General features: G+C 44.4%; 3 protein-coding genes across 5 annotated transcripts; all 3 read left to right on the top strand.

The window, feature by feature from the left end:
• The first annotated feature begins 29,024 nt into the window (after positions 1-29,024).
• NDUFV2 (NADH:ubiquinone oxidoreductase core subunit V2) lies at positions 29,025-43,709 on the top strand. The gene is made up of 8 exons (XM_054381525.1): positions 29,025-29,131; positions 31,031-31,096; positions 34,870-34,932; positions 35,024-35,140; positions 38,388-38,556; positions 40,644-40,753; positions 42,229-42,305; positions 43,525-43,709. The coding sequence occupies exons 1-8, from the start codon at positions 29,090-29,092 to the stop codon at positions 43,616-43,618; spliced, it is 738 nt and encodes a 245-aa protein (XP_054237500.1). The 5' UTR covers positions 29,025-29,089; the 3' UTR covers positions 43,619-43,709.
• A 4,707-nt stretch (positions 43,710-48,416) lies between these two features.
• ANKRD12 (ankyrin repeat domain 12) lies at positions 48,417-107,086 on the top strand. Of its 3 annotated transcripts, none has more exons than XR_008489123.1 (12): positions 48,417-48,571; positions 69,145-69,282; positions 77,231-77,378; positions 78,359-78,505; positions 79,643-79,843; positions 82,942-83,084; positions 84,947-85,091; positions 86,689-91,325; positions 98,653-98,751; positions 100,722-100,865; positions 103,797-103,991; positions 105,426-105,459. XR_008489123.1 is itself a non-coding variant. In XM_054381872.1 (12 exons), the coding sequence occupies exons 2-12, from the start codon at positions 69,196-69,198 to the stop codon at positions 106,035-106,037; spliced, it is 6,033 nt and encodes a 2,010-aa protein (XP_054237847.1). In that variant the 5' UTR covers positions 48,417-48,571; positions 69,145-69,195; the 3' UTR covers positions 106,038-107,086. The 3 variants fall into 3 exon arrangements, 1 of the variants encoding a protein (XP_054237847.1); XR_008489122.1 differs by having other exon boundaries at positions 103,794-103,991; XM_054381872.1 differs by lacking the exon at positions 103,797-103,991 and adding an exon at positions 105,852-107,086 and having other exon boundaries at positions 105,426-105,521.
• Positions 107,087-114,101: 7,015 nt separating this feature from the next.
• On the top strand, positions 114,102-138,352 carry TWSG1 (twisted gastrulation BMP signaling modulator 1). Its single transcript, XM_054381813.1, has 4 exons — positions 114,102-114,224; positions 124,594-124,693; positions 130,152-130,418; positions 138,152-138,352. Exons 1-4 carry the CDS (start codon positions 114,102-114,104, stop codon positions 138,331-138,333), a joined length of 672 nt encoding a protein of 223 aa, XP_054237788.1. The 3' UTR covers positions 138,334-138,352.
• Positions 138,353-142,635: the final 4,283 nt, after the last annotated feature.

The following is a 142,635-nucleotide window of genomic DNA, read 5'->3' as shown; positions in this document are numbered from 1 at the left end:
AAGTGTATCTGAGTTAGGAATAAACATCAAATTTTAAAAGCAGTTAATTTCCTGAGAAGCTGATTCAGAACTCATTGTGTTCCCCAGGGATCAGGGCTGGCTCCAGTCTTGTTCAACATCTTCATCAGTGGCCTGGTTGAAAGGACAGAGTGGGCTCTCAGCAAGTTTGGCGATGAATGGTACAAAACTGTGAGAAGTGGTGACACCCCCATCAGGCTGTGCTGCCATTCAGTGAGACCTGGACAGGCTGGACAGTTGGGCAAAGGAGAACCTCATGACGTTCAACAGTGGCAAGTGTAGGATCCTGAACCTGGGGAGGAATAACGCCCTGCACCAGTACAGGTGAAGGATTGACTTGCTGGTAAGCTCCTCTGTGAAGAAGGACCTGGGAGTACTGCTGGAGAACAAGTTCACCATGACCAGCAGTGTGTTCTTATGGCCAAAAAGGCCAATGGTCTCCTTGGGTGCATGAAGAAGAGTGTGGCCAACAGGTCAAGGGAGGTTGTTCTCCCCCTTTATCCTGTGAGTTAATGACTCAAGGGGTAGCAACTATTACAGATCCTGCCTTGCACATTTATCTTAATTGTCCAGGCAGAAGGAATAATTAGTTCTTATGGTCCTTGCATGCTGGCAGCTTCAACTGTAATCTGCAGCCCAAGGGTAAAGATCTCATCTGAGTCACCTTTATGCACAATGAAAACCTAAAGGAGATTTGCTTTTAAATCTTCTTGGTGAATTGTTCTGACACCTATCAGGACAGCAGGATTCTTCAACCACTTCCTCAGCACTAACAACTACATCAAATCCATGTTCCATATTTCAAACCCCTTGAAGAGAAAAGCAGTGAAATGGTTGGGGGAGGGAGGATTAGGATCCCATTTTTATCCCCACATAAGGATAACTCCTCCCCTTTTCCTCCTCTGCCAGGTTTATCATTCCCAGTCCTGTATCCTGTTGTGATGATGATGGTTATTGAGGCTGCAGGACCACATACGTTGCACTGCAGCAGCAGGTTACAGCTACATCTGCAATTCACTCGCTTCAAACTGTGCTTCTCTCCTTCTGAGTTATCCTTCTGAGGTGATAAACAGGTATGGCCACCTCTTCTCAGGGAAACAGGGTATTTCTGCTTGTGTCTCTGTGTACTCTCACTCTATGGGAAGAATAAAATATCTATGGAGTGATGAGTTCTTAAAAGCATTTTAAAAAACCACTGGTGAGCTTCTGAAAGAAAAACAATTAAAAGCAGATTTAATTAATAGTTGTTACAATTAACAGTGTAAAGTAGGGGCTTCAAAATGTCACTGGCACCCTAAGCAGTGGCTAGGACCAACAGACAAAGGTTCTACATTAGCTGCTCTTCAGTAAGCTCTCCATTTACTCTGATAAAATCGTGGAATCATAGATGCTTGGGTTGAAAGGGACCATTAGTCATCAGGGACATCTGCAACTAGAGCAGGTTGCTCAGAGCCCCATACAACCTGACCTGGAATGTTGCCAGGGATGGGGCTTTACTACCTCTCTGGCTAACCTGGACCATTGTCTCCCCACCATCAGTGTAGAAAATCTACACATCGTGTTTCCTGCCAGCTGATAGTCAGACATGAGACTGGATTTAACTGTCTAACAGGATGCCTCTTCCTCCCTTCCTCTTCACTGGGCTCCTGTTTCCCAGCACTGGTTAAAGAGGCCAGGAATGTGACCAGCAGGATGCAGGAGGTTCTTCTTCCCCTCTGCTCTGCCCTAGTGAATCCTCATCTGGGGTACTGCGTCCAGTTCTTGGCTCTCCCCAGTCCAGAAGGACAGGGAACTGCTTGAGAGGTTCCAGCAAAGGGCTGTGGAGATGATTAAGCATCTAGAACATCTCTGTTATGAAGAAAAGCTGAGGAGCTTGGGGCTGTTTAGCCTGGAGAAAAGAAGACTGAAAGGGGATCATATCAATGCTTATACATACTTAAAGAGTGGGTGTCAGAAGGATGGGACCAGTCTTTTTTTCAGTGGTGCCCAGTGACAGCACAAGAGGTAACAGGCACAGACTTATACATAGGAAGTTCCATCTAAACATGAGGAAAAACTTTTTTCCTGTGAGGGTGCCAGAGCCCTGGAACAGGCTGCTGAAGAGGTTGTGGACTCCCCTTCTTTGGAGAGATTCCAAACCTGCCTGAACATGTTCCCATACAACATGATCTGGGTGACCCACCTTTAGCAGGGGCATTGGACTAGATGATCTCCAGAGGTCCCTTTCAACCCTTACCATTCTGTGATTATGTGGGGCTCTTTTTCTCCAAAACCAGAGGAAAATGCTTGCTGGTTTTAAACAGAATTATTTTCCTTCAGAGGAAGCCAATATATGCTGCTAACTCAAAGCCAGATGGTGTGTTTGGATTTATTTAGACATGACCCACTTCACAGGAGGGAGCGTGGCCCATCTAAGATGAAACCTGTGCCCTGTGGGTTTGTGTGTGAGGCACCAAACTTCAGGAGTCTGATGAAGCTGGATGCAAAGCACTGCTGAGCCCAGTGCTGTACTGCAGGCAATTCATCCCATTAGCAGCTCTGCTGGATACTTTGGGAATTTGATGCCTTCAAACTGTCAGGTTTTTTCCACCTTAAGAACTAATAGTTCCTGCAGATGAATAAGTTCTAAAAGTATCATTCAAGACTGGCTCAGGGAAGAGAGGAGCACAGAGCAGAGTGGAGGAAAGAAGCCTCTATTTCTGTTCATCCACTCTTCTAGCTTCACTCTTTCAGAGTGGTATTTTCCACTCTGTTTCGCACTCCAGCACTACAAAAACATCTGCTGTGAGTTTCTAAAAGGAGACTGCTGATAATTAGTCTAAAAAGCACAGTGTAGAGAAGGACTTTAGAACTTCCTGGGGTCATGTGTTAGCTAGCCAATGGAGTGGTGAATGAGCCAGTTGCCTTCTGCAAAGAAAATGAGGTATGGATTTTTTCCAGCACACAACAAAACAAAAGCAGGAATCCATCCCACATCTCATACGTACCTGTGTGGAAGGATGTCTTTGAAGACTTCAACAGGACAAGAGGCATGTATTTAACTATTCACAGAATGAAACACAGATAATGACTCAGAATAGCCATAAGGGCATTTCTCAAGCAATCCAGTTCTCTGCAGTCTCCTTATTACAGGTGTTCAGTAAGGTAACAGAGTCTTACAATCATAGAATGTTTTGGGTTGGAAGGGACCTTTAAAGGTTATTGAGTCCAGCCTCCCTGCAGTAAGTGGGACGTATTCAACTACAGCACGTTGTCCAGACCTGGAATATTTCCAGGGATGTGGCATCTACCACCTCTCTGGGCAGCCTGGGCCAGTGTCTCACCACACTCAGTGCTGGAATTACTCAAGCTAAAGGGAAAAGAAATGTCCATATGCAGATTAAACCAATTCTCTGGAGATTTTTCTATTTATATCTGTATCTCACTAACAAGCACAAGGTCTAAGACTGAAGAGAAAGGGAAGTAAGTGAAAGAAGAACTTTAAAGAAATATCTCACATGTAATGAAATTTTTGCCATCTCAAAGGGTTTGTACTTGAGCTGAGATGATGAAGATGCTAAGAAAATGGCAACGCTGATCTGCAGTATGGAACAACTTCCATAGAAAAAAAGAATAAGCAATCCGAAGCTTTTCAACTTGGAAACCAAACTGTGGGAGGGAAGGAAAGGAGATGTAATAAATCTTATAATACCATGAGTGGTGCAGAGCAGGTGACTAAGGAGTGGCTGTTCATTATTTCTCACAGTATGAAACCTGCAGTGAAATTATTTGGTATCAGGTTTAAGGGTGAACAAAAGCAAGTTCTCTTCTCATAGGGTGCATGATTAAATCATTAAACTGAAGGTCAGGTTGGATAAGGCTCTGAGCAAACTGATCTGTTTGAAAATGTCCTTGATTACTGTGAGGGTATTGGACTAGGTGACCTTTAATGGTCCTTTCCAACCTAAAGCATTCTATCATTCTATAATCCCAATCCTGGATGAAGGGTTGCAAGCTGTGCTTTCCACCATTCTGTGATTCTGTGAAAGGCTGAAAGACCTGGGACTGTTTTACCTGGAGAAGACTTGAGAGGGAATCTTCTAAATGGTGAACAATAGCTAAAGGACAGGGAGCAAGAGGATGGAGCTGGGCTCTTTCCAGTGGTTCACAGTGATAGGACAAGGGGCATTGGGTACAAACTAGAATACAGGAGGTTTAACTTGAACATAAAGAAAAAGTTCTTTACTTTGAGGGTGCAGAGCCCTGGACCAGGCTGTCCAGGAAGGCTGTGGAGTCTCCTTCTCTGGAGACATTCTAGACCTGCTTGGACATTGTGATTCTGGGCAACCTGCTATAGGTAATCCTACTTTAGCAGGGTTATTGGACCAGAGGATCTTCAGAGGCCCCTTCCAACCCCCACCAGTCAGTGATTCTGTGATCTGTGAGTGCCCCAGTTAGGAAATAGATTAATAGAGTGGCAGTCTGACAACAGAAGTGCTGTTTTTCTGGGCTAAGCCAATCTCTGCACATGTATGTCATGTGGGAATGCCACGTTTGGAAAAATATTTCAGATGATGGCAAGGAAGATCCACAGATTTCAAAGAACTTTTAAATATTTGTCCTCCCAAGCACAAATTCAGGCTGGGCAGAACATGGCTTGAGAGCACTCTCAAGGGGAAGGACTTGGGTGTGTCAGTTGATGAAAAACTCAACATGAGCTGGCAATGGTTGCTTGCAGCCCAGAAGGCAACTGTGTGCTGGGCTGCATCAAAAGACGTATGACTGGCAGGACAAGGGAGGTGATTCTGCCCCTCTGCTCTGCTCTTGTGAGATGCCATCTGGAGTGCTGCATCCAGTTCTGGTGCCTCCGACACCAGAGAAACAGGGACCTGATGGAATAGGTCCAGAGGAGGGCCACAAAAAATGATCCAAGGGCTGGATCCTCCCTCTCCTGTGAGGACAGACTGAGAGAGTTGGGCTTGTTCAGCCTGGAGAAAAGGCTTCCAGTACCTAAAGAGGATCTACAAGAAAGCTAGGGAGGGACTTTTTACAAGGGCTTGTAGTGATAGGACAAGGGGGAATGGATTGAAGCTGGAAGAGGAGAGATTTAGACTGGATATTAGGAAGAAATTCATTACAAGTAAGGGTGATGAGGCACTGGAACAGGTTGCCCAGAGAAGCTGTAGTTGCCCCCTCCTTGGAAGTGTTCAAAGCCAGGTTGGATGAGGCCTTGAGCAACCTGGTCTACTGGGAGGCGTCCTTACTCATGGCTGTGTGGGGAGGTCAGAACTAAATGATTTTTAAGGTCCTTTCCAACCCAAAGCATTTTATGATTCTACAGTTCTATTCCATGAATATTGTCCTGCCTCACAGGACAAGAGGATGAATATGCTGAAGATGTGAGCAGCTCCTCTAGTAACAGGACTTACATACCTATAAATAGAATCCAGCTCAATTTTTGTAGACCATTCTACCATCTGACTGATGGCAACAAAAATAACATACAGTCCCTGAGATCATCACCTGCAGGCTTATGTAACAGTAGAAACTGTTTTTCAGGGAAAAAATATTAATTGCAGCCTATTATTAGCCATGAAAACATTCTTCAGTGCTATGAGTCATGATTCTCATCATCAAGCTCAATGCCATGAAATGTACCTCCAAAAAGCAATGCCCTTCATGCAGTAGTTGTGTGGGCATGGTTAGATGTTGGCTCTCCATGGTTTTATTATGCACTAAAGTGGGGAAATATGAAAGGACTTGAATGGGAGCACATCTCTTTGGACTTCTGCAGTGGAGGGATGATGCTGCCATAGCAACAAAATCTCTGGATGGTTTGAATTTGAACCCTCCACAGTGAAACTGCCTGTTGTGGTAGGAAATAGTTGTATCCCTAGACTGGTCACCATAATCTTTGCAGCTGCAATGATCTGGAGAAAAGAAGGCTCCAGATAGACCTTATAGCAGCCCTCCAGTATCTGAAGGAGGCCTGCAAGAAAGCCAGGAAGAGACTTTTTACAAGGGCTTGTAGTGATAGGATGAGGGGGAATGGATTGAAGCTGGAAGAGGGAGATTTATACTGGATATTCTTTGAATAGAATAGGAAGGAAGGAAGAAATTCTTTGCAGTAAGGGTGGTGAGACACTGGAACAGGTTGCTCAGGAAGGTCATGGATGCCCCCTCCCTAGAATTGTTTAAGGCCAGGTTGGATGAGGCCTTGAGCACCCTGGTCTACTGGGAGGAGTCCCTGCTCACAGCAGTGGGGTTGGAACTAGATGATCTTTAATGTCCCTTCCAACCCAAATTGTTCTATGAACTGTGAATCTGTAAATCTGCAGCCTGTGTTTATGTTCTTAGGGGATGTATTTTCCTCAGCAGGCTGATGCTTCCATAGTCCTTCCTCCCACCTGCCCAAGAATTTTGTCAACACCAGATTTTCAGAAGACAAAGCTCCATAACATGTCTATATTTACATAAGTAGATAAGAAATCTGTGACTGAAGCTGGATATTTCAATAGTAAGATTGTCTTGCTGTTGCTATTGATTGCTAGTGAAGTATAATCACTGCTTTTGATACTTTATTATCACTTATTTTATACATTTATGCTCCTATCTTGCACTCCCAACCACTAATTAGGAACACTAAAATTAAGCCTTTTTCCAGACACATACTTCTGATACTTCTGTTCTTTAATTCCTAGACATAGCAAGGTCTGGTTTAGGAATCTGCATCTCTGCTTAGAAAATGTAAAGTCTGAAAGCTTAGATATGAGAGATTGTCTCCCCCAGGATTCAGAAGCGGGGGCAGTTCTCTTTAATATCTTAACCAATTATCTGGACAAGGGGATCAAGAGCACTCTCAATAAGTTTGCAGGTGACACCAAGTTGGGTGGGAGTGTTGATCTGCAGAGGGAACAGGAAAGGCTGGATCAGTGGGCTGAAGCCAACTGTATCAGGTTCAACATGGCCAAGTGACAGGTCCTACGCTTGGGTCACAACAACCCTATGAACAGTCCAGGCTTGGGGAAGAGTGGCTGGAAAGCTGCCTGGTGGAAAGGGACCTGGAGGTGTTGGTTGACAGCCGACTGAACATGAGCCAGCATGTGCCCAGGTGGCCAAGAAGGCCAACAGCATCCTGGCCTGCATCAGACTGGCCAACGTGACACCCATCCACAAGAAGGGACACACAGAAGAACCTGGGAACTACAGGCCTGTCAGCCTGACCTCAGTGCCAGGGAAAATCATGGAGCAGATTGTCTTGGGGGCAATCACTGCGCACCTGAAGGATGGCCAAGGAATCAGGCCCAGCCAACATGGATTTAGGAAGGGCAGTTCCTGCCTCACCAACCTGATCTCCTTCTATGATCAGGTGACCTGCCTGGTGGATGTGGGAAAGGCTGTGGATGTAGTCTACCTGGACTTCAGCAAGGCCTTTGACACTGTCCCCCACAGCAAACTCCTGGCCAAGCTGTCAGCCTGTGGCTTGGACAGCAGCACTTTGCACTGGGTTAGGAACTGGCTGGAGGGCAGAGCCCAGAGAGTGGTGGTGAATGGTGCCACATCCAGCTGGCAGCCTGTCACTAGTGGTGTCTCCCAGGGATCAGTGCTGGGCCCCATCCTGTTCAATATCTTTATTGATGATCTGGATGAGGGGATTGAGTCCATCATCAGTAAATTTGCAGATGACACCAAGCTGGGAGCAGATGTTGATCTGTTAGAAGGTAAAAGGGCTCTGCAGAGGGACCTTGACAGGCTGGACAGATGGGCAGAGTCCAACAGGATGGCATTCAACAAATCCAAGTGCTGGGTGCTGCACTTTGGCCACAACAACCCCATGCAGAGCTACAGGCTGGGGTCAGAGTGGCTGGAGAGCAGCCAGGTGGAAAGGGACCTGGGGGTACTGGTTGACAGCTGCCTGAACATGAGCCAGCAGTGTGCCCAGGTGGCCAAGAGAGCCAATGGCATCCTGGCCTGCATCAGGAATAGTGTTGCCAGCAGGAGCAGGGAGGTCATTGTACCCCTGTACACAGCACTGGTTAGGGCACACCTTGAGTACTGTGTCCAGTTCTGGGCCCCTCAGTTTAGGAAAGATGTTGAATTGCTGGAGCATGTCCAGAGAAGGGCAACGAGGCTGGTGAGAGGCCTTGAGCACAAGCCCTATGAGGAGAGGCTGAGGGAGCTGGGACTGTTTAGCCTGGAGAAGAGGAGGCTCAGGGGAGACCTCATTGCTGTCTACAACTACCTGAAGGGATGTTGTAGCCAGGAGGGGGTTGGTCTCTTCTCCCAGGCAGCCAGCACCAGAACAAGAGGACACAGTCTCAAGCTGCACCAGGGGAGGTTTAGGCTGGAGGTGAGGAGAAAGTTCTTCACAGAGAGAGTGGTTGGCCATTGGAATGTGCTGCCCAGGGAGGTGGTGGAGTCACCATCCCTGGAGGTGTTCAAGAGGGGATTGGACGTGGCACTTGGTGCCATGGTTTAGATAGTCATGAGGTGTAGGGTGACAGGTTGGACTCGATGATCTTTGAGGTCTCTTCCAGCCTTCTTGATTCTATGATTCTATGATTCTATGATTCTACGATTCTATGATTCTATGATTCTAGTCTGGCCAGCCCGAGTAGAGCAGTATTCAGCACTGGTGAGACCGCATCTCAGATACTGGTTTCCGTTTTGGGCTCCTCACTACAAGAAGGTCGCTGAGGTACTGAAGTATGTCCAAAGAAGGGCAATGAAGCCAGTGAAGGGTCTACAGCACAAGTCTTGTGAGGAGCAGATGAGGGAACCGGGGTTGCTGAGCTTGAAGAAAAGGATTCTGAGGGGAGGCCTTCTTGCTGTCTACAACTTCCTGAAAGGACATTGGAGCAAGGTGGGGGTTGGTCTCTTCTCCCAAGGAACAAGTGGTAGAACAAGAGGAAACAGAGGTTTAGGTTGGACATTAGGAGCAATTTCTTCCTTGGAAGGTTTGTCAAGCCCTGGCACAGGCTTCCCAGGGCAGTGGCAGTCACCTTGGCTGGAGGGATTTAAAAGCTGTGTAGATATGGTGCTGAGGGAAGTGGTTTAGTGGTGACCTGGTAGTGCTGGATTAACACCTGGACTTGATCTTAAAGGTCTTTTCCAACCAAAACAATTCTGTGACTCCGTGACATTTAACTTCTGCCTTTTTCCAGCATTATATTAGTTCTTGCAATATCACTCTCCAGATGCTTAGGGTTTTTTTTCACACTATAAAGCAGCAGTTATTTTTTCAAACACTGATCCTCACATACTCTGTCATTACGGTTACCAATTTCATGGGGAAAAAACAAAAACAAAACCACCCCAATCTGGATTATATCTTTTCATGTTTCAGCTGGTAGTATTTTCTCAGATAATATCATATTTTTCTCTCCCTACCTACAGCCATTGCTACTTTAAACTTGATTCTTTCTGTTCTCAGGCTGCTACTACTCTGGTGGAATAAAAGCTCTAGATCATATTTTCATCTATTTTCAGGTCTTTTTTTTTTATGTCCAGTAATTGCATTCTGAGTGTCTTCAAGATGAAAGAGTGTCAGGTGTTCTGGTGCATTTTTCCAGCCCCTCCATAATTTGCAATTGCTCACAGTTAGAAAGAGCTGCTACCTACTCAAATACTTCTGGTGGAAACCCATTAGTGAAAATTTATGTTCCATTAGTGACATTTCCATTAGTGAAATTTCCATTAGCCAATGTAACCATCGACTAAGTGTTGGATCAACATTCTTCTCCCTCTCTGCCTCATAAGTGGCTCACAAGTCACAGCAGAGCTTCCGACCACTGCTTCCAAAGGGAAATACAATGGGGAGCAATTTTGGCTATAGTCTGCTGCAAAGCAGAAGCTTGCCTGTGAAGGGAAATCATCTGCACAGCTGCAGGAACAGAGTTACTCTGCTACTCCTCAGATGGTGCAACAACTTCTGGAGGTAGTTTCAGGAGTTTGAATGTCTCTTTTCAGTTAGATATATGCCTCTTCAGAAGCACTTTAAGCCAAAATGAAAACAAGCTTAAAACCACAGAGAGGTTCATAAGGGGACTAAAACTAGCATGCTCTCAGCAACGTAATTAAACCAATTGAGATGATCTCTGCAACTACGTGAAGGGAGGTTGGAGCGAGGAGGGGGGCAGCCTCTTCTGGGTGACAAGTGACAGGACTAGAGGAAATGGTTACAAGCTGTGCCAGGGGAGGTTCAGGCTGGATATTGGGAAATATTTCTTCACTGAAAGGGTTCTCAAACATTGGAATGATCTGCCCAGGACAGTGTTGGAGTCACCATCCCTGGAGGTGTTTAAGCAGTGTGTGGACTTGGGACTTAGAGACATGGTTTAATGTTAACCCTTCAGTGCTGGGTTGAAGGTTGCACTGGATGATCTTAAAGGTCTCTTCCAAGCAGGTAGATTCTGTGATTCTGTGATCAACTTCCACAGAGAAAAACATCCTTAAATAAACTCTTCAGTTCTGCATTAGAGGTTCTTCCTCACCCATTAGTAAAAGAAGTGTGTAAAACACAGATTTACTATCACATCAGCTGTTATATCTCATGGTACCCCACCAAATGAGATGGCTACACACTGGGAGCTTCATCCCTGCATGTTAGCATCATAGTCCTGACTCTCAGAGGAACAGTTATCCCCTGGCTCACTTTACTGGGGATTTGTTTAGCCTGGAGAAAAGTAGGCTCAGAGGAGATCCTACTTGCTCTCTACAACTCCATGAAAGGAGGTTGGAGTGAGGTAGGGATCGTGTCTCTTCTCCCAAGGAACAAGCAATAGGACAAGAAGAAAAGGCCTCAAGTTGCACCAGGACAGGTTTAGGCTGGACATCAGGAAAAATTTCTTCCCCCAAATAGTTGTCAAGCCCTGGAACAGGCTGCCCAGGGAACTAACAAGCAGTAGAACAATAAGAAACAGCCTGTGTAGGTGTTCAGGGGGCACAAGCCATCCAAGCTGCCACCTTTTCCATCTCTAGCAGCAAAGGTTCCTTGACCTTAGTGCCTGAAAAACAGACAGTACAGCTCAGCCCTCACACAGGTTTTTAAAAATAAATACCCTTTTATCTGGTGACCAGGGAATGGCACAGGCTGTTCTATTGCTCTCAATAAATTTCCATTGCCTCTGAAGATTTAACCAGTGTGAGAAATTTTAATATATCACCATAATTACATTTGCCTTTGGTAAATTTACCTGGAACATCCTTCCAGAGGACTAAATTGCAGCGCAGCAAGGGAGATGAGAAATTGCTACTCACAAGCTGCTGCCTTGTAAAGGTTAGCTTATAAAAATGTGTGCTGACTGAGGCAGTATTTTTCATTGCCGTGTTGGGGATGAAGATTTGGTTATGTTAAGATTTCTTACACATCCAGGAGTGTCTTCACACATCTATAAATAAGAGGAACTGCTGATCTCTGAATCACTAAGCTTTGCTAAATCACTAAGCTAAATAATTTAGCCATTCTTGGAGAATTTTAGGAAACCCTAAGGGTTGTGAAGACAGGAAAAGAGATTAAAATGCTTCCATTTGTCTTAAGAAAAGTCATTTTTCAATGGGATACACAGATGGTATTTCATCAGAGGCATCTTCCAAGGACAGTCAGGATACACCACTGAAGAAATAAGTGTCAGTTCTTGACTGAAAAACTTGAAGTATTTTGGAAAAATCAAGTACCCAACATAGAATCATTTTTGTTGAAAAAGACCTTTCAGATCGTCAAGTCCAACTGTTAACACAGCACTGCTAAGTCCACCACTAAGCCACATCTCTCAGCACCACATTTACATGGCTTTAAAATCCTTCCAGGGTAGAGACTCCACCACTGCCCTGGGCAATCTATGCCAGGGCTTGACAACTCTCTTAGGGAAGAATTTTTTCCCAAATTTCTTAAAAAGACCAACCCCAAACTCTCTCCAACCTCCCTTAGGGTATCTGTAGAGAGCAAGAAGGTCTCCCCTGAACATCCCTGTCTCCAGGTTAAACAACCCCCCAACACCTATGTAGAGAACTTGGCTTGCTGATGAGTCTTCTTCCTTGGACTAATCATGATAAAGGATTTCAGTAACAGGAAACCAGAGTTTCATGAGCCTGGCAAGCAACAGCAGTGCTTGAGCTCAGAACTCTATCTCCAGTATTATCCATCTATTTGCTTACCTACAAAATAGGAGGAAAAAAAGAAAGCTGAGAAGTCCTAATTCTGATATTCTTACAGAGACAGGTCCTCACTCTGCCAGGTTTTAGGGTTTCCTGACAACATCCTAGTTTTCAATGTATACATATCATGTAGAGAAGAACATTTATAAATGATTGTGTGGCCTGAAGCTTTGTGGATGCATTCAGATGTTATAGGAGCCATTAACGTGTCACAACTCTGAAGAGAATGTTTAGGAGTTCTTCTGGTGATATGAGACTTAAAAATTATGGCAATGTGTTCCCATTATTTAGTTTCCTTCAAAATGTTATTCTGTGAAGCTATACCTTCCTAGAATTTTCCAAGCAAATTGGTACCTCTTCATTCTTCCTCCCACATGAACCAAGGCACCAACTGGGCCACAATCTCATAAGTGGAGCTGTGTGTGCATACATCAGTGCAAATCCCAAAGCTGTGCTTGCACTTGAGTGGCCTGAAATTTGTTACCTGCATGAAAAATATTGCCACTAAGGGTAGAAATATAACTGTGTTTTGTATTAAATTATAGGCCTTGGTATCCTGGAAAGATTCAAGCACATGAATTAATATAAATATGAATAATTTATCTATATGTATGTTCATAGAATCATAGAATTATTGAATCATTTAAGATCACAAAGTCTAATCATTGTTTAACTTTACCAAGTCTGGTGCTAGACCACCTCCCTCAGCAGGGATGAGGGTTCAAACACTTCCCTGGGGAGCCTGTTCCAGTGTTTGAGAACCCTTTCAGTGAAGAAGTTTCTTCTAGTATCCAAACTAAACCTCCCATGGCACAACTTGAGGTCATATCCTCTTATCCCATCACTTGTTACTTGCGGAAAGAGACCAACATCCTACAACCACAGGTAGTTGACAGTGAGAAGGTTTCTCTTCATTCTCCTTTTCTCCAAACTGAACAAACCCAGCACTCAAGTTGTGGTCTCACCAATGCTGAGTACAGGGGGACAATCACTTCCTGATCCTGTTAGCCACAGGATTCCTGACACAGACCAAGATGCTGTTGGCCTTCTTGGCCACCTGGGAAGATGCTATCTCATTTTCAGATGGCTGTTGATCCATATCCTCATTCTCTACTGGGCAGCTTCCCAGCCACTCTCCCCCAAGCCTGGAGCACTGTAGACAGTTGGTGTGACCCAAGTGCAGAACCTGGCACTTGGCCTTGTTAAGCCTCACAATGGTTCAACACAAAGATCTTACCTCCTTTGGGGTTATTTGAGTGGGAGAAATCAGCTCCATAGTTGGAAATGACTTGTCATTTGGATGATAAGACACTCCAAACATCACATGCTGACCCAAAAAAATTGCTGTGTCATTGCACTCCCTGAACCACCAAAGACATGTTGGAGCCTTTCAGGCAGGATTTATTGCAGGGACTCTCCAGCTAAAGTGGAACTGTCCCATAAAACCTCATTTTGTTGGCAAAGCAGTGTAAAGAAGTGAAGGCTCTTCACAAAGAGCTTCTGTAAATCATCTTCCTGGTCACAAGGTGGCAATGAGAACCTGATGTGCTTTGCAAAAAGGCACATATTTGAAGTACAGCACTTCCATAAAGTAGACAGTTTATATATCAGCTTACACTTAGCTCAATGCTCATCCTGAGCAGAAAATCTCTTGCAAGAACTCTTCAAGGCCAGCAATCATAGAATCATGGAATGGTAGGGCTTGGAAGAGACATCCAGATATTATAGAGTCCAACCCCTCTGCCAAAGCAGGATCACTGAGGGCAGGCCACACAGGAATGCATCCAGAAGGGTGTTGAAAGTCCAGAGAAGGAGACACCACAACCTTGCTGGGCATTCTGTTCCAGTGCTGTGCTACCCTTACAGTAAAGAAGTTTTACTTCATGCTGAGGTGGAACTTCCTGTGTTCCATTTTGTATCCATTGCCCCTTGTCCTATCACAGAATGCCATTGAAAAGAGACTGGGCCCTTCTTCTTGACACCCACCCTTCAGGTATTTATAAACACTAATAAGATTTCCTCCCAGCCTTCTGTTTTCCAGACAAAACCTCTCCAGATCTCTCAGCCTTGAAAATGTGTGCAATGTGCATACATTTTTCTTTACATTTATGAACTTTGATCATAATAACCAGGGATATTTTGACTTTTTGTTTCTTTCCTATTTCTTTCCCAGAGCTTCTCCTTGTAGTCAGTTCCTTTACACAGTATTTCAGCTGGACTGTAGAAGTTATTTCATCCCAATGGTTATAGTCTAAGCAAATTAAGGCTAATTCCTTGGTTAAATTTAATCTGTGTAAGTCTTTCATTGCTACAGTATTTTATTTTCTAACATTTTTCATTAAAGGAGCCATTCAAAATAATGAAAATTATTGTGACAAAGAGAGGAGCCATGTGCTGGGTTGCAGGTTGGACTGGATCATCTTCAAGGTCTCTTCCATCTGATATACTCTGTGGTTCTGTAGCTGGTGCCTGCTCATTTTATTGGCATATTGGCATCAGAGGATAATTTTATAACCACATGATCTCCCTAGTCCCCATTCTCCACGTGTCTTATGTTCTGTACCTTGGAAATGCTCCATGTTGCCTACTGCAGGTACATGTTCCCACCTTTTACCAGTCCTTCCCAAATGCAGAGGAATGGATAGTCTTAACCAGCTGACAGGAGGCCCTTCTCTGAGCAGGAGATAGCACCACCATCTATTGATTAGTGGTAGAATAGTACCTCCCTTCTGACAGTCAACTGGCTTTGGGAAACTGGGAGCTGAAGTGCCTTCTGCACAACACCAGCACTGTTCACAAGTTGTTGTTTTGGTGTCATGCTTCAGTGATATATTCATGAGAAGGAAAAGACCTAACCCTCACAGCTCAGAAGTGTGGTTCTTTTATCTATAGAGTCATAGACTTGGTTTGGTTGGAAGAGACCTATAAGATTATCAAGACTAACTGTTAACCCAGCACTGCCAAATCCACCACTAAACCATGTCCCACATCTACACAGCTTTTAAAACCCTCCAGGGACTCCACCACTGCACTGGGCAGCCTATTCCAGGGATTGACAAATCTTTTGGGGAAGAAATAGTTCTGATGTCCAAACTAAATCTTCCCTGCTGCAAATTGAGGCTGATTCCTCTCGTCCTGCCACTTGTGACTTGGGAGAAGAGACCAAACCCCACCTCACTCCAATGTCTTTTCAGGTAGTTGTAGAGAGTGATAAGGTCTCCAGTGAGCACCCTTTTCTCTAGGCTAAACAACCCCAGTTCCCTCAGCTGCTCCTCACGAGACTTGTGTCCTATACCCTTCACCAGTTTTGTTGCCCTTCTCTGGACATACTCCAGGAACTCAATGACCTTCATATAGTGAGGGGTCCAAAACTGAACACAGTATTCAAGGTGAGACTTCACCAGTGGTGACTACAGGGAGTCGATCGCTGCCCTGGTCCTGCTGGCCACATTATTGCTGATCCATGACAGAAGTGTTGCCCCACAGCTAAGTAAAACGTGTGCTTGTTCCTTACCCTCAGTAGCGCTGGCTAAGCTGATGCTGAAGAGGGGTTTCGGCTGAGGCACCAGCTCAGACCTTGCAGCTCAGACGTGCCCAAGCGTGGCAGCATCTTGTGCAGGCAGGGACGGAGCTGAGCAATGGACACCAACGGCCACCGGGTGGCACTAAATGACAAGGCTGTGGCTGGCGTGCCCCTGTATCCTGCATCGGCAATGGTACCAGCTCTGGTCGTCTGAAAGGCTTCAGGTTGCTACAGGCACATTGCTCGGAATACTCTGAATTTTAGCTGCATGTTTGCCATCAGTTGGCCTTTTTAAAATTCACAACAGCATAACTGTGCTTCTTTTGTTGCAACGCACAAGAATCACAGGATGGAGACAGCAGCTGTGACAAAGCAAGGGGTTGTCTCTAATAGAAATGAGCAGCTTGGTCAGGGACTATCTATCCATCTCTCAGCCTGCACTTCACCTCATCCTTTTGTTTTATAACAGGTCAGACCAACTCGGCCAGCCAAAACTTTGCAAAGAAGCTTTAATGCAGTTGGTGATTAAACTTTGTTTTAAATACAGTGCTCACAGCTCTGGAGTCCTCAGCATAAGAAGGAGGGTGGACTGTTGGAGCAGGTCCAGAGGAGGCTACAAAACCATTCCAAGGGCTGGAACTCCTCTGCTGTGAGGACAGGCTGAGACAGTTGGGGTTGTTCAGCCTAGAGAAAACTGGGAAGGGTTCTTCTCAATGCTTATCAGCATCTAAAGGACAGGGGTCAAGAGGATGAGCCAGACTCTTTTCAGTGGTGCCCAGCAACAGGACAAGGGGCAATGGGCACAAACTGGAACACAGGAGGTTCCTTCTGAACATGAGGAAAAACTTCTTTCCTGTGAGGGTGCCAGAGCATTGGGACAGGCTATGCAGAGAGGTTGCGGAGTTTTCTTCTCTGGAGAGATTTCAAATCCACCTGGACATTGCGATCCTGGGCAACCTGCTGTGGGTGACCCTGCTTTAGCAGGAGGGTTGGACAAGCTCCAGATGCCACTCCCAACCTCCATCATTCTGATTCTGTGCTGGAAGCAAGTATGATGCCGCGATGTTACACAGAAGGGCCAGGTAACCAAGCAGACTTAACACCTATATATGTTTATCTTCTCTGAAGTCAGGTGATTAGCTTAGCTACAAGGCTCAGCTATAAAGGCTAAGACCTTTAGAACCAAACTAACATAATGTTTATCCAGGTATAAAGACTCTGTGAGGATAAAGCTCATTATCTCCAGCCTTTCCAGACTGAGGAAGAAGTGTTATATTCATAGTGACATATGGAGAGCTGAGGTGAGATTCTGTGCTGTGCTTGGATCATCCTACAACATCTTTAGATGTTAACATAGTTTTATACCAGTTCTGAGGCTATCTGTGACTGAGGAGCTCTGCTTCTAATCTCAACTGTTTAAATCTCACTGGGGCACTCAGAGAGACCACCAAGAAGCTTTGTGGTTCCTTTTCCTAGCAGTTTAGATCTTAGTGTAATGCTTCTTCTAAACATCAGACCAGGGTACTTACGGGAAAATCTACTCTCTTAAAAGGATGGAGAAAAGACTTTTTCCTTGGAAAACAGGCCACGATTCGTGATTGAAAGATCTCATACAGAAAATATGATAACAATCTCAAGGAGCTAGAAGTTTCCTACATTCATAACTGACATTTTTCACAAGGAAAAAAATAGGCCTTGGCCTTTTCCATTCCTAAGGCCAGTCAAAACTCTAGGTGCAGATGAAGAGCTTAAAAGCATTTCCTAATTTTGAATAAATCTGTAAAGAATACTGCATCAAATTCCTTTTAGTCAAACTTAAGTGCAGCCTGCTGAATTACATCAACAGGAAAATATTTGATCTATTTTGTTTGTAAAACATTGCGCAAATCTAACAAATAAATGGAGTAAACAGTTCCAGAAAGAGTGCAGCAGCATCAGGCAAAATATCTTCTAGGAGACGTAAGGGTGGATAGTGAGCTGAAGACTTGCATCATGGAAACAAGCTAAATAAGGCTTGAAATGCTCTAACACATTTAGCCTTCCTGCTCTTATTTCTTTCTTTGGTTTATTTGGGACAGGAGCAAAATCTAAGTAGCAATCAGACAGGACCTAATTCACCTCTGGTATACTTCAGCTGGAACTAAGACTAAGAATGAATCAATATTTTGATTGACAGAGGATGACAGTCAGTGAGCATGGATAAAATATGGGGTGCAATTCTATCTATACATATTGTCTATCCAAACCCAGTGAGACCTGGTCCATCAGATTCATGAAGTCAGTGAAGAGTGTGGAGGACAGGTCTTTTGAGGAGTGGCTAAGGAAAGTTATCCAGCCTGGAGAAAAGGAGGCTTATGAGAGACCTTATTGCTCTCTACAACTACCTGAAAGGAGGATGGAGACAGGTGGGGGTTGGTCTCTTCTCCCTAGTAACAAGAGATAGGACAAGCAGAAATAGCCACATATTGCACAGGGAAGGTTTAGTTTGGATATTAGAAGAACCGTCTTCACTGAAAAGGTTCCCAAACACTGGAACAGCTCCCCAGGGAGGTGGTTGAATCCCCATCCCTGGAGGTATTTAAAAGATGCAGAGATGTGGTGTTCAAGGACATGGTTTAGCACCAGACTCGATAGAGTTACATAATGTTTGGAGTAAATGATCTTAACGGTCTTTTCCAACCAAAATGATTCTACAAGTCTATGCTCCTCTCCGCAGCTTCTGTGTAGTATTACTTCTTCTCAGGCCCTGGCAAACTTCTGTGGGTGGCTGAAACTGTTTTGCATCAACTGCTGTGGCTGGAACCTGGGGGCCACCACAGTGGAAGAGTTCTGAGAAGATGAGCCAGTCAGCAATTCCAGCAGGCATTTATGCTCAGCTTTTAGGCAATCCATCTGTTAACAATGAAAAAACCAAGCATTAATTAAACATACAGACCTCAGCAGGAAGCCTTAGGTGTGCAATACTGTGAGACTGATGCTGTGTTGTGGTTTCTGATAGCTATTTGGCGATTCTTAGTCTTCCAGGCTGTGGTGGCTCAGTTTGAGAGCTCTCCACAGAGGAAGTCAGAACCAAAGGGGGCATGTTCTCCCTCACCCAAGATCCACAGTGTATCATAGAATCATAGAATGGTCTGGGTTGGAAGGGACCTCCAAAGGTCATCTAGTCCAATCCTCCCTGCAGTCAGCAGGGGCATCCTCAACTAGATCAGGTTGCCCAGAGCTCTGTCGAGCCTCACCTTAAATATCTCCAGGGATGGGACCTGAACCACCTCCCTGGGCAACCTGTTCCGGTGTTCCACTGCCCTCATAGTAAAGAATCTGTTCCTAACATCCAATCTAAATCTACTCTTCTCTAGTTTGAAGCCATTGCCCCTCATCCTATCCCTACAGGCCTTTGTAAACAGCCTCTCTCCATCCTTCTTGTAGGCTCCCTTCAGGTACTGGGAGGTCGTTATTAGGTCTCCCTGGAGCCTTCTCTGCTGCAGGCTGTGTTTACATACAGATTTCCTGTGGGTCAAGACCTGTCTGGTCCTGATGTTTGCTTCTTCTTTCCCTAGTTCAGAACCAGTCTGTTCGGTCTTGTCAGGCAGATTTGACATTCATTAGCGTGTGAGTCCAGCCCAGGACCTTCAAGTGGGTGCTACCAGTTTGCAGTCTCTGTGCTGGCCATTGGATTCCTTTATGCTTCTGCAGACTGGTTGCAGTTATCTTAGCTCTGTTATTTTTGTGCAGCTATGCCAAGCAAGGAGGTGTTACCCAATATTTCACTTCTTACCCTCAGTCAGTCTTGTGGTAGGTACTCTTGCAAAGGCAAACAGGGTGCCTCATGGTTCTGCTTTATCTCAGGCAGGCTTGTAGTATATCAAAGCAAGTGTAGAGTCCTGCAGCTGGGGAGGAATAACCCCCTGCAACGGTACAGGTTAAAGGTTGACCTGCTGGGAAGCAACTCTGTGGAGAAAGACCTGGGAGTGCTGGTGGACAACAAATTCACCACGAGCCAATGTGCTCCTTTTGGCCAAGAAGACCAATATGTCCCAGAGTGCATTAAGAAGAGTGTGACCAGCAAGTTGAGGAAGGTCGTCCTCTTCATCTACTCTGCCCTATACAGGCCAAATCTGGACTCCTGTGTCCACTTCTAGGCTCCCCAGTTCAAGAGAGACAGGGAACTACTGCAGAGCGTCCAACAGAGGCTATGAAGATGCTGAGGGGACTGGAGCATCTCTGTGAGGAGGAAAGGCTGAGAGACCTGATACTGTTTAGCCTAGAGAAGAGCAGAGTGGATCTTCTCTATGCTAACCAATAGCTAAAGGGTGGGGGTCAAAAGGATGGGGCCAGGCCCTTTTCAGCAGTACCCAGTGACAGGACAAGGGGCAATGGGCACAAACTATAGAGCACAGGAGATTCCATCTGACCATAAGGAAAAACTTCTTTCCTTTGAGGGTGCCAGAGCACTGGAGCAGGCTTCCCTCCCATAGAAATTGAGGAGTCTCCTTCTCTGGAGGGATTCCAAACCTGCCTGGACCTTGTGATCCTCGTCAACCTGACCCTGGCTTAGCACTGGGATTGGACTGGATGATCCTCAGGGGTCCCTTTCAACACCCACCATGCTGTGATTCTGCAATTCTGTGATATCTGGGTTCAATGCAAACAAATTCTACTTCACCAACAGGTCATCTCACTGCACGTCTCTCCCTGCTGACTCTTGCTGCCTGCCATTCTGGAGGCAAATCAGTTGATCCCCCAGCTGAGTGCAGCATGGTTTTCCTGTGCTTGTCAAGTCACTCTTTACTCAGTACAGAGTTAGAGCTAGTGACTATCCTGAGAGCAGCCTCCACTCCTCCTCTAGCTGAGCCACCAAAAGCTGCCTTCTCACCATTAGATAGAAGCAAAAGATAAATGAGTATATAAATGTTTTTTCTTTTTAAAGAAGGGGATGGGTCATTCATGTGCTGAAATGCCAGGTTTGAATTGTCTCTGACTTTACAACTCAGTATCAGCAACAATTACTCACTGGATACAAATACTAGACAGAATTGATAATCTCTTGTTCTTCAGCTGTGAACCACAGCAGATGGTTTCAGTCTATGCAGATTAAGAGTAAAGTAACACTTTTTGTATCTCCAGAAGAAATGGGAATAATTTAACACCAATTACAGTGAGATGATGCAAAACAGGGAAGACAGCATCCTAAGCATTGAACTTCAACTTGATTCAAGCAGATTTTGAGATTATAAATATTACATTTGTCATCCACAACACAAATGGGTGTGCAGCTGTGAGAGAGAAGAATGACTCTGCAGTTGGAGTGGGATTTGGTTCTGCTTTCCTTTACACCACTCTTCCACTCTACCCTTTAATTTTCAATACAGCTCTTTTTGCTGCAAGGACTCATTCGTCAGTGTTACAGTTTCTCTGTGTGAAGCCCCTCTTCTTGTCTCCAGGAGGTTAAATCAAGGCACTGAACAGGAGAGGACAGAACTACCTGTGGGACGGAGGGGGAAGTGCAAGCACATAACACAACAGCATCAAAGAAATGACACAACAAACAATACCATCGGCACGGCTGCTATCAGTTCCATCAGGCTTAACTGTTGTCCTGGGGTTTTTAGATAGCAGAGCTAAGAAGAACTTTAATGAGGAGTTGAAAGGATATTTTAGATATTCATATCCATGAGGAGTGTCTGAGGGAGCTGGGATTGTTCAGTCTGGAGAAGAGGAGGCTGAGGGGAGACCTCATCTCTATAACTACCTGAAGGGAGGTTGGATCGAGGAGGGAGGGCAGCATCTTCTCCTTGGAGTCAGGTGTCAGGACTAGAGGAAATGGTTTCAAGATGCACCAGGGGAGGTTCAGTCTGGATATTAGGAAATATTTCTTCACTGAAAGGGTTCTCAGGTGGTGAAAGTGCACTGCATGAGATGCTTCTCCTTGGTGTTAAGTGACAGGGTTAGAGGAAATGGATACAAGCTGTATCAGGGGAAGTTCAAGCTGGATATTAGGAAATATTTCTTCACTGAAAGGATTCTCAAACATTGGAATGGTCTGCTCAGGTCAGTGGTGGAGACACCATCCCTGGAGGTGTTTAAGCAATGCGTGGACCTGGCACTTAAGGACATGGTTTAGTGTTGACCCTTCAGTGTTGGCTTGAGGGTTGGACTGGATGATCTTTGAGGTCTCTTCCAAGTGGATGTTTTCTGTGATTCTGTGATCTATAGGAAATTTCTCCCCACTAGAGTGTGCAGCACAGGGAAAGCATGAAACAAGTGAGCAAAGGAAACTGGCATAACAATGCAATGGAAGAGGAGGTTTGCCACAGAACTGCTACCCTGATGGCACCAGATCTGCACATTGGCCCACACAGGAGCTGTCATGGGCTTGGTTTCGGTGTGTAGCTCCCTATCCTGCAGCCAAGGTGGCTGAATTCATGCCAAACATGAGCTGGCAATTCCAACCCAGGCAATCCTTTGTCACTCTGTATGAGGACAACATCCAGGATGGAGACATGCATTTCTGTCAAAGACTTTGTATCAAGGCAAGTCCTTGTTTACCTCTGAGGAGTGACAGCCATGCAGTGCAGGTTGGACCATGGGTTTTGTCAGGCAAGGTCCACACTGCAGGATGATATTAAATGTGCTGGTTGGCCCCATAGTTCCTGTTGTCACCCAGCTTCTGACATGGAAATAGCTCATGTACAGTAACTATGAGGGCTGAATAGAAGAAATAAAAAATGCAGCTTTACAAGGAAGGAGAGGCCTTGAAAGTGAAAAGAAACCTTTGGAGAATAAAGAAAAGTCAAAGCTTCCCTTTATTTTGTGGACAAATTTGGGGAAACAATATTTGCAGCAATGTTCTGAATGGCTGTGGGAAAGGTTAAAGCCACTAGGACATTACTCAGGAGAGGGAAAAGCCTGTGGCAGTTACTGAAACAAAGACTAGATTTAGGTGTCAGCAAAGTATCAGGGCAGCAGCTTCATCCAAGTAGGTTTTTTGATGAAACCTCGGATAGCAATTGCAAAATTTGTTGAGACTGCTCAGAGATGAAAAGAGAAAGGATGAGGAAAGGCAGTTGAGTTCAAGGGCACTGTTTTCATTAAGATGGGAGAGGCTAAATCATACCTGGATCTGTGAAGAGGATAAACCAATGAAGAAGAAGAAGCCTGAAGATGATTAAAGATGGTTTGATGAATGAGCATCAGAAACTAGAAGAAAGGATGAGGTTAAGTCTCTGGGAACATGACTGAGAGAGGAAAACAAATGAAAAAACGGAAAGCTCAGAGTCTGTGGTGGCTCCTGCCAGGTGTTCCAGTGTGGTGATCACCCATCATTGTGTCAGTTTTGGTAGTGAAAGAGTAGCCCAGGCTCTGGTGCAGCCACTGTTGACACCCAGGCTTGGTGCTGGGTACTGGAAAGTTGTGAGTAGGCAGGGGACAAGCCTGTGAAAGGTTTTCATGTTGCAAGCAGGATCTGCACACCAGGATGCTCCTCTTAGCTCAGCAGCAATTTTTTTCACCACAGGTAGCAAAGTGTGGAACAGCTGGATCATAATAATGCATAAAGGTATTGAATAAGTTTGTGTGTTCCCAGCAGAATTAATGACTTTCAGAGCTTTGGATGTAAGACAAATGTAATTCATGTGCTGGTAATTATTATAGAATCATAGAAACCTTTCTGTTGGACAAGACCTTCAAGGTCACCGAGTCCAACCATTATCTAACTCTACCAAGTCTGGTGCTAAACCATGTCCCTCAGCACCACATTTCTGTATCTTTAAAACACCTCGAGGGACAGTGACTCCACCACTTCACTGGGCAGCCTGTTCCAGAGCTTGACAACCCTTTCAGTGAAGAAGTTTCTTCTAATATCCATCCTAAACCTCCCCTGAGGCTGTTTCTTTTTGTCCTGTCAGTTGTTACCTGGGAGAAAAGACTGACCAACAGCTCACTCCAACTTCCTTTGAGGGAGCTGTAGAGAGCAAAAAGGTCTTCCCTGATCTTTTTGTCCAGGTTCAAAACCTCCACTTCCCTCAGCTACTCTTCACAACACCTGTTCTTCACACTCTTCACCAGCTTCATTGCCCTTCTCTGGACATATTTCAGCACATTGGTCTTTCTTGGAGTGTGGGGTCCAAAAGTGAACCCAGTACTCAAGGTGTTGCCTCACCAGTGCTGAGTATGAGGGTTAATCACTTCCCAGGTCCTGCTGGTCACACTACGTCTATTCCAAGCCAGGATGCTGTTGGGCTCCTTGGCCACCTAGGCACACACTGGCTCATCTTCAACCAACTGTCAACCAACACCTCTAAGTCTTTCTCTACTGGGCAGCTTTCTAGTCACTCTTCCCCATGCCTGGAGCGTTCCTGGGGTTGTTGCGACCCAAGTGCAGTACCCAGCATCTGACTTTGTTGGCTGTGGTGGTAGCTCTGACTAGGTCTGCATGTTTTGATTTACATTAGGTAAAACAGATTCCTTCCCTGAGGACCCACTTTGATGCGAGGGAAAGGCTGGTAAGACCTGGTGATAACCAGAGCTCTGCTAAGAGGAGTATCAAGCCCTGAAAGGATCATCTAAGGAGAACAGATCAGAGATTAAAGGGCAAATAAAAACAATCCTGATCATCCAGGATAACAGACAAGGATCGCACTTGTTTGTGCCCTGGGATACCCAAGAGGACAAAAAGCACTTAGTTTAGAAAATCAGTGCCCTGACTTTCTTACCAGGCAAAGCAAAAATGTCTCTTTAAACTGCATAATAATAACAACTCCATAACAATAATATTTTGACCAGAAGTCAAATTCATTCCTGCTAGAATCTTGTTGCCTCTAGGAAAGAAATGAAGCTGCTGTCTCCTTTCATGTACTCATTCATTGGGTTGCTTTTTCTTTTGTTACTTTTTTTTTTTTGTAACCTCAACCCCAAGAGGTTTAATGCATTTTAATTTCTTTGTAAGTAGGTCACTGGTTTTCCTTTTCTGCTCCTTTCCTTTCTCCTTCTAAAGCAACTTGTTGTCTAAACCTTATTTATTCACTTTAGAATAAGAAACAACCAACAAACAAGAGCTTTGCAGACATTTCTAATCTATTTTAGCAATTCTAATGTATTCCACTTTAGCCCCATCCACTCAATACCCACCAGGCTGTTCTCAAGTTCTTGCCTTTCAATCTGCTAGTCCTTCACAGATAAAGATTCAGGGAGGAAAATCATCCCAGGAAGATGAAAACTGCACACTACAAGAAAGGGGAAACTTGTTGTTAAAGAATATGATAAGGCAACATGACTTGGTACTAAAGCTGTCACCACTCTGGTCATGCAGGACCTCTATAAAATGACAGGAACACAATGACTGAGGAAAAGGCCTCAAGTTGTGCCAGGGGAGGTTTAGGTTAGACATTAGGAACTGTTTCTTCCCTGAAACTGTTGTCGAGCCCTAGAATAGGCTGCCCAGGGACATGTTGGGAGTCCCCATCCCCGGAGGGACTGAAAAGCCTTGTAGATATGGGATAGGATTTAGTGGTGGATTTGGCCATGATGGGTTAGTAGTTGGATTTGATGATCTTAAAGGTCTTTTCCAACCAAAACGATTCTATGATTCTATGCCTATCAGAGGTTCAAAAGAAAATAGCCTAAACCTCCATCCCATGATGTCCTTTGTGCATTTGTCTTGACTGAGAATTACACTTCCCTCTCCTCCCACCTCCCACAAGACCTGCAGAACTTGGCAATAAAATAACCCCCAAAATGTCACAAAAAAGACTTCAACCAGCATGAAGTAGGGAGAGCCTGCAGGGAGGGAGTGACAAGGAGAATTTTGATAGGTGCAGGTAGTAACTGCATACAGGGGCTTCATCTCTGACTGTTTGCCCAAAAGGGAGAGTTAGTGCATGGGTCAATTTTTAGCTCACATGCTGGTGGCTGCAGCATCACTGGCTGCATTTGGTCAGCACCCCAAAGGCCAGTTTATGACTCAAGGGCCATTCCACCAGGGCTCCTGTGTTACCTGGAGCTTGTGAAATCAAGCAGAGCAACATTCAGACTCCTGTCTCTGTCAGCAGAAGATGGGAGGTTCATAAGTGCTGTGGGAGGAAGAGATAAATAATAAATGAGCTAAATAATGCAGACTGGCTGTGCCTAATTATAGTTCTGGCTGCCCTTTGGAATCAAGGAAGTTCAAAGCTGCTGCAAAAAGATGTTGATCCCTTTTATGAATGGCATTTGAACTTCGTGGATGATTAACTTGAGAACATCAGAAGATGCCAATGGAAGTAATACCAGCCTTTCATAGCCTTGTTGGAAGGGAGAAGCAGTGTCACTTACAGCACATTATTTACACATCAAAACATTCTTAATCTTAAATTAATAATTAGCCTAAATGCAGGAGCAATGTAAGAATTAAGATTTGATTGTGTAGGCTGTTTGGAAGCTGGTTTTCCTCACAGCTTTTGGTACCTGACTTGGGAGACTAATTTAGGAGCTCTTCAGGCTCTGCATGTAGTCAGAAGAGAGACAGTTCACTACAGAAGGAGCAAACATTCCTAACACAGACATTTAAGTATCTAATGGTGTGTGAATGCATTTACCTTCTCATCCCTCTCAGTTAATATCTTGAGAAAAATCCCCCCTGTGAAGTTGCTGTAGTCCTCTACTTGAACTTCACAAGGAGGATTCACTTGTGACATGTTCAGTCAATTGCAAGTGTGATGTTTCTGGAGACGTAGCTGGCCAAGCAGTCAGCTTGGATATGGAGTCCAACAGTCCAGCATGTCAGACTGGTGTGGATGGGAAGAAGAGATACCCCCTGGGTCATGCTTTAATGCTTGATCTTCTTCACAGCCTCACTATAAACCTGATCTTAGTCTGGAGAAAATGAGGCTGAGAGGAGACCTTCTGTCTCTCCACAACTCCCTGAAAGGAGCTTTTGGAGCCAGGTGGGGGTTGGTCTCTTCTTCCAATGAAAAAGGGGCAGGACAAGAGGGCCACAAGTTGGCCCAGGGGAAGCTTAGGTTGGAATTAGGTTGGACAAAACTTCTTCACTGAAAGTTCAGATTCTCATACACTGGAAGAGGCTGCCCAGGGAGGTGGTTTGAGTCCCTGTCCCTGGAGGTATTTAAAAGACACAAGAAATATGGTGCTGACAGACATGGTTTAGCACCAGCTTTGTTAGAGTCAGAGAACGGTTGGACTTGATGATCTTAAAGGTCTATTCCAATCCAAACAATTCTGTTATTCTGTGATTCTGTGAATTTGTTCCTAGTCCCCTTCCCATGCTGCAAACCAGGGATTATGAATACCTGGTCGCTGAGAAGTGGGTTTCTCTCAGCCTAGAGGAAAAAATGGGCTGTGGAACAAGATGCTGGGTTACAGATTGGTGAACTTGTGTTATCCTCCATCTCCCAGTGACTTCCTGTGACTAATTGAGGGTCAGGACATGTGCCTCTCATTTTCGTATCTGTAATATCAATCTGATAATTGCTTATCACATTCTAAAAGAGGTCTTCACCCTTGGATATCAAAGATTTAGTTAACTTAGTGAACTTTATAGAGAAGGGTTATAGGTTGGACTTGATGTTCCTGAAGGTCTTTTCCAACCTGAATGTTTCTGCAATTCTGTGATACCACCTATGTTTATTTCCTTCCCAGCACAAATGTCTATCTGTATGGGTATATTTATGTTATTGTTACATAGAATCACAGAATTGGTTAGGTTGAGAAAGATCATCAAGTTCAATCACTAACCCAACACTACCAAGTCCATCACTAAACCATTACCCTCAGCACCACATCTACACATCTTTTAAACCCTCCAGGGACGATGATTTAACCACTTCTCAGGAAGAAAGGACAGTTTAAATTAAGATTCTTTCTTAACCTTAACTGCATCTCCACTTTCACTATTAATATGAGACGTACTTCCGCATAAATGTGAAATTTAAAGTGTTACAGGGTATTGAAACAGCTACAGTTATGGAGAGCACAAATCTACTCACAGGGTGTTATCCCAAAAGCAAGGTAGTTTACCCGGTGTGCAACAGTCAATGCAGACACAGAGCAGAGGTATTTTATTTATCCCACATTTGTACAAAGGCAGGAGCTAGGTGGTATTCCACCTATTTCCAGATTTATGCATGCCTCATTAACTTACTCCTCCTACCTATACATATCTATTGCTAGTGCTTCTTGACTGGTCTATACCTTCTTCCCCTTTAATTAAAGCAAGAGCATCTACAAAATCAATAGTGCATACTCTGAGAGGGGTGGTCTTGTTGGCAAGGGACATATTTTCTCTCTCCCTTATTCCCTTTCTCTTCCCTTTGGCAATCATAGAATTGTTTTGGTTGGAAGACCTCTAAGACCATCATGTCCAACTGTCAACCTAACACCATGATGATCGTTAAACAGTGTCCCAAAGTGCCATGTCTACAAGCAAGAGGGGGGAGGTTCATAGAGAGCATCACAGAGAGACATTGAAGTGCTGGAGCATGTCCAAAGAACAACAATGAGGGTGGTGAAAGGTCTAGAGAACAGCTGAGGGTCAGGAGCAGCTGAGGGAACTGGGATTGTTTAGGCTGGACAAAAGGAGGTTCAGCAGCTTGCTCTCTACAACTGTGTGAAAGGAGATTGGAGAGAGGTGGGGATTGTTCTCCCTAAATCAGGTGATAGAATGAGAGAAAATGGCCTGAAATTGTGCCAGGGGAGTTTTAGGTTGCACATTGGGAAAAAAATTTTACTGAAAGAGTGGCCAGGCATTGGAATAAGTTGCCCAGGGAAGTGGTGGAGTCACTGTCCCTGGAGGTGTTCACGAAATGTGTGGACATGGCTCTTCGGGTCATCATTTAATGGCCACCACAGCCTTAGGTTGACAGTTGGACTTGAAGATCTTGGAGGTCTTTTCCAATTGTAATAATTCTAGGATTCTAGGATTCTATGACAAGAAGGAAGAGCCTCAAGTTGCACCAGGGGAGGTTTAGGTTGGACATTAGGAAAAATTTCTTCCCTGGAAGGTTTGTCAAGCCCGGGAACAGGGTGGAGTCACCATCCCTGGAGGAGTTCCAAAGCCACGTAAATGTGGTGCTGGGGACATGGTTTAGCATCGACTTGGCAGTGCTGGGCTGACGGTTGGACTCGATGATCTCAAAGCTCTCTTGCAACCCAAACGACTCCGTGCTGCTATGCCAGCTCAGTCTGGCGGACCCTTCTCCGGGCAGGAAGCCAGGCTGGTCCTTGCGCCGCGCCCAGCGCCGCCCTGCCCCTGTCAGCGGAGCGGACGCAGCGTGCACCAGCGCGGCGAGCGCGCTCTCGCGGGCGCTGCGTCTCCGGCGCATGCGCAGGGCTGCGTCTCCTTGGGGCCGCGCGGAGGGCGAGCTTAGGCCGCAAGGAGAGGGCAGGGGCGGACGGGGTCGTTGCTGCTGTGCCGCCACCGCTATGTACCTGTGCGCTCCGCTGCGGGCCGCGGCTGCAGGCACGGTAAGTGGAGAGCCTGCGGCTCCGGCGGGGCCGACGCGCTTTATCCCCGCGGGACGGGGCCGGGCTTGGCTGCAGGAGGCCGAGGGAGAGGTGGGAGGCCGCGGTGGGGAGAGGAGAGAGTTGGTGCTACCCTCACAGCAGGTAGGCAGGAGGCTGAGCCCCGAGGGAGGGCATGGCAGGGCCTCGGGGGAGAAAGGCTTGGAACAGCCGGTGAAATGGCGTGGCTGCTGGATGTCTGCTTTGCCCTCCGAGCTTGCCCGAGTTACCTGACCAGCTGTAGAGCTGCGCTGCCTGGCATCCAGTGCCTGTCACTGCCTGCTCTGGAGCTGCTTGGTGCGTGTTGGAGGTTACTGGGGAGTTCCCCAAGTGGAAATAAAATTTTTATCTTGCCTGTCTGTGTAGAAATAACCTTTGGAAGACAACCCCCTAATTTATTTTTCGCTTCTCAATCAGCTATTCACACCAATTAGAATCCTTTAGGGCAGGGCAAAAACCCGTGGGCTCATTCTGTTTCTTCTTCAACCTTAAAATTTACAGGTGTGTGTTTTTTGAAAACGTTCAGAACAATATACTTGGCTAAAAGAAAGAGGTTTCACCTGAAATGCTTCCTTTTGAAGGAACACTGCATATGTGTTACATTTATTTAGCACCGAGTATGGTACCAGAACATCACATCCATATTTATATGTTCCTTTCAGCATTGCCTGCAGAATTGCAGTTGTATTTTCAGGCTGTACTTACACTTTTAAGTCTTTTGCCTGAATTTTCTATTCTGTCTTGCTCACTGAGAACGTTCAAGTTGGCCTGCCAGTGCAGTTCATTTGATGTGTTTCTTACCCAGTTGTTAAAGACATCTGAGACATTGCTGGGAAAAGTGGCACTTGGGACCAGCTTGCAGCCCACAGAGTTATCCCTCTATCCCAGAGCTCATTTTGGCCTCTTGACGCAGAATGGCGAATGAGTTGCTTTTCTAGACACTGTTTCAAGGTGTGCCAAAAGTGCAGAGCAAAGAGTGTTTGGATACATAGAACAATATACACGTAACTGCATAGTAAATCAAATGCTTCCTGAAAGGACTGATCATATGACAGAGAAATAATGCATCCATGGTGTGAAACTACAGGAGATGCTGCTGAAAAGATTGAGCTGATCGTGTTGCTCTTACAGGAGAGCAGGGGCTATAGTTCCCTCAGACTTAGGCTTGGATTTCAAACCCTGTGACTGTATTTTTGCTGGTTTGATCCACTTGACTTCTAAAAGGCAGGTGTCAAGGGGACAGGGACAGAGACAGACTCTTTTCAGTGGTACCCAGTGACAGGACAAGGGGCAGCAGGCAGAAACTGGAACCCAGGAGGTTCCTGAATATGAGAAAAAACTTCTTTCATGTGAGGGTGCTGGAGCCCTGGAGCAGGCTGCCCAGCAAGACTGTGGAGTCTCCTCTGGAGAAACTCCAAACCTACCTGGACATTGTGATCCTGGGCAATCTGCTCTAGGCAAATCTGCTTTGGTAGGAGGGTTGGACTAGAGGATCTCCAGAGGTCCCTTCCAAACCCCCACCATGCTGTGATTCTAGGATTCAGTAAATGCTTACTGGAGAAGAACCTCAGGAAAATCCTTCCTGAAGTGACTGATAAGATTCTGTATTCAAGGCTCTTAAGCAGTGGCAGAGGATTATCTGGTTGAAGTTAAACCCTTTAACTTCTACACTGAAATGGTCAAGGCAAGTTAAAATTGCTCTCCAAATACTACAGAAAAGACTTTAATAGTCTCTCCTTAATTTAAAATATTAGTGGTCACAGTGGAATTAATGGCTTACAGGTAGGAGTCGAGTCTGAAAGCAACCACTAGCAGTGTGTAAATTACCAACTACTAGCATTACCTACTTTATTTTGCTTGTAGGTGAGACAAGTCCGATACATACACAGAACAGCAGTGCGCAATGCCAGTGGAGGAGCCTTGTTTGTGGTAAGTAATTTTCTTTCTTAATGTAAGGGAAGTGTGTAAGAAGAGTTTGTATCTCCTTTATTCAGTCGAAAAGCTGCTGATGTGCAGGACCTTGCTTATAGAAGCCTGTTGGCGTTTACAAAGACACCTGTTTTTAGTAGAGCTTTTCCTTGGAGTTGTGTTAAGAGTATTGAAAGGTTTTATTGCAGTTTTTCGCAGAATGGCAGGATGATGGGGGTTGGAAGGGACCTCTGGACATCATCTAGTCCAAACCCCTGATAAAGCAGAGTCACTCAGAGCAAGTTGCCCAGGATTACAGTGAGCAGGCTTCATCCTCTTGACACCCAACTGTTAGATATTTATAAACGTTGCAGTGGGCCCCTCTCTGTCTGCTCTTCTGGGGCTAAGAAGCCCCAGGTCTCTCAGTCTCTTCCTCATGGGGATGCTCCAGTTCCCTCAGCATCTTTGTAGTCTCCATTGGACTCTCTCCAGTAGTTCCCTGTCTCTCTTGACCTGGGGAACCCAGAACTGGACACAAGACTCCAGATGTGGCCTCACTAGGGTAGAACAGAGGGGAGGTGAACGTCCCTTGACCTGCTGGTCACACTATTCTTAATGTGCTTCAGGACACCGCTGGCCTTTTTTGCCATGAGGGCATGTTGCTCACTCATGGTGAACTTGTCCACCAGCACTCCCAGATGGAGCTGTTTCCCAGCAAGTCAGCACCTCACCTGTACTGGTGCAGGAAGTTATTCCTCCTCAAGTGCAGGACTCTACCTTTTGGCTTTGTGTTTCTTGCCTTTTCATAGTAATAGGGACCTTAGGAGCGTTTGTGTGTGATTGCAGAGGAGACGTCGCTTAAACTTTATTTCATTATCAACCAGTTCTTGTTCCCTTTTTTAACTCAATTGAGTTTGTAATTGAAGCTCGTGAGACTTTTTGCAAGCTCTGTTTCTTGAATGGGACTCTTGGCCTCAGAATTACCCTTAGCTAAAGGTGTTGCCCTGATTACTAGGAGTTGAAAAGTAGTTCCTGTTCATATATGTGATGTAGCATGTTGCATCTTGATTCGTATTTGAGGCTATTAGGTATTATCATAGGAAAAGCCATTAAGTTTCCATGTGTGAAGCAGATGTGATGTCTGTCTACCTCTAAAGAGAGCCTGAAATACCTTGAGAGGTGGATTCTGTCCCATTCTCCATTCAGAGCTTTTTGGATAGTCTATAGTGTAACTGCTGAAGGATTTGTCACTTCCCCAACATTTGATGTAGCAGTCAGCATGTTATTAGAGTTGATCACTTTGACAGCAGGTGCTCAGGATTTTGGGGCAGATTTGTGTTTCTTTTCTGCAGTTTTCCTCATAATATAAACTTAGTGGGGTGTGAGGGGTGAGGGCTGAGCCAGCCACTAGAGATGAGGGCCAGAAGTTCACTATGAACCCCTCTCCCTTCCCAAAAGGAAGAAAAAGAAAACCACCAGACTGATGGTTTGGGAAAGGAAACTGAAACAGCTTTAATGGAAGTAATAATAATAAAATGCACAAAAATAGATACAAAGCAGTATGAAACCCAACCCCTGATGGCAATGATGTCGCTGTCACAAGTGATGCTGGGCAGGCACTGAGGAAGTCCCCAAAAGGATTCAGCAGCAGATGGGAACTAGATTCAGGAACACACTTAATGGGAAGGCAGAATCCTCTTCGAACACTGGCCATTGAAGAAGAGGCTTGATCCTGGTGATCCCTCATCTCAATCCTGAAGATGATGTCCATGGGACAGAATATCTTGTTGGTCAGTTGAGGGTCACCTGTCCTCTTCAATCCTCCTCACAGATGCCACCTCTGACTTCTTGCACCCCAGGGTGGGGCACAAGATGTGGCAATGCCCTTGGTCTGTCTGGGAGCAGGTCTAAGCCAGAGCCTTGCTGCAGCCCAGCCCTTGGCAGTAACTTTTCCCATCAGTGTTAGCAGTGCTAGAAGCAGCCTCTGGCTGTGGAATCCTGCCCTGAACTTCAGAAAATGCCCTCACTGAGCAGAAACTGAATTGAGAAGTCAAATCCCTGACCAGAATTGATTCTGGTGTAGCTCAAACCTGGCCATGGAATTACAGCACATGCCAAATGTACTTTTCCAGAATCCCCAGCAGGTGTTGATGACATTGAGAGCTGGTATTCAAGGAGTAGAGGAAGTGGCATAGGCTGACAACTTAGGAAGCTTCAATTGCAGTTTGAAATTGGTGAAGACAGGCAAGAGATGTCTTTGGCATGCTAATGGATGTTGGTGCCTGGTATAGGAAGCTGTGTGAATACTCCAGGCATTTTTCAAGATTCATCTAGCTGTTTAAATTATTTGCTGGAAGGTGGAGGCTAAAAATAGTGAAAGGGAAGTAGAAAAGTAAAGTTGTGTGGTTTAGTTGGCTCCTTGTGATTTGCAGTTGTTTATTTACTAGCGCCATTGTCTTCTTTGTATTCTGCAACAGAATCTTTCCTAGAAAAGCACAGGAAATTGTGGGGGTATGTTTTAAGTGGGTTAAGTGTGGGGTTTGTGGTATGAAAGACACTGAGGTGCTGGAGCAGGTCCAGAGAAAGGTAATGAAACTGGTGAAAGAGCTAGAGCACAGGTCTTGTGAGGAGCAGCTGAGAGGACTGGGGTTGTTTAGCCAGGAGAAAAGGAAGCTGAGGGGAAACCCTCTTGCCCTCTACAACTCCCTGAAAGGAGACTGAAGTGAGGTGGGGATTGGTCTCCTGTCCCAAGTAACAAGTGATAGCCAAGAGGAAATGGCCTCAGGTTGCACCATGGAAGATTGAGAATTGGACATTAGGAAACATTTCTTCACTGAAAGAGTGGTTGAGCCCTGGAACAGGCTGCCTTTAACAGACTCTTTCTTTCCATATCTCTTAGATGAAGAAAGGCAGAGAGAGCTGGGACTGTTGGAGAAGGCTGGAGTAGGAGGGATGTCATCAATGTCCGTAAATACCTGAAGCAAAGGTGCAAGGAGGGTGGAGCCAGGCTCCTTTCAGTGGTGACCATTGGCAGGCCAGAGGCAGTGGACAGAAACTGAAACACAGGTTCCATCTGAACTTGAGGAAAAACTACTTTCCTGTGAGGGTCACTGAGTTTCCTGTGAGGGGTACAGATTACCCAGAGAGGTTGTGGAGTCTCCTACCTTGGAAATGTTCAGAAGCAGTCATCTGGATATGGTTCTGGGCAAGCAGCTTTGGGTGACTGTGCTTGAACAGGGTGGGTTAGGTACAGCTGACCACCAGAGGTCCTTTTGAACCTCAGCCACTGTGGTTTAATTCTTCCACTACTGTATCCTTAATTGTGATCTAGGGTTTCCGCAACTGATATCCTAAAAAGAAGGAGGTCTGTAAGGGGAGAAGGGGAGGGAAGTTCCAAGTTGTGCAGCATTTCCAGTCAGTTTTTCTTCCATCAGCCTCTTTCTGACAACTTCATTAAAATGTGTAGAAAACCTTCACCAACAATTGTCAAGTTGTATTAACAGTGTTAAAAATGTCTATTCTCATAACACCACTGTATTGCTCAAGAAACCATTTTTGGAATAGGAAATAACATGAATAAGGCATTATTTTAAAGAGTTATTACATTTCTGATATTTTTGATAACTTTCTGGGAGGTATTTAGTCATTTATGATTGAGTACTATGAAATTTTTATCAATTTTATTTGAGCAAATCAACTCTGTCTCATGAGATTTTTTTTTTCACCCCAGTAAGTCTGTCCTGAATAACTTCCTGTCAACTCTTTTTACACCTTTCCTTTTTCTTTTCCTGAAGCACAGAGACAGTCCTGAAAACAACCCAGATACTCCGTTTGAGTTCACACCAGAAAACCAAAAGGTAAGAAGACAAAAAATAAGTTAAATGCACAGATTTTTCTTTGGGATCAGTGCTGATTTGATTGTTTTATCCCCTCTTTGCATCTAAAAAGCGCATAGAAGCTATCATAAACAACTACCCAGGGGGACACAAGTCAGCAGCTGTCATGGCAGTACTGGATCTGGCCCAAAGGCAGCATGGATGGTTGCCCATATCAGCTATGAACAAGGTACGTAGTGCTTCATTATCTTTTAAACCTGATTTTACTGTGTTCTTTAAATATCTTAATGGAATATTGGCTTGTTTCATCAAGTCATAGTAATGTGGGATTTACATGTAGAGCACAATTGTGAGAGTTCCCTGTGACATTGCATTTGAAAAGATAAAAGGGATTCAGGAACTTGGGGTTTGCGTTGTTGCAGACTGTTAGCCCACTGTTAAAAACTATAGACAGAAGAAAACAAAAAATTCATGAGCCTTATTTAGAATCATAGAATTACAGACTTATTAAGGTTGGAAAAGCCCTGCAAGATCACTGAGTCCAGCCATTAACCTGGCACTGCCAGCTGGCCACAAAACCACATCTCTCAGCACCACATCTACATGTCTTTTAAATCCTTTCAGTGATAGGGACTCCACCACTGCCTTGGGCAGCCTGCTCCATGGTTTGCCAACCCATCTGGGGCAAAAACTTGTAATATCCAACCTAAACCTCCTCTGGTGTGATTTGAGGCCTTTTATTTTTTCTATCATTTAGTGCTTGGATGAAGAGACCACTTATCTGAAGGTTTTGAAGTGGACAGATATTCTCTGTGGTCTATTTGCTACTGCAACATAAACCAATTATGCTTTTGGAAACAGCCAGTTCTGCACTGGAGCAGTTGGCCAGGGGTCCAGGTTAATGAGGTCAGGGGCACGCACCAGAACTGGCTCTGTGGAGATCATGCTTCACCCCATTTGCTGGCTGTGACACCAACCTGCAGATGTAGCTGTGGTGCTCCTAAGCCCAGCTGTAGTGTGTCACAGACACACACAGACTTGCTGTGTCTGAGTTGGGTGAATGTAGCACCAGCCCCCAAGCATTCCCTTCCCAAAAGGCTGATGTGGGTTAGTGTGGGCAGATGAGTACAAGTTCTGTTCATTCATAGAGCACAAGTGCAGGACGAGCTGGAGCTGACAGAGAAAGCTGGAAGCCACCTGGCTCCTCACACCTAGCTTGTGTGTGATGCTAGATGCTGGAAGGGAGTTGAACTCCTTGATATGCTAATCCATGGTGTAGTGGAGCTTGTCTTCGAGTAGGGTGACTCCAATTGGCACCTGAATCACAGAATCACACAGAATGGTGGGAGTTGGGAAGTACCTCTAGAGATCATCCAGACCAACCCCCCTGCTAAAACAGGGTCACCCAGAGCAGGGTGCCCAGGATTGCAATGTCCAGGCAGGTTTGGAATCTCTCCAGAGGAGACTCCACAGCCTCTCTGGGCAGACTGCTTCAGGGCTCCAGTACCCTCACAGGAAGGAATTTATTCACATTTGGGTGGAATCTCATGGGTTCCAGTTTGTGCCCCTTGTCCTGTCACTGGGCACCACTGAAAAGTGTCTGGCTCCATCCTCTTGACACTTGCCCTTTAGATATTGATAAGCATTGAGAAGATCTCAGTTTTCTCCAGGCCAGACAGCCCCAGGTCTCACAGCCTTTCCTCCTCAGATGCTCTGTTCCCCTCAGCATCTTTGTAGCTGCTTCTGGACTCTTTCCAGCAGTTCCTTGTCTCTCTTGAACTTGTGAGCCCAGAACTGGACCCAGGACTAAAGGTGTGGCCTCACTAGGGCAGAGTAGAGGGGGAAGGAAAACTTTGCTGGTCACAGCCTTTTTAATGCACACCAGGACATACTTGCCTTCTTGGCCATAGGAGCACATTGCTGGTCATGGTAAACTTGTCTACCAGCACTCCCAGGTCTTTCTTTGTGGAGGTGCTTTCCAGCAGGTCAGCCCCGCACCTGTACTGGTGCAGGACCCTACGCTTGCTCTTGCTGAACATCATGAGGTTCCCCTCTGCCCAACTCTCCAGCCTGTCCTGGTCTCACTGAATGGCAGCACAGCCTGAGAGGGTGTCTGCCACGCCTCCCCATTCTGTATTGTCAGCAAACTTGCTGAAGGTCTGCTCTGTCCTTTCCACCAAGTCACTGAGGAAGATGTAGAACAAGACTGGACCCAGTCCTGACCTCTGGGGAACTCCACTAGCTACAGGCCTCCAGCTAGACTCTGATCACAACCCTCTGAATTTTGCCCTTCAGCCAGTTCTCAATCTGCCTCACTGTCCACTTATCTAACCCACACTTCCTAAGCTTCCCTAGAAGGATGTTAGGGGAGTATCAGAAGGCTTGCTGAAGTCAAGATAGACCCTATTGTTTTGATTGGGAATAACTTAATGAGGCAGGAATTATAAAAATACAGTTATCTTTATTTTGCCAAAACCCCCACCCCAAAATTATGTACAAAACTAGTTAAATTTTATTTACAGGTTCTGTTTGGTCAAGAATTCCACAAGGATGCTTATAGGCAAGTTTAGTTCAATTTAGAGAATTCAGAAAATGGAAAAGGCTAAGCCACAAAATATCTTTACCCCACTTATAAAATCAGAGGCAAGCCAGGACCCTAGGGAAAAGCCAAGGGTGCCAGATTTTACTCAGGAGGGTAGAGTAGGAATTTGGAGATGGTCCCTGGATTTCTCCTTGGTGGCAGCCTCCAGAACTGCAAGCTTTGTAATCCAATTTGTGGATCACATGGCATAAATCCAAAGAAAACAGAACCCGCCAAAATTAAAGCGTCTCCAGACACAGCTCCCAGGCCGCACTGCTGATGTGCTTTCAGCAAACAGCCGCAGTTTGTGCCGGCAGGGTCGCTCCAGCAGAGGTAGGAAGCAGGAACCCAGGGGACGCAGGTCTGGGGAGAAGCCAGGTCTGGGTGCTGCAGGCTAATCTCCAATTTCACCACAAATCTAGTCAATCCCAAAATGAGTCCAAAAATGAGTCTGAGACCACCTTCTGGTCACTCTAAGATTTCACTAGACAGTGTCCAGTGCCAGTATATACTGGGTGCAAAGAGCCTCGCCAATCACAATTCAGCTCCCAGTGTGGGCTTCCCCACAAGTGAACATGCACATGGGACTTGAGCTCCTGGCAGGAGGACAGGTGCCTTTTTACCTTTCCCTGCTCAAGCCTCCAGGGGCAGAGGAGAGGAATTTCGTGCCTTTGTCTTCCTCTATTTGGAGCACCCTACAACAGCCATCCACTGCTCTCCCCTCATCCACCCAACTAGTTCAAGATGGACACAGTTGTGCTTTTGGTAGCCATTCCCTCTCTCTTTCTCATCCCTTGCTGCAGGCAGAGGACAGGTGACTTGACTGAAATAGCTTGTTGACTACCTGTACTGCTGCCCTGTGAGGATTTGATGCATCTCTGTGCTCTCCTTACAGGTAGCTGAAGTTTTGGAAATGCCTCCCATGAGGGTGTACGAGGTAGCAACCTTCTACACCATGTACAACCGCAAACCGGTGGGGAAGTACCACATCCAGGTCTGCACCACCACGCCTTGCATGCTGCGGGACTCTGACAGCATTTTGGAAGCCATTAAGAAGAAACTTGGTGTGACACAGATTTGGAATACCTATTTACTTTTCCCCTTAATGATACTGAAGTAAAATTCTTCATGTGGTGGGGACAGTAGTAGAGTTGTAAATAGATTGAAATCATTAGTCAATAGGCACTAGCTTCTTCAAATGTCAGGTTTGATTTTGATTCTTTAAAGATGTCAGTGTAGAGTAGAGCAGAAAAGGCCATTGTCTGGCAAGCCTTTTACTGGTCTTAAAGTTGTTGTAAAGGAAAATTTACAGGAAATGGATGTTTTTAACATCTCTCTTGGACTAAGAAATTATGCACTGTCCCATGTAACAATGTGTGCTTGCAGCCCAGAAGGCCAATCACATCCTGGGCTGCATGAAAGCAGCATGGCCAGCAGATCCAGAGAGGTGATTCTGTCACTGCTCTGGTGAGACCTCACATGGAGTACTGTGTACATATCTGGAGCCCACAATACAGGAAGGATATGGACCTGATGGAGCAGGTCTAGAGGAGGACCATGAAAATGATCAGGGGGTTGGAGCACCTCTGGTATGAGGACAGGCTGAGGGAGCTGGGGTTGTTCAGCTTGGAGAAGAGAAGGCTCTGGGGAGACCTAATAACAAATTTCCAGTACCTGAAGGGGGCCTACAAGAAGGATAGAGACTTTACAAAGGCCTGCACCAACAGGAGAAGGGGCAATGGCTTCAAACTAGAGAAGAGCGGATTTAGATTGGATGTTAAGAACAAGCTCTTTACTATGAGGGTGGTGGATCACTGGAACAGGTTGCCCAGGGAGGTGGTTGAAGCCCTTTTCCTGAAGATATTCAAGGTGAGGCTTGATGAGGCCCTGGGCAACCTGATCTAGTTGAGGATTGTCCCTGCTGACCGCAGGGAGGTCAGACTAGATGATCTTTGGAGGTCCCTTCTGGCCTGGACCATTCTATGATCCTATATATGAGAGGAATTGGACTGCTGTGGCACTTCAATAGATTCAAAATAGGATTTTTAAGAGATGCTATATGGAAATTGTGTGAGGTGTTTTTCACTGAAGGTGACAGAATCATAGAATGGGTTGGATTAGAAGGGACCTTTAAAGTCCAACCCCCGTGCTGGGGAGCAGCCCAGGATGTGGTTGGCTTCTGGACTGTGAGTGCACATTGCTGACTCATGTCCAGCTTTTCACCCACCAGCACTGCCAGGGCTGCCCTCCATCCCCTCATCCCACAGCCTGGACTGATACCAGGGATTGCCCTGACCCAGGTGTAGGACCACACACTTGGCCTTGTTGAACCTCATGGGATTTGCATGGTCTCACCTTCCAAGCTTGTTCAGGTTCCTCTGGATAGTAAGCATGATGTTATTACAACTTAAAAATTCTCCATGGAAAAAGTCTATTGAGGCTGCAGCCTGTGAGATGTAGGAAGAACTCGGGAGATTTGTTTGTGGGGTGGGTTTTTTCCTCTTCCCTGGGTGGTTATGTGGAAAAGAGAGGTTAAGATCAACTAACAACTCTTCCCATTCTATCAAGTTGCACTAACATTGCCTGAGGACTGCTGTGGTTAAGAGCTGCAGAACAGCTGCTCATTCTCTTCTCCCCTTCTAATAACTGTGAAGGAAAACTGCATTCCAGCATCCTCCCTTCCACAGAGAATGTTGTTGGGTTCAGGCTCAGTTGTTATTTTAGCTCCTGTTCCTCAGTACCACATCTCTCAGCCTTTGAACAACTCCAGGGACTGGGATTTAACCACCTCCCTGGGAAGCCTGTTCTGGGGTTTGAGAACCCTTTCAGCGAATAAGTTTGTTCTAATGTCCAACCTAAACCTGCCCTGGTGCAACTTGAGGCCATTTCCTCTCATCATAGAGCAGTTCTGTTTCTTAGAATGATCATTTCATGGCTATTTGGCAATAAATTGTACCTGAAAAACTCGATAAACAAGGCCTCAAAAGAATCCTTTGTTTAATGGAAACATTTTTGGACACATTTAGAAAGATTATATAACTACACAAATGCTTTTTAGGCCAAAATACAAGTAATAAGGAGACTGAGAGTGATGTTTTATCAATCTTGTTCAGCAGCCATCGGTGATCCTAACATTCTTTTATTATTTTAGGTATAAAAGTTGGAGAAACAACCCCTGATAAGCTCTTCACACTGATAGAAGTGGAATGTTTGGGTGCTTGTGTCAATGCACCCATGGTTCAAATCAATGACAACTACTACGTAAGTATGACAGTCCCTTATGAAAGGTCACACTTCTGTGCTGGGCTCTATCTTCACTAGTTTCACATTCTGACATTTTGGTTGGTTATTTCAAATTCCTGTTGGCAGGGTCAGTGTATAACCTAGAGCAGCTGGGACTTCTGGAGATCATCTAGTCCAACCCCTCTGCTAAAGCAGTGGCCTGCCCAGGGCTGCAGTGTCCAGGTGGGTTTGGAATCTCTCCAGAGAAGGTGACTCCACAACCTCTCTGGGCAGCCTGCTCTAGGACACCTGCACCCTTGCAGGAAAGAAGTTTTTCCTTATGTCATAGAATGGTAGGGGTTGGAAGGGACGTTTGAAGATGAAGCCCAACACCCTTGCTAAAGCAGGGTCATCCAGGACAGGCCACACAGAACTTCCTGGGTTTTGGCCTTTTCCTGGACAGTGCACGGGTGTATTTTTCCTTTCTTTCACTCACTCTTGATATATATGAGTGGGGTGATGCTCTTCTGCATTGGTGGCCTCCCCATCAGTCTCCAGCTTCTAAATGGGAATTTAAGCATTTGAAAGCAGCCTGATGGAAATCTTGGACTGGTTTAACACTATTTTTGAATTTGTAGACTTCTGAGATGTTGTAGAGACTGCCTCTGTGGAGGTCTCCAAAATCCTACCTGGACACGGCAACCCTGGGCAACCTGCTGTTGGTGATGCTTTAGCAGAGAGACTGGACTAGATGACCTCCAGAGGTCCCTCCACCTCCACCATGCTGGGAATCTTTGAATTCTGGCTCACTTGGATGCCATCAGACCAACAGCCTGAATGAATGTATTGACTGAATCCACCTTTGTAAACCCCTTATTTTTAAAATATTTTATTATCACAATCTGATTCATCTTCTGACAACTGTTCTCTTGAACCATACCCACGTTTTTTGTCACAGCTGACAGCACTTTGCAGTATCTGCTGTGGCACGTGTACAGCGGGTAGGCAGAGCCCCAGTTTCACTGATCCACCAAGAAACCTAAAAACACCCCCATGTTATACATCATAGAATCACACAGTTGTTTGGGTTGGAAGAGAAGGTTAAGATCAAGTACAAACATTAACCCAGCACTGCCAGGTCACCACTAAGCCATGTCCCTCAGCACCACATCTACATGGCTTTTCAATCTCTCCAAGGATGGAGACTCCACCACTTTCCTGCACAGCCTGTTCCAGGCCTAAACAAACCCTTTCAGGGAAGAAATTCTTCTTGTGACCCACATGAACATTTAGTTCTAATACAATTTCTGCAATTATATGTAAACAAAAAAAAATTAAAATGGCAGATGGGTTTTAGCATTCCTATTTTTTTTAAACCAGTGTGTGTGTGAATGGACAGGATAAAAATTGCCCCTCCTGGGATCACACCAGAGAGCCACTATCTCCCACAATTGGCACAATTATTGACTCCCTATTTTGTCAGTGATTTTGGTTTTGTTCTTTTGTTTTCACAGGAAGATTTGACACCTAAAGATATTGAAGACATCATCGATGAGCTGAAGGCTGGCAAAGTTCCCAAACCTGGCCCAAGGTATGCTGTATTTGTGTAATACTGGCCAGCTGCTTCAAGGCCAATCTTGTTGAGAAACTAAATTCCTTTTCCAGTGTTTTGAGTTCACAACCTTCCACTAAAAAGCATTAATTTAATGATCAGGATGGCATATGTACCATGCTGTGCGGTGTGGTCAACATGCTGGAGGGAGGGGATGTCATCCAGAGGGACCTGGACAGGGTTGAGAGGTGGGCCAGTGCCAACTTCATGACCTGCAACAAAGCTAAGTGCAAGGTCCTGCACCTGGGTCAGGGCAATCCCAAGCACAAATACAGGCTGGGTGGAGAATGAAGAGGCAGCTATGCTCACAAGGACTTGGGGATTCTGAATAATGAGAAGCTCAACATGAGCCACCAATGCGCTTACAGTGCAGAAGGCAGCTCTGTCTTGGGCTACATCTAAAGCAGAGGGCAGCAGGCGAAGGGAGCAGATTCTGCCCCTCTGCTCCACTCTGCAGTGCTGGGTCCAGCTCTGGAGTCCTCAGCACAGGAGAGACATGGACCTGTTGGAGCAGGTCCAGAAGAGGCCTCAAAAAGGATGAGGGCTGGAAGCCATCTGCTGTGAGGACAGGCTGAGAGTTGCGGCTTGTTCAGCCTGGAGAAGAGAAAGTTCCAGGCAGACCTTAAAGCAGCCTTCCAGTGTTTGAAGGGGGCTACAGGATGGATGAAGAGGAACATTTTACAAAGACATGTAGTGACAGGACAAGGGTAATGGCTTCAAACTGGAAAAAGCTGGATTGATACTAGACATTAAGAAGAAATAGAAATTCTTCCCCATGAGGGTGGTGAGCATGGAATAGGTTACCCAGAGAAATGTGGAGTCTCCTAGCCTGGAAGTGTTCTAAGCTAGGCTGAACGGGGCCTTGAGCAGCGCGGTGTAGTAGAAGGTGTCCTTGCCCATGGCAGGAGAGTTGGAACTAGATGGATCATTGGGGTCCCTTACAACCCAAACCAGCCTATGAAAAAATAAAACAGTGCTCCTGTCTTGCATTTCAGTTGCAAAACTACCTGTCACTTTTACTTGAGTTTGGAACCCTTTTGATCTCAGCATAGTATTGCAGTTTTTCCTCAAGGTTAAGTAGAAAAAATGGAAGAAAAAGAAGTGGTCTCAGCTTTAAGTCAGATTTGTAACTATCTTTTCTGCAGTATCTGTGGTGAGAACACAACTAGCGAGGAATAAATCTGCTTTTGTTTTTCAGAAGTGGACGTTTTTCTTGCGAGCCAGCTGGAGGCCTCACTTCTCTGACTGAACCACCCAAAGGACCAGGTTTTGGAGTTCGACCTGACCTCTGAGGATTTTTGTAATATAAAATGAACTGTGGAAATTATAATAAAGTAATTTTAATCTCAGTAAAATCATGTACATTCTAATACTCTTAAAATGAAGCAAGCAGCAGCAATTAGAATAATGCCTACAAATTGTAATAACAATTCTAAATAAGGGGTTTTGCAGACTGGAAAGCGACTGAGAGACAACTTAGAAAAGGCAAGTGAAAGTTGTGTCTTTTAATCATTGAAAATTCTTTCAACTTTTCCTAAGGTTCTTTGAAGAAGCACCAAAAATGACTAATTCCAAGCCTGGCAACTGCACAAGGAAACAAACCAAAAGGAGATGGACTGGTTGACATCCCATCAGGCTATGTGGCCATTCAGCAAGACCAGGACTGGCTAGAGAGTTGGGCAGAGGGAAATCTTGTAGTGTTCAACAAGAGCATGTGTAGAGTCCTGCACCAGTACAGGTGTTGACCTGCAGGAAAGCTGCTCTGTAGGAAAAGACCTGTGAGTACTGGTGGGCAAGTTCACCATGAGCCAGCAATTTGCCCTCATGGCCAAAAAGGCCACTGTGTCCTGGGATGCACGAAGAAGAGTGTGGCCAGCAGATCAAGGATGTTTCTCCTTCCCCCGCTGCTCTACCCTAGTGAAGTCCTGGGTCCAGTTCTGGGCTCCCCAGTTTGAGAGACAGGGAACTACTGGAGAGATTCTAGCAGAGGCTGTGAGGTTGAGGAAGGGACTGCAGCACCTCTGTGAGGAGGAAAGGCCGAGTGACCTGGGGCTGTTTAGCCAGAAGAGCAGCCTGAGAGGAGATCTTAGCAATGCTCATTCATAGTTAAAGGGCGAGGGCCAGATCCTTTTCAGTGGTGCTCAGTGACAGGACAAGGGGCAACAGGCACAAACGGGAACACAAACATGAAGAAAAACTTTTTTGCTGTGAGGGGGCCAGAGCCCTGGAGCAGGCTTTCCAAAGTGCAGTCTCCACTGGAGAGCTTCCAAACCTGCCTGGACACTGTGATCCTGGACAACCTGCTCTGGGTAACCCTGCTTTAGGAGTGGGGTTGGACTTGGATGATCTCTAGAGGACTCTTCCAATCCTTGGCATGCTGTGATTCTGTGAAATGATCTGACAAAACTTCATCACATTATTTTTTAATTGCAATTTAAAAACAAAAACCCAAACAGGATCCAAGCTGTGCTGTGTACAAAATCCAGCAGGTTCAGTAAGAGGTGATTCTTCTTGACTCTAGTTCTTACTACCATTCAATGACTAGGAAAAGTGTGAAAATTATCTTTTTATCATGTTACAAGAAATCCCCAAGTAGCAGTACTCTCTACCAAAAGAAGGAACAGCAACAAGAAACCACTTCCTGAACAAGTTTATTCAGTACAGCCAAGGTATGGGAGTAGGAGAGGACAGAAGATAGCAGAATGGTTTACATGACCAAGAGTAATGTATGAAACCAGTTATGAGTCACAGATCCTCCTCTGACCTTACTGCTGTGTCATCCACTTTTAAGAACTGATCTGTGTAAATTGAGGTTATTTCTCCCCATATATAAAAATTGAAGAAAATGTTTGAAATAATGGAGTGCATGCTGATTATCAGTACTTCTCTAAACTAGTCTCCTCTTCTGAGTCAAATTTTGTTACCTACATGTTTCCCTGCAATTATCTCACCTAGCTTGTTTATGCCACCTCAGGTTGATGATGTTCCTTTGGCAAGGACATCCATCATTTCGGTGCAACAAGTCACCCAATTCCTTTGACTAGGAAAGGATAATTCACATTAACCTTGCGTGGTACAGATGTGACACACCACTGTTTAAAATTAAATGGCATCCTTTAAGGTAGCTTTAGGACTGTGAAATACTTGAAGAAAAAAATAACCATTAGTCTTCTCTCTGCTTCATCAGTTACAGAAGGCTTTACCGTCCTCGCTTCTACATCAAAAAAAGTTTGCCAATTGTTTTATTGATATCAATGACTAAAAAACTCCACATCCTGCTTTTTACTGAACGAGGGACATGCTCCAGTAATTCTCTAAATGTAAAAGTAGAAGCCAAAGAATGTCCTATATCTTGGAATGAAAAGTAGGCTATCTGGAGAGGATACTAAGGTACAGTCCTGGAAGACAAAACGACGTTTAGAACATGGAAGACATGCAAAGAATCCACTGGAGAGTGAGTTTTTTCTTTCCTCTGGTAAGGATGGAAGAAATGAGAAGGATGGAGTAACAGGAAACTCCATTAGATACCCATTGATGTGTTCAATGTTGGGTAACATTTCTGTGACCTACACACACTTCTAGACAGGTGTTTTCTGGAACAGTGTTCTATCTTGAAATAGGAAGTAAAGGGAGGGGCTGCTAGAGACAAGGAGAAGTGACTAACAGAGGGGTAGCAACAAGGAATTAACTGACTGATGCTTTTTGTTAGTCATAGAATCATTTTGGTTGGAAGGGACCTTTAAGATCATCAAGTCCAACCATTACCCAGCATGGCCTGGTCACCACTAAACCACATCTCTCAGCACTGCATCTACAGGTCTTTTAAATTCCTCCAGGGTTGGAGACTACACCACTTCCCTGGGCAGCCTGTTCCATGACTTAATCTTTTGGGGGAAGAAGTTTCTCCTAATAACCAAACAAAAATCTCCCCTGGCACAACTTGAGGCCATTTCTTCTTGCCCTATTGCTTGTTACTAGGTAGAAGTGACTGACCCCCATCTCACTCCAACCTCCTCTCAAGTAGTTGTAGAGAACTAGGAGGTCTCCCCTCAGCCTCCTTTTCTCCCAACTAAACAACCCCAGATGCCTCTGCTCACCAGCTTTTTTGCCCTTCTTTAGACACACTCCAGCACCTTCTTGGCCACCTACCAGTCCAAACAGTAGTTCTTATATAAGAAACAATAGTTCTTATATAAGCTTTAAAGAACCATCTTTTTTAGTTATTGATAGGTATTATCAAATATAAGCATCTGCTGCACAAGATGTTGCTGATGAAACTCCTTCTCCTATCAGCTGACATGAAAGAATATGCAGTGAACACAGCTCACTTTGTTACATGGTAACAGGTGCTGTCCTACCTGCTCCTGCTCAGCTAATAGTACTGACGGCGTGCAAACAGCATCAAAAGGACACATCAGTTATTTTCCCAATACAAATGATTTGTAGCAGCACTGGTACAGTAAGATTTTTGAAAGCAAGTTAAAAGAAGTTTGCCTGAATAGGTGACCTTTACAAAAGTAATATTTTAATTCTGAAAAAAAAAACCTTTCCTGACTTGCACAGTAAATACTAAAGGAATTCCTGCTTTCTACACAATCAGCAAAGTAATCCAGTAGCAGACTGAGCATGGCAATTAAAACTACTCTAAATTGAAGGGCTTCGTTTAGCTGCCTCCTCAAAACAGTACACCTGACAGACACCTGTTATTCAAGAACCCACGAGTACAGAGCCACCCAATTTCTTACCATACAGTACTATTTTAATAAGCAGATGCAAAACCTTTCACAAATGCAGATGAATGACCCATTTTCAAGGTAGCAACTAACATCAGCCTACTTCTGTAACCCCCTCTGATGCGCTTATATGACATCTGGCTTATTTGGGCAAGCAAGACACTCCAAACCCACTCTTTTGGAAACTTGGAAAGTGGCCCAAACGTTGGACGGGGCTGGGGGATACATGCACCTCGCAGAGGCCCCGCAGCTCTTTGCCTGCACCCACCGGGATATAAAGACCTAGGAGGGAGCGACGGAAGGCAAGGTTCGAGGGATTCCACCATGGAGAAGGGCTGGAAAGAAGGAGTCCAAATCGGTGGGATTCTGCCGCAGCTAGCGGCCGGAGGGGCGGAACCCGGACTGGGCCGTCAGCCGCAGCGAGATCGTCCTTCCACAGCCTCTCTCCGCGGGTTCCCTGAAGGCGAATGATCCCCTGAGGTTAAGGCTCTCCGACACTGCACCACATGCACCTGGGTCGTAGTGTTTCCCCCAAAAGCTGAGGACCCTTCTACCGGTCCGCAGATATCCTCTCAGCCCCCGTCAAAGCGCGTATGCTAAGAAATAAAGTGGTTCGTACCCAGGGGGAGCAGCAGTCTCTCCTCAGCCGCCCGTATCCACCGCTCGCCGCTTCATTCGGAAGCGCCGCCGCTCCCGGGCCACGCATGCGCGCTGCACCGCCCTTGAAAACTCACTGCGCCATCGCCGCCGGAAAACCCCTCCCCGGGGAGGGAGCGGCCGCCACCGGCACGGTGGAGCGGGCAGGGATCCCGCCGGTATCACTAGGTCAGTTCCCGTCCCGCTGAGGAGGTCTCGAAGGCTCTCATTCCCCCTCACCCCACAACCATACGAGCTGCAGTGGTGCCACCATTTCCAGAAAGTTCCAGTGGCCGCGGCTGGCCAGCGCCTGCGCAGTCCTCGCGTCCTGTTGCCTTACACACACACCCTCACCTCCGGCACGCTCTGAGCCCGTTATTCGAGTGGGGGGACGAGGGAGGAGGCGCTGTATGTGCCCGTCTCCCCTGGGGCAGGGAGCGGGGCGCTGACACTCCTCACAGACAGGCGCCCACAACCGCCCTGTTCCTCCCAACACACCGGTGTAACGCTGGCAGCGGCGCTGCCCGCCCGAGCCCTGGGCGAGGGCCACGTGGGCGGGGCACGGCCAATGGGAGCTCGGCGGAGCTGGGCTCCGGCGGCGACGTTGGGGAGCAGGGAGGGGAGGGGGGGGAGCGGTAACGGCAGCGGTAACGGCAGCGCAGGGGCAGAGGGAGGGAGGGAGCGGGCGGGAGGGAGAGGAGGTGAAGGGGCGTTTTCAAACCCTACAGCGGCCACGGCTGAGCCAGAGCCCTTCTGGGCACCGCTGGTAACAGCGAGTGGCAGCCGCTCCCCTGTCAGATATCTGACGGAGAGAGGATCGGGGGAAACGGCGGGAGAAGAAGAAGGACACGTCCCGTCGCTGGCTCCCGGGAGAAGGTAAGGATCGAAGAGCACCCTTACCACCCCTTCCATTCCTGGCGAGGGACTCGCGCTCCTGTCTGCTGCCGCCGTGGTGCCTGCCACTCCGTCTCTCCGAACGCGTTCGGGGACCCCTCACCCGGTGCTCGCCTCAGGAGGTGTAACCGCTGCCCTGCGCTCCCGGGCAGAGGACGGTGCGTCTGTGTGTGTCCCCCGGGCCTGTCCACGCAGTACCCTGCGCCGGAGGCACGGCGGCGGCGGGCAACGGCTGTCCGCTGTCAGCCTGTCAGCGGCGCGGCGGGAGCCATGGCCGCCGCTGTCACCGTCTGGCGGCCGCGCCTCTCGCCCCGCTGAGCCCAGCCCCTACCCCGCCGTCCGGTGAGAAGGGGTCAGGATGGAGGGAGGGACGGTGGGCGCAGGGGACCTGGGCGGTGGTTTCCTAGTGGGGAGGGAGGTGGCAGTGGCGGGGGCTGCCCGGGCGGCCGGGTGCTGAGGGCGGCATGGCGGTGTGCGCACACACAGACACACGCCCCGCCGCCCCGCCTCCCGATTTTGGCAGCTCCCTGCAGCCTCAGGACTTGCCCCACCGATTTGGGCCGTGCCACCCCACCGCGGGGCAACTTGCCTTCGTCAAACCGGGAGCCCGGGGTGACGCGTTTGGCCGTTATTCGGCTCTAGCCTGCCGTAACACGCTAAAGGGGTGCCCCGGCTGTTTGGCAGTAGAGAAGGGTTGAGCTGGCCCCGTGTGCCAGCACAAGGCAGCGCTGAGGTGGAGCACAGGTGACACCTGCAACAAAGGAAGGACGAGAAGGCTCAGATGCACAGTTCTTCGTGCTAGTTCAACCTTGACTCTGCAGGTACTGCTGCTGACATTCAGCCTTTATTTCAGGGTCGGCTAAGAAATGGAATTGTTTTAGTTTATTTTCAAATCCCCTTCAAATCAAATCAGTTGTTCAGGATCAGTGTTATCAGCTAGAGGTCTTGTAGACGTTGCCTGGATGCTGCCACTGTGCTCTCCGCCTTTCTTCTGTGGGCCATGGGGGTGTGGAGGAAAATCTGAATTTATACCTTTGAATTATAAGGTAGTTTATGGGATAAAGCAGCTCTTTAGTGAAGTCAAGAGAGTAAGTTGTGATGCTTGTAGGAACAAAAAGCTGTCAGTTAGATGTGGAACAGTCCAGATGACCGTATGTTCCAGGAAAAAAATGTTTAATCTTGGAACACTAGGAAAGGGTGAGTTCATCATGTCTATAAGAAATCATTAACTTGTATTAAAATAATCCACTGTTATTGACATGTCATGATTTGAAGGTGAGGGAACACTTCTGCTCTCTGGTTTTGGAGAGCATTTGGGTGTTTTTCAGTATGCAAGTTGATGACAGCTTGGCTGTCCTCATGTCTTGGTTACTGTAAGTGCGGACTTGGTGAGCTACTCACATCCTATATTTGCTTCCCTCCTTCTGCTGTAATCTTCTGCAACACTTCAGAGGGTAATAGTCCCCAGAGTAACAGACCTTCAAAATGATGTGAGATGTCAGGGCATTTTACCTGCTATTGTTTGAGGTTTGTACAGATGTTTGGTGTCACTCATTTCATTCTTTAGACAGAAACTTAAACTCTTAGCTAACCTTGTGACTTGATCAACTGGGGACCTTAATTTCACTCTGTGTGAATGAGCAGGTTTCTGTGCAAGGCTGAGACACTGTCTCTTCAAATAGAAACTGAAGGTTTGAGGTGCAGCAGAATGCTTCATTGGAGGGTGATGGCAACCCTGTTGGCTATCTGTGTCTTTTTCCTTCTTCCACACTTCCCCTTTCCCGTGTCTTGTAAGTTAAAATAACAGACAATGCCAATGTTTTCCTCTGTGCTCCAAGAACTATGGTGGCATCCTTGTGGTGATGTCAATTTTTTGTTGCACCATATGTGAGTCTCTCTTCTGATTTCCTGGCTTTTCTCTAGTAGTTCCTGGCTTTTCTCTAGTAGTTCCTGGGTGCAGACAGTTGATCCAAGAGCATTCAGTTGGTTTGCAAAGATGACAACTCAGGCTTTCAGACATAAGGATTTTGGCTTTTCCATTACCGTCCCTTTGTGTGTTCTTTTTCCATCTGGAGGATGATCCAAAATTATTTCTAAACTCTAAATATTACAGACAGCAAAGCTTAGGACAGATGTTGGGTGACAAAACAAGATCTGTGCAACAAGCTTAACTTCTTTTATGGTTTCTTCCAGCCTGCTTGTACAACAGATAACTTCTTTTTAAAAGATCTTTTCCTCAAAGAAGGTGGAGTGAGTGATTGTGTGAAGTTTTCTTTGGCATTATTTGAAGGGAGTACTACTACAACAGACATAAAGTGGAACACAGGAAGTTCCACCTCAATATGAGGCAAAACTTATTTACTCTGAAGGTGCTGGAGCCCTGGAACAGGCTGCCCAGAGAGGTTGTGGAGTGTCCTTCTCCAGAGAATCAAAACACACCTAGACATGCTTCTCTGTGGCTTTCCCTAGGTGATCCTGCTTTGGCAGGGGGGTTTGCTTGATGACCTCCAAAGGTCCCTTCCAACCCCTACCATTTATGATTCTATGATTACCACTTACCATAGGATTAAAAGCATACACTAAAAATTTAGTACCTATTTTTCTTAAATTAGAGGTCATCAATCATGCTCTCAATTAACAGCTTCTTTGCACAATTAATGTCTGTTTAGATCACTACAAAGCCCATGAACTGTTGCAGCTTTAATTTAACTGGATGCAAAGTCCTGGAGGCAATCCGAGAACCCAGAAATGGCTCAGCTGTTGGCTTTTTACTCAATATTTGGCATACGGAGATGTATGAAAACAAATTATACTTGTTGAACTGATTAAACAGAATCCTAAAATCCCAGCATGATGAGTAAGAAGGCACCTCTGGGGATCATCTAGTCTATCACCCCTGCTAAATCAGGGTCATGCACAGCACGTTGGCCAGGTGGGTTTGGAATCTCTCTGGAGAGGGAGACTCCACAACCTCTCTGTGCAGCCTGTTGTAGTGCTCTGTCACCTCACAGTAAAGATATTTTTCTTTGCCTTCAGATGGAATCCAGTTTGTACCTGTTGCCCCTTGTTCTTTTCCCTGTTCCTCATGAAAAGAGTCTGGCCCCATCCTCTTGGCCCTGCCCTTTAGATATTGATGAGCATTGAGAAGATCCCTTCTTAGCCTCCTCTTCTCCAGACTAAACAGCCCTAGGTCTCTCAGTGTTTTCTCTACAGAGAGATACTCCAGTTGCCTCAGTGTCTTCATAGCCTCTGCTGGGATCCCTCCAGCAGGGTTCCTAGTCCTTCTTGAACTGGGGAGCCCAGAACTGGATGTGGTACTCCAGATGTGGCCTGACTTGTGCAGAGCAGAGGGGGAGGAGAACCTCCCTCGACCTCCATCGACCTTGATTTACCATGTTTAGATGATCTTAGGCTGATTAAATCATCTGGAAGACCAGCACAGTTGATCCTCTCTAAAGTTGGAAGCAACTATCGGTCCCAAAATATGTAATGATTAACCTGCTACCATAGTGTTAATGGACACACTCAGAACAACTTATTTCTGACAGTTTTTTGAACCTTATGAAGAGATGGCTGAGCCTGAATGTTTAGTGTTCTTTCATTTCTATGTTTTATTGCAGATGGAGTAGTATAAATGTTGATTGGTCATTTAGTCTCCAAATCAGGCTATATTTTAACTGCATCATTAGGCTCTACTTAGAGTCTAGCAACAGATGGTATGAAATAAATATTAGCACAAACTCTGCCTTGCATTTTGTGTTATGACACTGAATAGTTTTATTAACAGAATAACAGAAGTCGGAGCCCTGTTAACATCCTAAGGTTTTTTTTCTTACTAGTTCACTACTGTTCACTGAATGGGCTTTCACTACAACAAAAACATTGAGGTCCTGGAGTGGGTCCAGAGAAGGACAATGAAGCTGGCAAAGGGTCTGGAGAACAGATTTTCTGAGGAGCAGCTGAAGGAAGTGGGTTTGGTTAGCCTGGAGAAGAGGAGGAAGATCTGAGACCTTCTCACTCCCTACAACTTCCTGAAAGGAGATTATAGTGAGGTAGGGGTTGGCCTCTTCTCCTTAGTAACAAATGATAGAATGAGAGGAAATGGCCTCAGGTTGCCCCGGGGGAGGTTTAGGTTGATTATTAGAATAAGCTTTTTTACTGAAATGGTTCTCAGGCCTGGGAACAGGTTCCCTCTGGGGGTGGTTGAATCCCCGTCCCTGGAGGTGTTTGAGAGATGTGGTGCTGAGGGACATGGTTTAGCGCCAGACTTGGTGGAGTTAAATAGTGGTTGGACTCAATGATCTTAAAGATCTTATTCAACTGAAATGATTCTACGACCCTGTTCTATGATCGTTATTACAGAAGCTGGAGAAGTCTTTGAAAGTTCCTCCAGAAGCTCATGGAGCTGTATTTTGTTTCTCAACTACATAGTTAAGAACCGTCACTGGCATCTGATGTGGAACCTAAGTATTCATTTAAAGAGAGAAACCTGAAGCCTTTGAGAGGATAACTTTGGTTTGAGTTATCTCTCTGATCTGACAAAGCATCCTTATATCTGCAGCAACTGTTTTTCTCTTTACCAAGCAACAAATGAATAAACTCTCCTCAGTGTCATGGCTGAGATGTGATCATGTCACAAAGGAATTGGTTTCACACTGGTTTATGTGAAGAAAAACCATTAGCAATATTAGAGACAGAATTTTGAGCTCTATTAGAGGCAGATAGTGAAAATGCAAACTGAGGAGCAAGACTTGAGGTATTTTCTTCCCTGCTCCTGTCACATACTTTCCATTTGCAAGTAGCCTGATGGAGAGTCTTGGAATGTCCTGTCTTGCATTCATGAGGCTGGAAAGCATCTGAGAGCACTTTTCCACCCCTCTGTGAGCTTCAGAATCTATTACATGCAAGAGGAACCAACTAACACTCTGCATTTCCAAGACTATTAGAAAGTTCATTGCTTGATGACAGCAGAAATGAGCTTACTTAGGTGAAGACGTTTCCTATAGTTTCCCTTCTCCTTCAAAGCCTCTTGCATTAGTTCTATTTAAGAGGCTTTTCAAACCTTTCAAACTCTGATACAGAGTTTCCTTCTCTTTCTAGTATGGGTGATGATCATCCACTTGTCTTCTGAGCTCAGGAAGGGACAGGAGTCTTGACAACCATATTACCTTCTCTAAATAAATAAGTAAAGTTATCTTTTCTCTTTAAAATAACTGTTGCTTTGCTTTCCAGTCCCTTCAGTTCTCCAGATGACACAGTAAAACATTAATGAAGGTTAATTGCAGTACTCACTGCAGTTTTACAGCTCTAAATAGTTATACTTGTATGCAAACAGTTTGCTGGTTGGTCTCTGTTTTCACTCCATCTGTTCCCTCACTCTTTTCCTATTAAAGAAAAAAGATTTCATTAAAGGAACTTGCCACAAAATTTTCTTCTGTTGCTTTTGTGCTGTGTGGTGATGGCCAAGAGGTGGCAATAAAGACCATCCAACATTTTGCATGTCTTCACAATTTAGCCAAGACAAAAACCTCTGTTATCCAGCTGAGGACCTGTAGATAAGCCTAGCCAGAAGCTTGCCTTTTTTTCCTGCATCTGCTGCTTTCATGAATGGTAACACTCAAGTACATTGTTTTACCTGTGGTGAATCCTCTCAAGTTGAAGGGCTTTACTTAGGTGTTGGTAGTTGTCTATGCTTAGTCTGTGAAGACCCTTTGCATGTTTTGGGGTTCCTCCTGGCAGTGCTGCAGATAAGTTATGGATTTTCTTGGGTTTAGGTAGACAAATTTTCTCTTGTTTCTGAAGCTCAAATAAAATGTATAGAGTAGATATGAAATCTCTTTGTCTTGTAGATCTTTAGTAGGTTTCCAGAAGGGATGTAGATTTCTGTAGAAGGAATCTTAAGTTTGGCAAAGTACTTATAGAAAGTATGGAATAGTTTTCCTGGTTTTTTTTTGGTAGACACTGTGCTCATGGTATAGTCTTTCTCAGTTGACCAAGATCTACTTAGTTACATCTTTAAGGAATAATTCAGCTCAAAACTCAAGTTTATGACTCCACTTCTCCATTTACCATACAGGGAGTATCACATCATGTTTGATATCTGTGCAGGTGCTTCCTTTGAACCCATAGTTCATCCTAAAAAAGACTCAAGAGGAAGCACCTGTGAACATACAAGTTTTTAGACTTGCAGATTGAAAGGAAGGACTAATGGATTTTGCAATCTTTGGCTCCTAAGAACTAGAGTTCTTGGGCAAGCTGACTCTTTCTTTCCCAGAACAGGTTTCCTCTTTATAGGATCAAGAATCGCCCTTATTTTGAGACGATATCCTGAATAAAGCCAGATCCCTTCAGGTACTCTGGATCCTTATGTATGTCTGGTTCTCAAAGTAAAGAAGTGAGGTTGTTTTTCCGTGTAAATGTTTATTTCGATGGCTAGGTAAGTCTCTCAGTAGGAATATGATGTTTTATATTTTATACAACTGACTTAATGATATGATTTGAGTATGACACGAGTACTCAGCTGCACAGGTTCTTCTAGTCACCTCATAAGTCTTTGTTGGAAGAAATGCTGTCTTGACTACATAGCTCAAGTTATTAGGGAATATAGAAGACTAAAACCTTTTCATATGCTGAATGTATCAGCAGGAGGAGAGAACTGCCAGTAGAGGTGAAGAACACTTGCATTTCTAAATCATGGAAATGAGTCATAGACTAGTTGACATCAGATGGCACCTCTTGAGGTCACCTAATCCATGTCCTACTCGGAGCAGGGTCAACTAGAGCAGATTGCTTCTGAACATGAGCAGCTGAACCTGGAATTCACCCAGATAGTGTGAGAAAAATGTTGTGAATTTTAATTTTAGTTACTCTGTTGGGATTCCTTGCTGGACCTGTTGCTGAAGGTTTAATAACTCATAGAATGCTTTGGTTTGAAAGACTTTTAAAGCTCATCTAGCCCAAACACCCTGCAGTCTTCAGGAACATCTGCAACTAAAGCAGGTTGCTCAGAGCCCCAGACAACCTGATGTGGAATGGTTCTAGAGATAGTGCATCTACCACCAATCTGGGTAATCTGGGCCACTGTTTTACCACCCTCAGAGTAAACAATTTCTTCCCTCTAGTCTAAATCTACATCTTTTAGTTTAAAGCCATCACCCTTTCTCCTGTCACAGCAGGCTGTCCCCATCCTTCTGACAGGTTCTCTTCAAGTACAGAAAGACTGCAATGGGTACCCCTGGAGCCTTCTTTTCTCCAGGCTCAGCAACCCCAATTCTCTCAGCCTGTCCTTACAGCAGGTGTGTTCCAGGCCTAGGATCATGGTTGTGGCTTCCTCTGGACCCTCTCCAACAGGTCTCTCCTGTGTTCAGGACTCCAGAGCTGGATCCAGCACTGCAGGTGGGATCTGAGCAGGGGGCCAGAATCCCCTCCCTCCACCTGCTGCCCACGCTGCTGGGGATGCAGCCCAGGACACAGTTGATTACGGGCTGTGAGCACGCATTACCAGCTCATGTCCAGCTTTTCACCAACCAGCACCCCCAAGTCTTCTCCACAGGGCTGTTTAGTCTCTGTCCTTTTATCCCCCACCCTGGATTGTTATCAGGGGTTGCCTCAACCCTTGTGCAGGACCTTTCACTTGGTTTTCTTGAACCTCATAAGGTTCACACAGGCTCAAGCTTGTCCATGTTGCTCTGGATGACATCCTTTCCCTCAGGTGTGCCAACTGCACTGCTCAGCTTAGTGTCTTCTATCAGACTTTTTTTCTTTCAAATGTAGACCACAGCATTTTTGCCAGCTGGTGTAGGTAAAGTCTTTCCTGATTAATTCCATTTTTCATAGTCAGAGGTTGCATTCTTCTTGTCCTGCCTGTGTGTGGTACTCTTGTAAAGCTGTGATGCTTCCTGCAAAGTTCCACTGCTCAGGTCTTTTGTTTGTTTAATTTAAATGACTGACTAGTTGCATAAATACCACTTCTTTGCACTTCATTTTGCTTATTAAAAATACAATTTTTGTTTTATGTTTTTTTAAAACAAATATATGTCTCTTCTCTATGTTGTTTGTGCTAGAACTTAATGAGGAAAGTCTTCTCCAGTGTCTGCAGCTCAAGAGTGAGCTTGAAAGTGAGAAACTGAAACAACCTTACTTTCTACTGCTGAAGGAGAAACAGGAAAAGTAGCTGAAGCATAAATAGTGAGACCATTTCTTCAGAAATTATCATCTGATAACATCTGAAAAGAAACTCATCAAATATTTTTGATCCTGCAGGAATTCCTTTCAAGGAGAAGAATATTTGTTTTTTCAACCAATTGTATTTGTACCCTTGGCATTCTGTTTCTCTGCAGAGCAGTCAGCAGTAAGTTCCATGAAAAGACAAAGGGATAATGTGAAAGCAGAGAAATGTACTTGAGAAATGCACTGGAACAGGTTGCTCAGAGAGATTGTGTAGGCTCCAAGACTGGAAGTGTTCAAAGGCAGATTGGATGGAGCCTTGAGTAACCTGGTCTAGTAGGAGGTGTCCCTGCCTATTGCAGGGGGGTTGGAACTAGATGATCTTTAAAGTCCCTTCCAACCCAAACCATTCTGTGATTTACCAAGTGTTTTCCTCATTTATGGATAACTGCTTTGAGACTTTCCTTAGTGGTAAGGAAGACGAGTTGCTTGCAGAAGCTGAAACTGAAGTCATTTAGTATCTATGGTCTAACCAAGTATAAAGTACAATCTAGCATATCTGAAAAATGAAGTCTGCAATGTTTATGGCTATGGCAAAGGGGCAGAACTCCCACCTTTGTTATTTCTGTTGCTATCTGTAAAATGAAGGAAATAATAAATTCTCATCTTCCAGCAACACTGTGAAGGAAGAGAGAGTCTAACCTTTATTATTCCCAGATTTGATTTGTAGGTAGTAGATTCTGTGGCGTTGTCCAGGGTAGATCTTCCTTTTTATTTAGGATGTTTTTAAAAATTAAAAAGGAAATGCTGTAGATATTTCCTTCTCTTTAAGAGGGTAGAAATCCAGGCAAGCTGAACTAGCAGGAAATCATGGTATAAATGACAAACAGATTCTCTTTCTCTGAAGGCAGGCATAGCCACTTGCTGCCTGTGTTTCTGTGGCTCCTCAGAACTTCACCTTCAGGTTGTCAGTAAATTTTCACATAGCAACAGAAGCAAATTTTCTTCAGTTGCTCTGAAAATTTGCCTTTGCCAATAGTGAGAATGATCAGAGAATGCTGAAGTCCTTGAATGCTACTTAAACGTTTCATCAGGAGCATTAAGGACTAAAAGGAGTGTTCAGCAAATCAATATACTGCTTGTGTCTAAGAACATGTAAATAAAACCAGAGTTGTAAGATACCCTAAAAGTCTGGTTTTCTTGTCTTGCTTTTAGTTTCACAAGCAAATCGATACCAGTGTGTTGGTTTCCTTCTGACAGGTAGGTTTGGGAGTTTTAGTTGAATGTGTGTCAGGTCAGAGAGTGTCCAACATTACTCTCACTAGAGTGTCAGTCTTTGGTTGACATTGATTTTAAGTGTTATTGGAAGAAAACGTTACAGAGACAAGTGCAGGTGTGTTTCTAATAACGAGCTGTGACATGGAGGAGAAGCCATCTCTTGCTCAGCTAAGAGCTGTTCTTGAAGGATGACCTGTCTGTAGTAACTTTAACAGTCAAGTCAATCCATGCGGCCAGTCCCAAGGACATACTGGGGTATGGTGTTAATCAGCTGGTGAATTCAGATCTTGTAATTCTGGGCCAGAGTGGAATATTTCTTACTCCAGAGAGTGCTGCTTGTGAAATGCCACTGAATGATTTATAGGTGCCAATAGTTAGGTTTGTGTAGGCTGGGTCAATGGGCTGAGGTCAGCTGTGTGAGATTCAACAAGGCTAAGTGCTGGGTCCTGCGCTTGGGTCACAACAACCCCATAAATGCTTCAGGCTTGGAAAGCTGTCTGGTGGGAAAGGACTTGGGGGTGTTGGTCAGCAGCTGACTGAATATGGGCCAGCGTGTGCCCAGGTGGCCAAGGCCAAAGCATCTTGGCCTGTATCAGGAATAGTCTGATCAGCAGGAGTAGGGAAGTGATTGTGCCACTGTACTCAGCACTGGTGAGCACACACCTTGAGTGCTGGGTTCAGGTTTGGGCCCCTCACTACCACTGAGGTGCTGAAATGTGTTTAAAGAAGGGCAGGGGTGCTGGTGAAGTGTCTAGAGCAGAAGTCTGGTGAAGTGCAGCTGAGAAACCTGGGAGTGTTTAGCCTGAAGAAAGGAAGGCTGAGGGAAGACCTTGTTCTCTACAACTGCCTGAAAGGAGATTGTGGAGTGTGGTGGGGGATCAGCCTCATCTCCCTAGTAACAAGTGACAGAATGAGAAGAAATGGCCTCAAATTGTACCAGGGGAGGTTTAGGTTGGATATTAGAAGAAAGAAACTTTTTCACAGAAAGGGTTCTCAAACACTGCAACAGGCTCCACAGTGAGGTGGTTGCATCTCCATCCCTGGAGGTGTTTAAAACACACACAGATGTGGTTCTGTAAACCATGCTGAGGGACATGGTTTAGCACCAGACTTGGCAGAGTTAAATTATGGTTGGACGTGATGATTTTAAAGGTCTTTTCCAATCAAAGCAGTTCTCTGATTTGTGTTTCTTTTACCTTCTTTTTTTTTTTCTTGCTCTAGTAACAAACTCAATCTGGGCTATGTAAGGTAGAACAACAGCTGAAAATGTCTGACTAGATAACTGAGTGACTTAGGTGACCTCTAGATATGCCTTGACCTCAACTATTCTTTAATTCTATGAGCAATTAAGGTTTTGTGCTCTTTGATAAGCGTGTTTAGGTAAAAAAGAGAGTGAGGGGTGAAGGAAAAATGGAGAAAAAGGTGGGGGGAAAGCCTTACTAAAACTCAGAAAACTACAGATTCACACATGCTGATTAATAGACTGTAATTGTTGGAAGCTGACAGATGTAGGTGCCACTATTAGCAGACAAAATAAATCGAAGAGTATTGTGAAATCTGTGGAACACTTGAAACCAAGCGTATGTAAACTTAGGCTCTTAAAAGAGGGCTTTGACGGTTTTATGAGCAGGAGCCCAAGGTCCTATATAGGCAGTTATAACCAAAGCCCTGCAAAGGCAAGGATTGTGTGTCCTCTCGGTTTTTTTGCTTTTCCTAGTAGAAATTCCTAGACTATGAGATACGTTCCTTATTTTGGTAGGAAGTAGTGGTGAGTTCCAGCTGAAGTATTGGAAAATCTTTCTTGCTGCCTGAATGTCGGCTGGTTTGTAGCAGCAATGAGTAGGTACTTCAGAGGATCTTAAAAGCTGTCCTGGAGACTATGAGTAGTCACTGCATGTTCCTATTTCACTGCTTGAGGACACTGTTATGAAATAGGGTTCAAATGTTGTTATTTTTTTTTATTAGAGAAAGATTTGTGCCTCTAACTGCATATAAATGACTGGATCTCAAGTATCTAAACATCTCAAATTGAAATGTAGGAATACTCTCTGACAGGACAAGTCTAGTAGTTCATTCCATGTATTAGCTGAGACCTGCAGAGGCTCCAAAATACATGTATCCAAGTTCTTTTCCTGGCAGCTATTCCTAAAAGGTGTTTATCATAGAATAGTTTGGGTTGGAAGGGACCTTAAAGATAATCTAGTTGCAACCCCTCTGTCATGGGCAGGGACACCTCCTACTGGATCAGATTGCTCGAGGCTCTATCCAACCAGCCTTTGAGTACTTTCAGGCTTTGAGCCTCTGCAACCTCTCCAGGTAACCTGTTCCAGTATCTCACCATGTTCTTCTTCCTAACGTCTAATCTCAATCCAGCTTCTTCCAGGTTGAAGCCATTGCCCCTGATCCTGTCACTACACAACTTTGAGAAAAGTCCCTCTCAAGCTCTCCTGTAGCCCCCTTCAAACACTGGAAGGCTGCTGTAAGGTCTCCCTGATGTCTTCTCCAGGCTGAACAACCCCAGATCTTGCAGCCTGTCTTTATAAGAGAGATTCTCCAGCCCCCTGATCATCTTGGTGGTCCTCCTCTGGACCTGCCATTACAGTTCCATACCCTTCTTGTGATGGGAGCTCCAAAGCTGGACACATCATTGAAGATGGGGTCTCAGCAGACTGGAGCAGAGGGACCGAATCCTCTCCCTCCACCTGCTGGCCATGCTGCTTTGGGTGCAGCCCAGGACATGGTTGGTCCTGGGCTGTGAGCACACATCACTTGTTCATCTTGAGCTTCTCATCAATCAGCAGCCCCCAGTCCTTTCCTTGCACTGCTCTATTTCCGTTCTCTGCCCAGCCTGTATTTGTGCCTGGGTTTGCCCTGATGCATGTGCAGGAGCTTGCATCTGACCTTGCTGAACTTTGTGAGGTTCACATAGGCCCACCTCTCAGCCTGTTCAGGTGCCACTGGATAACATCCCTTTCCTCCAAGGTGTTGACCACACTACTCAGCTTGGTTTCATCTGCAAACTTGTTGAGAGTGCTTTGATCCCACCATGTCCTTGATGAAGATACTGAATATTATTGGTCCGAGTACAGGTTCTTCAGGGACACCACTTGTTACTGGTTTCCACTTAGACATTGAACTATTGACAGTTACTTTATAGTTGGAACCATCCAGCTGATTCCTTACCCACTGAGTGGTCCACCCATCAGATCCATGTCTTTCCAATGTAGGGACCAGTTAATGTTAGCTGGTGTTCTGTTTGATTTGTCTTTTAGAGTTACATCTAAAATCATGCAGGGAGGATTGCTGGAGGGGAAGGGTAAGGCACTTTCTCTGAGGTTGCACAAGAGGTACAGCAAAGAAAGAAGCAGAACTGATCTCAGCAGTGCATGTTCTAACCACAAAGTATTGTGCAAATCTTAAAGGAAAATTGTAATAAAAAAGAATTCCTCACTTCTGGACTGAAAATGTTTTGTCATATTTTATTGTCAACTGCTGTAAAATCTGCCAGCTTTGTGACTCATGTCCAGGCTGGGTACTGCATTTGCACTTTAGACTGCAGCTGACTCTTGCCTTAGGCACTGTTAGTTTTTGACTGTGGTGGAGCTTGGTTCTTTCATCACAACTCAGACACTGGGATCTGCATGGACTGAACTGTCACAATCATGTGGGAAAAGGGGGAATGTTTTTCAGCTAACAGAGTTCTTGTCACCTTTCATCTGTAAAAGCCACTGCATGTATCTAAAGTATTCTAACCGGATGTGCTACCTAAAGCCAGGAGTATTTAATAATCGTAGAATCACAGAATGGTTGGAGCTCGAGGGGACCTTTAAAGGTCATCTAGTCCACCCCCCCTGCAGTCAGCAGGGACATCTGCAACTTACCGCAGGTTGCTCAGAGCCCCAGACAGCCTGACCTGGAATGGTCCCAGGGATGGGGCATCTACCACTGCTCTGCACAACCTGGGCCAGTGTCTCTCCACCCTCATGGTAAAACATTTCTTCTTTCTATCTTGCCTAAATCTTCCCTTTTTCAGTTTAAGACCATCACCACTTGTCCTGTCACAACAGTCCTTCCTAAAAAGATTGTCCCCAGATTTGTTACAGACCCCTTTAACTACTGAAAGGCTGCCGTAAGTTCTCCCTAGAGCCTTTTCTTCTCCAGGCTGGACAACTCCAACTCTCTCAGCCTGTCCTCACAGCAGAGGGGTTCCAGCTCTCTGATCATTCTTGTGGCCTCCTTGGGACCTGCTCCAGCAGATCCATGTCTTTAGTTTAAAAAAAAAAAAATCTTTAATACTTTTTCTGGTTACTACTGGAGAACTGCATTGCAAGTGCATTGAGGCACCATGGAGTGCAGGGCAAAATGTGCCTGTTAAGTTGTTCTGTTCATTGTATTTGCTGGTATTTTATTGCACAACACATGCAGAAAGTGACAATGGTAAAAATATAATCTTAAGTAATATAACAGACACAAAAAAATTCTTATTTCTTATTTTCTTATGCAAAATATTTTTCCCTTTAACTTGTAAAGGAGAATATGCTTCTGGGCTGCAGCAGGAGGTAAGCTTGCCAGTAGGGATTTGCTGCAGTGAGATTTAGTCCATTATAGCTGCATATGTCTGATGAAAACAGCTTTGGGAAAAGGAAGTTTTTACTAGATGGATCCCCTATCTTCTCAACTTTGACTTCAGCACCTGGAGACTGTAAGTTTTTCAGTAATCACAGAACCATAGAATTGTTTTGGCTGGAAGAGATCTTTAAGGTCATCAAGTCCAATCGTCACTACCTTGGCCATTAAACCATGTCCTGAAGTGCCATGTCTACATGTTTCTTGAACACCTCCAGAGACAGTGACTCCACCACCTTCCTGGGCAGCCTGTTCCAGTGCCTGACCACTCTTTCACTAAAGAAATTTTTCCTAATATCCAACCTAAACCTCTTCTGGCACAATTGCAGTCAATTTCCTCTCATTCTCTCACCTCATACTAGAGAGAATAGATAACCCCCACCTCACTACAGCCTCCTTTTAGGATGCACATTCGTGCTTTCCAGCCTTGTATCAGAAAGCAGGTGGGTGGGATGACACATGAGAGACAGGATAAAGGGTGATGTTTTTCTTCTGATAGTTAAATCACCTTTAGAAATTAAACAAATTCTCTTCATCAGGCAGAGGGGATTCCATGGAGAGACTGCCTCCTTATGCACCTGCCAGGGAACACCCTGCATGCTGCACTCCAGAAGCATTCTTGGGTGCTAAATGAGGTCTTTTCTAGGGGGGATCCATACAATACTGCTTTCACAGGACTCTGCACAAGAAACCAATAACTATTTTTGCTGAAATGAAGCCTTTAATAAGCTTTTCCAGCAATCTGCTGTGGGTGACCCTGCTTTAGCAGGCAGGTCAGACAAGGACATCTCCTGGGGTTCCTTCTAACCATGCTGGGGTTCTGTAATTCTGTGCTTTCCTGATACAAGGTGAAAGAACTCTAACTCAGCATTAAATTTAGTGAAATGAATATCTTTCTGCTAGTTTCTTTTTGCTTAAACTCTGCTCCTTACACCATGTGAAAAGCCCAGTTTTCTGTGAATTTTACTGCTTTGTACTGTACCCATTCCTGTTCTCCCAGCTGCCTTTGACACTCCCACCAGAATACAGATAACATTTGGTGTGATTAGGCAGGAGCTACCTACATACTTCTTAATTAACCACTATGTACATACGGGTGGGCCAGCTGGCTTTCTGCAGAGTTTATCATGTTGGCTTTTGCCTTCCTTTCCCTCACTTCAGCTGTTCTTCAGTGTCTCACTCTTACAATCATCCACCAGCTTTTCTTATTCCTTTCATAGATTCATAGAATGGTTTGGGTTTGAAAGAACCTCAAAGATCATCTAGTTCCAACCCAGCTGCCATGGGCAGGGACACCCTCCCACTAGACCAGGTTGCCCATGGCCTCATCCAACCTGGCTTTGAACACCTCGAGGGAGAGGGGATTGAGCAACCTCTCTCACTGTAAAGAACTTCTACCATGCTAACTGTAAAGAATTCTTTTCTAATGTCCAGTCTAAATATGCCCTCCTCAAGCTTAATCCATTCCCTCTTATCCTGTCACTATAAGCCCTTGTAAAAAGTCCTTTCCTGGCTTTCTTGTAGGCTCCCTTCAGGTACTAGAAGGCTGCTGTGAAATGTCCCCAGAGCCTTGTTTTCTCCAGGCTGAACAGCCCAAACTCTCATAGCCTGTTCCCATAGGTGAGGTGCTCCAGCCTTCTGATCATCTTTGTGGTCCTCCTCTGGACCCACTTCAGCAGTTCAATGTACTACTTATACTGCAGACACCAAAACTGGACCAAAGCTCTTAATAGCTTTGAGATCAAGACATTACCAGTCGTTTCTAAGTCAATTTGGGAGAGAGAAAGTCTTGGGAGTGGGAGGAAGGAGATCCTGAGAGGACATCTACATCAGAGTCTTAGTTTGACTCAGGAATACATCTTGAGAATGACCATACAGCTTTCTTCTCACTGTAGTTTAGTTTGCTCTATGCAGTGGTTTCAGAGCTGGATTCCTTCTGTTGTAAGCCAAGAGATGTGTTCAGGAATGCGCTGAATGTGCTCCAGCTTCTAACGTGTGTTTAATCCATGGGACTGCACTAGAATTAATTCAAAGCAAAACTGCCAAGTGTGGCTCATGTAAATTCCGGATTTGTGTTACCAGCTGTTTGACACTCCAGATCTACTCTTGATATGTCTGTTCTACTTGCCAATGTAGATGTAGCCTTTGCTGTCATTTCCATGAGTTTAATTTTAGCAAAACATTCTGAAGCACTCCTGTCAAATATTTATAGCAAAGATTTTGTACAGTTGATTCACTGTTTCCCAGTCTGGAGTAAATCCCTGTTGGAAGAGGAAGATATTTTTCTTCTGCAGCTGATACATGAAATTCAGAAGAACAGAGGTAGTTGAGAAGATTGCCCTATCCTAGATCCTCCCTATCCTAGATACTCTGCTTTTTAAATGCACATACATTCTGGAGCTCAAAGATAAATGCAATATCTTGGAAATTAACCTATTACTACTAACGTTATCATAAGAATTCAGTGTTGTGCCTCACTGATTTGCTCGAAGAGCGGTCAGCTAACCGTCAAGATCTACTAAGCATGATGTAACCTTTTGCTGTATGGGTTGTAAGGAAGACATGCAGGGTTAAGAAAGTTATAAGAAGGGAGACAATTAGTTTGAGAACCACAGCTAGTGAATGCTTAATTTTCATAAGATTTATCACAGAATCACAGAGTGGTAGGAGTTGGAAGGAACCTCTGGAGATCATCTTGTCCAACTCTCCTGCCAAAGCAGGATCACCCAGAGCAGCTTGCCCAGGATCATGTCCAGGCAGCTTTGGAATGTCTCCAGAGAAGGAGACTCCACAACCTCTCTAGACAGTCTGGTCCAGTGATCTGCCACCCTCACAGGAAAGAAGTTTTTTCTTATGGAACTTCCAGTTTGTGCCTATTGCCCCTTGCCCTATCATCGGGCACCACTGAGAAGAGTCTGACCCCATCCTCTTGACCCCCACCCTTCAGCTACTGCTAAGGTCCCCTCTCAGTCTACTTTTCTCCAGGCTCAACAGCTCTGGGTCTCTCAGCCTTTCCTCCTCAGATGCTCCAGTCCCCTCAGCATCTTGATATCTCTTTGCTGTATGCTCTCCAGTAATTCCATGTATCTCTTGAACTGGGGAGCCCAGAACTGGACACAACACTCCCAATGTGGCCTCACTAGGGCAAGAACCTCAATCTGCTGGTCATACTCTTCTTAATGCTCCAGGAGGTGAGGCCATTTGCCACCTTAGCTACAAGAGCACATTGGGTCATGCCGAACTTGTTCACCAGCACTACCAGGTCCTTCTCCACAGCAGCTGTCCAGCAGATCAACCCCTCACCTGCACCAGTGCAGGGGGTTATTCCTTCCTAGGTGCAGGACCCTACACTTGTTGTTGCTGAATTTCATGAGGTTCCCCTCTGCACAGCTCTCCAGCATGTCCAGGTCTCACTGAACAGGGTGGCCTGATGAGGTGTCAGTCACCTCTCCCAATTTTCTGTCATTTTACTATATGAAAAGTGGGAGTTTATTCAAATATTTGAAGCATTTCTGTCCTTTGGAGAAGTATTTCACACAGGGATTGTGAAATCTCCCCCTGGTCCATAAAACACTTCCTGGAAATACTGCCAGTGTCAATATGATGGTTGGGATGGTTCTGCTTTAAAAATTCAGTATGTGATACTCTGATTAGTGAACTTCCAAAACAATTTTCTCTTCAAAACATAGTTGGCTTAAGATCAAGAACTGAATGAATTCACATTTAATTTTGATCATGTGGTGAAGAAAATGGAAACATTCTGTGCCTTCTGTTTTCATTTACTTCTATCTGTATTCTTTGTGCCAGTTGTGTTATCTAAACATATTTTTAATTCCAATTTAGTTTGAAAGTGTTTGCATCATCCTCTTGCCCCTCTACAATACCTGTAGCTTGTAATGGATTTTTCTGTGTGTCTGCCATTAGGAAAAAAAAAAAAAAAACAACAAAAAACAACCAAAAAATCAAAACCCTATTTCTGTTTCAGTATCGAGTTCAGTAAGACTTGAAAGGACATACAGGGAGGCTGAGCACTGGGGAAGGAGGAACTCTTGGTCACATCATGTGGTTTAGCCCCTTCTGGTGAGGCAAACAAGAGGAGTGGAGCCAAGCCTAAGCCGATAAATTTTACTAAGCTCCTGAAGTTTGGCTGCTTACTGTCAGTACCAGAAGCGTGTAGGGAATGGCATACTGAGCAAAGCAAGAATGGAGGCAGTTTCGAAGGGTCAAGCGGCAGAAAAAAAGAGGGGAAGAAAGAAAACAGCAGCTTATGCAATGAGAAATATGTTGATTAAAATAATAAAAATAATTTTCACACCTTGATCTATTTTAAAGTATTTGTAATCATGATGATAAATGTAACTTAAGCTTGAAAGAGAGGATTTCAGAGTCTAACTGAGCTACTTGTGTTTTCTTTTTAAACTCATGAAATTATAGATACTGGCTGCTCTGCCAGTATCTGTGCACAGTGTAATCAGCACCATAGCAAAGATACTCATTGCTGCTTTTTAAGGTTAAGAAATGTTTTGTAAACTACAGGGAACTCCTCTTAGATGACTCTCTATTGCACCAATAATTTTTCTGCAACTGTTAAGAAAAAGCAAATCAAATGAAAAGGCAAACAACCCTGTGCTTTGTCCTTTAAAAATAAACAGTTACTCCCCAGATCAGTAGGGCTAAAGAAATCATAAAATCATAGAATCATTTAGTTTGGAAGAGACCTTCAAGATCAGTGAGTCCAACCATTAACCCAACTCTACAACGTCCACCAGTAAACCGTAGCCCCCAAGCACCACATCTACACAGCTTTCAAGCACATCCAGGGATGGTGACTCCATCACCTCCTTGGGCAGCCTGTTCTAATGCCTGACAACTCTTTCAGTGATTTTCTTTTTCTTTCCTAATGTCCAGCCTAAAACTTCTTTGGTACAGCTTGCGGCCATTCCCTCTTGCTCATCCATTCCTGCAGACTGACAGTCAGGGTCTGGAATTGTCCTGGATATTGTTGCTTCTGGGACATACCAGTGGCAGAAGATCAGATGACACTACAGAAATAAAGGGAATAACCTGTTGTTTCTTTTGTCTTGGGGAAGGGTGGGGCAGCAGGAATTTCATAATATTTTATCATCATAGTGGAGGCAAGATTCAGGTTGTTTTATGTGAGACAGTTTCTAATTAAACTCTTTCTGTTTTACATAAGTGGTTTGTGTTAAATAAATTTAAAACCCTCAGGTGTGAGTGAAAGGAAGGACAAGAGAAGACCTTAGTGCAGCATTTCCTGTTTTTCTGATAATAGGATTGAGCATTTTGAACTTTTCTTCTCCTGTTGTCCTTCCTCTCTTGTTCTGGAAGAAGAAAGTAGATGTTACTGTGTTGTATGCAATGGTATTAATCTTAGTCAAGAGTTTAGGTCTTGGGAGGGATGGATCGATGAGAGTTTGGGGTGTAGAGATTTCTCTAAATCTGAAATGTCTCTCAAGTCTGGTGTGCAAAACAGTTTTCTCAATCATCTGACAAAGAGAAAACACCAGTCCCTGTTGTCAGTGACCTGTGTCAAACCAAACCAGTGGCCCCAGTCCTGTAACAGCAAAAATTCACAACATGGTGATCTCAAAATCTTAACTGTAAAGCAATAATAGAAGTGTCAGACTTGCAGTGACATAAAATTACTACAAGACTCAGTAGGGCCATGATGACATAAATACTTGTAACATAGCACATTAGCTCAAAGAGATTCATTGAGCATCACCCACTGTAAAATGATGACAAATGCAGTTTTACTTTCCATGTGACCTTTCCTCTCAGGCACTCTTAGAGAAATAGTGACTCTTCATTCTGTGGAAGAGGCAAGTCAAACCTGTTTCATTATGTGAATCTGTAATGGCACTTGTTGATGGACCCTGGAGGTGAGACACCACAGTGCTCTTAGAGCTGTATGTACATATATATAGCAATGGTTTATGTAGTTTGCTATAGGGGAAACTAAGGTTTCTAGTTCCACATCTGACAGAATTTTCTTCTAACATTTATTCTGTTCCAACAAAAAAATAGCAAATCAGCAAGATTTGACCTTCTTTCCATGATACTTTGGGTAGGTAATTAAGCTAGAAGGCTTAATTTCTTTTCAGAGTGTTGCTAGAAATGATGTGCACCATCCCAGCCTTATTAACTATAAAATAAGTGATGTATTGAACCGATGACCCATCAAGCAACCAAAGAGATAAGTTAAAGAGTTGAAGCAGTTCAGCCTCATCACTGACTTGGTGATTTTCTGATGACACTGTCACTATTAGCAACCATGTTAGACCTTTATGGTTTTCACCCCAAGGATTGAGCTGCAAGTAAGTGGGATGCTTGAAGTCAGGTGTTGTTTGTCATCCCTTTTTAAGGTACTATTCAGCTCTGCTACCATCTGCAGTAACATTTGTCCTGACATGACACTGCAGTGTGTACATTTATATAATATCGTCTGTTTGTTTGTTTTTCAGGCGCACGATGACTCCACTGATACAAGTTACAGCTAGCTAAACAGCTATAAAATGCCCAAATTTGGGTCTACAAAAACAGTTCACGTTGCAAATTCTGACAGTGATAGCACCATGGTGGAAAAAACAACTGCAAGAAAGGTAATGGAGTGAAATCTATGTCCATTTAGTTGCAGTGAAGTGAAGAATATGTGCTTTGTCGTGGGTTTTTTGATGCTGTGATGGGAAGAAGTAAATGTGAATCTGTATTCTGATCCCTTGAGTGCAGAAAAAAACCTGTAGGTTTTACATGGTTTTAACAAAATTGAACTAGGAAACAGAATTTTTGCCTTTTATTCTGACTTGCAGCTTAATTGAAAAGGAAGCTGGATGTATTGGGTTCATTTGATGTAAATCAGTGCTTAGTTTCCATGTCTTACATCATATAAAGTCTTTTTACAGTCACAAGAACAATGGTACATATTTTATTTAATTTCATAGTGTCTGCAACATTCACATAAAACATTTCTGAAACACAGACCAGTGAACCAATATGAGTTTCTTGCATTCCTTTGTTACACTGGGGCTTGTCCCCTCCATTACGAGAACTTGAAAGCCAAATGCTGCAGGCAAGTAACTCCTGTACAAGGGAATCCACTTCAAAATTGGCACAATCCATTTTTGAGTGCTGGAAAATGAAGGAGTGGAGGAGCTCCAGAAACACTGTAGGGTGGTTTGTTGTTCAGAAGCATGAAGTATCCCTTAATTTTCAAACTGGAGCCTAGCTGTGAATAACCCTCTTTTCCATCTTGTCTGCTGAGTACACTTGCACAACAGACAAGAGTTTATCTGTAGTACTAATGAGTAGCAGAAGAATATTCTGCCTTGTGAGTGATGAGTTGTATATTGCCCTAAGGAGACAGAATCCCATTTATCTCCCAAAAGATACTAAAAACTCTCTTCTCTGGAAAAGGAGATTGTGTGTGTGTGGTCGTACTTACTATTTTATTGAAGTCTGTACTCCCTGTAAAATCTCTTAATGAATCGTTATAATACACAAAGAGATTAAAAAATAAAAGGAGAAGATCCAGCATCTCATTCTGTTTGTCTTCTGCAAACATTCATAGAAAACTTTGGATGTTTTAGTGTCTTTGCAGTTTGTTTTATGGGTCCCAGTAAAGTGAAGCAAAGGTAGCTGTTTCTGTTAGCTGTGATGAGCTACTTGGATAAGAAGAGGAAGATTAACAGAATAAAATGGGGAAAGGAAGTTGGCTTACTAGTGAAGAGATGAAAATGTAATTGGATTTTCCAGGGTTTTTTTTGTTCTGCTCCTTGTTTGAGACATTGTCAAGTTAACTGGGGTGTCATTCAGTACTGGGAAAGAGTGGGGAATGCCCAGGGCCTACAAGTAGCAGGAACAGGAAGGCTACTGCAGTGAAATTTATTGCTGTTAAGGAGTGCCTTTTTATTTACACACTTGTTAATAAGTAAAGATTTTTAGGTTGCTTAACCCCCCCCCAGAATATTGTCTAGCTCTAGAAACTCTGATTATCTTGACATTTAAAAAAATATTTTAACACAGGAGGACCTTGAAGGTATAATCAGCAGCTGATGGAAAATTTGATTTTTTTTTAATTTTTTTTTTGTAAATCTTGATTGTGCTCAGAATTTTAAACTTAAAAATCTGTAACACAAAGGTTAAAATTAATTTTCATCTTTTGTTCACTTTCATCAAAGCAAAAATGGTAGAATATGTCACTTTTTAAAGTTAGCCTTTATTTTCCCCCTCTTTCTTTGCTCAAGGTGTATGGTTTGAAACCCTTGAAGCACATTTGTAGGTGTGAGTGCGTGGAACTCAATTATCATATTTTTGTAGTGCAGATTATAGGCTTTCAGTTTAACATAGAAATTACTCTAGAATATGAGTTTAAATAAAAATAAAGCAATCAAAATAAAGAATTTACTTGCAGGGCCCCTTTTCCTCCTCTTCTTTCCACCTCTGGCTCCCCCTCACCTCCTCTATTTGTTGCTTGCTGCTGTTGTATTAAATGGAGCTAGTTTCCCAAGTGTCTGTTGAAGGAACTTAGCAGTGATCCTTGTGCCCACTTCAGCACTCACTGATTGTCTTGACACCTTCCTCTACAGTCATCTCCTGCCTCTGATCTTACTAACTGCTTCCTCTCTGCTAATAGCAGTAGCAATTACAACTTCTGGGCCATGTAACCCCCCAATAGCCTGCAATCTCTGCAAACTCAGGTCATCTTCTAGAGCAGATGTGTGGCTCTTTTGCCAGAACATTAAAGAAGATCTGAATTCATATGAAGATATGAATCACTCTTTCCAGGGATCAGAAGTGTGAGTGAACATGGTGTCATTTACCAAGAAGGCCAGTGGTACCCTGGGGTGCATTAAGAAGAGTGTGGCCAGCAGGTCAAGGGAGGTTCTCCTACCCCTCTACTCTGCCCTGGTGAGACCACATCTGGAGTATTGTGTCTGGTTCTGAGCTCCCCACTTGAAGAGGAACAGGTACATGCTAGAAATTGTCCAACAGAGGGCTACAAGGATGTTGAAGGGGCTGAAACATCTGTCTGATGAGGAAAGGCTGAGAGACCTTGGGGTTGTTCAGTCTGGAAAAGAGAAGATTGAGAGGAGATCTTATTAATGTTTATAAATATCCGAAGGGCGGGTGTGAAGAAGGTGGTGCCGGTCTCTTTTCAGTGGTCTCCTATGATAGAACAAGGGGCAATGGGTACAAACCAGAACACAGGAAGTTCCACCCTCAGCATGAGGAAAAACTTCTTTTCTGTAAACATGCTAGACTGCCAGAACAGACTGCCCGAGAGGTTATGGAATCTCCTTCTCTAGAGGCTTTCGGAACCTGTCTGGATGTGTTCCTGTGTGACCTCTCCTAGGTGATTCTGCTTTGGCAGAGATTTTGAACTTGATGGTCTTCAGAAGTCCCTTCCAGACCCTATCATTCTATGATTCTATGATTTGACCACGAGCAAATAGGGCAAATTTTTATTTCGTTTAGAAATTCATTTTTCATTTAATTTACTTCATCAGGACTAAATTAACATTCTATTTTTAATGGTCACATAAACCTCTTTCATTGTCATAGAGGTTCAGGTGATGGTTAGTCCTTATCAGGTGTCTCCAACAAGGAGATGTTTGCTCGTGAGACTGATCTGTCAGTACAGGAATTAGAAATAGGGACAAATATCAGGTTCTATCTTGCCTGGAATTTGAGATGAAGATGCCAGTGAAAGCAGGATTCCTTAGAATCCTTTGACCAAGGACACATAGGTACAGAATCACTATGTGAGCTAATTACACTGATACCAAAAAGGAAGTTGATAAACTACTTGCAGTGTTATGTTCAGTCTGGCTTTCTATTCCTTTTGGCACAAAGAATAATATGAGATTAGAGTAATGGAGAGTCTGTTCTCCCTAGTAACAAGTGACAAGACTAGAGGAAAGAGCCTCAGGTTGCACCAGGGGAGGGCTAGTTTGGACATGAGGACAAACTTCTTTCCCAAAGGGTTGTCAAGTCCTGGAACAGGTTGTCCAGGGCAGTGGTGGAGTCACCATCCCTGGAAGGATTTCAAAGCTATGTAGATGTGGTGCTGGTTTAGTAGTGACTTAGCAGTGCTGGGTAAATGGTTGGACTTGATGGTCTGAAAGGTCTCTTCCAACCAAGATGATTCTGTAAATGCACAGTAATGTTAAAGGACAGCACTCCCCTAAAAAGTCCACTTTCTTCTTCTGAAAATGCAAACTGTAATGGCTTAAATACATGGTATAAAACTATTCCAGTGGTTGGAAAGGACCTCTAGAGATCATCTAGTCCAAGCCCGCTGCCAAAGCAGGATCACCTGGGACAAGCCACACAGGAACACATCCAGGTGGATTTTCAAAGTCTCCAGAGGAGACTCCACAACCTCTTTGGGCAGCCTGTTCCAGTGCTCCTCATGTTGAGGTGAAACCTCCTGTGTCCTAGCTTGCACACGTTGTCCCTTGTCCTATCACTGGGGAAGAGCCTGATGCCTTCATCCTGACACCCACCCCTCAGGTATTTATAGACATTGATGAGATCCTCTCTCAGCCTTCTCTTGTGGAGACTATAAACACTCACAGGATTTGGTTTTCCTTTCATAGCTGAGGTAATTTTAGCTCTTCCTTGCTGTGCATGCTGCTGTTGGCTGAGGGATATAGTGAAGTTAGCACTATGAGAATTAATCTTTCATATTGGTCCAGCGGAAGTTAATGCTGCATCTGCTGTTCTAGGAACTAGTAAATAGCTGAGTGTTGAGGTCTGCAGAGAGCTCAGAAAAATCATTAGGAATAACATTCCTGTTAATAAGATGAGTTTATGTCATATATGCTTCAGGGTTCATGTATTTTATTTCAATTGCTTATCTTGGGAGCATAAAATAAATCAAAAAATAGATTAAGTGTGCACAGCAAACAGACATTTAATGTCTGCATGAGATATTTTACAACGTAAGGACATAACAAAACTTAAAATTTATCTGAATTTATACTTCAGAATGCACACAGGCAAGACTCAGGAAGCAAATGATAGATGTGTGGTCCAAAGGAGAAACACATTTGGACCTTGTAAGGAATTAAATGTCTTTGAAGAGTCCAACAATAGTGCCGAAAGCCATCTGAATACCATACAGAACGCACTTCAGTATGTAATTAGCTTTGATAGGCAGAAAAAGAACGCTTGTTCTCCCAGGGCTAAGTACAGCTGCTACATTCTGTGGCACTCTGTTGTCTCCTTTTGTCTGTTGTCATTGATTGTAGCTCTACCAGACAATAGAACTGGAGTGGATATCAAGCAATGGTCCAAACTGCTGTTTGTTAGCCTTCCAAGATACTTTCTGTTGAGCAGATGAAAAATGTGTTCTTCATCACAGAGGACAGAGAAAATTCTTCCTTGTTACTCTGTCCTCCTCAACATTAAATGTTGAGTTCATCCCATTTGCCCCAGAGTGTAAAATAGGCTGTACTCTGTTCTTGACAGATGTTTGCCAGACGTTTCCTTTCAAGCCTTGCCTGATGGAAATTCCAGCCTCCTTGGGCAGTTTGTTGGGATACTTACTTACACTGACCAGCATAGAGTTGTCTCCTGTTGCAGTCTACAGCCATTAAATGTCCTATGTCTGTAGTGGATGATTTTAAGGCCAGGCTGGATGTGGCTTTGGGCAGCCTAATCTAGTGGAAAGCGTCCCTGCCCATGGCAGCGGGGATGGAACTAGATGATTCTTGGGGTCCCTTCTAACCCTGACAATTCTGTGATTCTGTGACATAGAGAGTATGTAATGCCTCTGCCTTTGCAGCAGTAGTTGGTGTATCTGGACATTATCTTGTTTTCAGTGTTTTCCTTGACTAGCAATTTTCACCTTAAAGAACCTTTTAGAAAGTCCACACTCTCAGGTTACAGCTTGCTTGACAAAAGACATCAACTTCATTTTAGATCTTCATTTCTGATTGCTTCCATGGATCACGTTAAATTAAACCTATTCTTGATGGATTTTGAACCTTGCTTTCTACCCTGCAGAGGAGGTAGAAAGAAAGTCCACACTCTCAAAAGTTTTTTAATGTGGGGTCCTGTGGTTGTGCAGTTGATTATTTTTAGCAGTGTGTAGAACCTTGGTTTTATCATAGCTTTTTTAGTTTTGATTTGTGTTTAGGCTGTATTTTTAATTTTGCTAGTCATTTTATTTACCCTTTGCCAGTGCTCTTTGCTTCTCCCTCTCTCCAGTTGTGTCTGCATCTCTATTTCATCACCATCACTATAAATACTGACTATCACTAACTGTACAGACTTCTCAAAAACCCAGCTCACTGCATCTTCTGAGTGGGAAAGTCCACCACTGGTGGTGGCTAAATGTTTTTTTTTTTATTTCTACAACAGCTAAGGAACAAAATACTCGTGTTTTTCAATGTATTCTGTGTGTAGCCTGCTCTGTCGTTTTCAGCATATCTTTATCTGTCTGAAAGTGCTCATTTTTAATTGCCTCTCCTCCTAATTAGTTCATCACAAAATTAATATTCAGTGATTACCGAAGAAGCAGTTCATCAGTCATAGTATTTAACAAAACCCATATACACAATTGAAGAGTGTTGAGCTGCTTGAGCGTAGGAAGACTCTGCAGAGGAGTCTGGACAGGCTGGATTGATGGGCTGAGGCCAGCAGGATGAGGCCAAGTGAGGGTCCTGCACATGGGTCACAACAACCCCATGAATGCTACAGACTCGAGAAAGAGTGACTGGGAAGCTGCCTGGTAGAGAAGGACCTGGAGTATTGGTTCACAGTCAGCTGAACCTGAGCCAGTGTGTGCACAGTTAGCTAAAAAGGCCAACAGCATCCTGGCTTAGATCAGGCATTGTGTGGCCTGCAGGTCTAGGGAAGTGATTGTCCCTCTGTTCTTGCCACTGGTGAGGCCACACCTTGAAAAAGGGGTTTGGTTTTGGGCCCTTCGCTACAAGAAAGTTGTTGAGGTACTGCAGTGTGTCCAGAGAATGGCAAAGAAGCAGGTGAAGGGTCTGGAGAATGGGTCTCGTGAGGAGCAGCTGAGGGAACTGGGGTTGTTCAGCCTGGAGAAGAGAAGGCTGAGGGGAGACCTTCTCAATCCCTGTAACTTCCTGAAAGGAGGTTGGAGCATGGTGAGTGTTGGTCTCTTCTTCTGAGTAACAAGTTGACAGGAAAAGAGGAAATGGCCTCAAGTTGCACCTAGGGAGGTTTAGGTTGGATGTTACAAGAAACCTCTTGGCTGAAAGGGTTCTCAAACACTGGAACAGTCTCCCTAGAGAGGTGGTTGAATCCTCATCCCTGGAGGTGTTTAAAAAGCACAGAGGTGTGGTGCTGAGAGACATGATGGTTTAGCATCAGACATGGTAGGTTAGAGAATGGTTAGACTTGATGATCTTAAAGGTCTTTTCCAAGTGAAACAATTCTATGATTCTGTGGTTCTGATATATTACTGGTTTCATCTGATCATCTGTTAAGAGTAGAGTAAAGCTGTGGAGCTGTGATAGCTGACAGAGCTGGGTGATGTGTTTCTGCAATATGTAATGAAGAGATTATGTTAGTATTCTATGTTGCATCTTGAGTGGGGTGGGTCAAACCATTAGCATTGCAGAAGGTTCTCTCAAGCAGCCTTCTCTCTTTTACATACTTTGACCTCCTATGTTATCAAAATAATCATAAATTCATACTGTGCCCATCCAGCTTTTTCAAGTTAATGGTTGTGGACTCAATGATCTTAAAGGTCTTTTCCAACCAAAATGATTCTGAGTATGTTTTATAAGTCAAAAAATCCCAGATTTATCCAACCAAAAAAAAGTAGCTTGTACCTACTCCTTCTAAAACTGACACCAGTTTTAAATGTTTATTCAAAGATTTTCAAAGTTCTTAGTAAATCTTGCTTTTAAAAGTGAAACAATGCATTATTTTTTCACTTTGAAATAGAATTCTCTATGGGTGATTATGGATGGATGGTTGCTCAGGGAGGTAGTTGAGTGCCCATCTTTGGAGATATTCAAGGTCAGGCTTGACAGGGTGCTGGGCAGCCCAATCTAATTGAGGATGCTCCTGCTTACTGCAGAAGGGGTTGGACTTGATGACCTTTAGAGGTCCCTCCCAACCCAACCCATTGTATGATTCTGGGATTACAGGGTGAGGTGGGAGCAGAGGAGTGTTGTTGGAAAGGTGTCTGTGTTACTGCTCACAGTCTGAATTGCAGGGTGGGCTTTTAATGTGTTCTTAATGTCATCATTATGTTATGGTCAGGAAAGGAAATTGGGATCATTGTTAAGATCTGACAAATTCTTCTCCAGTGTGTTCCTTTGCTTATTACTCAAGGCTCTAACAGTGAACAGCAGTCAACAGTGATATTTGGAGGTAGAAAAAACACAGAATATACTAATTTTAAAAAGAAATTAATGACATTGATTATTTTTTAGTAAGGTTAATGTAAACAGTTTGGAATAAACTGTAACGCATATCCTTAAACACTGGCACATAACATTCTCACCTGTATTTTCAGACTTGTAAGACTTAATTCTTCTCTTCCAAAATTACTTTTATTTGTATTAGAGCAAGGACAAGATTGCCTCCTATGGCAAGAATGCCAAAGTGGATAGATGTGATGTGGGGAAGGAGATGAAAGAAAAGCCTTCCATAAAACGGAAACTTCCCTTTACCATTAGTCCATCCAGAAACGAAGATCGGAATTCAGACACAGGTAGAACCTTTTTTTGTTTCCATACGTTGGTAAAATATGTTGTAATTTAATTGTATATTATAGTTTTATATTGAATTTTTATCCCTTCAAAAAAAGGATGCTAAGTATAAAAGTTGCCTGCTTGTCATTAGCAAGACCTAGCAGGCCTGCATGGTTTTTCCACATTTTCCAGTTGTTTTCTAACCTTGTTCCTTTGCTTCTATCGCAGTAACAATTTTTTCTGTTTGTTGTCGTCTCTAGAGGCCCATTTGTTTCAACAAGTAAACTGAGGAAAGGACACCTAAGTGTCTTGGTTTGAGATACAGCTGTCAGCTCTTTGGGGAGGGACAATGGGAAAGATGGGTAGGTGTAGTGTCCTCCATAGGAAAGAAAAGGTTGCTGAGGTTATGGAGCTAAAGTAGCTATGGAGAGTGAACTTTTCCTGCAGTCTAAGCTCCTATGGTCTGTTCAGGATACCTTTTCTTCACAGGCTGGTAATTCCAACTTTAAGGAATATTCTGTTAGAACTGATTTCAAGACTGCAAAATCCCATTCTTAATGTGGCTCTTTTGAAATCAAGATGGAGGGATCTGGTTGTATTCTGGGAGTACAGTTATCCCTGAGTCTTGGCCATAGTTCTGTTGATAGCAAAGCAGTCACCTTTGGAAGACCACTAGAAGGCAGGTTCTCCAAATTTCTCAAGAGGCTCAGTTTCTTATACAGAGCTCGTTATACATGCCAAGGGTCAGGGCTGAGACAGCCATCAGACAAGTGTCAGAGGCTCATTGTGAACCCCTCTGCCTGCCCAAAGGGAAGAGAAAGAGAAGAAGGAAGAGAGACTATGTTATTTTCCTGATGAGAGCAGGTAACCAAAACTAATGCAAGTTCAGTAAATTAGAGATGTAAATTCAGTTCACATAGCTGAAGAAAAGATGGTTGTATTTCTAGAACAATGTCCTAACAGAACTGCAGGTTAAGTTTTCTTCTGCCCATATTTCCAGACAAGGAAGGTCCAGAGAAAAAGAAACTGAAGAAGGATGCTGCAAATAAGAAGTCAACACCAGTTAGCATTCTGTTTGGCTATCCTCTCTCAGAGCGCAAACAGATGGCACTTCTCATGCAGATGACAGCAAGAGACAACAGCCCAGGTGATCTTACAAAGTGAACAGTTTTCTTCCTCTTACCTGTTTAGTTCTGTCTCAATCCCAGTATTCTGAACCCTGATGTCTTTCAAGAATCCATGATTTTTACTGGAGTTTGTTACATTACTCCCAATTCTGTTAAAAAATATTTTTCACTGATGAGTAACTGATGAAAAATTCTTGACCTTCTGTATTCATGTGCAAACTTCTGCCTTATGAGAGCTGTAGAACCTGAGAATCTCTTTATTTCAATGTATTTTTGCCTCTCAAACACTGTTCCATATGCACTCTTTAAAAATCTGAATATTATTTGCATTTTTAGGAAGTTTAACCATTGTCGTATTGTCTCAATTCAGAGTGGGATTTTTACATTAGAAGGAAGCTGGATTGTTTCCTTAGGATTTAATGGGAGAGAGGCAACATCTTGCTTTCAATTCAGGACTTCAAACTTTTCCTGGTCCATCTGCATGTAAAAAATCTTTATATTAAAGTGTGTATTCTACAGGTATATAAAATGAGCATTTAAAAGTGAATAGCTGTGTTTCCTTAAGAGCCTACCTAATCTATCCCAAAAGATTTATGTTGGTGCAGCTGAGGAGTACAATACACAAGACAGTGTGTTCCTTACAACTGGCACCAGGGGAGGTTTAGGCTGAAGATGAGAAGAAACTTCTTCACAGAAGGGGTTCTCAAACACTGGAACAGGCTGCCCAGAGAGGTGGTCGAATCCCCATTAAAAAGAGGCAGAGGTGTGGTGCCAGGGGACATGGTTTAGCACCAGATTTGGTTAGAGTTAGGTAATGGTTGGACTCGATGATCTTAAAAGGCTGGTTTGGTTTCCAACAAAATGATTCTGTGATCTGTATGGTCATGCTTTGTCTTGTTTCAGCAGAATTTATAGCAGAGTAGGTGGAACTTGTATTTCAGACAAACTTCATCTCTCCTTGAAACCAACTTTAGCAACACTGAGATTTTGCAAATGACCTTTTTGTATACTGCAAATAGACATCGTCTTGGTAAATGTGAAATCCTTTATTTAAATACAATTATTCACTGATTATTGTCACGCAAGAGTTAACATGAGGTGAGGTTAAAATAGTCTTAAAGTAACTTAGAGTGACCGTTTCAAAACTTATTTTGTAGATTCCACCTTAAATCACCCCTTACAAACACCACCATCACAAAAGAAAACTCCGACCTCTTCTTCAAGGCAAAAAGACAAAGTGAACAAGAGAAATGAGAGAGGCGAAACTCCGCTACACATGGCAGCAATCCGAGGGGATGTCAAACAAGTGAAGGAGCTGATCCGTTTAGGTGCAAATGTCAACGTGAAAGATTTTGCAGGTAAGCTGCTGCACGTTCTCTTGACTGTGCAATGTCAAAGTTTAGTGCTCAAGTTGCTGTCAGAGGTTAAACTTCAGTTTGTGGTATATGTAAATAAAAAATAGGACATAAAACTTAGGGACACTTTCAAATCATGGATTTTATTCCTGATGGCAGTGGCATACTGGGACACTGTGGTACATACGTTTTTACAACAGCATATTAATACCTGGAGGTTTAACTTGTGGCCAGGGCCTCTGCATAGTGGGTGTTAACAAAAATGCCTGTGCATGCCTTCTGGACTTCACAGAGTATTTGGGGTTTAGGAACAATTCTTTGCCAAAAGGGCTGACAAGCCCATCAGCAGGCTGCCCAGGGAAGAGGTGGTGTGACAGCAAATACTGACACATCAAAATAATCATTCATCTAGCAGGACTGGATCACAAGGCATCCTGGTTTTGCTGGTCTGCAGGCCATTAGCAGTTTGGAGTAAGCCAGGACAGCTGACAAGTTGGCTACAGGTGGATCCCAGTCCATAAACCTCACAGTATAAAGAGGAAAGTTAGAGGAGAGAGGAGTCTTCTGTTAGAGTTTCCTGCCTGGACTCCTCCTGACCCTGCTCCTCTTTCTTCTCCTGCTCTTTGGGACTGCTGTACCTTTGCTGAGCTAACTTTGTACACTTTATCCTGGTCTTGTGATTGATTTTGCTGTCTTTTCATTTCAACCCATGGGCCTTCTCTCCTCTTCCTGATCCCCCTTCTCTTCCTGAGGAGGGCTCATCAGGTGATAAAGCAACTGCTGGAGTTTAGCCCCAGGTATGAGCTCAACATGGACACAAGTATAAGCTACACCACACTCATCTGCTTTGGTGCACATTAGCTGTTCCTGTAAGGAGCCAAGACACATTATGTTGCTACCACCTTAGCTGTCACTAAACTCTGCTTCTCCTCACACAACCTATAGTCTCATTATTGGTTGCTGACTTTGCCTGCTGTAATTCACAGAATCACTTAGGTTGGAAGAGATCTTTAGGATCATCAAGTCCAACTGTTAAGCCGGCATTGTCAGGTCATAACTAAATAGTGTCCCTCAGCACCACATCTACATGGCTTTTAAATTCCTCCAGGTATGGTGACTCCATCCCTTCCCTGGGCTGCCTCATCCAGTATTTCAGTGAAGACGATTCTTCTAATATCTGATCTAAATCTCCCCTGGCACAACTTGAGGCTGTTTTCTCTTGTCCTATTACTTGTTACTTGGGAGAGGAGACCAATACCTCTCTCTCTACAATCTCCTTTCAGGGAGCTGTTCAAAGCAAGAAAGTCTCTCCTGAGCCTCCTTTTCTCCAGGCTGAACAACCCCAGTTCCTTCAGGGGCTTCTCAGAAGACCTGTGCTTTAGACTCTTCACCACCTTAATTTAATTGTAAAAGCAGATTAAGGGCTGAGGAGAATGGCTGAGAGCTGGTTCTAAGAATCAATTAGGAACAAGTTGGTAAAGACTTCATTCAGAACTCAGGAGGACATGGTTGAGATCAAGTGAGATACTTTTCCATGGGTAATTCCAAGTGAGAAGCAGAGGTGGCTGAGCTTCAAAATCCTGTGCAGGGGAAGAAGTTATGAAGACCAGGAAGATTTGAGCAGTGAGTCATGAGTGGAGAGAAATAAAAATTCAGGATGCAGTGAAGGTTAGAGATAATTAGAGTATTTTAGCTAAGAAGCTGGCAGAACTAAAGGAGCAGAAAATGAATTAGTAAGGGAGGACATAACCCTGCTCATGGGATATATGCCAGAACGATACTGCCATGTGAGAACAAGAGTAAAGGAAACAGATGTTGAGAGCTTCCCAGGACTAGAGTTGGCAGGCTGGACATTGTGGCAGGGTAAGAAAGTACAGGAGCAAAATACAGAGAGGAATGAATATATGGAGGGTATCACTAAGGGAAAAGAAGGCAAGAGATCAGAGGACTGAGAGCAGAAGTGTCATGCTTGTGGGTAAGTGGGAAAAGGATGAATGACAAGAAAATGGAAAGAAGGAGCTGGTAGCCAGGCAGTGAGTGACCCAAGTGATGAGTGGAGAAGAAATGTGGTATGTGAAGATTAGGAAGAAGAGTTTTGCTGTAGAATAAGGTAGAGTTTTTCTTTTTATTGTTTTAGCTTTATTTTTATTCAAGTGAGTGGCAGTTGAAAAGTTGAGTGAGATGAAGATGAGAAATGACCTTGCTGAGGGATTAAATAAATTAGGAGTTTCTTGTACCTCTTCTTCATAGATGTTCAAGGCCATGACTGATTAGACACACATTTCAAGTGAATAAACCCTTCCAGACCTGCGCTGATTAAATTGGAAACAAAAAATGAATGCCTTCCCCAGAACTGGGCTTTGAGAAGGCAGAAGCAGCAGGCTGGAAGTTCAGGGCAGCTTGTAGTAGAAGGCACCGAGCTAGGGAGAGGAAATTGAACTAAGGAATATGGAAAGTGAGGTGAGGAATATATCATGTGAAGGTTGATTGCTCTCTTCAGTTGAGGCTGTGCTACAAAAAAATGAGCTCTGAACTGCAGCTTGTCGATGTGGAAATCAAAACTGCTAAGAATATAATATTCTAGGAAGTATCAGGACCAAGTCCTCTGCCAATATCTATTCATAGCTCACTATGGAGACTAGTTTGATATCTGAATGTTGGTAGCGATTCCTGGTCCACGTTCAGCAGCTCCAAAGGAGCACTGGTTGTGATAATTTGCTTTACTTGTTCTTTCCCATACTGTGATTTTCAAACAGTTTCCATACAGAATAATATTATTTATATATACTTAACACTGTGGTCAAATGCTTACTGGCTAAACAATTTTAACATGTTTAGGCTGGGGGGTTTGTGCCAGATTTTGTTTTTTTCCTATTTGATGAGTGATTTTTGTGTTCAGTTTAATCACAATAAGGTTTAGAATTTGGCATGAGGTTTAGAGATGACAAAGCAAGTGTTGTCCATCAGATGGATGGCGTTACCTTCCTGCCAGCTGCTGTGTGCAATGTGTTTTGAAGTGTTTCAAGGCAACAGAGACCACACAGGAGGGAAAAAAGCCCTCTTAAATCTTTCCAACTCATGCTTGCCACTCTTTGCTACAGGTTGGACACCACTGCATGAAGCTTGTAATGTTGGTTACTACGATGTTGCTAAAGTTCTGATAGCAGCAGGAGCTGACGTGAACACTCAGGGCTTGGATGATGATACACCACTTCATGACTCTGCTAGTAGTGGGCACAGAAATGTGAGTGTACAGCAAGAGTGGGAGGGCAATAAAGAGGAGGTTTGAAATGCTCCATCTTTAGAACAAATCCTGACTACCCTGATTGCTGTCATGCAGTTTTGTATTTCTGCTTCTGCTGTTTTGGGGGCATCTTAAAGTTGGTTTGCTTTTTGGTTGGTTTGGTTGTCAAATCTCACTTTTCATCCTACTTCTATTGCCAGGTATTCTCAGTTTTCTCAAGTGTTTCCAAGTTTCACTTTTAAAATAAATAAACAGTTTAATGACTTTCTTAGTGAGATTTTTATTGTGTGAAATTCTCAAAAGCAGAATGTCTCCAAACAGTATACTGTGGGTTATCCATCCATAGATTTGTAGATTCATAGATTGGTCTGGGTTGGATGGGACCTTGAAGATCATCCAGTTCCAACCCCCCTGGTATTGGCAAGAACACCCTCAAGGCCTCATCCAACCTGGCCTTGAACACTTTCAGGGAGGAGGCACCCACAACCTCCATGGGCACCTCTCATCTCAGCCACTGGGGCTACCTCTCATGGCTGCTAGGGCACATTGTTGACTCATACTCAACTTGCCATTGGCCCAAACCCCCAGATCTCTTTCTACAGGGCTACCCTTCAGTTTCTCATCCCCCAGTTCGTATATACAACTAGGATTGCCCTCTCCCAAGGGCAGAATCTAGCACTTGCTCTTGTAAAACGTCATAGAGTTGGTGATTGCCCAGCTCCCGGGTCTGTCCATATCTCTCTGTAAAGCCTTTCTGCCCTGAAGAGAGTCCACAGCTCTTCCTAGTTTAGCATTGTCAGCAACCTTATTTCATGTCCATTCAGTTCCTGAACCTAGGTAATTTATAAAACCATGGAAGAGAACTGGCCCTAAAAGTAAGCTCTTGGAAACTACACTGGTGACTGGCCATCAGCTTGATGTGACCCCACTTACTATAACTCTTTGAACCTAAGCTGTCAGCCACTCCATTGCTCACCCATCATATTATGAACTTGTCTAGCTGTGTGCTGGACATTTATCCAGAAGGGCACTGTAAGAGACAGTATCAAAAGCTGTGCTAAAATCCCAGACCACCAGATCTACTGGCTTCCCTTCTACAGCCAGATGGTTGCCCTGGCTGGTTACGCAGGACTTTCCCTTCATGAGCTGGCACTGGCTATGACCACTGACTGCACTGTCTTTCATGTGGATTTCAGTAACATCCAGAACAACCTTCTCCACAATTTTACCAGGCACTGAAGTGAGACTGACAGGCCTGTAATTACCAGGGTCTTCCTTCTTTCTCTTACTGAAAAGTGGCATGCTGTTTGCCAGCTTCTGTTCAACTGGGACCTCTTCAGACTCCCCAAACCAACCATCCATCCATTCATCTATCTATCTATCCATCCATCCATTCATCTATCTATCTATCCATCTATCCATCCATCCATCCATTCATCCATCTATCTACATTTGTTTTTATACATTTGTATACGGAATTTGAAACAGCACTGATATGTGTGTGTGTGTGTGTATATATGTTCTTACTTTAGTTTTTAAATTCACTAATAATGGCTTAGTGGAGAAGCTAAACCGGAGCACTGGAGGTATTTTACATTAATTTCTGAATCTGGTCTTGTTTTCTGCAAACTAGATGCAGGAATTACTCTGCTGTCTCTTTATAGAATCACACAGAATCCCAGCATGTTGGGGGTTGGAAGGGACCTCTGGAAATCATCTAGTTGCCAAAGTCTTAATTTCCAGTCTCAATCTCATAGGAAGGAGTTCAGGATTGTCCACATTTCACTTGTAGTGGAAGATTTTTCTGCTGGTTAAGTAACACGTTGTGGAAAACCTAAACCTTAATTTATTTATTGCTGCAGATTGTGAAGCTGCTGCTTCGACATGGTGGAAATCCATTTCAAGCCAATAAACATGGAGAGAGACCTGTTGATGTTGCTGAAACTGAAGAGCTGGAAATGCTGTTGAAAAGGGAAGTGCCTATCTCTGATGATGAGAGTTGCTCAGGTAAGAACAGCCATTTAATGACATAACCTCAAGTGCATCAATTCACCTGAAATCAGGTTGGTTTAATCTTTTTCTGTAGATAGCAATTGCTGTTGCTGAGGAGTTTTTTTTTGCTGAGGGGTAGTTTTCAAATCTTCCAGGTGAATTGAGTTCTCTGAAATGTTTATTCTGACTTTTTTTTTTCTTTCTTTCTTTAATAAGCCCACAAATGAACCCCACCTCAGAATGGTGCTTTTATCAGAGAAAGATACAGAGAAAATGACCATATTTATTAGGATACAAAGTGGTTTCTGAGAGATCTTCTTGTGCAAAAATATCTCCCAAGTCACTTATTTCACATCCTTAGTAGATGAATGGGACCTAGTATCTCACAAGGGTGTAACTTGGTTCCACTTACTCAGGTGTATAAAGATTCATGAGGAAATTTCTTTACATGAGCAACTTTTTATCTTTTAAGAATAAAAACTTAACCTGCTGTTGAAAACTGACCTAATAGTTCATGTGGAGGATCCTCATGTAGTTTTTAGAGTGAATAGGAGGTGATGAATTCCTGGAGGAATGAGTCATCATGGTACGATGTCCTTGAGAAAGAGTCAGGTTATAGAATCATAGAACCATTCAGGTTGAAAAAGACCCCTGGGATTATCAAGTCCAACTATTGACCCTACTCTACAAAGTTCACCCCTAAACCATATTCCTAAGCACCACTTCTAAATGACCATTAAACACAGCCAGGTTTGGTGACTCATCCACCTTCCTGGGCAGCCTGTTCCAATGTTTGACCACTCTTTCTGTGAAAAATTTTTTCTTAATGTCTAGTCTTAAACCTACCCTGCTGCAGTTTGAGGCTGTTCCCTCTTGTCCTATTGCTAATCATCACCAGCACCAACTTCTCTACAATGTCCTTTCGGTAGTTGTAGAGAGTGATGAGGTCTCCTCTCAGCCTCCTCTTCTTCAAACTAAGCAGCCTCAGCTCCTTCAGTTGCTCTTTGTAACATTTATTCTCCAAGCCCTTCACCAGCTTCGTTGTCCCCCTGTGCACTCATTGCAGCACCTCAACATCTCTCTTGTATCGAGGTGCCTAAAACTGGACACAGCGGTCAAGGTGTGGCCTCACTAGTGCCGAGTACAGGGAGACAATTACCTCCCTACTTCTGCTGGACATAGCATTTCTAATAAAGGCCAGGATGCCATTGGCTTTTTTGGCCACGTGGGCACACTGCTGGCTCATGTTCATCCACTTCTCAGTTAGAACCCCCAGGTCCCTTTCTACCAAACAGCTTTTGAGTCACACTTCCCCAAGCCTGTAATTAGGCACAATAGGTAAGGATTACAGGATTTTAGGGGGTTGCTTTTGTTAGACTGGGATATGAACACTAATCAATGGTTTTTACATATCTGAGCGAGAGCTCTAAAGTGTGGGGAGCGCTTTGGTTTCACAACCTTTAGTTTTAAAAAGCTGAACTCTAGTGAGGTTTATTGTGTGTTTTGAGTGGGGTTTTTTTCTTCCTTTGTTCAGCAGCATAACTGCTAAACTGAATTATTTTGTTCTGAAGTCCCATCAATACTCCGCTAACTTTTGGTTTCCTTACTCTAGATTCTGAAGAACCTCCATCTGTAAACTCTTCCATTGTAGAGGCAAATGTTGATTCAGAAGCAGAAAAGGACTCGGTAGCCAACGACAGCAAACAAACGGTCCCCAGTAAGGCACCACTTCTACCTGCTCTTGATGAGTATGAGTTCAAAGATGATGATGAAGATGAAATGAAAAAAATGATTGATGACAAACACATCCTTAGAAAAGACTTAAGGAAAGAGGATGAGGCTGAAGGTGAGAAGAACAGCTTATTTGTGAAACAGGAAAAAGTTACCTTTGCAAAACCACTTAAAAGCAAAAAGCAGAAACTGTCTAGAGTTCTGTATTCAAGTTCTGAGAGTTCAGATGAAGAAATTCTTCAGGACAAGAAGATGGTCACTGCTTGCTCTGTTTCAGAGGCATCAAACTCGGATGTAAGAGTGAAGAAAGAATACATGGTTCCAAATGAACACAAGCAAAAAGGCAAAGTTAAGAGAAAACTGAAAAATCAGAGTAAAAACAAAGAGAATCAAGAACTAAAGGAAGAAAAAGAAAATGCTAGAGTAACAAATATAGCTGCTTCTGGATTAGATTCTTTAGATAAAACTCGAGAGGAAGAAACCTTTAAGAAGTCTTTCACCCCAAAAGAAGATTCTTCTATACATCTCTTTCATATCACTGCTGGCAAGTCTCCCAAGCACCCCTGTGGATTAAGTGAAAAGCAGGCATCACCACTGAAGCAAGAGAACACCAAAACCTGCCTGTCTCCAGGAGATTCTGAAATAACTTTGCAATCTGATTTAGTGCGGTATGATCACAACACTGATTCTGAGTATCTGGTAGAAAGTTCTAGTGGCAAATCTTGCAAGCACAAAGAAAAAAGCAAGCACCATCAGAAAGATTTTCACTTAGAGTTTGGTGAAAAATCCAGTCCTAAAATGAAAGAGGAAGACAATAGCTCAGCATTTGAGAGTTCAGAGTATACTCTGAGAAAGGTTGACAAGGAAGGTAAAACTCTTAAAAAGCATAAATTAAGGCACAAAGAAAGAGAAAAGGAGAAGCACAAAAAGGAACAAGATGGAGAGAAGGAAAAACATAAACATAATGTGAAAGAGGTTCAAAGAAGCATTGAGTTTGACAGAGAATTTTGGAAGGAGAACTTCTTCAAAAGTGATGAAAATGAAGACATATTGCTAAATCTAGACCATGAATCTCTTTCCTCAGACAGAAAATCAAAGCTAGAGAAAACTGTGGCAAAAGAAGATAAATTAGTTAAGGAAAGACAGTTCCAGAGAAATGCTAAAGAGGAGAGAGAGAAGGAGAAAAGCAAAAAAGAAAATGAGAAATTTCTGAAAGACGAAAGAATAAAAGATACAAAAGAAGAGAAAGAAATGATGCTTGTAGGTAAAGAGATGGAATTGTTCCTTGTTTTTAAGGGTGGGGCTGTCAGTGTGAATTTAATAGAAAAAGAAACAGATGTTGCAAAGCAGGAAAAGCATTTAAAGGAAAATAAAGAAAAGACTGAAAAACGACCCTCAGCAAAAGAGATTGAAAAAGTGGAAAGAAAAACTGGAGAAAAGGAGAAAAAGGTAAAAGAAAAAGCAGAAGTAAATGAAAATATAGAGAAAGTCAAGGAGAAGCCAAATTTCCAGCAAGCAGAAAGGTGCCATAAGGACAATGATAAAATCAAAAGCCTGGGTAGTCTTAAAAAACCTGATGACAAAGAAAGAAATAAAGAGAAACCTGATAAGAAGCATGATAAAGAGAAGGCTGATAAAGACAGACACTGGGCTGAAAGCAAAGAAAAACACTGTACTGAAAGGAAAGTCAAACAGTCTGACAAAGAATCTGAATATACTAAATCAGAGAAAAACAGGACAAAAGAAAAGGAGCTTGACAAAAAAGACAGATGTAAAGACAAGGAGATGTCAGCAGCAGCAAACTCAAAACACCTGCAAGAAGAAAGGAGGTGCAGTGTCACAGATAGTACCAAAATGGCGCATGAAAAACTGGCATCTTTGAAAGAAAAACCAAAAGATGACCTGTTGAAAACTCCAGATGGCAGGGAGAAGGATAAAAAAGAGAAAGATATTGACCGATACAAAGAGAGGGACAAACATAAAGAGAAACTACATCAGGGCAGTATGCTTAAGCTAAAACTTGAACATGAGAAAGTTAAGCCTAAACCAGCTCCTCCCCCAAAGGATGCTCGGCCTAAAGAAAAGAGATTAGTCAATGATGATTTAATGCAGACAAGTTTTGAACGAATGCTTAGCCTTAAAGATCTGGAAATAGAGCAGTGGCACAGAAAACACAAAGAGAAAATAAAACAGAAAGAGAAGGAACGTTTAAGAAACCGCGCTTCTTTGGAACTCAACAAGATGAAAGAGAAACCAAAACACTCCTTAGCTGAGGCAAAAAGCAAAGAACTGATTCGTTCAAAAAGCTCGGAACTACCAGATGTCTGCCTGAAGGAGAAGCAGCAGAAAGATGCTACAAGTAGTAGATCGCAATCAGTAGACACTAGAAGTGTCAACATTGTAAAGCCTTCCTTGGCTTTAGAGAGCTTCAACAGATCCTCCAAATCAGAAAGTGAAAAGCCAGGTCTGAGCTGTAGGTCTGTGTCCATGGTTTCAGTTGCAAGCTCTGAGGATTCCTGCCATGCCACAGTAACGACTCCGCGGCCTGTAACCGAATACAACTCGGACTTTATGCCAGAAGGTTCCGACACCCAGATGTCTTGTTCACAGTCACTGTTTTTGCCAAGTGCCAAATCACCAGCCCTCCTTGAAAAGGAGCCTGATGGTCTGGCTGAGTTGCCAGATTGCCCCAAGCCACCTTTCACAAGCAGGCTCGCAACAGTGTACATCAGATCGGTGTCTGTCGAAGATGCTAAACTGGTTTTAAATGAGTATAGACCTGTGGTGGAAGTTCAGAGGTGCAACATGCCTGCTGCTGTTTCTGAACCTAGCAGACAGCCCCGGATATCAGAAGAACATAGCCAGAATGCTCTGCTGTCAGATCAGGCTTTTGCTAGCACTTCTCCTAAAGCAGAACTGCCATGCAGCACGCTGGAAAGAGACTTTCAGAACAGTATGTCGGGTTTGCAGTCAAACTTCACATCGTCTCCAACGGTTAGCAACATGCAGGCAGCAGTGGGTACAGGTACTGTTAAGAATAGCCCTCAGATGAGCCCCTCAGGAGACTCTAACACACCTTTAGAGCCATGCGGTCAAAGCGGTGTGACTCAGCAAACCAAACCGAGGGATGTGCCTTTTGACAGACTCAATCCATTAAACAATGAGTGCAGCAGCTCAGGTTATGGTGTAGCAGAGCAAGACACCAGCAGTGTTATAGCAACACCTAGTTCTGAAAACAGGACATTAAAAGAGCAACAAGTGTCTCAATTTGTGCCTCAGCATGCTGAGATTAAGGGAAGTTCCACTTCTCAAGAATCTGCATCTTTTTTGCCTTCACAGTCGCCTTGTTCTTTACCTGCCCAGCCACTCCCAGATGGGTCTAACCACATTTCTTTACCAGGCATTAGCAGCCAAGATTCATCATTTGCACCCCAAAATCTAGTTCAAACTACAGCATCTACTTTGGATACAGATACTACTAGTACCAGAGAGCTGGAAAATGCTTACTGCCCTTCAAACATGAAGAAGGCTGATGCACCCACTGCTGTGTGTTCTGAGGACTCTGCCAAGGATGTTTCACAGAGCTGTGAGAGGGTGAACGATTCACCTATGGCACCAATAGAAAAAGGTACCCCTGAAAGTGAGAGCAGTTCACAGTTACAGGTAAACTCCTGCACAGTCAGTAAGGCTGTTTGTAACAATGCTCAGAGCGAAGCAGGTGGTAGCACAGCAGATGGTTCAGACATCAGAAATGAGAAAGAGAGGCTGTTTGCAGGGCATGTTGTTAATACTAAAGCCAATGCTGAGCTCTGTGAACTAAGTTCAGGAATGTCAAAGGGAATTACGAACGAATCAGCTACTAACAAACCCTGCACTGCAGACAGAGAAAACGTGTTGACAGATGATCCACCACAGTTCTCCTCTTTATCTAGTTTGGATAATAGTTTGCAACAGATGGCACAGGAAGAGGTGCAGAAATGCGGCCAAGCAGTGAAACTGGAAGAAGAAATTGCTGAGGGTCAGAAGGTGGAACAGCAAGAAGTACCTCAAAGAATCACGAGGAACAGAGCAAATATGCTTGCCAGCCAGGGGAAACAGAATCCCCTTGGCTTCACGCAGACATCAGAAAAAGAGTCAGAGTCCTCAGCATCTCTGAAAGCAAGGATTAGACTGACTGAAGAGGAGGATGCTCAGGTCCATCCTCCACGTAAAAGAAAGGTGTTGCGTGTGCCTCAGCCTGTGCAAGCCAACCCTTCTTTACTGCAGGCTAAGGAGAAGACCCAGCAGTTGCTGGCAGCCATTGCTGATTCTCTGAAGCTGGAGGAGATTCATCCTTACAGTTCTGAGAGAGCCAACCCGTATTTTGAGTACTTGCACATAAGGAAAAAGGTAGAGGAGAAGCGCAAACTGCTGTGCAGTGTTATTCCTCAGGCACCTCAATGCTATGATGAATACATGACCTTCAACAGCTCATACATGCTGGATGGCAATCCCTTGAGCAAGATCTGCATCCCAACTGTAAGTAAGATGGTCTTTATATACACAGTACCATGAAAAGCGTGGTTTGGGGTTGGTTTTGTAACTTGAATATTCTCCCTGACTTCCTTCTGAAGAGTTGTGCTCGATATAGTAAGTTGACATTTGTCACAGAATCACAGAACATTAGGGGTTGGAAGGGACTGATAGAGATCATGTAGTCCAACCCCCCTGCCAAAGCAGGATCACCTAGGGCAGGTCACACAGGTTTTGAAAGTCTCCAGAGAAGGACACTCACAATCTCTCTGGGCAGCCTATTCCAGTGCTCTATCACCCTCACACTAAAGAAGTGTCTCCTTAAGTTGAGGTGGAAGTGTTCTAGTTTGTACCCACTGTTCCTTGTCCTATCACAAGGCACCACTGAAAAGAGACCATCACTTTCATCTTGACTGCTTCCCCCTACCCAGGTATTTATAGACATTAGTAAGATCTCTCAACCTTCTCAAGACTAAATATCAAATTAGCATTGACCAGTAACATCGTTTTTAAAAGCCCCAATCAGTACAAATGCAAGCAGTGGTTTTGCAAGACAAACCGTGATAGAATCATTGAATGGTTTGGGTTGGAAGGGACCTTTGAATTCCATCTCGTCCAATTCCCCTGCTGTGAGCAGGGACACAGAATCAAAAATCATAGAATGAGTTGGGTTGGAAGGGACCTATGAAGGTCATCTAGTCCAACCGCCCTGCAGTGAGCAGGGACATCTGCAACTAGAACGGGTTGCTGGTCTGAGTAAACTCATATGGTTGTAGATGTCCCTGTATACTGCAGGGTGGGGGGTGGACTAGATGACCTTTAAAAGCATCACAGTATATCAGAGGTTGGAAGGGACCTCAAGAGATCGAGTCCAACCCCCCTGCCAGAGCAGGATCACCTAGGGTAGCATATCTATAACAGGTAGTCCACACAGGAATGCATTCAGGTGGGTTTTGAAAGTCTCCAGCTTATATCATGTATGTCATGTATATCAGCATGTGTCATGTATATTATATATTACACCTGTAAAAGGCACACAGACAAATGCTGCATTTCAAAGTATTTACTATGGCACAGCCAGTCCTTCAAAAGTGAAGTCAGGTGTTGAGAGGTGCACCAAATTTCTGCTAGCAATAATTTTGTTAAAACTAATTATTCAAAGCTGTTTCATTTGGTCACAACTGTGGAATATTAGTGTCCAGTTCTAGGCTCCCCAGTTCAATAGACAGAAGGGACTACTGGAGAGAGTCCAGTGGAGATCTGCAAAGATGCTGAGGGGACTGGAGCATCTCTCTTACAAGTAGAGGCTGAGAGACCTGGGTCTGTTAGCCTGGAAAAGACCAAGAGGAGATCTTATCAATACTTACAAATATCTAAAGGGTGGAGGTCATGAGGTTGGGGTCAGTCCTTTTTCAGTGGTGGCCAGGGATAGAACAAGGGGCAACAGGTGCAAACTGGAACAAAGGAAGTTCCATGTAGACATGAGAAATTACTCTGAGTGTGATAGAGCACTGAAACAAGCTTCTCAGGGACATTGTGAAGTCTCCTTCTCTGGAAAATTTCAAAACTCACCTGAATGCAACCCTGGGCAACCTGCTCTGGGTGACCCTGCTTTAGCATGGAGGTTGGACTAGATGATCTCCAGAGGTTCCTTCCAACCCCTACCATTCTGTGTGAGTGTTGTTATGGATATCATGTGTAATTTAACATGGAAAATGTCCTTCCTGTTGGGATTTTGAAGTGTTTCCTTTGATGGTTCTTTAATGATTCTCTGTTAGCCTGATTTGTGCCTCATTAATTTATGTAAGCTGTGGGGAAAGTAGATTCTCTTGCTTAAATTACTCCTGTGTTTTAGATACCACTACATGAAGACAATATATTTAGCTCTGAGGCTCTGAGCCTTGGAATAGTTGGTGTAACACACTGTTCTGTGCATTGGAATTTTAATGATGCACTGGAGTTTATCTGATGAACTGCAAACATCCTGAATTGTGGCTTCTCTCTCATCAGTGCATATACAAAATGTAAGCTACGAGACATCAGGTCAGTTCAAAATACAGGAAGGACATGGACTTGATGGAGAGGGTCCAGTGGAGGGCCGTGAAAATGATCAGGGGGTTGGAGCACCTCTGCTACAAGGACAGGCTGAGGGAGCTGGGGTTGTTCATCCTGGAGAAGAGGAGGCTTCAGGGAGACCTAATAGCAGCCTTCTAATACCTGAAGGGGGCCTCCAAGAAGGCTGGAGAGAGACTGTTTATAAAGGTCTGGAGTGATAGTGTGAGGGACAATGGCTTCGAACTAGAGAAGAGTAGATTTAGGTTGGATGTTAGGATAAAGTTCTTTACCATTAGGGTAGTGGAACACTGGAGCAGGTTGCCTGAGGAGGTAGTTGAGGCCCCTGGAAAGATACTCAAAGCCAGGCTCAACAGGGCTCTGGGCACCCTGATCTAGTTGAGGATGCCCCTACCTACTGCAGCGGGATTTGGACTAGATGATCTTTGGAGGCCCCTTCCAACCCAGACCATTCTATGATTCCATAAAACAGAAGGAAACAAATCAGGATCTTCTAACAGAGGAAATTTAAATTGCACTTACCCATGTTTCTTTGAGGCTGGTGTCCCAATATGTTCTGCAGGCTTCAGTAATCTTTGTCTGCGTTGCCTCCTGAGAAGAGGCCATGAGATGATTCAGTGGCTGGACTGCATGACCTTTAAAGGCCCCTCCCAACCCAAACGGTTCTGTGATTCATTTCCAGCTTCTGATGGCTATCTTGCAGATATGTATCTAGTAAAAGAGATTCTGTCCATTCTCCTGGTGTTGCTGCAGAATCTTAAGTGGTAAAAACTTATTTTAGTGATGTTACCAGAAACATTTATTTCCTAAATGCATGAAGTTCTATAACAGTAGAACAGGCTGGTTGATTTGGGAGGGGTGGGTGAGAGGAGGTGGAAGAGGGATGTGTGAAAATAGTTGTGTATGAATGAATGTGAGTTAGCTTCAGTGGTGTTCTCTTTTTGTAAGGGGCACAAAAGCGGATTGGAGGTTTATGGCGTGAAGAGTTGGTGCTCTTGTAGTTTTTATGAAGGATGGAAGGTGTGCAAGAAACTTGGCTAACTGATTTTCATGTGGGGGAGGTGGTGAAGGTATGTCTTGAGCCTTAGTTGTTACTGAGCAAACCTGTTCTGATGGGTGCCTTCTAGTAGAGTGGAGCAAAGAGTTCTGTCTAGCTTTTCTCAGAATAGGATTATAAAACACTCAAGAAGGAAAGTCTTCTTTGTTTCCCTCTCCTCTGCATGGAGTCTATGACCTTAAGAAACTAGTTTGATAATGTGTTCTGGTTATACAAAAAAAATAGGGTCACCTTTTTCTTGTGGCATTCAGTTTCATGCTGTTCTTGCAAGAAAGTATTTGCATTTTCCCTACACACTTTTTGTTGTCTCCTTACTAACCATCTCTTTGACCAGAAGATCAGAGAGGCTCCTCTGACTGTTCTTGCCTTGAAACCTTTAAACTTTATGGTATCAAATGAAACTGAAGTAATTTCCTCTGTCCAAACCCAGTGCTGGTTCACAAGATGGGATTTCCAGCAGGTGGTGTAAGACTACTCAAACCCTGTCTGCAGACTTCAAGGGTCCAAGGCTTGCTCTTCCCATGTTTGCAAGAAGATAGGAAAAAAATGATAATTTCAAAAGTCACTGTAAACAAACTCAGTCCTCTATTTAGCTCTGTGTTTTGGTAGACAGTGTAGGGCTGACTGGAGTGTTTATACACAGAGGCAGTTGTGATCTCTGGGATCATAAAAACCTGTAGCTGCTGCAAAGAACCATAGAATGGTTTGGGTTGCAAGGCACCTTTAAAGGTCAGCTAGTCCAACCTCCCTGCAGTAAGCAGGGACATTTGCAACTAGAGCAGGTTGGTTGCTCAAAGCCCCATCTAACCTGACCCAGAATGTTTCTGGAGATGGCTGAAGAGGTGTTGGCCAGCCAGGGTCAGTGGGGTGGGCTGTGGGAGGACACTGTCATGTTAGCTGCTGGTGTTAGAAAATCTGCCTGTGGCTGATATGCACAAGCACTAATGCAATAAACCGGTTCTGAGGTCTCAGAATGTACTAGGGTGTTTGACAGGATGAGAGGAAGCATACTCAGGTTGCACCAGAGGAGGCTGAGATTGGGTGTTAGGAACAATTTCTTCCCCAAAAGGGTTGTCAAGCTCTGGAAGAGGCTCCCCAGGGAAGTGGTGGAGTCCCCATCCCTGGAGGGATTTAAAAGCAGTGTAGATGTGGTGCTGAGGGGACATGGTTTAGTGGTGGACTTTGCAATGCTGCATTAACAATTGGACTTGATGATCTTAAGATCTCTTTGGTCTCTTCCAACCAAAATGATTCTATGATTCTATGAACAGCAGCTTCACAGAGGCAGGGTTCTCTTAGACATTTAAATAAAAGCCCACACAAATTTGCTGGCTAGGTAATTAAGCCCTTTCCAGCTATTTTCTACGGTGTTGATTCTTATTCCTCTTGCAAAATCAAGTGATCTGTAAATTTAAGGGTTGTTCAGGTGGTATGGAAGCTCACCAACTCTGAGATTTTATTTCTGGACAACTTAGCTGCATAAGCTCAAAGAATATTTACAGACTGATTGTTTAGCTTGTTTGTTTTGCTATGTCTTTCTCTGCTAGCCAAAGCACTGAGATGTTTGAGAGTTCTTTAGATTAATCAAAGCTTGGTGTCACTACGAGCATCTCTTCTTAGTTATTGAAAGACCATGACAGCACCGTTGTGCTGTGCCATGAGAGCAAAGTTTACAGGCAAAACTGGACTGCAGTGTGTCTTAAACTAAGCTTAATCACACTGATACCCCTTTATGACTGAGACAGATTATTTCAGGAGATGTCTGTGGTTTGGGTCTGGATTTCTTCTGGTTGTGTGTGTTTGTTTTCAGTGGTGATGACTTATACAAAGTGGCAGATGCCATAAAGGTTACTCACCCATTTGGGAGCCAAACCAACTTCATTGAGAGAAGTGAAGTGTACCTTGCTTAGCAGTTTGAAACATGAAGGAGCTAAATGTTGTTGTGTACCAAATAATAACTGAAGGAAGAAACCACAATTAGTTATTAGAATCATAGAATTGTTTTGGTTGGAAGAGACCTGTAAGTTCATCAAGCCCAACCACTAACCCAGCACTGCCAAGCTACCACTAAACCATGTCCCTTAGCAGCACATCTGCATGATTTTTAAATCCTTTCATGGATAGGGACTCCACCACTTCCCTCGGGAGCCTGTTCCAGAGCTTAATCCCTTTGGGGAAGAAATTGTTCCTAAATGTCCAACCTAAACTACCCCTGGTGCAACTTGAGGACACTTCCTCTCATCCTATCAAGCACCCCAATAGATTCTGACACCTCAGAACTGGTTTATTTGAGGCCGTTTCCTCTTGTCGTATTGATACGTTCTTTCTGTTCAATATGTTCTTTAATTCCAAAGATATTGCCCAACTTCCAGTTGATGAAAAAATTGTCCTGAAATAGTTTTCCAAGATAACAATAATCAAATAATTCCTGGTAGCTAAATCCCTTTGTTACTGAAGTGTATAGGTGTAAGACCGATTCTAGTAATGCAGTGTGTCCATGTTTTCGTGATGCATTGATTGCTTCTTGACAGTTGCAGAATCCATATTGTTGAATAGAATTATTGCTGTCTGTGTTTGTGTTAGGTAGAAGGTAGAGTAGAATACCAGTAGGTATTTCAGCTGTGGTTTTGGAGGAGCAGCAGCAGTAGTAAGCAGTATTTAATTTTGTTTTGATGAGTCTTTCTGAAGCAGTATCGATGCTCTTACATCTAAGAGTGGTTAAAAAAACATCCTTAGCTGTCAGACAGAACTGGCAGAAAGAAAAGGAAACCTTGGGTGGAGCCTTAAAAGTCTGAAGATGTTTATTAGTTACTTCTCAAGAAACATCTGATTTTTGCAGTTGCCATGAGGGCTCAAGATGCCTTTTAAGTGTTTGTCACACAGCTGGATCTGGGCAGTAATACTGGTTGTTTAACTAACTGATTGAAAACACAAAATGTTTAGCATAAAGCAAATCAATAACAGTGTTATCAGCTCACTCAGGTCTGTTTGATTATTTTATTCATTACTTTTTTAGGCTTAAGCTTTAAAAGAAAACCCACCATGCATTTGAATAACTGACAGAAAACCATTTTCCAAGTCACTGCATGGGGCTCCAGTGTACTTTTTGTGCTTGTCTATGTCCTGCATGACTGTTAGATGAGGAATAGCATTGTTTATCTTTTGTGCCATGTAAAATGTCAGTGACAGTGCATAGTTATATTGAGTAACTTCTTTTTTAACAATGTTTTTTTCTTTTCTGACTTCACTTTTGCATTTGGCTAGGCAGCTTTTAACTTCTGGAACAGTTCTGCTTTAAAGAGTCTTTAAAACTGAAAGCAAGTTTTAGTTCTACTATCTTCTAATGTATAGCACTTTTAAAGAACAGCTTTGGCATGCTCACAGTGACTGGTTGAAACACTGGACAGCAGGTCAAGGGAAAGGATTTTTCCCATCTGCTCTAATGAGACTCCAGCTGCACTGCTGGGTCCAGCTCTGGAGTCCTCAGCACAGGAGAGATGTGAGAGGAAAGACATGAGGAAGCCACAGCAATGATCCAAAGGCTGGAACTCCTCTTCTGTGAAGACAGGCTGAGAGAATTGGGATTGTTCAAGCCTGAAGAAGGGAAAGCTCCAGGCAGACTTTCTTGTGGCCTTTCAGCACTTAAAGAGGCTGATCAGAAAGTTTGGGACAGGTATTTTAGCAGGGCCTGTTGTGACAGGATAAGGTGTGATGGTTTTAAGCTAAAAGAGGGAGATTTAGACTAGAGAGAAGGGCTTACACTGAGGGTGTTGAAACCCTGGTCCAGATTGCCTAGAGAGGTGGTAGATGCCCCATCCCTGAAAACATTCCAGGTCAGGTTGTTTGGGGCTCTTAAGCAACCTGATCTAGTTTCAGATGTCCCTGCTTACTGCAGGGGGGTTGGACTAAATGGCCTTTTAAAGTTCCTTCCAACCCAAACCATTCTATGATTGTATGAAATGATTGCTTTGAAATGCCACTTCAGTCAGGTTTATTAGCTTTATAGTTAAAAACATCCTTAAAACGTTTTATTGCAAATGGATTGAAGTCATGTAATTAATAGAATGTACAAAAATCTCATGTTTTCCCTAAAATATGTTTTGCTTATGTTGGTGGAGTTTTTTAATGCTCAAATCATCTAGGTAATGTCAAACATCTGTTAAAGACAGACTGACTATACTATTTATAAATCTTTTTACACAGATTACACCACCTCCCTCACTGTCAGACCCACTTAAAGAACTATTTAAACAACAAGAGGCTGCGAGGATGAAGCTACGTTTGCAGCACAGGGTTGAAAGGGTAAGACTGAAGGAATTTATATTATTTTCTTTCCCAACTTTAAGCTTTAGGATTGTTTATTTTTTTCAATGCATGGACTGTATTTTGCTGAATAGAAGAGTGCTGTAGAAGTAATGCACCTTCTATCCAAATTTATGAATAAAAAAATATGGTTTGGACAGCTCAGCAGAATACATAAGTCAGTCAGATAGCAGCTTTTTCCTGTTAATTCCTCTAAGATGTAGCCCAGATTTTTCCCAGGGGAAGTGGGAAGAAAGCTTCAGACTGTGTTTTTGACAGCTAATAATGGTCATAGGCTTCAGAACCAAACTGAGTTAAAAGAATCGAAGCAAGAGTAAATTCTGTCTTGGTAGAACACACAGTGGCTCTAAGACTAACACATGATGTGCATTATTCTGCTTGCAGAAAGTGCCTAAAATTATATTAGAACTGCATCTGCAGGCTTCACTGAATTTGAACACAGAAACTGGGAAAATACTCCTGGTTTAAGAGTACTCTTTGTGTTGCCCAAACTTTGTTCCTTGGCAGCCTAAATTTAGATGTCTGTCAGTACCATGAGCCAGATTGCTTGTGGACACAGACGGGACCCCTTGCTCATGTATCTTAAAGGTATGTAAGAAATCTTTCCACACAGTTCTACAAGCAGTTGGTTCATTAAACCCCAGTGTGGTAGTTTTTAAAGTTGATTTCAAACCAGAACAAACAAGTTGAGGGCAAGTTTTTACTTGAATTCAGTATTTCAATGTAAAATAGGTATAAAATAGCAAGTACAAAGAATGTGCACATGGCTCAAGGTCTGACTGAAAAGAAATTATTTGTAAGCAAAGGTAAGATGCTGCATTTAATGTTTTCTGAGCTTTTTATATTACACCTTTTTCCCTAATGTTAAAAATTAGAGCCATTACATTACAGAGGAGTAAACACACTCACGTAACATTCTTTTTTGCTTGGCCACTGAGTTTGCCATGACAAGCATGTGACAAAAACCTTCGTATAGTGGAGACTCAGAAACCTGTATAATGGTTTGGCTTGATGATCGCAAAGGTCTCTTCCAAGGTTCTGTATCCCAACCCTGTGCTCCTTAAACTTTCTATCTTTCGCCTTCCTCATTACCTGGAACTTGCCTCAGTAGCACTACATGGAAAATCTGGGCATGACTTTCAGCCAGCATTTGGGGAGCGGGAAGGTGTCTTCAGTTTTGATATTCAGGGAATGCTCTTTGCATCATTAAATTGACATCTTGGATTTGATTAGATGACCAGCAGGTCGAGGGGGGTTCTTCTCTCTCCTGCCCTAGTGAGACCACATTGGGAGTGTTGTGTCCAGTTCTGGGCTCCCCAGTTCAAGAGATACACAGAATTACTGGAGAGAGCTCAGTAGAGGCTGCAAAGATGCTGAAGGGACTGGAGCATCTCTGTGAGGAGGAAGGGCTGAAAGACCTGGTCTGTTTAGCTTGGAGAAGAGCAGCCTGAGAGGGGGTCTTCTCAATGCTTAGCAAGAGCTAAAGGGTGGGTGTCAAGAGGATGAGGCCAGACTCTTTTCAGTGGTGCCCAGTGCTAGGACAAAGAGGAATGGGCACAAACTGGAATCCAGGAAGTTCCATCTGAACGTGAAGAAAAATTTCTCTGCCCTGAGGGTGGCAGAGCCCTGGAGCAGACTTCCCAGAGAGGGTGTGGAGTCTCCTTCTCTGAAGAGATTCCAAATGTACCTTGCGCATTGTGATCTTGTGCAACCTGCTGTGGGTGACCCTGCTTTATCAGGGGGATTGGACTTAATCTCCAGAGGTTCCTTCCAACCCTCCACCATTCTCTGATTCTCTAACAACCACTCCTTCCCCCACCAGCCCACTTGTCACACAGTTTCAAAAGCACTGCAAAGGAACCTTTAACTGAATGGATATTTTAATGAATTAACCTGAAATGTTTGATTTACCTCATGTACATTCATATGTTGATCTTTTATTCAATTAGGAGAAGCTTATTATTTCCAATGAACAAGAAGTTCTGCGTGTTCACTGCCGAGCAGCACGAACTCTGGCTAATCAAACACTACCATTCAGTGCCTGCAACATCCTGCTGGACACCGAGGTTTATAACATGCCTCTGGATGCTCAGGTAGAGATGTATTTCAGAATGTCATCCAAGAAGGTCTTTCTAGACTGACTCAAAAGGAATGCTTGGAGAGAATTCTGTTCTCATGATGAACCTGGCATTGGTTTGTATGGAATTAAGGTTTTGCACATTATAGGTTGTTACCTTGGCTAGGCTTCGTGTGGTATGTGTACAATGACAAAAGGATAGGGGTATGTGTACGTGGTTTTCTGGTTGGTACCGTGTCTGATTTTCTTCCTCCTACAGAAATGAGGAGAAAGATAAATGAGAACATTACTTCACTGATTTTGATGAAATTCAGTTTCGGTCATAAACAGAACATATTTTGGGAGCTTACAAATACAGCTTAAACAGTAATTAAAAACATGCCAGAATAAAAGAGTAATTTTTACCCGTAGCCCAGAGACTTGGAGTGCCAGTAGTGCATGAAGTGGTAAGATTGGTTCATGAATTTGGAAATATTTTATGGAGATATCATACAATCCTAGACTGGTTTGGATTGGAAGGAACCTTAAATATCATCTAGTTCCAACCCTCCTGCCATGGACAGGGATACCTCCTACTAGACCAGGTTGTTCAAGGCCCCATCCAACCTAGCTTTGAGCACTTCCAGGCTTGGAGCCTCCACAACTTCTCTGGGCAACCTGTTCCAGTGTTTCACCACCACATTTTTCTCCTCTCCATAAGGAACGTGAGAATTGTTTTATATAAACCAGATGACCAGCACTGAAATGCTGAAAAATAACAAATTAATTTTTATTTCTTTGAAAATCACCTCAAGCTTCATATTATTTACATGTGCAATGTTATTTACATCTTCAGTGTTGGTATTATTCCTGGTTAAAATAGAACCTTGGCTTGCTGGTCAACAGCTGGCTGAACATGAGCCAGCAGTGTGCCCAAGTAACCAAGAAGGCCAACAACATGCTGGCCTCTATCAGCAATAGTGTAGCCAGCAGGACTAGGGAAATGATTGCCCTCCCCTTACTGGGCGCTTGGGAGACTGAACCTCAAATACTAGGATAAAGTTTAGGCTCCTCACTCTCCAAGAAGGACATTGAGGTGCTGGAGCATGTCCAGAGAAGGGCAGTGAAGCTGGTGAAGTGTCTGAAATACAGGTCTTTCTAGGAGCAGCTGAGGGAACTGGGGTTGTTTAGTCCAGAGAAAAGGAAGCTGAGGGAAAACGTTCTTGCTCTCTATAACTTGCTGAAAGGAAGTTGTATTGAGGGGAGGGGTGGTTTCTCTGTCAGGTAACAAGAAATAAGATGAGAGGAATCAGCCTCTAGTTGCCCCAGGGGAGGTTTAGGTTGGATACTAGGAAAAATATCTTCACTGGAAGAATGGCTAAGCCCTGAAACAGGCTGCCTGTGGCGGTCATGGAGTCATCATCCATGGAAGTGTTCAAGAAGCCATGTAGATGTGGTGCTGAGGGACACAGCTGAGTGGTGGACTTGGCAGCGCTGGGTTAACGGTTGGACTTTTGATGATCTTGGGGAGCTTTTCCATCATTACTGATTCTCTTATTCTATAGAAGGAGCAGTATATGGGTACTGCAACCTGTGTAGTATGAGCAGTAACGGAGTACTTTGTAATCTACATACCATTCATGGACTACCTCTACCAGAGAACTTTGGAGAATATAATTTCCTGGTGCTGGTGTCTTGTGAACAGCTCTGCCAAGTAACAAAAATGGAACCAGCGTTCAGAACCTGTGAGGAACACATAAGGCAAGGAAGACATTTGATGGTTTTAGTGTAATGAAAGTGTTGGTGCATTTTAAAATGAAACACCTACGTTTCCAACAGATGGGGAATCCACTTTAGTCCTGGAGCCCCTCGTAGAATAATTAGTTTCCAGTGCTTGCTCAGGCTGTTACTACTTTTTCCTCCCCCCATCTTTAAAGAACTAGAGCTGTGCACAATGAGGTGGTTCAGCAGGGGGTAGCACTTTATGGAGATTGTGTTGTTCTCCCATTTTAAGCTTTATACTGGTAAATTTTAAAATAATTTCCTTAGTAAATGTAACTGATAGAGCAAAAATGAGATTTTTCTCTTAGCAGTCCAAATACCATCATTGTTAATTTTGAAGTTCAGAATGTCCTTTAATATTTTTTCTCAATTTAGAGGCTTTGAGCTTTCTAGAAATTTGAGATCCCTCTAAGTTCCACATGGAGCTACATTTTTCTAGTTAACATTTTACAATTCATCTTAAATAAGCTGATTCTAACATGGACCTGTTTAAGCAGGTCCAGCGGAGCTGGATGATCAGAGGAGGGAAACACCGCTCCTGGGAGGACAGGCTGAGAGAGGTGGGGTTGTTCAGCCTGGAGAAGAGAAGGTTTTGGGAAACCTTAGAACAGCCTTCCAATATTTGAAGTGGGCTACAGGAGAGCTGGAGAGGGACTTCTTACAAAGCCCTGAAGTGACAGGAGCAAGAGTAATGGCTTCAGACTAGAAGAAACTGGATTGAGATTAGACATTAAGAAATAACTCTTCCCAATGAGGGTGGTGAGGCACTGGAACAGATTTCCAGAGAAAGTGTGGGGGCTTCAAGCCTGGAAGTGTTCAAAGGCAGGATGGATAGAGCCTTGAGCAGTCTGGCCTAGTAGGAGGTGTGGCTGTCCATGACAGATCTAGATTAGCTGTAAGGTCCCTTGCAACCCAAAACATTCTATGATTTTACTCTATGACTTTATATCTGAACTCTATGAAACAAAAGAAAGCTTTATGGAGGGAGAAGTTGTTGTGGGCTTCCCCCCCACTTCAAATGATCATCTAGATGATAACAGGAGCAGTAGTAGAATGCCTGTCATTCCCCCTCATGACCTCAGCAACTTGGTGCCTCCGTCTGTGGTGGGTTTTATTAGGAAATTTTCTTTTGCCTGTAATGTTCATCAAAGTATTAAATATATTTTTTTCTTATAACTGAAAGCAGTGTTTTAACGACCACCTTGATGCTTTGAACTTGATACTTCATGGGAAGGACGTAGATGCTTAAGAAAAAAAACATTCTCCTGTGATGGGTTCTGTCACTCTGCTGTTACCCTGATGGCAACTCTTAATTGTGTTCTCCAAAGAAGAAACATTTTGGATGAGATTTCTCTTGTATTTGAGCAAATAGCTGGTAGAGGTTTGTAATCAAAGAGATGGTTTTTTTGGCAGGAACATGACTCCCTCAGGACTGTTTTGATGGGATTTCTGAGTCTTTGGAGGCTTGCCTTTCCAACAGCATGTGTTGGGCAGACCTTAAGAGCCACACTTCACAGTCATGTGGTCAAACCAAAGATGGGTTTCTTACGGACTTCAGTCTCTGCAGGATTTTCACCCATTCTTGCCCATTACTAAAGTGTAGAAATTCCTGCAGTCTCGTTTTTTTCCCTAAAAAAAAAGTAACAGCAGCTTGTTTTATTTGGTGATTATGACTTAACTGTTACATTGGCATAGTCTGGCTTCAGGACTATCTACAAAGGATCTAGTTTCTCATGAGGGACTGAGGGGCAGATGTGATGTTCCATATTCTTAATGAATAGATAGAAGTTTTATTTCATTGAGCAAGACATAAGACATGTCTGCTCACTTGTTTTAATCTCCTTTTAGGGATTTTGATGTAAATACTATTTTATTATTGCTTTTGAATACTTTTGCAGCCAGTGAAGTCAGGCTGCCTAAGTTTCTTTTTATTAATGTGTTAACTTTTCCCCAAGGGATTATGTCTTTAATTTGTTATTGAATTTATTTTTTTAGAGAATAAAGCAAAAGCAGTTTTGTGGAAGGATCTGCCTTGTACTGATTCAGAGATTAAGACGAGGGAGGTTCTCCTTCCCCTCTACTCTGCCCCAGCAAGGCCACATTTGCAGTACTGGGTCCAGTTTTGGACTCCCCAGTTCAAGAGAGACAGGGAACTACTGGAGAGAGTGCAGCAGAGGCTAGAAAGATGCTGAGGGGACTGGAGCATCTCTGTGAGGAAGAAATGCTGACAGACCTGGGGCTGCTTAGCCTGGAGAAGAGCAGAGTGGATCTTCTCTATGCTGACCAATAGCTAAAGGGTGGGGGTCAAAAGGATGGGGCCAGACTCTTTCCAGTGGTGCCCAGTGACAGGCCAAGGGGCAATGGGCACAAACTATAGAGCACAGAAGATTCCGTCAGACCAAAAGGAGAAAATTCTTTCCTGTGAGGGTGAAAGAGCCCTGGAGCAGGCTTTGCAGAGAGGTTATGGAGTCTCCTTCTTTGGAGAAAACCCAAGTAATACGTTGAAATGAAATGGCCTCAAGTTGCACCAGGGGAGGTTTAGGTTGGGTGTCAGAAGAAACATCTTCACTGAAAGGGTTCTCAAACACTGGAACGCGTTTCACAGGGAGGTGGTTGAATCCCCATCCCTGGAGGTGTTTCAAAGACGCAGAGATGTGGTGCTGAGGGACATGGTTTAGCACCAGCCTTGCTAGGTTAGATAATGGTTGGTTCTGTGCTTGTTCAGGAAGGACCCAGAGAGTAGTTTCCTGTTTTATAGTATGCTTAAAAGTGAATCATCCAATCCCTGACAGTTTGGGTCAATTCTTCTTTACAGGCTGATGACAGCAAAACATCAGTGAGGGATCGATTTAATGCAAGGCAGTTCATGTCATGGTTACAGGACGTGGATGATAAGTTTGACAAATTGAAGGTACGCTGCTTTGTTTTTTTCACTTTAAAAAAGTAACCCCCACCAGACTGAAATGTCCCTGTAAAATTGAGGTGAATAAAAAGTAGATTCAAAGGCAGTATCAGAAGTGATTGGATGGGTTTTGAGTGCAACAACGAAGACGGTCCAGTAGTATAAAGGAAAAACAACTTTGTTGCTATGTAGTGTAACGGAATAACCCTCGAATTTCTAAATGTATCATTGGGAAATGACTTATTGCTACCAGTCAGGCTCCTGGATTTTTTTCTCTATTGTCAAATTTGACTTGTTTTGTCCAGTATTGCAATAATTTCCTTCTCCTCTTCAAAACAGACGTGCCTTCTGATGAGGCAGCAGCATGAAGCAGCGGCGTTAAACGCGGTACAGAGACTGGAGTGGCAGCATAAGCTACAAGAGCTTGATCCTGCTACCTACAAATCTATCAGCATTTATGAAATTCAGGAGTTTTATGTTCCTCTTGTTGATGTTAATGATGACTTCGAGTTGACGCCAATATGATGTCAAGCACCTTGTGGCACAGTGACACACAAAAGGTATTTTTTTCTTTACAGACTGAACACTTAATTCTGTGGAATTCCCACTCAATAATTCTGGTGTTCCTTCAGAGAAGTGTGGCACGGGCTCTTGAGGACACAGAGGATGGATCTTTATTTTAAAGCCCATTCCCAGTAACTGCCATTTAAAATCGCCTGTGGCATTAGAGCTTACTGCTGGAAAATGGCAAAACAAGGCAACTTAACAGCGCTGGAAGCTGTTAATAACTAAAACAGTCACAAAAAAACCCAAAGGACACTTCAAAATCTGCTATAAAGCTTTGCATTGAGAAACTTCAGTAACAGTTGAACTCCCACAGAAAAATGATGAGAAAGCCTGTGGAAGAAAATGTCCAACCTGGAGGAAAATAGTCTTATTAATCTTATTATATTTTGTAAAGTGCTGTACAGTTTTCTTTTTTGGGGGGGAAAGATGTAATATTGTTTTCATTTTAAAATAATTTATTTTCTACCTATTGTGCAAATGTAAATAGTCTTGTAATTAATGTTCAGATATTTTAACTGTACAACTGTTTTTTGTCTAAGGTTTTATTGGACCAAAGTTGTCGTTTTTTGCTGCAGTGTGATGTGTTCCTGGTTGGCAGTTCTGGGTTTGGTTTGGTTTTGGGTTGTTTTTGGTTTTGGTTTTTTTTTTGGTAGGGCATGTGTTTGATTTCGCTGCTTGTTTCATCACCATGACTGTAAAAGAGTTGAGACAGAACTGTATTGCATGCCCCTGAAACTCCTGTACTTCAATAACTGATCCCTAAACAACTGTAATACCTACACCAACCGTATCTCACATCAGTCTGCTGTTGTAATGTCACACCTACCACTTACTGTACTGAGGATATTTTTGTGTAAAACAAACAAACCAAACCCAACAAACACCTTTTGCTCTTACATGGTGGTCTCATAATAGAGCATATTTTTTTTCAACTAAATGCCTTTGAATGAAAATTCTTAAATTGTATATTGTCTATTTTAATATTAACCTATGGAAGAACATGTGAATAGCTGTAAATAGAATGTTTAATAAATTTTATTGGTCATGTTACTCATTGCAATTTCTTAGTGTTGGAACACTTTGATATATCAAATCTCGGCATTCCTGAAATACATAAGGAGACTGGCAAGGGTTAGGGCTGGGCTGGCCACTAGACAAGTGTCAGAGGCTCTCTATGAACCCCTCTCCATTCCCAAAGGGACAAGAAAGGGAATATGGGAAGAAAGACTGATGAGTTGGAAATAAGGGAAAAAAGATTGATGGGTTGGGAAAGCTTTAATGGAAATACTAATAAAATGAAATAGATACAAACCAATATGGAACAAAACCCTGATGGCAATAGTGTCACCATCACCACTGATGCTGTGCTGGGGAAGTCCCAGACTGGATTCAGCAGCAGATGGTAACTAGATTCAGGAGCTGGATTCTGGAACTGGATTCAGGAACACACAGACCAGAACTGAAGGCAGAGCAGAGTCGTCCTGATCATTGTAGAAGAGAGAACTTGACTCTGCTGATCCCTTAGCTTTATCCTGAAGATGATGTCCATGGGATGGAATCCCTTGTTGGTCAGTTGAGGGTCACTTGTCCTGTTCAATCCTCCTCACAGGTGACACCTCTGACTTCCTACACCCTTATGTGGAGCACAAGATGTGGCAGTGCCCCTGGTCTGCCCAGGAGTAAGTCTAAGCCAGAGCCTTTCTGCAGCCCAGCCCTTGGCAGTAACCGTTGGCAGTAACTCTCCCCATCAACGTTTGCAGTGCTAGAAGCAGCCCCTGGCTGTGCAGACCTGCCCTGAATTTCAGAAAGTGCCCTCACTGAGCAGAGGCTGAGCTGAGAAGTCAAATCCCTGACCAGAATTGATTCTGGTCTAGCTCAAGCCAGAACTGAAGGTCAGTGAAAAAGTCCCCATATTGTGAAAAGTAATGCTTTTTTATTCTTAGTCCTGTCCCTAATGAGCAGACAGTTAATTTATTAGTAGGAGGTTAAGAGATATTCATGAAAAAGATTTCTTGCCCTCTAGTCCATAAATAATTCAGGAATGCTGATATCTGATATCTGTGAAATTGCTGCTGAAAGACACGGGGCTTAGGTAAGAGACCCTGGAATGAGATTTCAAGTGCTTGGTTTGGAGTGATTATTAATTACCAGGTGAATTACTACAGAGTAGCTACTCCTTCCTAATATCAGAGCCTAGGGTATCTTCCTTGTGCTGGAGTGCAGACTGACATGGAACAAGTGACTTTGTAGACAGTAGGCTCCTTCCCCTATGCACATTAAGAGTAAATTAATAGTCATAGCAATAACAATAGTAATAATAAAGCATAGTAAAACCAGTTACTATGTAGTTCCTGCCCTGTAACTGTTTGATTTTTTTTCCACTTTTAATTTGTTAGGTACCTAAAGAAGGAAAAGTTGTTCCTGCTTTTACATAGAAATATCTTCCTGACATCACTCAGAATTGAAGATATAGTGAGGAAAATGCCAGTGTGATATTCTTCTGGAAGTAAATATTCCCCTGAAAGTAAAATGCTCTGTTGGAACTAGCTGTACAAATTGAAAATGACACACAAATCTGTGTGAGTTGCTTAAAAAGGAAAAGATGGATAAAGCTGCAAGGTGTTAACTAGAGAGTGAGTGTGAGTTTACTTCAGACACTTGAAGTAATAAAAAGTAACATCTGCAAGACCACTGCCAGGCCCCTCACCTGGGTCACAACAACCCCATGGTAAGCTACAAACTTGGGGATGTGTGGTTGGAAAGCTGCAACTTGGAGAGGGACCCGGGGTATTGGTTGACAGTCAACTGAACATGAGTCAGCAGTATGCCCAGGTGTCCAAGAAGGCCAATGGCATCCTGGCTTGTATTAGAAACACTGTGGCCAGCAGGAACAGGGAGGTGATCATCCTCCTGCACTCAGCACTGGTGAGGCCACAACCTGAGTACTGTGTTCAGTTCTGGGCACCTCACTACAAAAGGACATTGAAAATTGTCCAGAGAAGGGCAGCCAGGCTCATGAAGGGCTGGGAGCACATGGCCTACATGTCTGAGGGAGCTGGGGTTGTTCAGTCTGGAGAAGAGGAGGCTGAGGGGAGACCTCATGACTCTCTACAACTACCTGAAGGGAGGTTGGAGTGAGGAGGAGGCAGCTTCTTCTCCTTGGTGGCAAGTGACAGGACTAGAGGGAATGGTTACAAGCTGTGCCAGGGGAGGTCTAGGCTGGATGTTAGGAAATACTTCTTCACTGAAAGGATTCTCAAACATTGGAATGGTCTGCCCAAGGCAGTGGTGGAGACACCATCCCTGGAGGTGTTTAAGCAACGTGTGGACCTGGCACTTAGGGACATAGTTTAGTGTTGACCCTTCAGTGGTGGGTCAAGGGTTGGACTGGATGATCTTTGAGGTCTCTTCCTACTGGATGTATTCTGTGGTTCTGTGATCTGGAAGTGGGAGAATCTCATGCAGACTTTTTAAAGTATGAATAATTAAGAGTATAAATGGCTGTGTTAGGCAAGAAGCAGGTGACAAAAATACTTGGGATGGAGACAGCTGGGCAGATTTCACCGGAACTTGGTGATGTTGTATAGTGGTGCCTCCATGTGTACTCAGTGGTATTGGTGTCTACCAGGGCAATACGGTGACACAAACCAGGGAGCAGGACAGCATTGGGGTGCCACAGCAATTTGGCAACCCCCGTGGCTGCGGGAACAGTCCCACAGGGCTGGCAGGACCACTGGGGATTTAACTGGGTTTACTGTAAAAAAACCAGAAAGTTCAACCTCTGGAAGAATCCACAGAAACATTTTTGTGATAATTTTCAAATATTTTGGCACTATTCTATCTCGGAAGGAGATCTGAAGGCAGATGTTTATTAGGGTTAGCCTGTGTCTGCTTTGCAGGGAGAGATGATTTCCCATTATCAGTGTGTTGGGTTTTTTTCAATTGCAACTGCTTAGTAGAAATTTAGTTGCTTAAAGACTGTCCAAATGTTTCATTCCCTTAGACAATGATCTCTTGGCTTCTGATTTAAACTCAGGCTCTGTTCCAGTTGAGTTGTTTGGGGTTTTTTGTCCAAGTTTACTCGGTGGAATGATAGCTTGTGTGTTGCTTAAGGACACCCTGCTGTGGATTTCCTTCAAAAAAGTGAGGGGAGAAGGACAGATGGGAGGACATCAGTGAGGGGAGAAGGCCATGTTTCCCTTGGGAGACTCACTGTCACCCAAGAAGCCTGAGGGCTGCTCTGGGTTTCTTTCAGTACTTAAAGGGGCCAATAAGAAAGGTGGGGACAGACTTTTTAGCAGAGCCTGTTGTGACAGGACAACGGGTGATGGGTTTGAACTCAACGAGGGGTGATTTAGGTTAGATATAAGGAAGACACTCTTTATACTGAGGTTGGTGAGACGCTGGCCCAGGTTGCCTAGAGAGGTGTAGAAGCCCCATCCCTGGAACCATTCCAGCTCAGGTTGGACAGGGATCTGAGCAACCTGATCTAGTTGAAGATGTCCCTGCTGACTGCAGAGCGGTTGGACACAACCCAATTAATGATTCTGGCTACCTGGACAGGTTCCTTCGGCGTTCTTCTTATAAAAACCCAGGGAAGAAGCTTGGTCCCTTGGAGCCCGCAGGAGGATAAGCACACACAGAGCTCTGTGCTTTGAGCACGGTTGTCCCGAATCCGTGGTTCCTTTCCGCACCAGAGCTTGTCCTTGCCCTTCCCAGAGCTGGCAGTGGGACTCCCCTCACCACCTGCCCAGCAGGCTACAGCCCCTCCACGGACGAACCCTTCGGTAAGGCCGAGCCACGCAGCTCCTTCACACCCACCGGCCTCACCCGGCTCCGCGCAGCCGCCACCAGCTGGGGCGGAGGGTCCCGGGGCGCGCAGCCGGCGGCGGGGGGAGGGTCCTGGCGCCTGACGGTGCCCCGAGGCGGGGCGAGGCCGCGCCGCCGCCTCCGCGCTGCCTGCGGCCGAGCGAGGAGGGGAGCAGCGGGCCTGAGGTGCGCGGTTGCTGCTGCAGCTGCCAGCGGAGCACCGAGAGCCGCCGGCGGAACGGGGGGTGCCCGGTCCGCGGCTCACGCCAGACCACGGTGGGAGTGCGGAGGGAGAGGTGCGAGCGGTGGCGGGATGGAGCCGGTGGCTGGGGAGGAGGAGGCGGCGGGGCCGCGGCTGCTTCTTTGTGGGAGGAAAGTTTCGGTGCGGCGCGGCGCGGCCGCCCCGTTGCTTGCCGGAGGAGGAGGAGGAGGAGGCCAGGCCCCCAGTCACCGGGAGAGGGGCCCCGGCTGTCCCGGGCCGTTTCGGCAAGGGGGGCTTGCTTCCTGTCACCAGCCTCCGGGGCCCCTGGCAGTGCCATCTCTGGGGCCGGGGCCTCCCGGGAGCCGAAGGCGGGTTGATTGCCTTGAGAGAGTTTGGGGTCTTTTCCGCCCCGGCGCTGGGAGAAAGCGATGCTGAGCCGGCGCTGGGGCGAAGGGAGCCGGTGCCGCTGGGGCGGGCTGCGGGGATCGTGCTCCGGTGGAGAGAAGTGTGGGGAAGCAGCAAGTCGATGAAACGGGGCGATCCTGGGGAAAGTAGGGGACGTGCTTCTGGAAACGGTACTGCTTCAGTTCCGCTGCTCCGGAGCCTTTTATGTAAGAGCCGAGCACGGCCCGTTGCCGAGGTGGTGTTACACCGCGCCTGGGTCGCTCGGCTGGAGCCCAGCATCGTGCTCGTCTTGGCGGATGCCCCTGGCCCGCTGGCGTGCAACACCCGCTGGGATTGGACCATCTGTAGTTGAAGGGAAACGATCTTTGGTCTGGGTAGGAGTGCGAGGAAAGGGTGACCCCTCGCTTCTCAAGGGAGATGTCGTTCTCCCCGTGGCCCTCCTCTTCTTGAGGGGGAAGATGTTCTCCATACATGCCCCTGGGTCTTGCAGGGGAGTCCCTCACAAGCCAATGGCCATGTGCCCAGCACAGTGAGATTCGTCAGCGTCTAATAACTATTGTAAGAAAGATTAATCTGACGCAGGCACTAAAATGTCCGGATCGTGCCTTATTGACATGCTGGCTTGGTTTTCTTCTTTTTAATGCTTGAATGTTGCTAATTGAGGTTTGTTTTTTTGAATTCATAAAGCAGAAAAAAAACATTTCTAGATACAGAAAGAAAGAAACCAAATGTCCCATTAGCATATTTTTTTCCTCTCTTATGAGAACAATACAGGCTCATTGCAAGCGTGCCCAAACATGGGCTGCCTTTTATTATATGTTGGTACAGTGCCTGGTGCAATGGGATCCCCTTTTGACTGGCTTCACATGCTCAGCATAAAGCAAGATCTACCTGGTAAGAATCCCCTGGCACACTGCTCATCGTGTTGCAAGTACCACATGCCTAGAAGCTGGGCTTTCAGCAAGGGAGGAAGGTGGAATGCTTTGAACGAACCCCTTTTTCTCTGTGTTTGAAGTAGCAGATGCTTGTCAGTGGTTGACTTCAGTCACTTGCGTGGTTCTTCAAATCCTCCTTCAAAGTCGTTGTAACTTCTGGTTTTGAAGTGTTGGTGTCTGAAGTTAACATCTTTGTGATTGAGTTGAAAGCCTGTGTGACATCTAACTTGGTATGAAAACATCTGTCTGTCTGCATTAAAGGTGACAGGGCAATTTACCTTACACCTGATGGAAGGTTGCTGTATAGCTTTGTTCCTAGGCACCTGTGTGTACCTCAAGCCTGAGGAGATAATACATAAAACCTCTCTGCTTCATGCATCTACAAAATTAGGTCTTTATTGGTGGATTTTCTCTTCTGAGGTGGTTTTATTATTATTGCTGCTTATAGAGTATCATATTAAGTCCAGGCTTCCTAGGGAGGCGTTTGAATTCTCATCCCTGGAGGGGTTTAAAAGATGCAGAGGTGTGGTGCTGAGCGACATGGTTTAGCACCACACTTGGTAGAGAATGGTTGCATTAAATGGTTCTTAAAGAACTTTTCCAGCTGAAATGCTTCTATCCTAATGGAGACCAGTGACAAGTAGTGTCCCTCAGGGGTCGGTACTGGGACTAGTGCTGTTTGACATCTTTGTCAGTCATATGGACAGTGGGATTGAGGCACCCTCAGCAAGTTTGCAGATGACACCAAGCTGTGTGGTGCAGCAGACATGCTGGAGGGAAGGGATCCATCCAGAGGGACTTGGACAGGCTGGAGAGGTGGGCACAAGCCAGCCTCCAGCCTCGTGAAGTTCAACAAGGTGAAGTGCAAGGTCCTACACCTGGGTCGGGGCAAACTCAAGCACAAACGCAGGCTGAATGAGGAGTGGCTTGAGAGCAGTCTTGAGGAGAAGGACTCCTCGGTGAAAAACTCAATGTGAGCTGTCAGTGTGCATTTGCAGCCCAGAAGGCAATCGTGTCCTGGGTTGCATCAAAAGAAATATGATCAACAGGACGAGGGAGGTGATTCTGCCCCTCTACTCTGCTCTCATGAGACCCCCACCTGCAGTACTGCATCCAGTTCTGGTGCCCCCAGCATAAAAGGGACGTGAGACTGCTGGAGTGGGCCCAGAGAAAGGCTACAAAGATGATGAGAGGACAGGCTGAGAGAATTGAGGTTGTTCAGCCTGGAGAAGAGAAGGCTCCAGGGAGGCCTTCCAGTATTTGAAGGGGGCTACAGGGCAGAGAGGGACTTTTTAAAGTCACAGGTAGTGACAGGACTAGGGGTAATGACTTCAAACTGGAAGAAACTGGATTGAGGTTAGACATTAGGAAGAAATTCTTCTCCATGAGGATGGTGAGGAACTGGAACAGATTGCCCAGAGAGACTGTGGAGGCTCCAAGCCTTGAAGTGTTCAAAGCCAGGCTAAATGGGGCATTGAGCAGTGTGTTGTGGTAGGTGTCCTTGCCTGTGGCAGGGAGGTTGGAAGTAGATGATCTTTGGGCTCCCTACCAACCCAAAGCATTCTGTGATTCTAAGTAAGATTTAACCTATGTTCCAACAGCCTTTTCTTTGCTGGTTTTTCTTTCAGTGCTGGTGGAAGTCCTTTTGAAGATCGCTTGCCTGCAGGAACCATGAGGTCACAGTACATCACAGCACCCACAGTCACTGTCCTCCTGTTCCTGCTGTGGGTCCAGTCGTCATCAGGCTGCAACAAGGCTCTCTGTGCTAGTGATGTCAGCAAATGCCTGATACAGGTATCTCTCCTGTTTCCTTTCTTTCAAGCTGTATAAGAAGCAGCTCTGAAGCTGTGTCTTGAAAAGACCCAGTGACAGGAATAAGCAGCATTTTCTAATAGGCTTTCTAAAGAAGTTAATTTGGTCTCCTGCACATATAAATACAAATTAACAACCATTTTATAGATAATATGAAGTCCATGTGTATATGAGCCTGTTTCTTTTTAATGGAAGCATTTTCAAGCTGAGATGTTCTCCTTCTCTGTTCCCCTTAACTTGCAATACCTCTAGCTCCTCAAGTCCTCTGGCCCAGGCAGAATGTCAGCAGTTGATGCTCTCCATGACATCAGATCTTTACAGCTGATTAAAAGATGCCTCAAAACTCGCATGAGAGGGACATGAGTAAGGTCTTAGAGCCCTGAGGTGCATTTGGAAAAGCTTTTTGATCAGGAGGGACCTCTAGCTACTAAGCAATGAGGTAATGAGCAAGCTTTGAAAGCATGTGGGTATACCTGAAAAAAAAATACAACCAAAACCAAACCAAGTACTTATGAGTTGAAGCAGTAGGAAATGAATGTTAAATTCAAATCCAGATGCTGCTTTTTGCTCACTCTCTGTCTGTCTGCAGTGAAAGAATCAGTCTGAGACCAGGCTGTTCTTCTTACAGCAAAAGTTAAGGTGTCCAGCAGATCAAAAATGCCTTTTCTAGCAAAATTGCAATTGGTAACTACCAAGTATTTATTTACTAGTGGTGTAGTGAGCATGCTTCTTGACTCCTTATTAGGAAGCATTTATAGGGTCAGCTACTTTAGAAGGAACTGCTTCTTGCTCGCTCCTTGTAGATTGGAAATGCAACTTCATGTCATTGGCTTCCCTGTAGAATTTGTCCGATTTACAAACAAAAACACCTGCCAGATTCACAAACCCATCCTGTAGAGTGAAGACTGGCTGCAGGCTGAGCTGTTTACTTCTGCTTCTGAACTGCCATTGCTTTAAAAACAAAAAAATAAAGAAAGAAGAAAGAAATTGTGCTTCTCTAAGCACCACCATGATCTCTAAGGAAGAAAGAGGCTTTTCACTTTTACCTTTCCAAAGTGTTTTTGCTGGTGTATTGGGCATGGTGCTCTGTGACAAATGGATTCACTTTCAAGTTCCTTCTGTTGCATTTCTTCAAATCACCTTTAAGATGCTGGTTGTGGTGTTGGATGTACAAAGCATTTAAATGCCAAGTGCACATTTGTTGATTCAGAGGAAAGCTGTTGGTCCAGATGAAGGGAAAACAGAGAAGATAAATTGTCTGCTTTTCCTGTGCTGGTGGTGGAGTCCATCAGCCATGAAAGCACAGACATCTTGCTTCTAGCGAGTCAAGCTTGAGACGCTCAGAATTTGATCTCTATGAGTACAACCCAGGAGACATGGAGCTGTTGGTGCTGGAATAAGGTGGCTGAGGTTCAGTGCTGTACTTGGAATACAGCATCATAGGTTGGTTAGGGTTGAAAGGGGCCTTTAAAGGTCTCCTGGTCCAACCCCCCTGCACTGCGCGGGAGCATCTTCAACTAGAGCAGGTTGCTTACAGCCCTGAACAACCTGACCTGGAATGGTTCCAGGAATGAGGTTTCTACCACCTCTCGGCAACCTGGACCAGTGTTTCACCACCCTCAGTGTAAAACATTTATTCCTTCTATCTGGTTTTAATCTCCCTTTTTAGTTTAAAAAATCACCCTTTGTCCTGTTGTCCTGACAGGAAATTACATTGGCATCTCTGTAGCAGCAGTCCTGTGCATGCAGAGCCCCCTGTACTGCTTTACTTGTCCTAGGTGTGTTCTCCCTGACTTTGTACAGCTGATGTGGAATCCCTTGTTGAAGCATTTCCCTAAAATCAAAATCATCCATGATTCTCCAGGCCCCTGAAGTATCTCAGGCCACGTGAATTGTGTAGGATTACAGGGGAATGCCGCCGTTGGTTCTCACCATCTGGCTGCTCTCAGCCTGCCAGCAAGCCTGACATACCAGTCAGTATTCATTCTTCATAGAGCAGATCAGGTCAGACTAGTCTGATCATGGATTTAAAGACTCCTAAAGCTTTGATTTAAAGCATCTTCTGTCTTGGATGTTGTGGCAGAAGCACTGCACACTGGTGGGGGGTATGTGAAGTTGTGTTGTTATTTCTTGGGTACAAGCAGATTATGTCTGTGGAGTATTTTTTCTCCCCCTCTAAACTCTTCTGGAGAAATGCAAGTTTAAAAATAAAACTGTGTGTTGAGTGAGTTTGCTTACGTCTCACATGACATTTTTCTCAAACCTATTTTTATAGCTCTTCTAGTTAGGCAAAATCCATGGCTTGAAATCAAGATCAAGTCACTGGTTGACAATTGGGGGAGCAAACAATGTGTTTGCTTGTCATCTACATCTGCCTGCAGAAGGAGAGGCTGCTGGTCTTAGAGACAAAGGACCTGCTCTTTCAAAAACCATACAGTTAACATAAATATTTTTGCCAGTGTGGCTAGAAGTCAGTAGAGTCATTGCTGCCACTCCTTCAGAGTTGCTCTGCTTAAGGGTGGTCCCTACATAAATATTTATTTTTGTTAGATCCAGAACAGAGCATGAGATCAACAGCTTGCATACATTCAGCTTTTCTTTTACATCCTGAGGCTCTAGTGTTATTGGAGCTCTGTTTGTCTACTTCTTGTTTTCTTCTTTCAAGCAAAGACCTATAAGAAAATAGCTTGAGGCATCTGTCTGTATAAACTGCAAAAAAAAAGATTTAGAGTTGTAGAATAGTTTTTGTTGGAAGAGACCTTTAAGATCATCAAGTCCAACCACTAACCAGCACTGCCAGGTCACCACTAAACCATGTCCCTCAGCACCACATCTACAGGTCTTTGAAATCCCTCCAGGGATGGTGACTCCACCACTGCCCTGGGCAGCCTGTTCCAGGACTTGACAGATCTTTCAGTGAAGAAATTTTTCCTAATACCCAACCTAAACCTATCCTGGCACAACTCGAGGCCATTTCCTCTTGTCCTGTCACATGCTTCTTGGGAGAACAGACCAACACTCAACTCGCTCTGATCACCTTTCTGTGGACTTGTAGAGATCGAGAAAGCCCTCCCTCATCCTTCTTTTCTCAAGCTAAAACCTGAGATCCCTCAGCTGCTCCTCACAAGACCTGTTCTCCAGACCCTTCACCAACTTTGTTGCCTTTCTCTGTTGCCCTTCTTAGAGTGAGGGGCCCAAAACTGAACTCAGTACTCAAAATGTGGCCTCACCAGTGCTGAGTACAGGGGGACAATCGCTGCCTTAGTCCTTTGTGGCTTTCAGTAGTTGTTGGCTTGGGAGTGTCAAACGGGTGGGACCACAAAGTTAGTTCCCTTGTAGGCTTTGGATGTAGCTCCTTTCCCTGTCTCTGGGGTTGGGGCACTGAAGTCAGTAAGTGTTACCTTGCTTTTCAGGTAGGCTCCATAGCCCTGGTTGCAGAAGATGTGCACGTTGCAGTATTTGTTCTAACACATCTGTTGTTGACTTGGAGGCGTGGGTTGTTTTGATGTTTCCATGTGTGGAGGAGATGAGAAGGGCAGTTATGCTCAGTGGGTGGAGTGGAGGAACATGGAGGAAATCCTTCAAGGCAGAAACCTCTGGGATGGGACATTCCCACAATTGTTCGTAGCAAATGATCTTGAGGCAAATCCTGGGCTGGCTGTTGTGGTGCAGAGCTACTTTCCATGGTCAGGTTTGGGTGGAACTTCTGTGTTGCTCTGGAAGCTGAGCTTTGCTGTCTCATCTGCAACAGCTCTTTCAACCACTGCTGTGTGTAGGAAAGAAATGGTGCTGTAGTTTCAAGTCCTTCTGAAGAGGGATTGTTCTCTGGAAAACAGAGTTTTCTGTCCCAAAATCTACATGCCTGCAGTCACCTCAGCTGCTGTGGTGCAGTTCCAATTAAAGTCTCTTTTCATCTTTGTCTTCCCCTGCTATTAGTTTTGTGTGCAAACCTGTCAGCTTGAAAGGGTTTCCAAGACTTTTCAGCCTTGTGGTGGTACAAAACAAACCACTCCTTAACTTCAGGTCTCGGGCATCTAAAAAGGGCTTTCGGTGTGGATGTTGTAGCCGTGGTACGTAACACAGTTGGGTTAACAAAACAGTGCTGGCTGGTTTGGTTCCAAGAGATTTTCTGTTATTAAACTGTTCTAGGAAAAAAAAACATTACCTCCTTCGCTTTCCCTCCCCCTTCCAAGAGTTTGCCAATGCCTTCAGGTCCTGTTTCTGGCTGTGCTGAGAAAAATAATCTCTGTCGTTTCAAGAAAGCTTTGAAAAAATGCAGATGTTAAATACCTTGTAAAAATCTTTATTTGCTTGCTGGAGCAGAAGTGTCTTTATTGTCCAAACAAGCCTGCTTCCTATTTAACGCCGTATTTTTAGCCTGAGAGGCTCACTCCCTGCCTAGCAAAACACATTCTGCGATGCACCTTTGGTAGTTCAAACTTGGGAAGCTGCCAGGTTGACTTATGAGTAATATTTTCTTCCACTGATGCCTCACCACCCCCAGCAATTCAACAAGGAACGTTTCATTCTGCCTGGCTTCACCCATATCTCATGTAAGCATTCTTTTAAAGAGATGTATCCTGCTCAAGTAGCCAGTGTGGATGAGTCAGGCCAGGCAGAAGGACTCGAGAGTGGTTAAGGAAACCGTGTAAAGGCAAACACATCTATGGAAAAACAGGCAGTTATTGCCCTGAAGAGACAGTTCTGAGGAAGACTCTGAGGAGAAGGGATCTGGAGACCTCTGCAGAAGACTGGTTGAGTTGCTCACTCTTCCCTCCTTCCACTCCAAGTTAAAAATAGAAAATAAACTCAAGAATTACACTGCTTACCAGCCCTTCCTGTAAAAATAAAGATGGTAAGATACTGGCAGGTACAGTGATGCTATCCCAAGAAAGTGCCTCCACACCCCAAAGATCAGCAGAATGTTATTTTATTATGTTGCAAATGGATAATTTAAAGTTGCATTAAGTTCAGTGAGGATACTCCTGGATTCACACAGTGCAGTATGTGCAATGCAAGTGAATTTAGTGAATATTCTGGCTTTGATTCATGTCTTAGATTTACTGGATTACACAGAAATACCTCCTCCCAAATACCAGCTTGTTGGTGTTGCAATATCTTTAATATTAAAGTATAGAATCATAGAATCTCTTAGAATCATTATGATCTTGGAGGTCTCTTGCGACCTTAGAGTCCAACTGCTAACCCAGCACTGCAAGGTCACTACTAAACCATGTCCCTCAGCACCATATCTACACATTTTTTTAACCCTTCCAGGCATGTTGATTCCACTACTTCCCTGGAGAGCCTGTTCTGGGGCTTAATCACTCTTTCAGTGAAAAAATTATTCCTAATGTCCAACCTGAACCTCCCCTGGCACAATGTGAGGCTGTTTCCTCTTGTCCTATCACTAGTTACTTGGGAGAAGAGACCAACACCCACCTCGCTCCATCCTCCTTTCAGGCAGCTGTAGAGAGCAGTAAGGTCTATCCTCAGCCTCCTTTTTTCCAGGCTGAACAACCCCAGTTCCCTCAGGTGCTCCTCGCAAAGACCTGCTCTCCAGACCCTTCAGCGGCTTCACCACCTTTCTCTGAACCTGCTCCAGCACCTCCATGTCCTTCTTGGAGTGCAGGGCCCAGAACTGAACTCAGTACTCAAAGTGTAGCCTCATTAGTGCTGAATAGAGGGGGACAATTACTTCCATGGTCCTGCTGATGACACTATTGCTGGTCCAAGCCAGGATGCTGTTGACCTTCTTGCTGGCTCATATTCGGATGAGCCCAGGTTCTTTTCTACTGAGCAGTTTCCTGCCACTCTTTCCAAACTTGGAGTGTTTATGGGGTTGTTGTGATGCAAGACCCAGCACTTGGCCTTGTTGAATCTCATCCCACTGGCTTCAGCCCATCAATCCAGCCAGTCCAGGTACCTCTGCAGAGCCTTTCTACCCTCAAGCAGACCAACACTCCCATCCATTTGGTGTTGTCTGCAAACTTACTGATGAATGAAGTTCAACAACTTCATACTGAATATGAAGTTAACTGCCCACTTTTACTGTTAGAGAACAAATCTATAAGATATTTTTAATGCTAATATATACTAACACTATTTTCTGGCCATGCTAACAGCACTTGACTCATGGTTGCTTTTAAAGTTGCCTTCCTCTGGCTTTTTCTTCTCCAGGCTGACACAATCTGTTTATCAAACAGTAAGATAAATAGTTTAGAGCTGTGTCATTCATTCACATAAGTCATCTTTCTAAGTTTGTGATGCCTCCTCTTGTGGAAAAAAATTATATATTTTATTAGTGGGCCTGTTTTTTTCATCTTTCACTTGGAAACAGTATGGTAATAGGTGACATTAATAAACTTTGAGGATGAAAAAAAGGAAAAACATCTTGGTAGCTTTCCACTCTGTAAATAAAAATTGCAGGCTTACTAAGACTGTGTATTGCATCAGTGCTTGTGCAGCAGGAGCTCACATTGACCACTCAGCAAGGCAAACAGTTCCCAGCAAAGGCTGAGAGACCTGGGGCTGCCTAGTCTGGAGAGGAGAAGACTGAGAGGGGATATATCAATGCATACAAATATCTGAGGGCTGGGTGTCAGGAAGGAAGGGACAGCCTCTTCTCACTTGTTCCTTGTGACAGGATAAGGGGCAATGGATGGAAACTACAGCACAGGAAGTTCTACCTCAACATTAGGAGGAACTTCTTTACTGTAAGGGTCACAGAGCACTGGAACAGGCTCCCCAGAGAGGTTGTGGAGTCTCCTTCTCTGGAGACTTTCAAGACCTGTCTGGATGTGTTCCTGTGCAACCTGTGCTAGATTCTATGGTCCTGCTGTGTCAGGGGGGTTGGACCCAAAGATCTCCATAGGCCCTTTCCAACGCCTAACATCCTGTAAAATTGTGCAGGCAACAGTATTTCTTAGCAAGTTGTAGAGCACTCAAGAGTTGTGCATTCAGTTTCTTTGCTGGCTTAGGGAAGATCTGTGATCTGGAATGAGGTGAATGGAAAAATCACATCAATGGATTCATAATTGCATTAATACACTGCAGCATATCTGCTGCAGCTTTGGGGTTCAGTGTTAGTCCAGATCTGGGTACCCTGAAGCTTAGGATCATAGAATTGTGTAGGTTGGAAAAGGGCTTTAAGGGTCAAGTCCATCTGTTAACCCAGCACTACCAAGACACCACTAAACCATGTGCCTCAGCACCACATCTCCAGATTTAAATACATCTAGGCATGGTGACTCCACCACTTCCCTGGGCAGCCTGTTCCAGGGCTTGACAACCCCTCTGGGGAAGAAATTTTTCTTGATGTCCAACCTAAACCTCCTCTGGTGCAACTTGAGGCCATTTCCTCTTATCTTATCACTTGTTACTAGGGAGAAGAGAGTGACTCCTGCCTCACTACAACCTCCTTTCAGGTGGTTGCAGAAAGCCAGAAGGTCTCCCCTCAGCCTCCTTTTCTCCAAGGTAAACAACCCCAGTTCCCTCAGCTGCTCCTCACAAGACCTGTTCTCTAGACCCTAAGATTATTGAATCCAACCTGTGTGCACACAGCTTTTTTTGCTGTATTCTTAAACCCTTTCACCATCCAGACCTGACTCTGGCCTTGCCCTCCAAAACACACTCTCGGCCCTTCTGTAAGTCTGCAAGGGAGGAGTGATCCCTGTGCAACTCAAAGGGCCTTGGATATGTGTGGTTGCCACAGGGAACACGAGCAGGTGCACCTCTGTCCTGCCTTGCCTAGCCAATGCATTCCTGATGTTTGGTGTAAAAATGCTTCCTTTTCTCTTGTCTCTTGGCGACATTCTCTTCAGTAGGGCCTGTTGTGACAGGACAAGGGGTGATGGTTTAAAACTAAAAGAGGGAAATTTAGACTGGAGAGAAGGAAGAAAGTTATTACACTGTGGGTTGTGAGATGCTGGCTGACGTTGTCCAGAGAAGTGGTAGATGTCCCATCTGGAAACATTCCAGGTGAGGTTTTTGGGGGCTCTGAGCAATGTACTCTAGTTGCAGATGTCCCTACTGACTGCAGCATGGGTGGATTAGATGACATTTAAGGGTCCCTTCCAACCCAAACCATTCTATGATTTCAGGATTCCCTATTTGAAGTAGAGCAGCAGCAGGCAAAGATTTACTTTAAAAGTGGAGTTTTGCCCCCTTGGCTTCTTCCCAAGAAAGGCTGTGGCTGATAAACGTTTGTGTCTGTCAGTGAGATGTGGTGTCCCTGACCTAGCTGTGGCTAGCTGAGGTGGATCAGCTTTAGGAAATACTTCTTCAGAGAGAGGGTTCTCTGGAATGGTCTGCCCAGGGCAGTGGTGGAGTCATCCACCCTCCCTGGAGGTGTTTAAGCAGCGTGTGGATCTGGCACTCAGGGACATGGTGTAGTGTTGACCCTTCAGTGCTCGGTCAAGTGTTGGACTGGATGATCTTTGAGATCTCTTCCAACAAGATGTTTTCTGTGATTCTATGATCCTTGGGTGGTGACTCCAGGTTAGGAGACTTTCATGCCAAACCATCTTCCTGCCCTTCCCTCCTGTCCATCCATGTGCGTGTCCCGACCACACCACAGTGTGTCACTCCCCTGCTTCTGGAGAACTGGATCAAAGGGCAGGGATGGGCGTCAGCTTCCCAGTCCAGTGACAGCAGAGATTGGCCAGTGGCTCTTCCAGTAAAGCAGGGGATGGGAAGGAGCCTGTGGTCAGTGTTTCCAGTAATGGGATTTTGTTTTCTCACCAGTTGTGCCTAACATGATAGTTAGGCAGATGTCTTCAAAACCAAATTCTTAGGCAAGACAACGAAGGGTGACTTCTTGAGCATCCACATTTCACACTTCAGCATGATTCAGGACCATATATTATCTTACTGTAGCCACAATCTTTCAGCCAAACTGGAATTGTTGGTGTGGATTTGAGCTAGAGGGGAGGAGATTCTTAGATTTCCTTCAGCCATGCTGGCTGTTGCCGTGCTGCAAGGTCTACAAGGGTAGGTCTTCACTAGAGGACTGCTAACCCCCAGTGCCTTCAGGCTTAGGTAATTTAAAGAGAAAGGTTTGTCTTCTTGCTTCCATGACTTCCAGTTCATAGACTCATAGAATAGTTTAGGTTGGAAGAGACATTAAAGATCATCTAGTTCCAACTGCCCTGCCAGGGGCAGGGACACCTTCCAGTAGACCAGGCTGCTCAAGGCCTCGCTCAGCCTGGCTTTGCTCCAGAAGTGCTGGAAGTATCCCAAGGTGTTGAGTTTTGGAGAGAAGGGATTGTTTTCTTACTAGCAAAAATGCTAGACCTGGGTGAGGGGAAAATAATCTAGTCCAGTATTGCTAATGGAGAGTGATGTGTGACCAGCATTTTGTGCCTCTGCACAAAATCCTGTGTCAGATGACTCAGCTGAGGAAGTTACTTTTAGAATCCACAGTGAGGTGTGAAGGTAGTCATGATGCATCGCCTTGAGTATGCACATGTGGCTTAGAGTAACTTCCTTTTTTAGCTAAATTGCAGTCTAAGTATGCCATTTATATATAAAAGAAACATCCTTCACTGCCTTTCCTGATGTGCTGGGAAAAGACTTTGCAGATTCAGGCATGCATTCCATGCACACACCTTTCCCATGAATGGGATTTTTGTCTCTTTTAAAAGCTGCCTTCAGATTTGTCTTTGGGATGTCAACTTAAAAAAAAAGAATGAAGCTTTTGTAAAGCAAGATGAGATTTTGGACGGAACTATTTTACTGTTTCTCACTGTATTAGTGTGCTAAGCTGTTTTTAATTCCCTAATTTGAGCTGTGGCTTGAGGAGAAATCTCTCTGCCATACTGAGCTGTGGAGCCCCCAACACAAGAAAGAGATAGAACTGTTGGAGTGGGTCCAGAGGAGGCCACAAAGATCAGCAGAGGGCTGGAGCACCTCTGCTGTGAGGACAGGCTGAAGGAGTTGGGGTTGTTTAGCCTGGAGAAGAGAAGGCTCTGGGGAGACCTTGTGGCCTTCCAGTGTTTGAAGTGGGTTTACAGGAGAGCTGGAGAGGGACTCTGTAAAAAGGCATGGAGTGACAGGACAGGGATAATGGCTTCCAACTGGATAAAGCTGGATTGAGGGAAGAAATTGTTCCCTACGAGGATGGAGAGGCATTGGAACAGGTTGCCCAGAGAAGTTGTGGAGGCTGCAGGCCTGGAAGAGTTCAAAGCCAGGTTGGTTGTGGCCTTAAGCATAGTGGTCTTGTAACAGATGCCCCTGCCCGTGGCAGGGGGGTTAGAACTAGATGATCTTTGGGGTCCCTTCCAAGCCAGCCCGTTCCGTGATTTGCCTGTCTGGCTTTGGCTGCGATGTGATGAGTTTGTGTTGTTTTCAGGAGCTGTGTCAGTGCCGCCCTGGGGAAGGGAACTGCTCCTGCTGTAAGGAGTGCATGCTGTGCCTGGGAACGCTTTGGGATGAGTGCTGTGACTGCGTTGGTAAGTTTGCTTGGGGCTTTTCTCCTCTTTGTTGTTTTGTTTTGTTTTTTAATTTAAATTGCTTCCACCTGCCACAAGCTGAGCTCACAGTCTTAGAATAGAAGTCAAACACTGGGACAGAATCTGTGCTTTAAACATCTTGCAGCTTATTCTGTGGGTACTGAATAAATTGCTGTGGAGAACCAAGCATTTGGAGGCTTCATCTGCTCTGGAGTGGGGGTGGTCCAGATTTTTCTTTCTTAATGTCATTGTAACTATTAATTCTGTCTCTACAACAGAAACTCCTTTCTGAACTGAAGCAGCATCTGCTTCATGGTACTGGATACTGTATGGGGATTTCTATGAAGATAACACCAAGCTGGGTGGGAGTGTTGATCTGTTTGAGGGTAGGGAGGCTCTACAGAGAGATCTGGACAGGCTGGATCAATGGGCTGAGGCCAGTGGGATGAAGTTCAGCAGTAATGCTGTTCTTGTCAAGACTATCCTCTGATCCTACAGCAAGAACTTCTCTGTCTCTTTGTTACCCTCTATGAAGAGCAAATAAAATAAATGATGAGAACATTAGGCCATGCACATCTGCTAATAGTCACAAGGATTCACAAGAGAACTCAAATTAAAATTGTCCCTGTGTGGTATCAGTCAACACACTTCGCAGTTCACAGAATCAGAGAATTGTTTTGGTTGGAAAAGACTTTTAAGGTCATCAAATCCACCTCTTAATCTTAACCCAGCACTGCCAGGTCACCACTAAACCATGTTTCTCAACGCCACATCTACACAGTTTATAGATACATCCAGGCATGGTGACTGCACCACTGCCCTGGGCAGCCTGTTCCAGGGCTTGAAAGCCCTTTTGGGGAAGAAATTTTTCTTAATGTCCAACTTGAACCTCCCCTGGCACAAGGTGAGGCTGTTTCCTCTTGTCCTATCACTTGTTCCTTGGGAGAAGAGACCAATTCCCGCCTCACTACAACCTCCTTTCAAGCAACTGTGGAGAGCAATAAGGTCTCCCATTAGCCTCCTTTTCTCCAGACCAAACAATCCCAGTTCCCTTAGCTGCTTCTCACAGGACTTGTGCTCTAGAACCTTCACCAGCTTCACTGCCCTTCTCTGGACCTGCTCCAGCACCTCAATGTCCTCTTTGAAGTGAGGGGCCCAATTCTGAACCTAGTACTCAAGGTGTGGCCTCACCAGTACCAAGTACAGGGGGATGGTTGCTTCTCTGTTCTTGCTGGCCACACTATTGCTGATCCAAGCCAGGATGCTCTTGACCTTCTTGGCCACCTGGGCATGGTACTGGCTCGTGCTCAGCCGGTTGTCAGCCAGCAGCCCTAGATCTTTTTCTACTGGGCAGCTTCCCAGCCACTCTTCCCTGAGCCTGGAGCATTGCATGGGGTTGTTGTGACCCAAGTGGTGAGGTCATCTCTGAATTCATGAATCACAACATGGTGGGGGTTGGAAGGGAGAGCTGGAGATCATCCAGTCCAACGCCTTGCTAAAGCAGGGTCACCCACAGCAGGTTGCCCAGGAACACAATGTCCATCTGGGTTTGGAATTTCTCCACAGAAGGAGACTCCACAACCTCTCTGGAGAGCCTGCTGCAGAGCTCCAGCACCCTCAGAGCAAAGGTTTTCCTCATGTTCAGAAAGAACCTCCTGTGTTCCAATTTGTGCCCATTGCCACTTGTCCTGTCTCTGGGCACCACTGAAAAGAGTCTGGGCCCCATCTTCTTGAGAACCCAAGATGATTAGTGTCAAAATGCCCTTTTTCAGTGCAGTCCATTGCTTCTCCTGTCCCCTCAGGGTACAGATATGCTTCCTGACACCCTGCTTTTTGCTTGCTTCTTCCTAATTTAGCTTTGCTTTACTGTCTTGCAGTAAGCAGTGGAGTGGCATGGTCCTGGGCTTCTGTGCATCTGTGCTTCTTCCCAATGGCATCTTTTCAGCCCTTGCACAATGTGGAGGAGATACATTTAGAAACAGGATAGTAGGAAGAATGAGTTATAGGATAGGAGATTATTTTATTTAATTCTGGTTGTTTTAGCTAGTTCTGAAGTATTATTACCCACAGAAAGCAAAGCTTAGTGTGCCAGTGTCCTCCAAGGAGAGGAAGGTCCTACCTACTGAGACTGTGGACCAAAAAAGCCAAGTCCACACAGAAGATTTTTTTCTAAATCCCACATTTCTGCTGCCCTTTCCTATGGTGTTCTCCAGAAGAGAAGCTAATGAGCTTTCAGGTTCAGTTTCCCAGTACTATGTAACCTAGAACATTCCCTGATGGTTCTGTGGGTGCCTCAGGCATTGTTGGTTCTATGCTGTGGTCCTGTTCCTCTTCTCAGCAACACAGAGTCATCCCTGCTGCAGCCTTATTCAAATGAGGAAACAGGAGTGCATGCCATTCCCAGTGTCCTGGAGACAGGTCTTTGGTGATAGCTGAGCTGATAGTTAAGTCTCTTTATAAGCTGATTGTGCCTCATGTAAATGCAGGTAGGTTGTTGTCTCCTTTGGGTCTGCTCTGAGATCAGGAATTACATCCCACCTCCAGGGCTAACTTTACTGATGCTCTTCTTGATGCCCTGTGTTTTCTGTTGGCAGGGAAAAAGACACTGGAGGAAGGATAACAGCAACTGGTTCTTCTTTCCCTTTATTTTCCTAAGCTTTGTGACTTAAAGTCCTCGAATCCCTCATGTCAAGGCTCATCTGTGTCCCCCCATAGCCCACTTCTGCATCCTCTCATCCATTCCAAAGTAATAAACATAGAGTCTTAGAATGGCTTAGGGTGGAAGGGACCTTAGAGATCATCTACTCCAACCTTCCTGCCATGGGCAGGGTCACCTCTCAGCTGGGCTTGGCTTCTCAAGGCCTTATCCAGTGGGGCCTTGGGACACCCCCAGGCAGGAGGCACCCACAACCTCACTGGGCAGCCGATTCCAGAGTCTCACCACCCTCGTACTGAAGAACTTCTTCCTAAGATCCAGTCTAAACCTACTTTCCCTCAGCTTCAAATCATTTCCCCTTGTCCTATTGCTAGACACCCTTATAAAAAGTCCTTCTCCAGCCTTTTTGTAAGATCCCTTCAGGTACTGGAAGGCAGCTATCAGGTTCCCTTGGAGTCTTCTCTTCTCCAGGATGAACATCCTCAGCCTATCCTTGTAGCAGAGGTGTTCCAGCCCTTGGATCATCTTTGTAGCCCTCATCTGGACTCACTCCAACAGCTCTGTGCCTTTCTTATGATGGGGACACCAGAACTGGATGCAGTATTTGAGGTGGGGTCTCACCAGAGCACAGTAAAGGGGCAGAACCACCTCTCTTGACCTGCTGGAATTATTTTTCAGCGTGACATGATGTTGTTTGGAGGAGAGGCTTGTTCCTTTTCCTTCCCAGTTCTTGGCTCACCTTTTTATAGGAGCAGACTAACTTGTGTTATTCTTGTTCTTAAATGCAGGTAATGCCAACCCCTTGCTTAGGATTTGCCAGATCTCTTGCTAACTGTTATGGATGAACCTAACTCTGCTTTGGTCATTATGGAAAATCCTCTTAGTCTGAAGAGATTGTGAGGGGTTTTATGAAGCTCTGGTTGAACATGATTTCTGAAGCTCAAATCATAGAATTGTTTTGGTAAGATCATCATGTCCAACCATTAACCCAGCACTGCCAGGTCACTGCTAAACCATGTCTCTCAGCACTACACAGCCTTTAAATCCCTCCAGGGATGGGAACTTCACCACATTCTTGGCCAGCCTATGCCAGGGCTTGACAACCCTTTCAGTGAAGAAATTTTCCTAATGTGCAACCTAAACCTCCCCTGGTGCAACTTGAGGCCATTTCCTCTCCTCCAATGTATCTGCAGGGCAGGAGATGCTTCTTTGGTTTGTGGAGCAGGTAGACTTTGAAAATTTTATGTCCCATATGGCTTTGATACTTTATGGACTGGTGTGCTTTGCAGCTGTAGCTGTCTAAAACTCTGTCTGTGGAACTACCCAAAATGATAACCAGATGTACATGAGGAAAATGGATTTGTCTGTCTCTTGCCAGGTGACTTGTAATTGTGTTTTACAGCTTCTGAGTTTAAATACCTCTGCAGATACAACCTTTCTTTCTGATCTTGTTTGTTTCAGTGTTGGAATTAAACCCAGATACCCTTCAGTTTCACAGCTAGTAATAAATGTTAGTGCTTAAATAGTTAATGAAAAACTGGAACCTGCAGTGCACATCATGACAGCATTTTGTAAGAAGTGGCAAAGAGAAATAAGAGGTTTCCACAAAAAAAAAACAAAAGAAAGATACCACAAAAAACATTGAAAATCAAGGAAGAGGTAACCCGGAAATAAGCATTTTGCCTGCAGTGACCCTTCCAACTAAGCAGCAAAACAAGGTTCATCTCTGCTGTCTCTAAGCAAGTAAAGTAATTCAGACTCTTGCTCCCTCCTGATAGTGATCTTTGCATCTCTGGCAGACAACTAAAAAGATCCAGTGCATGGCTGCAGCCAGCGAGATCGAATACTTGAACTGTGATCAAAAGTTTCCTGCACCTCAGGACCTCTCCAGATACCATCTTTGCTCAGGCATAAGCTTTCAGGCCAGCTTTATGCTGCTATCGATTTTACTGTGCTTTGTCTCCTGTCCCAGGGGAATGAAACCTTGCGTTGAACTCTTCATGTTGTGAACTGTAATGTCAGCATGGAAAGGGAAGCAAAGTGCTGTTTAGAGCTCACAAGTCACGGGTGTGTTTTAGAATCATAGAGTGGTTTAAGCTGGAAGAGATCTTTAATATCATCAAGTCCAACCATTAACCCAGCACTACCAAGTCACCACTAAACCATGTCACTCAGCACCACGTCTACACAGCTTTTAAATTGCTTCAAGGATGGTGACTCCACCACATTGCTGGGCAGCCTGTTCCAGGGCTCAACAACCCTTTCAGGGAAGACATTTTTCCTAATATCCAACTTAACCTCCACCTCAGCACAACCTGAGGCCATTTGATCTCATCCTTTTGTTTGTTACTTGAGATAAGATACCAACCTTCACCTCACTCTCCCCTCTTGTCAGGCAGAGAGTAGAGAGTTTAGGCAGAGAGTGAGGTTTCCCCTCAGTCTCCTTTTTCTCCAGGCTTAAACAACCCCAGTTCCCTCAGCCACTCCTTGTAAAATCTGTTCTCCAGACCCTTTACCAGCTTCATTGCCCTTCTCTGGACCTGCTCTAGCACCTCAGTGTCCTTCTTGGAATGGAAATCTGCAGAGATCTGAAAGCTGCTGTTATGGAAACCTCATCCTCCTATATTTGGTGGCAGTTCTACCGTTGAGCTAAGTGTGGGATATATGTGAAAGGACTCTTGTTGTGCTTAAGCAAAAAAAAAAAAACAAAGAAAAAAGACAGTTTAAATTTTCTGGATGTTCCTGCCAGTTAAGGAGAAGCATTCAGGGAGCTCCATGTAACTTTGTTTCATTCTTCTGCAGGTATGTGCAACCCTCGCAATTACAGTGACACACCTCCGACGTCCAAGAGCACTGTTGAGGAGCTGCATGAACCAATTCCTTCCCTTTTCCGGGCACTGACAGAAGGGGACACTCAGCTGAACTGGAATATCGTTTCCTTCCCTGTGGCAGAAGAACTGTCACACCATGAGAACCTTGTTTCCTTTCTAGAAACAGTGAACCAGCCCCAGCATCAGAATGTCTCTGTCCCAAGCAACAACGTCCACGCACCATACCCTAGTGACAAAGGTAATGAGTCTAGTGTCTAAATTCCATGTGCTTCCTCTTGTCTTTTCCAGGAGCCTTCTCCTTGCCTTTTCTCTACTTGTCTGTGCTTGCATCTTCTTTTTTTCATAAAAGCTTGAGACGTTCAATCTAATTTGGAGCATGGTGTAACAAAAGGAGGGAAGCAAAAGTATTGAGGAACATGGAAGATGGAGTTCAAGTGTCTGATGATCTTAGGGACATGGAAGATGGTGTTCAAGTGTCTGATGATCTTAGGGACATGGAAGATGGTGTTCAAGTGTCTGATGATCTTAGGAGACACCAAACCATGTTTGTTATCTCTGCAGTTCCTCCAGTGGCATGGGGCAGTTTGTTCACATTGCTTCATGTGCACTGGCATGGTGTGTTCCTTGACTTTGAAGCAGTTACCTGTAGCTTAGGAGACAGGACAGGCCAAAAACTGAATCCAAGTCCTGTATCAGTGCAGAGGTATGCAAGCGAATTTGCAGGGCTTCAGAGATGTGAGAAAGCCATATGCCATAACCCACTCTATCTAGAGTAGATGTTTATTTCTTTTGGCTGAGCTGGCATAACTTGAGCTCTTTTGAAGGGTGGTTTGTAGGAAATGCAGGATTGATAGTAACCCCCGGTAAGATTAGCAAGATTGCTCTTTATGATGAGGAAGGATATCACAGAATCACAGAACTTAGGGATTCATTCCTCTTATTTTTCATCAAGTTTTTATAAATTCCTGATTGAATTAGAGGACAGACTTTAAAATATTGTTTGCTGGAGGTGATGGGGGAAAGATGAGAAGTTTGAGGTAGTGACAGTAGTGACATAAGAAGAATTCTCTCTGCTTCTTGGTTTCCCTCCTCAACCTGAAATAATTCTCCCTGCAAATCGTTATATCACACTTAGAAGAATCTCATATACAGCTCACAGTGAAATTGCTGCTTAACAGGGGAAAAGGAGCATCTGATTTGTTTTATTTGTGTAGTTAAGGCTTTGCTTCCTTCCCAGCATACACTTTAAATGTTCCAACCCCTTATCTTGTGATGAGTCTTTTATCAGTCTAAGATACCCCAGCTGATGGACACACTGCTTCCGTAGCATGGTGAACCCTTGACCTGGTTACGTTTCCAAGCACAACTGCTCTTGATTAAATGGGATCCTAATGGCAACTTTTCTAATTTCCTTTGGTTAAGGCACGTTAGGAAAATAAATTAATTCCAGAAGTGGGAAACCAGATGGTCAGATAGCTTCTCCTGCATATGTAGTTGATATTATTAAAATGCTTGCTCACCATTTGGAGTTACAGAATCATAGACTGGTTTGGTTGGAATGGACCCCAAAGATCATCTAGTTGTAACCCCTGCTGCCATGGACAGGGATGCTTCCTACTAGACCAAGTTGCTCAAAGCCTCATCCAACCTGGCTTTGAACAGTTCCAAGCTTGGAGCCTCCACGACTTTTCTGGCAACCTGTTCCAGTGCCTCGCCACCCTCATGGGGAAGAATTTCTTCCTAATGTCTAATCTCAATCAAGCTTCTTCCTGTTCAGAGCCATTACCTCTCACCCTGGCACTCCATGCCTTTGTAAAATGTCCCTCTCCTGCTGTCCTGTAGCCACCTTCAAATACTGAAAGCTGCTCTAAGGTCTCCCCAGAGCCTTCTCTTCTCCAGGCTGAACAACCCCAACTCTTTAAGCTTGTCCTCACAGCAGAGGTGCTCCAGCACTCTGCTTGTCTTTGTGGCCCGCTCTAACAGTTCCATGTCTTTCTTGTGTTGGGCTCCAGAGCTGGACACAATACTGCAGGTGGGGTGTCACAAGAGCAAAGAAGAGAAGGAGTATCCCCTCCCTTGACCTGCCAGCCACACTACTTTGGATGTAGCCCAGGATTGATGCAGAAAGCCACGTTAAATGGGAAGCCCCCAGAAACCCTGTGTGCGAACACTACAGTATTTAAAGATGAAAATTATATGTATGGGGAAAAAGAAAATTATGCTTAGAACAATCTTGAATATACTCCACTGTACTCAGGTCCTACAGCCCAGATGCTTGTGCCCTCACTGTCCTTTACTACCACACCAACAGGATGGGCTAATGATAGTTTTGGATTAAACCTGGAATTTGAGCTGCATCTCAAGGGTGTGGAGTTTAACACCACAAATACATCGCAGTGCCATTTCTTCTTAGTCAAAAGTCTCCTTCATTTACTAATAAGGTATTGGAAATTGGGTTGGGAGAGCTTTCACTGGAATGCTGGCAGTCCAAACCCAACAGTTACATTTGGAAACAGTTACCAAAAACCACTGCTTTGCAGGCTTCAGGAGGCACCTAGAAGGGAAGTAAATGTCAGAGCTGTTCTGGTAATCATTGGCTGTGCCTCCTTCATCTTAGTGGTTAGTGAAGAACTGGAAACGGTTGAAATGGCTTTCAACATAGAATGGTTTGGAAGGGGCCTCCAAAGGTCATCTAGTCCAATCCTCTCTGCAGTAAGCAGGGGCATCCTCAACTAGATCAGGCCCCAACCATCTCCCTGGGCAACCTGTTCTGGTGTTCCAGTACCCAAAACATCCTTATACTTCAAGTATATAAGTATGGAAGCCTGTTGAAGAGTCTCTTCTTGGTCACAACATAGATAACTTTGTAGTACTCTGCTTCTTCAGAAGTCTTATTAAAGATTACTTATAAAAAATCATGAATGATTAGGGCATTGAGAAGGTGGAAAGATGATCTGGCTGTTGGCCTTGGTCAGTTGATGTTTATTGTGGTGGAAGCAAGGACAGCTAGGGAATCGTACCTCTTGCTGCTGGTTGTGGGAGCATTGGGTTTAATACTTTTATGACTTTGTTGAGGAAGGTGGAGGGATGGTAGGTCAATGGCTAAAGAGCCTTGTGAGCATGGGCACTGAGGAGAGGACCCAGGAAGATGCTGCAGCCTGGTAGCTTCTGCCCATGTACAGTTCAGTCACGTAATGAAGTGATTCAGAAAGCTGGCACGTGTTGGAAGAAGCACTGTGGATGATGGGTCTGTGTGTGTGTGCATGCTCAGTGACAGTAAGGACAAGCAGTAGAAGAAACTGAAGATCATCTCTTTACCCTTTCCTTCTCCCCAAACATGCTGGTAAGGCTTAAGGGTAGAACTTGCAAACGGAGATGTCAGAATCATTTTGGTTGGAAGAGACTTGACTAAGATCAAGTCCAGCTGTTAACCCACCACTGTTGGGTCACCACAGAACCATGTCCCTCAGCACCACCTCTGCATGGCTTTTAAATCACTCCAGGGATGGGGACTCCACCACTTCCTTCCGCAGCATGTTCCAGGACATGACAACCCTTTTGGGGAAGAAATTTTTCCTAATGTCCAACCTAAACTTCCCCTCATGCAACACAAGACCATTTCCTCTTGTCCTGTTGCTTGTTACTAGGGAGAAGAGTCCAATCTCCACCTCATTACAACCTCCTTAAAGGGAGTTGTAGAGAGGGAGAAGGTTTCCCCTTGGCTTCCTTTTCTCCAGGCTAACCAACTTCAGTTTCTTCAGGTGCTCCTCACAAGACCTGTTCTCTAGACCCTTTACCAGCTTCATTGCTCTTCTCTGGACCTGCTTCATCACCTCAGTGTTCTTGGAGTGGGGCTTCCAATTCTGAACCCAGTACTCAAGGTGTGGCCTCCCTTGTGCTGAGTACAGGGGGACAATCACTTCCCTAGTCTTGGTGGCCGCCTATTGCTGATAGAAGCCAGGATGCTCTTGGCCTTCTTGGCCACCTGGATGGCCTTTGGGTGACTTGCTAAGCAGTTGTCTTCAAGGCTGTGACATTCAGGGCTTTGAAAGAATATTCCTGTGAGCAGGAACACAGACGCCTTATGTTTTCTTTACAGTCCTGTGCCTCCTCCATCTTGTGGTTCTTCTGTGGCTCCCTGCATGCTTCATTCCAACATGGTGTGCTGGCAGCAGCCAGTTGCATTGCCTGTAAAGGGAGAGGGGCTGATGTGAGGTAGATTTTGGTAAGGACACAGTGCCTCTCTGTTGGCTTCTGGGATACATCCCAAAATTTGGAAAGGCTCTGCCTACTCCTTGTGGAGCACAATTCTGATTCCTGTTTCAGTGTGGAGGGATTGCTGCTGAGCTGGTCCAGGGTGCCAGGCTTGCTCACTGCAGTTCTGGTTAAGTGCCAGGAAAAGCAGCAGCAGCCCCAGGAACCCACGAGCTTTGTTTTGGAGCAGCATGAAGCCTTCAGCTCCAGGAGGGCGGCTGTGGATCCGGGAGGAGGTGGGGTGTGGTGGGATACAAAGCATTCCTTTCCTGCCCCAGCCCACTGCCAGCCCAGCCACCAGACTTCAACTTCCCCATTATTATCTTAATGAGTGTCTTCCCTTTCCTCCTGTGGATTGACTTTGAACGCTTGAGCTGCCAAAGTATCGCTGGTTTCTGGTGTTGGAGTCACTACTTGAGAGAGGATTGTGGTGATTGTTAATCTGGAGCTGCATTTATACTTGATTCTGCTTGCTTTACTTGCAGCTGAAACCCTCAGAGCTCTGAACTGCAAGCTCAGATGTTTAAATAACCTTAACTGCTTCAGATGATGACAGGATGTTGGCGAGGGAGGGGAACTAGATAATCTTTTGGCAACTGATGAAACAAAATCTTGGTTGTACTTAAGGGTTTCTGACTTCTGCACCTTGGTGACACAGGGTAGTGTCTGATCTGCACTTCTGCCCCCCTCCAGTGCCAGGCTAGAAATCCAGTGAAGTGCCAACTGACCTTACACAGCACCTTTAGCTTCAGAGGTGGCTTGTAGGGAGATGTCAGTACCTGGGGAAGTTTTCCTATCTCATAGACAGATAATTTTCCTCAACTGAATTGTTTTATCTTCTAGGAATTGGTAAGTTCCTCTGCAGTTCACAGATACAGATCTCACTTGCAGCACAGACAGTGTCACAGCACAGCCTGATAGAAACATCAGCTTCTGCTTGTTTTGAATTCAGATTTGATTGTTGCACGTTTGCAGATGACACCAAGCTGAGTGGTGCAGTGGACACACCTAAAGGGACAGGATGGCATCCAGAGAGGCCTGGACAAGGTTGAGAAGTGGGTCTGTGTGAATCTAACAAAGTTCAGCAAGGCCAAGTATAAGGTCCTGCACATGAGCCATGGCAATTCCCAATCTCAGTCCAGCCTGGGGATGAAGGGATGGAGAGCAGCCCGCATGTGGGGGTGCTGGTGGGTGAAAGGCTGGACATGAGCTGCCAGTGTGTGCTCTCAGGCCAGAGCCAACCATGTCCTGGGCTGCATCCCCAGCAGCGTGGGCAGCAGGTGGAGGGAGGGGATTCTGTCTCTGCACTGCTGAGATACTACCTGCAGTGTTTTTTTCAGCTCTGAAGTCCTCAGTACAGGAGAGACATGGAGCTGTTGGAGCAGGTCTTGAGGAGACCACAACAATGATGGGAGGGCTGGAACCCCTCTGCTGTGAGGACAGGCTGAGAGAACTGGGGTTGTTCAGCCTGGAGAAGAGAAGACTATAGGGAGACCTTGTGGCCTTTCAGTACTTAAAGAGGGTCCAGAAGAAACGACTGTTTAGCAGGGCCTGTTGTGACAGGACAAGGAGTGATGGTTTGAATCTAAAAGAGGGAGATTTAGACTAGAGAGAAGGAAAAATTACTGGCCCAGGTTACTCAGGAAGGTGATAGATGGCCCATTCCAGATCAGGTTGTTTGTGGCTCTGAGCAACCTAATCTAGTGGAAGATGTCACTGCTCAGTGCATCAGGGTTGGACTAGAGCTTTAATGGTCCCTTCCAACCCAAACGATGCTGTGATTCTCTACCTTTCATTCAGTATGAATTAGGCAGAAAAAGGTGAGAAACTCATGTTCTGCAAAAAAAGTCTGCTGCTGCCCCCTTCTCCCTCTCCACACCTGCAGTGTGTAGCCTGTGTGAAAATGGACAAAATACAACTGAAGGAGCTGTTGCTGCACCACACAACATCCTTATTACTTCACTGAGGGAGCCAAGTGACTAGTTAGGGCTGTGAAACAATTAAATACTCTCCTGATGCCAGCTGAGCCCATAGGGATGGATTTTTTTTCCCCTGTGTAACTCTGTTTCTGCAGCCTATAAAGAGGGATTTGATCATAGAATCACAGAATGGATTGGGTTGGAAGGGACTTTAAAAACCATCTAGTTCCAACCCCACTGCCACAGGTAGGGAAACCTTCTGCTAGACCAGGTTGCTCAAGGCCCCATCCAACCTGACCTCTCACTTCAGCATCACTGGTCTTTACATCCTAGAAATCAAAGATTCTTCTCCCACAAGAGGTTTATTGCAAGTGTCAGCAGGCATTACCTGATGTACTGGGCTTCTCCAGGCCTTTTTGAACTGGTACTAACACAGATAAGGCTGTCACGTGTGAGGTCCTGTCCTTCGACAGACTTTCCACAGCCACAGTGTCCTTCGTTGACATTCCCAGCAGTACTTCAGGTACTCCAAGATTTCATGGGCAACTACAGCTTTACTCACAGCACAGCTTTTCTGGGAGCAGAAAGCTGCTTCAGCTGTGGGTCTGCACCTCCTCCCCAGGATCCTTCTTGCCCATTGGCAGTGCACATGGTGTCTGCAAGATCTGTACATCAGTTCAGAGCCTGGAGAAGGCAGTGAGTACTCTCTTGCTTTCAGTAGGCTGACAGCATGTCCTGTGACCCTCTTGTATCTGTTTAGAGAGTACTAAACCAGTTTGGCAGTAGTTTTAACATGTTTTAACAAGTGATAATGTTTAAAAGGTAGGGTAGGCAGGGTTTCCAGACATCAAGGAGGACACCTCCAGAGAAAAGTTCTTTGGGACGGTTTCCCGTCATTAAGATTGGAAAAGACTTCTAAGATCATCAAGTCCAACCATCAACCCGGCATCACTAAACCATGTCCCAAAGTATCATGTCTGCATGTTTTTTGAACACCTCCAGGGATGGTGACTCCACCACTTCCCTGAGCAATGTGTTACAGTGCTGTGTGTTGTGTTGTCTCTTGCCATGGAATCATAGAATCGTTTTGGTTGAACGATATCAAGTCCCAGCTGTTAAGCCAGCACAACCTAAACTATGTCCCTCAGCACTGCATCTACAGGTCTTTTAAATCCCTCCAGGGATAGTGAGTCCACCACTTCCCTGGATAACCTGTTCCAGGATTTGACAACCCTTTCAGGGAAGAAATTTATCCTAATATCCTACCTAAACCTCCTCTGGTGCAGCCTGAGGCCATTTCCTCTCATCCTGTTGGTTGTTCTTAGGAGAAGAGACCAACCCCCGTTGGGCTTTGAGCCCCTATGAGTAACCTGATGTGGTTGAGGATATCCCTGCTCACTGCAGAGGGTTTGGACTACAGGACCTTCAAAGGTCCCTTCTGACCCAAACCATTCTATGATTCTTTGGTTCTAATCCATATGCTTCAGAAGTCATCCCTCAGAACCTGAGGACAGAACCCCAAAACCTTTCTTGCCTGTGACTGTAGAAATACATCAGTCCAGGAATAGAGTGGAGAAAACAGGCTGAGTTATAGAGGTGGAAAGCTTAAAGTTGATGGATAGTACCTTGGCTCTCTGCCTCTCCTCTCTGCTTTCACTATCACCTTTTTTTCCTTACACCTTATAGCCATGATGATTTGCAATCCTACCTCAGAGGCTGCAGTACTCATGAATTTTTAACTGACCTTTACAAGTATTTTCAGACCTTTTAAACCCAAATCCCCCTCCTCTTGCTTCAGAGCACATGTGTACCGTGGTGTATTTTGATGACTGCATGTCAATACATCAGTGCAAGATCTCTTGCGAGTCCATGGGAGCTTCCAAATACCGATGGTTTCACAACGCCTGCTGCGAGTGCATCGGGCCCGAGTGCATCGACTACGGCAGCAAAACTGTCAAATGCATGAACTGCATGTTCTGAAGCAGCAGGATTGTGACACAGAGAGAGACACCAAGGCCAAAGTCACCTCTCCCAGTTAAAGCTGGGGATTGCAAGTGCTGCAGTTTTGGTGGAGTGCCTGCTGCTTGCAATTAAATGTACCTGGTTGAGAAAAGAAACAAACAAATAGATGTATAAAATCTGAAAACCTCCTGGGGTTTGTTTTTTCTTTTGTTGGTTTTGGGTTGTTGATTTTTTTTTTCCTAAATCCGTGTAAACAAGGCTCACTAGTAGAAGTTTCAAAGCTATGTTGGAAGTTTATTTCCTGTTCTTTCTGCTCAAATGGTACAGCCATGCTCATCCTCGCTGTTGTGATTGTTTTCCTTTGATCTGAAAGTATTGCCTATGCTGGTTTGCAGGATGTAGTACTAGATCTCCTAGTTTAGAGTAGGGAAATCTTAGGAATGTGGTAATGATATTTCCATCATCTATGTTCAACCAACAATAAAATGGGTGCTAGGTTGGAGGGAGTGGTTGTTCTTCAGGGGCTGGGGTTTAGAGTTTTTTTTCAGTTTCTGCTTTTGGTTTTTATTACCTCCTGTTGTGAAAACAATATGTGAGGAAAAAGAAAAACTGATGCTTTCTCTTCACGTTCAGCATATTGCAGAATCACAATGTGGCAGTGGTTGGAAGGGACCTCTAGAGATCATCTAGTCCAACCCTCCTGCTAAATCAGAGTCACCCTCAGTAGGTTGCCCAGGATGGCATTGTCCAGGTTTGGAATCTCTCCAGAGAAGGAGACCCCACAACCTCACTGGGCAGCCTGGTGCAGTGCTCTGGCACCCTCACAGGAAAGAATGTTTCCCTTATTTTAGGTGGAACTTCCTGTGTTCCGTTTTGTGCCCATTGCCTCTTGTCCTATCACTGTGTACCACTGAAAAGAGTCTGGCCCTATCCCCTTGACCCCCATCCTTTAGATATTGATTGGCATGAAGAAGATCATCTGGGCTGTCATGGATAAAATCCAAACTTCTTAGAAGGGCTGCCCAACAAAACTCTCTGATGGCACACTTTTCTCTCCAGTTTCATTTGCCCTGCTCCCATAAGTACATTAGGACACGTAGTGCATAATTTATGTATTAAAAAAAAAATCATAATCTTTTCAGTCTTCTCTTGATACCAACATAAAGCTGTTAAGTGGAGTTGCCTCTCCCTCCTTTTGCACTGTTCTAAAGGATTTGCTTAATCCCGAACCTTCAGTCCAGTGAAGGAATGTGACAGGTTCTCATGGATTTAATGACTAAATTAAAAAAGTAGAATTAAATTACATGAATGACAAGTTATATAGGGCTGTGAGTTGAGCATCTGGCAGCAGGCATGTTCCCATTTAGTTGTCTATTGTTAATATTTATTCTAAATTAGGATTTTGGTTGCTTGTTTTGTTCTGCCATTAAATATTGCTGCTGAAGAAAGGAATAGCATAGAATCATAAAATCATTCTGGTTAGGAAACCCCTTTGAGATCATCGAGTCCAACCATTATCTAACTCTACCAAATCTGGTACTAAACCACATCCCTCAGCACTGCATCTCTGTGTCTTTTAAACACCTCCAGGGACGGTGACTGCACCACTTTACTGGGCAGCCTGTTCCATCCCCTGGTGTGAATTCATGTTGTTTCCTCTTGTCCTGCTTCTTAGTAGGGAGAAGAGACTGACCCTCCCCCCCTAACCTTGCTACAGCCTCCTTTAGGGGAGTTGTAGATAGCAAGAAGGTCTCCCCTCAGCCTCCTCTTCTGAAGACCAAACAATCCTAGATCCCTTAGCCTCTCCTCATAAGACTTGTTCTCCAGACCCTTCACCAGCTTTGTTGCCCTTCTCTGGATGGTTTCCAGCACCTCGTTTTCCTTGTAGTGAGGGGTCCAAAACTGAACCCAGTATTCAAGGTGCAACCTCACCGGTGCTGAGTAGAGGGAGATAATCACTTTCCTGGCCAGCAATCACTTTCCTGGTCCTGCTGGCCACACTATTCCTGATCCAGGCCAGGATGCTGTTGACCTTCTTGGTCATCTGGGCACACTGCTGGTTCATGTTCAGCCAACCGTCTATCAACACCTTCAGGTCTTTCTCCAGCCACTCTTCCCCCAAGCCTAGAGTGTTGATGTGTCCTCAAAGACCAAACTAGGATGTTCTGAGTTGAGAACATTGTCCATTTTTCTCAGTAAGGGTTTTGCTTTGTTGGCAATTACACAGCAGTTACTATGACCCAGTCAGGGCTCCATTGACGATGGTACTAAGTACAAGAATAAATCATATGAGTAGCTAAAGATCAGCTTTTGGTATTTATAATGGTGGTTTGAACTCCTTGGATATTTTGGTTTTAATGCATATGCACACAGAAAAGAGTTTGACTTTCATGTTTCTCTGGCTAGCCTCAGTCTAGAGGGGTTAAACTTTTTCTAGTCACACCTGTCTATCTGTACCGTGTACAAATGAAAGCATTTTAAACTTCTTTTGTTCAAAAGTTTGTCTGAATGTTTGGTTTATTTTGTTTTTTTTCTCATGATACAGTTTCTATAAGATGAAATAATTATAATAATAATAATAAAACCTACTCTTACAAAATAATGTTACTTCAGTCTCTTTTTCAGCTCTAAAGAATTACTTGCAAGATGAATTATTATTATTTTGAACTAGAGGATCATGAGATCCTCTCACACTTTAAACTTTTGCTGTTAAGTGATAAAAAATTCATAGATGGAAATAAACTTACCACAAGTAGTTGCTCTCCCTGTATTTGGCAGTTCACATTGTTTTCTGCTTGAGTTTCATAAAAGGAAGGGAGAGAAAGAAAATGTTAGAGTAGCTGTGACTGCTTTTAGGTGGAGGGTGATGCATCATCACAGAATCACAGTTGGAAAAGACCTTTAAGATCATTGAGTGCAACCATTATCTAACTCTGCCAAGGCTGGCGCTGAACTATGTCCCTCAGCACCACATCTGTGCCTCTTTTAAACACCCCCAGGAATGGGGATTCAATCACCTCCCGGGGCAGCCTCTGGACTACCCAGGCCAGTGTTACATCACTCTCATTTAAAAAACATTTCTTTCTTCCAGCTTCTCTAAATTTTCCTCTTTTAGTTTCAAACCATCACCCCTTGTCCTGTCACAGTAGGCCCTGCTAAAAGTCTGTCCCCATCCTTCTTCTAGGCCCCTTTAAGTACCAAAAGGCTACAAGAAGGTCTCCCTGGAGCCTTCTCTAGGGTGAAAGAAGCTCCCCCTGCAATATTATTTTGCTACATTTCTAAGGCTTGGGCGCATCAGGACGACTGAAGGTTAAAGCAGGGTTAAAGCACCTCAGAAACCTTGCTTGACTTTGTCTCTAAAGCAGCGAGAACTTACAGAGTCAATGTGGGGCATGGTGGATGTGAGAAAGTGCCTCTGTTTGTGTAAGTAGCCTCAGACCACAATGAATTTTCTATGTCAGAACTCACACAACTGTATTTCACATGGCAGTAAATTGGGATGGGCCGGGCTGCAGACAATCACTCATTTGTCTTCTAAAAATGGGAGAAGATTCATTCTGGGCTCATTAGCTGATGGGCCCATTGTCTGTGAACTTGTGTTGGCAGCAGCCTCTGATAATACTTAATCTTTGGAGCTGAGAGCCTCTGGGGACTGTCACTTCAAGTGGAGATCCTGGCAGGCAATCATCTCAAATTACTACAGGGTGTTACTGCAGTAACCTTCCTCTCTTCTTTTGCCAGGAGCAACACAGCCTTTGTGTAACACAAAACCCCCCACATTAGCTGCCATGTTCAGTTAAATAAACCAGTAAGCCCTTGCTGTTAAACTGTTTCTTCTGGAGGGAAGGAGGTAAATTGGCAGTTGGAAGGTTATGTAATAAGTCCTAGAGACAATCTCTCTGTGCTTCAACACTAATCGGAGTGTTTACAACCCTCCCTTTTGTATTTTCTACTGAATAGCACAAATTCCAGTGGGGGACCTTTTTACATTACCACAGGAGGTTGCACAAAGAGCCCATTTGACAGGGACTAAGCAGCATTGAATCCCCAAGTGAATAAATGAAGCAGGTGGCACGTTGCCACAGTATTAATGTGTCCAGTAGCCCAGGGATTATGTTTGAGGCTGTGGGAATGAATCGGTCTGCTTCTCACTGAAACAAATTCCCTTGTTGATGAGGAATGCTGTGAAAAGGATTCAAATTATGCAGGTGCTTAACATAACAGAAACCTGCTTTGTGAGGGACAAAGAATACAGAATTCCTTTTAACATCACTGTAAACAGGATGTATGTTGAAATGGAGATGTTCTTCTTGGCACAGG

This window comes from Indicator indicator, chromosome 6 (assembly GCF_027791375.1).
Source record: "Indicator indicator isolate 239-I01 chromosome 6, UM_Iind_1.1, whole genome shotgun sequence".
Taxonomy (NCBI): Eukaryota; Metazoa; Chordata; class Aves; order Piciformes; family Indicatoridae; genus Indicator; species Indicator indicator.
This window is presented reverse-complemented; position numbering and strand designations above follow the sequence as displayed.

What these genes read in the sequence shown, in the direction of transcription:
- NDUFV2 (XM_054381525.1), top strand. Translation starts at nt 29,090, where the DNA reads ATGTACCTGTGCGCTCCGCTGCGGGCCGCGGCTGCAGGCACG. An exon ending in GGGCCGCGGCTGCAGGCACG is followed by an intron (nt 29,132 to 31,030) that starts GTAAGTGGAGAG and finishes TTTTGCTTGTAG; the next exon opens with GTGAGACAAGTCCGATACAT. An exon ending in TCACACCAGAAAACCAAAAG is followed by an intron (nt 34,933 to 35,023) that starts GTAAGAAGACAA and finishes GCATCTAAAAAG; the next exon opens with CGCATAGAAGCTATCATAAA.
- ANKRD12 (XM_054381872.1), top strand. Translation starts at nt 69,196, where the DNA reads ATGCCCAAATTTGGGTCTACAAAAACAGTTCACGTTGCAAATTCTGAC. An exon ending in GCAAGATCTGCATCCCAACT is followed by an intron (nt 91,326 to 98,652) that starts GTAAGTAAGATG and finishes CTTTTTACACAG; the next exon opens with ATTACACCACCTCCCTCACT. An exon ending in ACATGCCTCTGGATGCTCAG is followed by an intron (nt 100,866 to 105,425) that starts GTAGAGATGTAT and finishes TCTTCTTTACAG; the next exon opens with GCTGATGACAGCAAAACATC.
- TWSG1 (XM_054381813.1), top strand. Translation starts at nt 114,102, where the DNA reads ATGAGGTCACAGTACATCACAGCACCCACAGTCACTGTCCTCCTGTTC. An exon ending in TCAGCAAATGCCTGATACAG is followed by an intron (nt 114,225 to 124,593) that starts GTATCTCTCCTG and finishes TGTTGTTTTCAG; the next exon opens with GAGCTGTGTCAGTGCCGCCC. An exon ending in ACCATACCCTAGTGACAAAG is followed by an intron (nt 130,419 to 138,151) that starts GTAATGAGTCTA and finishes CTCTTGCTTCAG; the next exon opens with AGCACATGTGTACCGTGGTG.